Source organism: Heteronotia binoei, chromosome 10, assembly GCF_032191835.1.
Source record: "Heteronotia binoei isolate CCM8104 ecotype False Entrance Well chromosome 10, APGP_CSIRO_Hbin_v1, whole genome shotgun sequence".
Lineage (NCBI taxonomy): Eukaryota > Metazoa > Chordata > Lepidosauria > Squamata > Gekkonidae > Heteronotia > Heteronotia binoei.
In genome coordinates this window covers 2,398,826-2,540,391 of record NC_083232.1, presented here as the reverse complement: position 1 = coordinate 2,540,391, position 141,566 = coordinate 2,398,826, and the positions used below count along the sequence as shown (strand labels likewise).

At 51.4% G+C, this 141,566-nt stretch overlaps 2 protein-coding genes and 2 non-coding genes across 4 annotated transcripts in view; 3 read left to right on the top strand and 1 right to left on the bottom strand.

Moving 5' to 3' along the window:
- TBRG4 (transforming growth factor beta regulator 4) overlaps positions 1 to 33,031 on the top strand; it is a 57,401-nt gene extending 24,370 nt beyond the window's left edge. Inside the window, exons 8-11 of the mRNA XM_060248248.1 lie at positions 9,028 to 9,273; positions 13,424 to 13,535; positions 15,909 to 16,023; positions 32,758 to 33,031. Of these exons, the coding sequence (XP_060104231.1) occupies positions 9,028 to 9,273; positions 13,424 to 13,535; positions 15,909 to 16,023; positions 32,758 to 32,859 (575 nt within the window). The 3' untranslated portion in view covers positions 32,860 to 33,031. The remainder of the gene's footprint in view (positions 1 to 9,027; positions 9,274 to 13,423; positions 13,536 to 15,908; positions 16,024 to 32,757) is intronic.
- A 20,601-nt stretch (positions 33,032 to 53,632) lies between these two features.
- Positions 53,633 to 127,128, top strand: LOC132578308 (NAC-alpha domain-containing protein 1-like). Its single transcript, XM_060248247.1, has 9 exons — positions 53,633 to 53,678; positions 88,650 to 94,406; positions 96,805 to 97,101; positions 106,475 to 106,563; positions 109,939 to 110,022; positions 117,583 to 117,729; positions 121,120 to 121,251; positions 125,398 to 125,520; positions 126,938 to 127,128. Exons 1-9 carry the CDS (start codon positions 53,633 to 53,635, stop codon positions 126,950 to 126,952), a joined length of 6,690 nt encoding a protein of 2,229 aa, XP_060104230.1. The 3' UTR covers positions 126,953 to 127,128.
- Positions 66,832 to 66,904, top strand: TRNAA-GGC (transfer RNA alanine (anticodon GGC)). The gene has a single exon. It is a non-coding gene; the product is annotated as a tRNA-Ala (tRNA).
- TRNAP-CGG (transfer RNA proline (anticodon CGG)) lies at positions 76,080 to 76,146 on the bottom strand. Its single transcript has one exon. It is a non-coding gene; the product is annotated as a tRNA-Pro (tRNA).
- Positions 127,129 to 141,566: the final 14,438 nt, after the last annotated feature.

The window sequence follows — 141,566 nt, the reverse complement described above, 5'->3', positions numbered from 1 at the left end:
ATGCTCTACCACTGAGCCTCTGTCCCTCCCCTTTTAAGACTAATAAAGTGTAATTCTGAATATAAGCTTTTGTGTGCATGCATTAAACTTTGTTAGTCTTAAAGATGCCTGACTGGTCTCAAACTGCTTCAGGCCCACCTGAATCTTCCTTGATCAGTGATAACGTGAAGATTTGGTGCTGTTAACTCAGAGGTCCCCAGCCTTTTAGAGCCTGCGGGCACCATTGAAATTCTGACATGGGGCGGTGGGCAGAACTACAAAATGGCTACTGCAGGAGGCGGAGCCAACCATGTAAGGTCAGGAAGTGAATTCATGCATAACTCTGATGGCTACTAGAACAAAGTTGGAGTCCAGTGACACCTTCAAGACCAACAAAGTTTTATTCAGAATGTAAGCTTCTGTAGGCATGCAGACTTCCTCAGACAATGGAATGGGGTACAGTGAGCAGAGCCACTTATAGCCGGTGGGCAGTGCTTAAGAATGAAGAAGAAGATATTGGATTTATATCCCGCCCTCCACTCCGAAGAGTCTCAGAGCGGCTCACAATCTCCTTTCCCTTCCTCCCCCACAACAGACACCCTGTGAGGTAGATGAAGATATTGGATTTATATCCCGCCCTCCACTCCGAAGAGTCTCAGAGCGGCTCACAATCTCCTTTACCTTCCTCCCCCACAACAGACACCCTGTGAGGTAGATGAAGATATTGGATTTATATCCCGCCCTCTGCTCCGAAGAGTCTCAGAGCGGCTCACAATCTCCTTTACCTTCCTCCCCCACAACAGACACCCTGTGAGGTAGATGAAGATATTGGATTTATATCCCGCCCTCCGCTCCGAAGAGTCTCAGAGCGGCTCACAATCTCCTTTACCTTCCTCCCCCACAACAGACACCCTGTGAGGTAGATGAAGATATTGGATTTATATCCCGCCCTCCGCTCCGAAGAGTCTCAGAGCGGCTCACAATCTCCTTTACCTTCCTCCCCCACAACAGACACCCTGTGAGGTAGATGAAGATATTGGATTTATATCCCGCCCTCCACCCCAACGAGTCTCAGAGCGGCTCACAGTCTCCTTTCCCTTCCTCCCCCACAACAGACACCCTGTGAGGTAGATGAAGATAGTGGATTTATATCCCGCCCTCCGCTCCGAAGAGTCTCAGAGCGGCTCACAATCCCCTTTACCTTCCTCCCCCACAACAGACACCCTGTGAGGTAGATGAAGATATTGGATTTATATCCCGCCCTCCGCTCCGACGAGTCTCAGAGCGGCTCACAATCTCCTTTCCCTTCCTCCCCCCACAACAGACACCCTGTGAGGTAGATGAAGATATTGGATTTATATCCCGCCCTCCACTCCGAAGAGTCTCAGAGCGGCTCACAATCTCCTTTCCCTTCTTCCCCCACAACAGGCACCCTGTGAGGTAGATGAAGATATTGGATTTATATCCCGCCCTCCACTCCGAAGAGTCTCAGAGCGGCTCACAATCTCCTTTCCCTTCTTCCCCCACAACAGACACCCTGTGAGGTAGATGAAGATATTGGATTTATATCCCGCCCTCCACTCCGAAGAGTCTCAAAGCGGCACACAATCTCCTTTCCCTTCTTCCCCCACAACAGACACCCTGTGAGGTAGATGAAGATATTGGATTTATATCCCGCCCTCCACTCCGAAGAGTCTCAGAGGGGCTCACAATCTCCTTTACCTTCCTCCCCCACAACAGACACCCTGTGAGGTGGGTGGGGCTGAGAGGGCTCTCACAGCAGCTGCCCTTTCAAGGACAACCTCTGCCAGAGTTATGGGTGACCCAAGGCCATTCCAGCAGGTGCAAGTGGAGGAGTGGGGAATCAAACCCGGTGCTCCCAGATAAGTGGTACAAATTTAGAATCTAATGGCAAATGGTTACGCTTCATCAATTCAGGCTGAAGCCTTCTTAACAAATGCCTTTTAAAATAAACGTACTATTAAGAATATTTTCTTGAAAATACCCAGCTTACCTTATAAATTCCTGCAAGGACCTTAAAAAAAAAATCCACACAGCCCATTGGATCTCCAGTGGCCAATCAGGAACACTGCTGGGCAAAAGCTCCACCAATCCCTGCCCACTTTTTAAAAACACTTGGCAGGTTCCAAGAAAGGTGTTGGGGGGGGGCACCAGGTTTGTTTGTTTTATATCCCGCCCTCCCCTAGCGGGCTCAGGGCAACTAACAACAAAGCTTCGACCTTCATCAGAAATACAATAAAATCATTACAAATCGTTTCAAACTCTTACAGCAAATTAGGTGGACAAGAGCATCACTAGGAAATACATTTCCTTTTGTTTTAGTGTGCGGACTCTTGTCTGGGAGTACCGGGTTTTATTCCCCAGTCCTCCACTTGCACCTCTTAGCATGGCCTTGGGTCAGCCAGAGCTCTGGCAGAGGTTGTCCTTGAAAGGGCAGCTGCTGGGAGAGCCCTCTCAGCCCCACCCACCTCAGAGGGTGTCTGTTGTGGGGGAGGAAGGTAAAGGAGATTGTGAGCCGCTCTGAGACTCTTTGGAGTGGAGGGCGGGATATTAATCCAATATCTTCATCTACCTCACAGGGTGTCTGTTGTGGGGGAGGAAGGGAAAGGAGATTGTGAGCCGCTCTGAGACTCTTCGGAGTGGAGGGCGGGATATAAATCCAATATCTTCTTCTACCTCACAGGATGTCTGTTGTGGGGGAGGAAGGTAAAGGAGATTGTGAGCCGCTCTGAGACTCTTTGGAGTGGAGGGCGGGATATAAATCCAATATCTTCATCTACCTCACAGGGTGTCTGTTGTGGGGGAGGAAGGGAAAGGAGATGGTGAGCCGCTCTGAGACTCTTCAGAGTGGACGGTGGGATATAAATCCAATATCTTCATCTACCTCACAGGGTGTCTGTTGTGGGGGAGGAAGATAAAGGAGATTGTGAGCCGCTCTGAGACTCTTCAGAGGGGAGGGTGGGATATAAATCCAATATCTTCATCTACCTCACAGGGTGTCTGTTGTGGGTGGAGGAAGGGAAAGGAGATTGTGAGCCGCTCTGAGACTCTTCGGAGTGGAAGGCGGAATATAAATCCAATATCTTCATCTACCTCACAGGGTGTCTGTTGTGGGGGAGGAAGGGAAAGGAGATTGTGAGCTGCTCTGAGACTCTTTGGAGTGGAGGGCGGGATATAAATCCAATATCTTCATCTACCTCACAGGGTGTCTGTTGTGGGGGAGGAAGGGAAAGGAGATTGTGAGCTGCTCTGAGACTCTTTGGAGTGGAGGGTGGGATATAAATCCAATATCTTCATCTACCTCACAGGGTGTCTGTTGTGGGGGAGGAAGGTAAAGGAGATTGTGAGCTGCTCTGAGACTCTTCGGAGTGGAGGGCGGGATATAAATCCAATATCTTCATCTACCTCACAGGGTGTCTGTTGTGGGGGAGGAAGGTAAAGGAGATTGTGAGCCGCTCTGAGACTCTTCGGAGTGGAGGGCGGGATATAAATCCAATATCTTCATCTACCTCACAGGGTGTCTGTTGTGGGGGGGGGCGGGGAAGGTAAAGGAGATTGTGAGTTGCTCTGACACTCTTCGGAGTGGAGGGCGGGATATAAATCCAATATCTTCATCTACCTCACAGGGTGTCTGTTGTGGGGGGGGAGTAAGGTAAAGGAGATTGTGAGCCGCTCTGAGACTCTTCGGAGTGGAGGGCGGGATATAAATCCGATATCTTCATCTACCTCACAGGGTGTCTGTTGTGGGGGGGGTGGGGCGGGGAAGGTAAAGGAGATTGTGAGCCCCTCTGAGACTCTTCGGAGTGAAGGGAGGGATATAAATCCAATATCTTCATCTACCTCACAGGGTGTCTGTTGTGGGGGAGGAAGGTAAAGGAGATTGTGAGCCACTCTGAGACTCTTTGGGGTGGAGGGCGGGATATAAATCCTATATCTTCATCTACCTCATAGGGTGTCTGTTGTGGGGGAGGAAGGGAAAGGAGATTGTGAGCCGCTCTGAGACTCTTCAGAGTGGAGGGCGGAATATAAATCCAATATCTTCATCTACCTCACAGGGTGTCTGTTGTGGGGGAGGAAGGTAAAGGAGATTGTGAGCCCCTCTGAGACTCTTCGGGGTGGAGGGCGGGATATAAATCCAATATCTTCATCTACCTCACAGGGTGTCTGTTGTGGGGGAGGAAGGTAGAGGAGATTGTGAGCCACTCTGAGACTCTTCGGAGTGGAGGGCGGGAGATAAATCTAATATCTTCATCTACCTAATAGGGTGTCTGTTGTGGGGGAGGAAGGGAAAGGAGATTGTGAGCCGCTCTGAGACTCTTCGGAGTAGAGGGCGGGATATAAATCCAATATCTTCATCTACCTCACAGGGTGTCTGTTGTGGGGGGTAGGAAGGGGAAGGAGATTGTGAGCCGCTCTGAGACTTTTCGGAGTGGAGGGCAGGATATAAATCCAATATCATCTTCTTCATCTTCTTCTTCTTCTGTTTTACCTAGAGTTGCAGCAACAGCAATTAACAGGCAACTTTTATTACCTTTTATTGCTATCCAGACCAAACGGTCTTCCAATTTATTGCGCTATTTCGCTGTTTCAGCCTAACTTTGTATCAATTTTACACTCTTAGCCCACCAACTACATATATTTCAGTCCAGTGTACCCTGTCCCCTTGTCTGAAGAAGTCTGCATGCATACAGAAGCTTACATTCTGAATAAAACTTTGTTGGTCTTAAAGGTGCCACTTGACTCCTGCTTTGTTGTACCTACAGTTACACTTACAGGGATTGGGGTCCCCTGTGTTAGCTCTTCTTCCAGCATGCAGTTGGGATCAGGATCTGCCGCTAGATGGCAGCACCAGATAAGAAACTTTTTGTAAGGACTCATAGCAGATTGGAGACCTGCTTTCCACCTGATGTCATGAGACAGGAAAAGTTGAATGTCCTGGGAACTGTGACTTCTCTCTCATTGTGTCACCATTCAGGCTCAATCAGCGATTGAGGGACGATGGCTCAGTGGTAGAGCATCTGCTTAGTAAGGAGAAGGTCCCAGGTTCGAACCCCAGTATCTCCAACTAAAAAGGGTCCAGGCAAGTAGGCGTGGAAAACCTCAGCTTGAGACTCTGGAGAGCAGGAGAGGGACAGTGGCTCAGTAGTAGAGCATCTGTTTGGGAAGCAGAAGGTCCCAGGTTCAATCCCTGGCATCTCCCAACTAAAAAGGGGTCCAGGCAAGTAGGCGTGAAAAACCTCAGCTTGAGACCCTGGAGAGCCGCTGCCCGTCTGAGTAGACAATACTGACTTTGATGGACTGAGGGTCTGATTCAGTATAAGGCAGCTTCATATGTAGGGAGGGCTGGTGAATACCATGAGTTTCAGAGAAGCCCTGGGTCAGCATTTTATGTTATGCCACTGAAGGGTCACGTCTGTCCTGCAAATGAAGAAGGATTTTTAACCAGCTTAAGCACTTGGTGCTCTCCCCCCCCCCCACACACACACATACCTGTTTACTGCAAATTCTGTTCCTGTGGTTTTTGCAAGCATCTGACCTTGTTTCCAGAGGGGAAAAATAATGGAAGTTAAAAGATGGTTGCTGAATTTCAGAGCAAAATACAATCTGAGAGAGGTCACTATAATGGATGACACAACAAAAAATACAAGCTAGTGACCAATTTACTAAGAAATATATAGAAACCAGTCCAAATGTCCAAAACACGTTCATTCAAGTCCCAAAGTAGTGTGGTGACAAGCCTCATACTGAGCTGTTGCCGATGTGAGATTGCTGTTGGAGACGTTCTGCATCCCCTTTTTTAAAAATTATGTAAAGAATCTATATAACTGAATCAATATTGGTCCCAGGTCTGATGAAGACTGGAAAGAAACAAGTACTTAATCGACTGGCTTGTCACCAAACTACTCCTCCCCCCCTTAACAGACACCCTGTGAGGTGGGCGGGGCTGAGAGGGCTCTCCCAGCAGTTGCCCTTTCAAGGACAACTCTGTGAGAGCTCTGGCTGACCCAAGGCCATTCCAGCAGTGGAGGAGTGGGGAATCAAACCCGGTTCTCCCAGATACATACTTCACCACTACACCCAACTGGCTCTCTGTTAGAGCTATGGCTGACCCAAGGCCATTCCAGCAGGAGCAAGTGGAGGAGTGGGGAATCAAAGCCGGTTCTCCCAGATAAGAGTCCATGCACTTAACCACTACATCCAACTGGCTCTCAACTACATCAAACTGGCTCTCACCAGACTGGTAGTTTTCACGGGCCTCAGTTCCATGCTGTTGGACTTGGGAATGAAGACGCGCTACAGATGAGGACACAGTCCCAGTGGGCCAGCTCCAAATGGGCCCTTTTTTGTCCCCTCCTGCAGCTATTTCAGGCCCTGACCTCCAAAGAGTCCTTTGGACGAGGCAGACTTGTCTTTTTTCAGTGGCAGCGAGCCAGAGCCGTTCCAGCTGCCAGCCAGCCAGAGACAGGAGGGAGAAAATTTTCCACTCTTCTCTGTTTCTGTGGGAAATGTTCTGTTCCTCAAGACGTATTGTTTCATACAGTTAGGAACAGCGAAGGGATGGGGTTTTTGCCAATGCTGAGCCAATACAATACTGAGCAAGTTTGGCCCTTGCAAAGTTGTAGTTAATGTTATTTGGTGGATAAAGCCGCAAAAGCACGTAATTCAAACTTAAATAAAAAAATCAAGTTAGCATTTATGCAGCCCCCCCCCTCCCTCCCAGCTTTTCCCCCAGCCCCACAGAAGGAGGCGGTAGAGGCTCTCGTGGCAGCGGAGCGAACGAGCACCCAGGCGCAGCCGCTGCACTTTCCATGTGCAAAATGAAGGTCTCGCTTTTTCTTTACTGAGAAAATAGTTCTCCGTTGAACCCAGACTTTAAGAAACCAGAGAGCAAGCAACAGACTGCTTTTATTGCTCTGTTACACCTTCTTCTAAGCTCTGCTCACGACCTGAGTTTGATCTCAGCGGAAGCTGGTTCAGGTAGCCGGCTCCAGGTTGACTCAGCCTTCCATCCTTCCGAGGTCAGTCAAATGAGTCCTCAGCTTGCTGGAAACAACTGGTGCTTGCACAGGGGACCTTTCCTTTTAAGAGCCCCGTGGCGCAGAGTGTTAAAGCTGCACTATTGCAGTCCTAAGCTCTGCTCACAAACTGAGTTCGATCCCCAGCGGAAGCAAGGTTTTCAGGTAGCCGGCTCCAGGTTAACTCAGCCTTCCATCCTTCCGAGGTTGGTAAAATTAGTCCCCAGCTTGCTGGGGGGAAAGTGTAGATGACTGGGGAAGGCAATGGCAAACCACCCTGTAAAAAGTCTGCCGTGAAAACATTGTGAAAGTCGGAAACGACTGGTACTTGCACAGGGGACTACCTTTTTACTATGATGAGATTGGGAACAACTAGCAAAATCACGGTGTGGAGGTACTATGGTGAGAAACAGCATTAATCTTCAGGTCTGCTAATAAATAAGAGCCCCGTGGCACAGAGTGTTAAAGCTGCAGTACTGCAGTCCTAAGCTCTGCTCACAACCTGAGTTCGATCCCCGGCGGAAGCTGGGTTTTCAGGTAGCCCCCATTAAAAAGTCAGCCATGAAAACGTTGTGAAAGCAACATCACCTCAGAGTCAGAAACGACTGGTGCTTGCACAGGGGACGACCTTTACCTTTACTTAACACCTTCTTCAGTTCTGACATACAGATGCTATCCAGACCAAATGTCCTTTCAGTTTGACCAAATGTCCTTTCAATTTGTGAATTTCACTCTTTTGCTATTGGATTATAACTCTTACTATTTTGCATGCTTAACAACTGCCCACCAGCTATATGTAACTGTGCTTACCGTGCACCATTCTTTCATCTGAAGAAGTGTGCATGCCTACGGAAGCTTCCATTCTGGATAAAACTTGGTTGGTCTTAAAGGAGCTCCTGGAGTCCAACTTTGTTCTATTGCTTCAGACCAACATGGCTGCCCACCTGAATCTGTCGCCAGTCAGCTGATCAGCAGCTGCTCCTGGGTGCCCCTCCCCCCCTGCAATTTAAATGTCCCGGGAGGAGATGGCTCCCACCCTCCCAGCTTTCGCCCCAGCGTGCACAAATCACGTGGATGTCGCCTAATTGGTGCACCGGCCCTGTGTGCAAATTGGAGAAGGAGCTTGGAGGAACGTCGACTGAGGAAGGTGGCAGGATAGAGGCTTACAAGATTATGCATGGGATAGAGAAGGTAGAGAAAGAAGTCCTTTTCTCCCTTTCTCACAATACGAGAACTCGTGGGCATTCAATGAAATTGCTGAGCAGTCGGGCTAGAACGGATAAAAGGAAGTCCTTCTTCACCCAAAGGGTGATTAACACAGGGAATTCACTGCCACAGGAGGTGGTGGCAGCTACAAGCATAGGTGCTTCAAGAGGGGATTGGATAAGCGTATGGAGCAGAGATCCATCAGTGGCTATTAGCCACAGCGTATTGTTGGAACTCTGTGTCTAGGGCAATTGATGCTCTGTATTCTTGGTGCTTTTTTTGGGGGGGGGCAACAGTGGGGAGGGCTTTTAGTGTCCTGGCTCCACTGATGGACCTCCTAATGGCACCTGGGTTTTTGGGACACTGTGTGACACAGAGTGCTGGACTGGATGGGCCTTTGGCCTGATCCAGCATGGCTTCTCTTATGTTCTTATGTCTGAGGCAGTGGTGCTCTGTACTCTTGGTGCTTGGAGTGGGGGGGGGCACAGTGGGAGGGCTTCTGGTGTCCTGGCTCCACTGATGGACCTCCTGATGGCACTTGGGGTTTTTTGGTCACTGTGTGACACAGAGCGTTGGACTGGATGGACCATTGGCCTGATCCAACACAGTTTCTGTTATGTTCCTAAGTGTGCCCTTGAACATTGTTCCAGCTGGGCATGAGAAGGAAGGGAGGTACGCCAAAGTCCACGTGCTCTAGTCCAGGAGAGCACCTCCTTGTGGGACGTGCCCATGCCATTGTGGAGGGTACCTGCTAGGTTTTCTGCCATCCCTTGTGTTTCATTGTGCTCCTTTCTTTCCTGCCCAGGTGATCAGTCCCCCAAGGGGCACAACTACCAGCTGAAAGTGATTCACATCAACTCCACTGCCCGGCTGGAGTGTACTGGCTATGTCGGGCCTCTCTTGCCACAGGAAGCCCTGGACCTCAGGGAGCTGCATGGGGAAAGGAAGGCGACCCCGCTGCAGAGCGGCTTGAAGGAAACGCTAAAGAGTGTCGCTGGCGAGGAGGACAAAGCCCGCTTTGAGGTGGACACTGTCTTCGGCTGGCAGCTGGGTAAGCGCTGCCTGGAAAAGTGCACTGAAGGCAGGAGCTCTATGGAGCCCTGCGCCTCAGGCACTCCCTCTGTTCCATCACTAGGGCATTCAAGATAATGCTGGTGGGAGAAAGGCAACTGGTGTGCCCACTCAATTGCAGTCCATAAACATAAGGACATGAGAGAAGCCCTGTTGGATGAGGCCAATGGCACATCCAGTCCAACACTCTGTGTCACATAAGAACATAAGAGAAGCCATGTTGGATCAGGCCAATGGCCCATCCAGTCCAACACTCTGGGTCACATAAGAACATAAGAGAAGCCCTGCTGGATCAGGCCAATGACCCATCCAGTCCAACACTCTGTGTCACATAAGAACATAAGAGAAGCCCTGTTGGATCAGGCCAATGGCCCATCCACTCCAACACTCTGTGTCACATAAGAACATAAGAGAAGCCATGTTGGATCAGGCCAAAAGCCCATCCACTCCAACACTCTGTGTCACACAGTGGCCAAAAACAACCAGATGCCATCAGGAGGTCCACCAGTGGGGCCAGGACATTAGAAGCCCTCCCATTGTGCCCCCCCCCCAAAGTACCAAGAAGACAGAGCATCACTGCCTCAGACATAAGAGAAGCCATGTTGGATCAGGCCAGTGGCCCATCCAGTCCAACACTCTGTGTCACATAAGAACATAAGAGAAGCCCTGCTGGATCAGGCCAATGACCCATCCAGTCCAACACTCTGTGTCACATAAGAACATAAGAGAAGCCCTGTTGGATCAGGCCAATGGCCCATCCAGTCCAACACTCTGTGTCACATAAGAACATAAGAGAAGCCATGTTGGATCAGGCCAAAGGCCCATCCACTCCAACACTCTGTGTCACACAGTGGCCAAAAACAACCAGATGCCATCAGGAGGTCCACCAGTGGGGCCAGGACACTAGAAGCCCTCCCACTGTGCCCCCCTCAGCACCAAGAAAACAGAGCATCACTGCTTCAGGCAGAAAGTTCCAACAATACGCTGTGGCTAATAGCCACTGATGGACCTCTGCTCTATACGCTTATCCAATCCCATCTTGAATCTGTCGATGCTTGTAGCTGCCACCACCTCCAGTGGCAGTGAATTCCACATGTTAATCACCCTTTGGGTGAAGAAGTACTTCCTTTTATCTGTTTTAACTTAACTGCTCAGCAATTTCATTGAATGCCCACGAGTTCTTGTATTGTGAGAAAGGGAGAAAAGGACTTCTTTCTCTACTTTCTCCATCCCATGCATCATCTTGTAAACCTCTATCATGTCACCCCGCAGTCGACGTTTCTCCAAGCTAAAAAGCCCCAAGCATTTTAACCTTTCTTCATAGGGAAAGTGTTCCAGCCCTTGAATCATTCTACTTGCCCTTTTCTGCACTTTTTCCAATGCTAAAATATCTTTTTTGAGATGCGATGACCAGAATTGTAGACAGCACAAATGAAACAGCTGGCCATGAAATAGCTGGCTGCAAAACTGCTTCAAGAAGGTTCTGAATGCTTTTCTGCTGTGTATAAGGTGTGGAGAGTAGATAGATTCATGGAGGATGCTATCAGTGGATACTAGCCACGGTGACTGAGAGAAACCTCCACATTCAGAGGCACTCATTCTCTGCATCCCAGTTCCAGGAGGCAGCATAAGGCTTCTCTGCCCTGTGGCTGGCTGTGCAGAGGAACTGGCTGGCCCCTGTGTGAGACAGACTAGATGAACCACTGATCTGCTCCAGCAGGGTTCTTCCTGTGTTCTTATCAGGAATCTGGCCCAGCAGGCATCTGTCCTGCTGCTGTTGAGCCTGCCATAGCTGGTTGCTTGGAACTGGCCCCCTCCCGTCCAGAGCCCTGCTGGGTCAGACCAATAATCCTTCTAGTCCAGCCTCCTGTCTCACACAGTGGCCAGCCAGTCTCTCTGGAGGGCCAACAACAGGGCAGAGAGGCTGAGGACTTCCCCTGAGAAGAACATCAGAAGAGCCCTGCTGGATCGGACTAATGAAGGTCCTTCTATTCCAGCCTCCTTTCTCACACAGTGGCCAGCCAGTTCCTTTGGAGGGCCCACAACAGGGCAGAGAGACCAAGGCCTTTCCCTGGGAAGAACCTCAGAAGAGCCCTGCTGGGTCAGACCAGTGAGGGTCCATCTAGTCCAGCCTCCTGTCTCACACAGTGGCTATCCAGTCCCTCTGGAGGGCCAACAACAGGGCAGAGAGGCCGAGGCCTTCCCCTGAGAAGAACATCAGAGGAGCCCTCTTGGATCACACCAGTGAGGGTCCATCTAGTCCAGCCTCCTGTCTCACGCAGTGGCCAGCCAGTTCTTCCGGAGGGCCAAAAACAGGGCAGAGAGACCAAGACCTTCCCCTGTTAACACTAGAATAAGAGCCCTGCTAGATCAAAGCAGTGGTCTATCAAGTCCAGCCTCCTGTCTCACACAGTGGCCAGCCAGTTCCTCCGAAGGGCCAACAACAGGGCAGAGAGGCCGAGGCCTTCTCCTGAGAAGAACATCAGAGGAGCCCTCCTGGATCACACCAGTGAGGGTCCATCTAGTCCAGCCTCCTGTCTCACACAGTGGCCAGCCAGTTCCTCCGAAGGGCCAACAACAGGGCAGAGAGGCCGAGGCCTTCTCCTGAGAAGAACATCAGAGGAGCCCTCCTGGATCACACCAGTGAGGGTCCATCTAGTCCAGCCTTCTGTCTCACACAGGGGCCCACCAGCTCTTCTGGAGGGCCAACAACAGGGCAGAGAGGCTGAGGCCTTCCCCAGGTGTTGCCTCTTAGCTCTGGCACTTAGAGGATTAGTGCCTCTAAAGGTGGACGTTCCCCTTAGCCACTCAGACTAGTAGCCACTGATAGACTTACCTCCATGAATCTAACCTACTTTTAAAGCTCTTTATTCCTGTGGGCATCACAACATCTTCCACATTTTGAACATATGAACATATGAAGCTGCCTTATACTGAATCAGACCTTTGGTCCATCAAAGTCAGTATTGTCTTCTCAGACTGGCAGCGGCTCTCCAGGGTCTCAAGCTGAGGTTTTTCACACCTATTTGCCTGGACCCTTTTTTGGAGATGCCGGGGATTGAACCTGGGACCTTCTGCTTCCCAAGCAGATGCTCTACCACTGAGCCACCGTCCCTCCCTTTAATGATTTTAATCATTCTCTGGGTCAAGCCGTATTTCCTTTTGTCCATCCTGGCCCTCCTGCCCATCAGCTTCATCAGATGCCCTGGGATTCTAGTACTTTGGGAGAGGGAGAAAAAGTTCTCTTTGTCAACTCTCTCTTCCCCATGCATCATTTTAGAAACCTCTTATCATGTCGTGGGGTGGGCTGCGTGTGCAAAACGTTGTCCCCTTCTGGAGAGATGCAGACTTGAGAGCCAGTTTGGTGTAGTGGTTAAGTGCGTGGACTCTTATCTGGGAGAACCGGGTTTGATTCCCCACTCCTCCACTTGCAGCTGCTGGAATGGCCTTGGGTCAGCCACAGCTCTAATAGAGAGCCAGTTGGGTGTAGTGGTTAAGTGTGTGGACTCTTATCTAAGAGAACTGGGCTTGATTCCCCACTCCTCCACTTGCAGCTGCTGGAATGGCCTTGGGTCAGCCATAGCTCTGATAGAGAGACAGTTGGGTGTAGTGGTTAAGTGTGTGGACTCTTATCTGAGAGAACTGGGCTTGATTCCCCACTCCTCCACTTGCAGCTGCTGGAATGGCTTTGGGTCAGCCAGAGCTCTAATAGAGAGCCGGTTTGGTGTAGTGGTTAAGTGCGCAGTCTTATCTGAGAGAACTGGGGTTGATTCCCCACTCCTCGCCTTGCAGCTGCTGGAATGGCCTTGGGTCAGCCAGAGCTCTAATAGAGAGCCAGTTTGGTGTAATGGTTAAGAGTGTGGACTCTTATCTGGGAGAACCAGGTTTGATTCCCCCCTCCTCCCCTTGCAGCTGCTGGAATGGCCTTGGGTCAGCCATGGCTTTTGCAGGAGTTGTCCTTGAAAGGGCAGCTTCTGGGGAGAGCCCTCTCAGCCCCACCCACCTCACAGGGTGTCTGTTGTGGGGGGAGAAGATATAGGAGATTGTGAGCCGCTCTGAGTCTCTGATTCAGAGAGAAGGGCGGGATATAAATCCACAGTCATCATCTTCTTCTCACTTGTCATTCCCAGATGCAGAGATGGTGCTGGACGGTGACAACCGGGCCCTGCCGGTAGCCATCTTTGAGGCACCCCACCTGCTTCAGTCCGAGGGGTCGAAACCCCTCCCGCCAGGGGCTAAGAGGTGAGTTGGGCTTAGACGTTCTATTAAATACATATAAATATGATTGTCATTATAGATTATTTAGAATTATGTTAAAATTTGTAATTAAAAATTATTAATAAAAAAAGAAGTTGCATTAAAAGTTACGAATCAAACCCCCAAACAGAAAGAAACAAAAATCTAACAAAAAATCAGCAGTGGCAAATGTACACACAAGCTTCTGCATATCTCTCTCGGCTTGACTTCGCGAACGAAGATTTAAGAAGGGTGCAGTAGTCCACGTCTGCTGCAGGCTCGCTGGTGGCTAACAAGACCAATGCGGGACAGGCAGATCCGGCCACAGTGGCTGCAGGGAAAAGTCTGATTTGGGGTTGGTGCTGTAGCAGTGTGATTCTTCCTCAATCTCCTTTTGTCCTCAAGACCAGCTATGCGTGCGTTCTCAAAAGAAGAGACAGCCTGGTGGATGGTGTGCCTCCATGCTTTGCGATCTGAGGCTAGGTCAGACCACTGGTGATGGTTGATGCGACAGGTGCCAAGGGATTTCTTCAAGGAGTCCTTGTACCTCTTCTTTGGTGCCCCTCTATTTCGATGGCCGGTGGAAAGTTCGCCATACAGAGCAATCTTGGGAAGGCGGTGGTTTTCCATCCTAGAAATATGCCCTGCCCAGCGCAGCCGCGTCTTCAGCAGCAGTGCCTCGATGCTTGTAACCTCTGCCCGCTTGAGGACTTCAGTGTTGGTCACAAAGTCACTCCAGTGGATGTTGAGGATGGTGCGAAGGCAGCGCTGATGAAAGCGCTCAAGGAGTCGCAGGTGATGGCGGTATAAAACCCACGATTCGGAGCCATAGATGAGGGTTGTCATCACAACCGCTTTGTAAACATTGTTCTTTGTGCCTTTTTTCAGATGCTTGTTCCAAATACCTAAATATCTAATATTTTCAGATGCTTCTTCCAAATATCTAAACTTTGGTGTAGTGGCCAGTTTGGTGTAGTGGTTAAGCGCGCGGACTTTTATCTGGGAGCCCTGGATTTGTTCCCCACTCCTCCACTTGCACCTGCTGGAATGGCCTTGGGTTAGCCATAGCTCTCGTAGGAGTTGTCCTTGAAAGGGCAGCTTCTGGGAGAGCCCTCTCAGCCCCCCCAGTTCATAGGGTGCTTGTTGTGGGGGAAGAAGACACAGGAGATTGTGAGCCACTCTGAGTCTCTGATTGAGAGAGAAGGGCGGGGTATAAATCTGCAATTCTTCTTCTTCCAGTTTGGTGTAGTGGTTAAGAAGATATTGGATTTATATCCCGCCCTCCACTCTGAAGAGTCTCAGAGCGGCTCACAATCTCCTTTCCCTTCCTCCCCCACAACAGACACCCTGTGAGGTAGATGAAGATATTGGATTTACGTCCCACCCTCCACTCTGAGGATTCTCAGAGCGGCTCACAATCTCCTTTCCCTTCCTCCCCCACAACAGACACCCTGTGAGGTAGATGAAGATATTGGATTTATATCCCGCCCTCCATTCTGAAGAGTCTCAGAGCAGCTCACAATCTCCTTTCCCTTCCTCCCCCACAACAGACACCCTGTGAGGTAGATGAAGATATTGGATTTATATCCCGCCCTCCATTCTGAAGAGTCTCAGAGCGGCTCACAATCTCCTTCCCCTTCCTCCCCCACAACAGACACCCTGTGAGGTAGATGAAGATATTGGATTTATATCCCGCCCTCCATTCTGAAGAGTCTCAGAGCAGCTCACAATCTCCTTTCCCTTCCTCCCCCACAACAGACACCCTGTGAGGTAGATGAAGATATTGGATTTATATCCCGCCCTCCACTCTGAAGAGTCTCAGAGTGGCTCAGAATCTCCTTTACCTTCCTCCCCCCCCCATAACAGACACCCTGTGAGGTAGAAGAAGATGAACATATGAAGCTGCCTTATACTGAATCAGACCCCTGGTCCATCAAAGTCAGTATTGTCTTCTCAGACTGGCAGCGGCTCTCCAGGGTCTCAAGCTGAGGTTTTTCACACCTATTTGTCTGGACCCTTTTGAGTTGGAGATGCCGGGGATTGAACCTGGGACCTTCTGCTTCCCAAGCAGATGCTCTACCACTGAGCCACCGTCCCTCCCTTAAGATATTGGCTTTTTATCCTGCCCTCCACTCCAAAGAGTCTCAGAGCGGCTCACAATCTCCTTTACCTCCCCCCCCCCCAACAGACACCCTGTGAGGTGAGTGGGGCTGAGAGAGCTCTGATAGCAGCTGCCCCTTCAAGGACAGCTCTGTGAAGAAGAAGATATTAGATTTATATCCCCCTCTGAGACTCTTCAGAGTGGAGGGTGGGATATAACTCCAATATCTTCTTCATCTTCTTCTTCTTCTTCCCTCTTTTCCTGGACTCCTGTCGCAGGCTGGCCTTCCTGAGATGGGAGTTCCCGAATTTCAGCAACCGGAGCAAAGACCTGCTGGGGCGGTTCGTCATGGCCCGGCGGCACCTTGAAGCGGCGGGCTTCTTGCTCGTTGACGTAAGTAACTGTGCTGTGTGTGTTCCATGGCTCTTTCGTCAGGGTGTTCAAGGACAGACATTGGCACTTGGCACCATTTCTCTCTCTAAGCTGTGGAGTCCTGTGAGCAAATATTTTAACTTGGTCAGCTACTGGCATTAAAGTTGTGAGCTAGTGCAGAGATTAGTGTGCTCTGGGGCCATCCTTCCCAAGGTCAGACAAAAATGTGTGAGCTGGAGGCTCCAAAAAAGTGAGCTAGCTCACCCTAACTCAGCTGAGAGGGAACGCCGCTTGGTACTAACATCTCTGTACCCTGACATTTCAGGAATAAGAACATAAAAGAGAAGCCATGTTGGATCAGGGCAGTGGCCCATCCAGTGCAGCACTCTGTGTCACATAAGAACATATGAGAAGCCCTGTTGGATCAGGCCAGTGGCCCTTCCAGTCCAGCACTCTGTGTCACATAAGAACAGAAGAGAAGCCCTGTTGGATCAGGCCAGTGGCCCCTCCAGTCCAACACTCTGTGTCACATAAGAACATAAGAGAAGCCCTGTTGGATCAGGCCAGTGGCCCCTCCAGTCCAGCACTCTGTGTCACATAAGAACATAAGAGAAGCCCTGTTGGATCAGGCCAGTGGCCCCTCCAGTCCAACACTCTGTGTCACATAAGAACAGAAGAGAAGCCCTGTTGGATCAGGCCAGTGGCCCCTCCAGTCCAACACTCTGTGTCACATAAGAACATAAGAGAAGCCCTGCTGGATCAGGCCAATGGCCCTTCCAGTCCAACACTCTGTGTCACATAAGAACATAAGAGAAGCCCTGTTGGATCAGGCCAGTGGCCCCTCCAGTTCAACACTCTGTGTCACATAAGAACATATGAGAAGCCCTGTTGGATCAGGCCAGTGGCCCCTCCAGTCCAGCACTCTGTGTCACATAAGAACAGAAGAGAAGCCCTGTTGGATCAGGCCAGTGGCCCCTCCAGTCCAACACTCTGTGTCACATAAGAACAGAAGAGAAGCCCTGTTGGATCAGGCCAGTGGCCCCTCCAGTCCAGCACTCTGTGTCACATAAGAACATAAGAGAAGCCCTGTTGGATCAGGCCAGTGGCCCCTCCAGTCCAACACTCTGTGTCACATAAGAACAGAAGAGAAGCCCTGTTGGATCAGGCCAGTGGCCCCTCCAGTCCAACACTCTGTGTCACATAAGAACAGAAGAGAAGCCCTGTTGGATCAGGCCAATGGCCCATCCAGTCCAACACTCTGTGTCACATAAGAACATAAGAGAAGCCCTGTTGCATCAGGCCAATGGCCCATCCAGTCCAACATTCTGTGTCACATAAGAACATAAGAGAAGCCACGTTGGATCAGGCCAGTGGCCCATCCAGTCCAACACTCTGTGTCACATAAGAGAAGCCCTGTTGGATCAGGCCAATGGCCCATCCAGCCCAACACTCTGTGTCACATAAGAACATAAGAGAAGCCCTGTTAGATCAGACCAACGGCCCATCCAGTCCAACACTCTGTGTCACATAAGAACATAAGGGAAGCCATGCTGGATCAGGCCAGTGGCCCATCCAGTCCAACACTCTGTGTCACATAAGAACATAAGAGAACCCATGTTGGATCAGGCCAAAGGCCCCTCCAGCCCAATACTCTTTGTCACATAAGAACATAAAAGAAGCCATGTTGGATCAGGCCAATGGCCCCTCTAGTCCAACACTCTGTTGCACAGTGGCCAAGAAAACCAGGTGCCATCAGGAGGTCCATCAGTGGGGCTAGGACACTAGAAGTCCTCACACTGTTGTCCCTCCCAAGAACCAAGAATACAGAGCATCACCACCCCAGACACAAGAACATAAGAGAAGCCATGTTGGATCAGGCTAATGGCCCATCCAGTCCAACACTTTGTGTTACACAGTGGCCAAAAAACCAGGTGCTGCCAGGAGGTCCACCAGTGGGGCCAGGACACTAGAAACCCTCCCCCTGTGCCCCCCCCCAAGCATCTGGAATACAGAGCACCCTAACCCTACCCCATACAGAGTGTTTCCTGTATAATTAATAGCTATTGTGGAGAAACGCCATTTTAGTCAGTGGTGGTGCTTCATTTGGCAGGGGTCAGTAAATCCCTCAGCCGGCTTTGTAGCCTTCCCCTCACTCCCCCCCTCCCTTCCAGAGCCAAACCAACAACGCTAGGGGGAAAATCTCCTAGAGAGGCAGGAAGTGCTTTTGTTCTTGGCATGTGTGTTAGCAGGAAGAGAAAGGCAGTTGGAAGCCAGCGCTCGAGCGAGCATGTGGTGAGCAATGGAGGCTCCTGCCTGGGAGGCCCCCAGGCAGGCAGACTAAGTAAGTAATTCACAAGACAGGGCAAGTTTAGATCAGGGCCAGCAGGACGCGTTTATAACACATTTTGTTTGTCAGGCTGTTTGCTGTGCGTGTGCTGTGCTGTGCTAATTTTGTAGATGCAACTGTTTTTGTTTTGTTTTTCTTTCCCTATCCTTTTCTCTTTTAAATAAATGTTTTTTCTGTTTAAAATGCTGGCAGTCAATCTCTGTACCACCTAGATCCCCAGACCGCTTTAGACCACGCTGTGTTGAGACGGGGGCCCCGGGGAAGGGGGAAGGCATGCAGTTGGATAAGGTGCCAATCCTCCAGGGGTGCCCCAAAGAAGCGCTGAGGTCTCTGTGAAACCCAAGTGCAGGGTGGCAGAGGACCTTGAGGCCTGGCCTCACAGCTGGAGAGGGGGATTGGGAGTCCTGTTCCTCTCCATCTGAACCCCGGGACTGAGCAGGTGGTGGCAGCGAGCCCAAGGGGCAGGAGGAGAAATAGCTCCCTCCAGGAGTTGGTGACTCAATAGGGAGCTGACGGGACCGGGTCTGAAGGCAGAATCGGGCCGGTTCCGCCACAGCTATCAATGCACCTCTGCTCCATATGTGTATTCAGTCTCCTCTTGAAATTTCTGTACCCTGGCATTTTAGGAGTTTTTAGAAACGAGTGGCTAGTCCTTAGGGTGCCTGGGGAAGCCTTGTGACCCAGGAGGATCCCTGAATAGTTCATTGCTCAATCCTGTAACAAAGAGGAGTTCAATAATCTATATAGTTTTTTTCTAAAAAGTTTCTAGACGGACAGATTCATGGAGGTCTGTTTGTGGCCCCTAGCCGTAGAGAGTAAAGGGAAGCTCCATGATCAAAGGCAGTCAACCTTTCAATCCCAGAGTCAGGAGGCAACATCAGGGGAAGGCCTCGGCCTCTCTGCCTGTTGTTGGCCCTCCAGAGGAACTGGTTGGCTTCTGTGTGAGACAGGAGGCTGGACTAGATGGACCCTCCCTGGTCCGATCCAGCAGGGCTTTTCTGATGTTCTTCTCAGGGGAAGGCCTCAGCCTCTCTGCCCTGTTGCTGGCCCTCCAGAGGAACTGGCTGGCCACTGTGTGAGACAGGAGGCTGGAATGAATGGACCCTCTCTGGTCTGACCCAGCAGGGCTCTTCTGAGGTTCTTCTCAGGGGAAGGCCTCAGCCTCTCTGCCCTGTTGCTGGCCCTCCAGAGGAACTGGCTGGCCACTGTGTGAGACAGGAGGCTGGACTAGATGGACCCTCTCTGGTCTGACCCAGCAGGGCTCTTCTGATGTTCCTCTCAGGGGAAGGCCTCAGCCTCTCTGCCCTGTTGTTGGCCCTCCAGAGGAACTGGTTGGCCCCTGTGTGAGACAGGAGGCTGGACTAGATGGACCCTCCCTGGTCTGACCCAGCGGGGCTCTTCTGATGTTCTACTCAGGGGAAGGCCTTGGCCTCTCTGCCCTGTTGTTGGCCCTCCAGAGGAACTCATTTGCCTCTGTGTGAGACATGAGGCTGGACTAGATGGACCCTCTCTGGTCTGACCCAGCAGGGCTCTTCTGAGGTTCTTCTCAGGGGAAGGCCTCAGCCTCTCTGCCCTGTTGCTGGCCCTCCAGAGGAACTGGCTGGCCACTGGGTGAGACAGGAGGCTGGACTAGGTGGACCCTCCCTGGTCTGATCCAGCAGGGCTTTTCTGAGGTTCTCCTCAGGGGAAGACCTCAGCCTCTCTGCCCTGTTGTTGGCCCTCCAGAGGAACTGGTTGGCCCCTGTGTGAGACAGGAGGCTGGACTAGATGGACCCTCCCTGGTCTGACCCAGCAGGGCTCTTCTGATGTTCTACTCAGGGGAAGGCCTTGGCCTCTCTGCCCTGTTGTTGGCCCTCCAGAGGAACTCATTTGCCTCTGTGTGAGACATGAGGCTGGACTAGATGGACCCTCACTGGTCTGATCCAGCAGAGCTCTTCTGATGTTCTTCTCAGGGGAAGGCTTTAGCCTCTCTGCCCTGTTGTTGGCCCTCCAGAGGGACTGGCTGGCCTCTGTGTGAGACAGGAGGCTGGACTAGATGGACCCTCCCTGGTCTGATCCAGCAGGGCTCTTCTGAGGTTCTTCTCAGGGGAAGGCCTCAGCCTCTCTGCCCTGTTGTTGGCCCTCCAGAGGAACTGGGTGGCCACTGTGTGAGACAGGAGGCTGGATTAAATGGACCCTCTCTGCTCTGATCCACAGGGCTCTTCTGATGTTCTTCCCAGTAAAAAGGTAAAGGGAGTCCCCGGTGCAAGCCCCAATCGTTTCCGACTGTGGGGTGAGGAACAGGAGCCATCTGCCTTCGGTCTGGGCATTGTTGGGGCGGGGGGAGTTGGCCGTTCTGCCTGGCGTCAGACTGCCTGCCCGAGGACTGCGGGGGAGGGGCTGCTTTTGAACAGGGTCATTCATTATTCAGCTCTCCGAGGTAATTATAGCTCTACGGCCTCAGCACCCTGCTTGGTTCTCCGGCAGCAGGGAGGGGCAGACGGGATTATGTGTGTGTGTGTGTGTGACAGCAATGGCACAATTAAAGCCCCCTGATTTGGGACCGGGGGAGGTGAGACAGACCTCAGAAGACACCTGCAAATTCCTGCCAGGGCTCCCTGTGGTTTCCTGGCTTCTGCTGCCCAGCCTTCCCCTTAACTGTGAGTGCTTTGCTCTCCCTCTGTCTTTAATGGCTGGATCGCCTTCTGCCTTGAAGGGGGAACGTTGAGGGATAAATTGGAAGACCCAAAACAGGGCAGAGAGTCTGAGGCCTTCCCCTGTGATGTTGCTCCTTGGGTGAGGGATTCAAAGGTTGGCCGCCTCTGAATGTGGAGGTTTCTCTCAGTCACCAGGGCTAGGAGCCACTGAGAGACCTCTTTCTCTTAGCACCTTAAAGGCCAACTAGTTTCCAGGGTTCAAGTCTTAGACAGTCAGAGCTCCCTTCTTCGGATACAGGAACAGACTGTGTTTTTACACAACCACAGAGAAGAAGACAGCAGATTTATACCCTGCCCTTCTCTCTGAATCAGAGTCTCAGAGCAGCTCACAATCTTCTTTACCTTACCCCCGCCCCCCAACAGACACCCTGTGATGTGGGTGGGGCTGAGAGAGCTCTTCCAGAAGCTGCCCTTTCAAGTACAACCAAAGCTCAGGCTGACCCAAGGCCATTCCAGCAGGTGTAAGTGGAGGACTGGGGAATCAAACCCGGTTCTCCCAGATAAGAGTCTGCACACTTCACCACTACACCAAACTGGCTCTCTATTAGAGCTATGGCTGACCCAAGGCCATTCCAGCAGCTGCAAGTGGAGGACTGGGGAATCAAACCCGGTTCTCCCAGATAAGAGTCTGTGCACTTAGCCACTACACCAAACTGGCTCTAAACCAAATCTGAACTTTTCAGATTCAAGCCCCGGAGCACCTTAAAAACCCGCAAGACTTCCCGGGTGTGAGTTTTCGAGAGTCAGTCTGGGGAGTCTCTTAGGTCCTACTGGGTTAGAATCTTAACTGATTTACTGCAGACCAACATGGCTGTGGTTGAATCAGGTCTGCCCTCCCCCCACTCCAACGCCAGGGCCCAGCGGTGCTTCCGGCCCAATCAGGAGTGGAATAAATAATGCAAAATAACTAAATAGATGCAGGTTTGATTGGCGTAATTGATATGGGTTTCTTTTCTCAGCAGAGAATGCACTTCTCACTCTAACAGCCATCTGTCTCAAAATGCCGTGGCATGCTGTGTCCGTTGGGGGGGGGGGGTGCCGTCGTCTCCTCTTGTCGTGGCTGCTCAGCCCCCTGCCCCCACTTCTGTTAGCTGCAGACGAGAGAAGAGGCTCCTTTTTGCTTTCAGTGGTGCTTTTCTCTGTCTTTCTAGTACACCTAGAGAGCCACTTTAGTGTAGTGGTTACACACTAAGAAGACGGAGTATCACTGCCCCAGATACAAGAGAAGCCATGTTGGATCAGGCCAATGGCCCATCCAGTCCAACACTCTGTGTCACAGAAGAACATAAGAGAAGCCCTGTTGGATCAGGCCTATGGCCCATCCAGTCCAACACTCTGTGTCACATAAGAACATAAGAGAAGCCATGTTGGATCAGGCCAGTGGCCCCTCCAGTCCAACACTCTGTGTCACATAAGAACATAAAAGAAGCCATGTTGGATCAGGCCAATGGCCCATCCAGTCCAACGCTCTGTGTCACATAAGAACATAAGAGAAGCCATGTTGGATCAGGCCAGTGGCCCACCCAGTCCAACATTCTGTGTCACACAGTGGCCAAAAAACCCATGCGTCATCAGGAGGTCCACCAGTGGGTCCAGGACACTAGAAGCCCTCCCACTGTTGCCCCTCCCAAGCACCAAGAATACAGACCATCCCTGCCTCAAACATAAGAGAAGCCATGTTGGATCAGGCCGGTGGCCCATCAAGTCCAACCCTCTATGTCACACAGTGGCCAAAACCCAGGCGCCATCAGGAGGTCCGTCAGTGGGGCCAGGACACTAGAAGCCCACCTACTGTGCCCCCCTCAAGCCCCAAGAATACAGAGCATCACTGCCCCAAACATAAGAGAAGCCATGTTGGATCATGGCAATGGCCCCTCCAGTCCAACACTCTATCACACAGTGGCCAAAGAAACCAAAAGCCACCAGGAGGTCCATCAGTGGGGCCAGGACACTAGAAGCCCTCCCACTGTTGCCCCCCCACAAGCGCCAAGAATTCAGAGCATCACTGCCCCAGACATAAGAACATAAGAGCCCTGAGCCACTTGTGGGAAGGGCGGGATATAAATCTCGAATAAATAAATAAATAAATAAATAAGAACAGAAGAGAAGCCCTGTTGGATCAGGCCAATGACCCATCCAGTGCAACACTCTGTGTCACATAAGAACATAAGAGAAGCCCTGTTGGATCAGGCCAATGGCCCATCCAGTGCAACACTCTGTGTCACATAAGAACATAAGAGAAGCCATGTTGGATCAGGCCAGTGGCCCATCCAGTCCAACACTTTGTGTCACATAAGAACATAAGAGAAGCCCTGTTGGATCAGGCCAATGACCTATCCAGTCCAACACTCTGTGTCACATAAGAACATTAGAGAAGCCCTGTTGGATCAGGCCAATGACCCATCCAGTCCAACACTCTGTGTCACATAAGAGAAGCCCTGTTGGATCAGGCCAATGGCCCCTCCAGTCCAACACTCTTGTGTCACATAAGAACATAAGAGAAGCCCTGTTGGATCAGGCCAATGGCCCCTCCAGTCCAACTCTCTGTGTCACATAAGAACATAAGAGAAGCCCTGTTGGATCAGGCCAGTGGCCCCTCCAGTCCAACACTCTGTGTCACATAAGAACATAAGAGAAGCCCTGTTGGATCAGGCCAGTGGCCCATCCAGCCCAACACTCTGTGTCACATAAGAACATAAGAGAAGCCCTGTTGGATCAGGCCAGTGGCCCATCCAGTCCAACACTCTGTGTCACATAAGAACATAAGAGAAGCCCTGTTGGATCAGGCCAATGGCCCCTCCAGTCCAACTCTCTGTGTCACATAAGAACATAAGAGAAGCCCTGTTGGATCAGGCCAGTGGCCCCTCCAGTCCAACACTCTGTGTCACATAAGAACATAAGAGAAGCCCTGTTGGATCAGGCCAGTGGCCCATCCAGTCCAACACTCTGTGTCACATAAGAACATAAGAGAAGCCCTGTTGGATCAGGCCAGTGGCCCATCCAGTCCAACACTCTGTGTCACATAAGAACATAAGAGAAGCCCTGTTGGATCAGGCCAGTGGCCCATCCAGTCCAACACTCTGCGTCACATAAGAACATAAGAGAAGCCATGTTGGATCAGGCCAGTGGCCCCTCCAGTCCAACACTCTGTGTCACATAAGAACATAAGAGAAGCCCTGTTGGATCAGGCCAGTGGCCCATCCAGTCCAACACTCTGTGTCACATAAGAACATAAGAGAAGCCCTGTTGGATCAGGCCAGTGGCCCATCCAGTCCAACACTCTGTGTCACATAAGAACATAAAAGAAGCCCTGTTGGATCAGGCCAGTGGCCCATCCAGTCCAACACTCTGTGTCACATAAGAACATAAAAGAAGCCCTGTTGGATCAGGCCAGTGGCCCATCCAGTCCAACACTCTGTGTCACAGTGGCCAAAACCCAGGGGCCATCAGGAGGTCCACCAGCAGGGCCAGAACTGCAGAAGTCCCCCCATTGTTTCTCCCCCTGCCGGCATCAAGAATACAGAACATCACTGTCCCAGACAGTGTCTGTTGAGAAAAGTGGGCTATAAATGAAGCAAATAAATAAATATTAAAAGTTTAAAAAGTAGTTTGGGCATGCGTATATTCTTTTGCTTGTGTCCGAACCAGTTTTCCTTTGGTTGCTTCTTTTAAACTGGATCCGTCACAGAGGGTGATGTTATTTTATTTATTTACATTTTTTTTTAATTCCACTTCTTCAGGAACCTGACTGAGGCAGATTACAAAATAAAAATATTAAAAGCAAAAGGTTTAAAGATGTTAATTAAAACAGAGCGTGAGAGATCCAGCCCAGCATCGAAAACATAGACCATCAAAAGACCACTGACATCTGAAAGCATCCCTTTCCATACTAAAGACAAAAGTCCAGCCGCACCTTTAAGAAGATATTGATATTGGATTTCTATCCCGACCTCAACTCTGAATCTCAGGGCACACAATCTCCTTTCCCTTCCTCCCTCACAACAGACACCCTGTGAGGTAGGTGGGGCTGAGAGGGCTCTCCCAGAAGCTGCCCTTTCAAGAACAGAGACTCAGAGCAGCCTACAATCTCCTTTCCCTTCCTCCGCCACAACAGACACCCTGTGAGGTAGGTGGGGCTGAGAGGGCTCTCCCAGAAGCTGCCCTTTCAAGGACAGAGTCTCAGAGCAGCTCACAATCTCCTTTCCCTTCCTCCCTCACAACAGACACCCTGTGAGGTAGGTGGGGCTGAGAGGGCTCTCCCAGAAGCTGCCCTTTCAAGAACAGAGGCTCAGAGCAGCCTACAATCTCCTTTCCCTTCCTCCCCCACAACAGACACCCTGTGAGGTAGGTGGGGCTGAGAGGGCTCTCCCAGAAGCTGCCCTTTCAAGGACAGAGTCTCAGAGCAGCTCACAATCTCCTTTCCCTTCCTCCCTCACAACAGACACCCTGTGAGGTAGGTGGGGCTGAGAGGGCTCTCCCAGAAGCTGCCCTTTCAAGAACAGAGGCTCAGAGCACCCTACAATCTCCTTTTCCTTCCTCCCCCACAACAGACACCCTGTGAGCTGGATGGGGCTGAGAGGGCTCTCCCAGAAGCTGCCCTTTCAAGGACAGAGTCTCAGAGCAGCTCACAATCTCCTTACGCTTCCTCCCCCACAACAGACACCCTGTGAGGCAGGTGGGGCTGAGAGAGCTCTCCCAGAAGTTGCACTTTCAAGGATAGAGTCTCAGAGCAGTTCACAATCTCCTTTATTTTCCTCCCCCACAACAGACACCCTGTGAGTTGGGTGGAGCTGAGAGGGCTCTCCCAGAAGCTACCCTTTCCAGAACAGAGGCTCAGAGCAGCCTACAATCGCCTTTCCCTTCCTCCCCCACAACAGACACCCTGTGAGGTGGGTGGGGTTGAGAGGGCTCTCCCAGAAGCTGCCCTTTCAAGGACAGAGTCTCAGAGCAGCTCACAATCTCCTTACGCTTCCTTCCCCACAACAGACACCCTGTGAGGTAGGTGGAGCTGAGAGAGCTCTCCCAGAAGCTGCACTTTCAAGGACAGAGTCTCAGAGCAGTTCACAATCTCCTTTATTTTCCTCCCCCACAACAGACACCCTGTGAGTTGGGTGGGGCTGAGAGAGCTCTGAAAGGAGCTGCCCTTTCAGGGAGAACTCTGTGAGAGCTATGGCTGACCCAAGGCCATTCCAGAAGCTGCAAGTGGAGGAGTGGGGAAATCAAACCCAGTTCTCCCAGATAAGAGTGTGCACTTCACCACCGCATCAAACTGTTAGTTAAAGTCTAACAAAGTTTGTGGCAGGGAGGAGCCCCACTCTACTGGCAATTTGGTGACTCTTGCTCTTTTCTGCTGCTGTGGTCCGACTCACACGGCGCTCCATCGTGATCCGTTTCTTTATTATGACATTGTTTAAAGCTCAGGCCCTTAATTCAGAGCCTGGGTGAGCAAAGTTTTGGCCACCGGGGAATTATGTAACAAACAGGTTGATGTCGCCATCCTTGTGCAGCCAGCGAGATCTGTGTGTCCCCGAGGGCCAGTGAGGTAAGGTGTTGTGTTCTGGGTGAGTCGCACTGGTGATTCTGCCCCAGTACAAGGTTGATCGTTGCAGCGCTACATCATACATCTGGTTGGGCCATGTGGCAGCTGCCAAAGAACCTTGCTGGACCCAGGACCACAGTCCATTAAATCCACCCCCACCCCTGATGCTTATTGCAGTCCTTGCCTGCTGGTTTTTGCATTGTTTTGGGGTTGTCTAAACTCACTGGGGTCCCAGCTCCTCCTTCTGTGCTGGTGAATTGGACAGTACGCGGCTGTAACGAGACATAAGAACATCAGAGAAGCCATGTTGGATCAGGCCAATGGCCCATCCAGTCCAACACTCTGTGTCACACAGTGGCCGAAAAAACCAGACGCCATCAGGAGGTCCATCAGTGGGGCCAGGACACTAGAAGCCCTCCCACTGTGCCTCCCCCAAGCACCAAGAATACAGAGCATCACTGCCTCGGACATGAGAACATAAGAGAAGCCCTGTTGGATCAGACCAATGGCCCATCCAGTCCAGCACTCTGTGTCACACAGTGACCAAAAAACCCAGGTGCCATCAGGAGGTCCATCAGTGGGGCCAGGACACTAGAAGCCCTCCCACTATGCCTCCCCCAAGCACCAAGAGTACAGAGCATCACTTGCCTCAGACATGAGAACATAAGAGAAGACATGTTGGATCAGGCCAGTGGCCCATCCAGTCCAACACTCCGTGTCACATAAGAACATAAGAGAAGCCATGTTGGATCAGGCCAGTGGCCCCTCCAGTCCAACACTCTATATCACATAAGACCATAAGAGAAGCCATGTTGGATCAGGCCAATGGCCCATCCAGTCCAACACTCTGTGTCACACAGTGGCCAAAAAAACCCCCAAGCACCAAGCATCACTGCCTCGGACATGAGAACATAAGAGAAGCCCTGTTGGATCAGACCAATGGCCCATCCAGTCCAGCACTCTGTGTCACACAGTGACCAAAAAACCCAGGTGCCATCAGGAGGTCCATCAGTGGGGCCAGGACACTAGAAGCCCTCCCACTGTGCCTCCCCCAAGCACCAAGAGTACAGAGCATCACTTGCCTCAGACATGAGAACATAAGAGAAGACATGTTGGATCAGGCCAGTGGCCCATCCAGTCCAACACTCCGTGTCACATAAGAACATAAGAGAAGCCATGTTGGATCAGGCCAGTGGCCCATCCAGTCCAACACTCTTTGTCACACAGTGGCCAAAAAAACCAGGTGCCATCAGAAGGTCCATCAGTGGGGCAGGACACTAGAAGCCCTCCCACTGTGCCCCACCAAGCACCAAGAATACAGAGCATCACTTGCCTCAGACATGAGAACATAAGAGAAGCCATGTTGGATCAGGCCAGTGGCCCATCCAGTCCAACTTATGTTCTTATGTGACACAGAGTGTTGGACTGGAGGGGCCATTGGCCTGATCCAACATGGCTTCTCTTATGTTCTCATGTCTACAGCGGTGATGCTCTGTATTCTTGGTGCTTGTGGGGGGGGGCACAGTGAGCGGGCTTCTGGTGTCCTGGCCCCACTGATGGACCTCCTGATGGCCCCTGTCTTTTTGGCCACTGTGTGACACAGAGTGTTGGACTGAATGGGCTACTGGCCTAATCCAACATAAGAACATAAGAGAAGCCATGTTGGGTCAGGCCAATGGCCCATCCAGTTCAACACTCTGTGTCACACAGTGGCCAAGAAAACCAAGTGCCATCAGGAGGTCCATCAGTAGGGCTAGAAGCCCTCCCACTGTGCCCCCCTTCCCCCAGGCACCAAGAATACAGAGCATCACCAGCCCAGACAAGAGAGCTCCATCTATACCCTGTGGCTAATCGGCACCGATTGACCTCTGCTCCTGATGCTTATCCAGTGCGCTCTTGAAGCTGGCTATGCTTGCAGCCGCTGCCACCTCCTGTGGCAGTGAAATCCTAGATCACAGGCACCAAATGGATTTTGATGAGAGAACTGTACTCCAGACATGGAAGAGATTGTGCAGGGTGGGTTTTTTTCAGTCTGCTTCTTTTTTCCTTGCCTGTCCTCAATGGAAGAAGGGGCTGTATACATTATCTCCCTTCCCCCCCCCCTCGGTTTTATCCTTTGGCCCATTATGTGATATAAGGTTCGGCTGAATCTCTTGAGACCTCGTCAGACACACTGCAATGATTGAGTTTGTCCCACTAGGGTGTTTGCCGCCTGGGGAGCAGGAGGCGCTCTCTGAGAAACGGCGATGACCCAGCCTTCTTTGTATATTAAGCTGCTCTGTGCAGTCAGGTTCCAGAGGTGGTCACTCAGGCCACGAATCCCATGATGCTTCTAGGCATGGCACACAGGAAGGGATTTTGTTCAGCAAGGCGTCTGCTTGGCATTTGGCGATTCAGTTGGCTGGGTGGATTTTTGAAAACGTTGCTTTTGCAGCAGCCGCCGCCGCAGCACGAGGATCGTAACTCTGGGACCGCAGCAGCCATTTCGTAGCCGACTGCCCCTTTGGGCAGCTGTTTTGCAGCAGCCACGTTGTGGCTGTGCCCGTCGTGTTGTGTCCAAGTTTCAAAGGCGTCCGCAGGCTCAAAAAGGTTTGTGAGCCTCTGCCCTCCGCTGTAGCAACCGCAGCTCTCACCTTCTGCCACGGCCAAGCCGCTGGGGGCGTCTCTCTCGTTGTGTGGCACCTTCCATGATTCCAAAGCGGTGGGCATTGGGCACCTTCTGGGCAACAGAGGCTGTTGATTTTCCGGCCCAAGATGCCAGTCTCTGTTCCTCCAGCCAGGGGGCTCAGCTGTTTGCAATAACTGTGTGGGTTTCCCACGCTTGCTGAGCCTCTGATCGGGTGGGGTTGGTTGGAGCTTTTATTCCTGAGGGCGCTGGCCAGTCGCTTGTTTGCACAGTTGTGAAGAGAGGGCATTGAAATCCAGCCGGGTGGAAGGGGCAGAGATTATCGCCAGGCAGCCATCTGGACCGTCCACCCCCACCCCGCCTGACCGGGCACTGCTGATCTCCGGCTTGCTTAGAGGCCGAGAGGGGTGATGGGTTCAAAGGATTGTCAGGCTGAGACCAGACGAGACGTTTCTGCTCAGGAAAGCTTTTCCGTTCTCCCCGGGAGCCGAGTGCACCGTATTTGGATGAGACATTGAGCGAGTGGGAATCTAAAGAGATGGTGCGGCTGGTGTGCTTAAAAGTGTCGGGCAAAGATCTGGGAGATCCAAGATCAAATCCCCACTCCACCTACAAAGACTGGCACCTCCTGGTACCGCTTCTCTTTCTCATCCTAGCCATACCTTGCTGGGAGGTGGTTATGCAAAAAAGAGGGCAAGGAGAACCACAAAAGGCCCCCCAAGATGCTTGGATGAAATATGGAATTAAAAAGCACTTGGTTAAAAAAACACATTAAAAACAAATACAAACTGTTTGGTGTAGTGGTTAAGTGTGCGGACTTTTATCTGGGAGAACCGGGTTTGATTCCCCACTCCTCCACTTGCACCTGCTAGCATGGCCTTGGGTCAGCCGTAGCTCTGGCAGAGGTTGTCCTTGAAAGGGCAGCTGCTGTGAGAGCCCTCTCAGCCCCACCCACCTCACAGGGTGTCTGTTGTGGGGGAGGAAGGTAAAGGAGATTGTGAGCCGCTCTGAGACTCTTCGGAGTGGAGGGCGGGATATAAATCCAATATCTTCTTCTTCTTCTGCAATATATATTATATATAATACAGAGATAGTGAGATTAGATAGAGAGAGATTGGATGGATGGATGGATGGATGGATGGATGGATGGGTGGGTGGGTGGGTGGGGGGGAGGGAGGGAGGGGTGGATGGGTGGGTGGGTAGATGGATGGATGGATGGATGGAAAGATGGATAGATGGTAGAGAGATTAGATAGATGGATATATAGATTAGGTAGGTAGGTAGATGGATAGATAGATAGACAGACGGATGATAGATAGGTAGACAGATGATAGACACAGACGGATGATAGATGGATGATTGATAGATGGATTTGATAGATAAACAGATGATGGATGGATGGATGGATGGATGGACGGACGGACAGACGGACAGCTAGATAGGCAGGCAGATGGACGGACGGACACAGACAGACAGACAGATAGATAGATGATTTAGTATAGTTTCATATACATGGAGTCTTGGAACTTTTCATATATGTGTATATATATAACGTTCCAAGACTCCATCTATACTAAAATGAAGGAGAAAAAACTGGGATTACTTCATTCTTAGCAAACCTGCACGTTCAACTTTCAGTGATTCACCTTTATTGCATGAAAAGCAAATGACAGAGCAGTGGTATCCTGTAATTGCACACTTGACAGAGTGTGACATAATACCCACCAACCCTGTTTATAATAATTTGATGTATTTCTGAAGCAACAGAGATAAGAGTTTCTTATTGTATTACGGACGCTAAGGTACGATGATGTAATCCTATATATACAGCAATAAAAATCTGAAATACATCAAAACGGAAGGTGCCATTTTCTGTCCCGTGTTCTGCACAGGGCATAGCGGGCGGTCGATGGCGTGTGACTATTAGAAACTCCCAGGATGCTTGCCACGTGAGGTGGGGGTCGTGCTTGGTTGGCAGAGCCTCGGCTTGGCATGCAGAAGTTCCCAGGTTCAATCCCTGGCGTGTCCAGTTCAAAGGACCAGGCAGGAGGTGGTGTGAAAGGCCCCTCTCTGCCTGAGACTCTGGAGAGCTGCTGCCGGCCTGAGCAGGCAGTGTATTATCTTTGCTGGCCCTTGATTCAGCAGAAGGCAGTTTATGCATCGGGGGCGGACTGTGGCTCAGTGGCAAAGCGTCGGCCTCAGTCCCCTCTCTGGCACCTGCAGCTTAAAGGAGCAGATGCAAAAGACTTTCTTCTACCTGAGACCCTGGAAAGCCGCTGCCAGTCTGAGCAGACAAGACTGACCTCGATGGACAGGTGGTCTGCTTCAGTAGAAGGCAGCTTCAGGTGCATTCAGGTGAGCTGTGGACCAGAGCTCTTGCGTTTCTGGCGCTTCAGGGCCCGCAGCAGTCACCGAACCCTGTGGTTTCCCACTGTCGCAGGCAATGTTCCCTCTAAGCTGCAGAGTCTTGTGAGCAAAAATGCTGCTTTGAGAGCTCCAGGCATTAAAGGCGTGAGCTCCTGGTATTAAAGTTCTGAGCTACTGCATAAATTAGTGTGCATAAATTAACGCTACTGCATAAATTAGAGTCAGTTTAGTGTGGTGGTTAAGTGCATGGACTCTTATCTGGGAGAACTGAGTTTGATTCTCCACTCCTCCATTTGCACCTGCTGGAATGGCCTTGGGTCAGCCATAGCTCTGGCAGAGGTTGTCCTTGAAAGGACAGCTGCTGTGAGAGTCCTCTCAGCCCCACCCACCTCATAGGGTGTCTGTTGTGGGGGAGGAAGATAAAGGAGCATGTAGGCTGCTCTGAGACTGTCCTTGAAAGGGCAGCTGCTGTGAGAGCCCTCTCAGCCCCACCCACCTCATAGGGTGCCTGTTGTGGGGGAGGAAGATAAAGGAGATTGTAGGCTGCTCTGAGACTCTGTCCTTGAAAGGGCAGCTGCTGTGAGAGTCCTCTCGGCCCCACCCACCTCATAGGGTGCCTGTTGTGGGGGAGGAAGATAAAAGAGATTGTAGGCTGCTCTGAGACTGTCCTTGAAAGGGCAGCTGCTGTGAGAGCCCTCTCAGCCCCACCCACCTCATAGGGTGCCTGTTGTGGGGGAGGAAGATAAAAGAGATTGTAGGCTGCTTTGAGACTCTGTCCTTTAAAGGGCAGCTGCTGTGAGAGTCCTCTCGGCCCCACCCACCTCACAGGATGTCTGTTGTGGGGGAGGAAGATAAAGGAGATTGTAGGCTGCTCTGAGTCTCTGATTCAGAGAGAAGGGCGGGGTATAAATCTGCAGTTCTTCTTCTGAGGTCATCCTTTCTGAGCCTAGACAAAAATGTATGAGCTGGAAGTTTAAAAATCTGTGATCTAGCTCACGCTAACTCAGCTTCGAGGGTACACTGGTTGCAGGAGTCCACCTCGCTTTACAGTTCTGCCTGATTTGCACTGGCCCGCCTGACCTCTCCCCGGGAACGGCCCGGCAAGGCTCTGATTCATCTTCCTCGTGGAGGCCTGACCTAGTTTCTCTCTCCCCCCCGCACCCTTCTTCCTTTCTCGCAGGTTCCGTATTACGAATGGTTTGATTTGAAGTCGGAGTGGCAGAGGGCTGCCTTCCTCAGGGACAAGATGAACAAGGCCGTGGCTGAAGAGATGGCCAAGTAGGGACTCGAGGAGACACCGCTGAGCGCTGCTTCTGAGGGAATCCTTGCCCGTCTTCCTTCTCCTCGTTGACGGCAGGTTTCTTTGCTGGGAACTCGGGCGGAGGAGCATCGTGGGCCCCCCTCATCTATGTACATGAATGTGCATTTGAATAAATGGTCTGTTGTACAGTTCATATCTCCCCCAGCAGCCTGCTCTGCTTCCAGTCTTGCCCAGCAAATAAGACTCTTGCTCCTAATAATAATTGAAGAAGATGATGATGATATTGGATTTATATCCCGCCCTATACTCTGAATCTCAGAGCGGCTCACAATTTCCTTTGACCTCCCCACCCCCACCCCACAACAGATACCCTGTGAGGTAGGTGGGGCTGAGAGAGCTCTCCCAGAAGCTGCCCTTTCAAGGACCACTCCTGCGACAACTATGGCTGACCCAAGGACATTCCAGCAGGTGCTAGTGGAGGAGTGGGGAATCAAACCCGGTTCTCCCAGATAAGAGTCCATGCACAACCACTTCACCAAACTGGCTCTCTATTAGAGCTACAGCTGACCCAAGACCATTCCAGCAGGTGCAAGTGGAGGAGTGGGGAATCAAACCCGGTTCTCTCAGATAAGAGTCTATGCACAACCACTTCACCAAACTGGCTCTCTATTAGAGCTGCAGCTGACCCAAGGCCATTCCAGCAGGTGCAAGTGGAGGAGTGGGGAATCAAACCCGTTTCTCCCAGATAAGAGTCTATGCACAACCACTACACCGAACTGGCTGTCTATCAGAGCTATGGCTGACCCAAGGCCATTCCAGCAGCTGCAAGTGGAGGAGTGGGGAATCAAACCCGGTTCTCCCAGATTAGAGTCCGCACACTTAACCACTACACCCAGCTGGCTCTCTATTAGAGCTATGGCTAACTCAAGGCCATTCCAGCAGCTGCAAGTGGAGGAGTGGGGAATCAAACCCGGTTCTCCCAGATTAGAGTCCGCACACTTAACCACTACACCGAACTGGCTCTCTATTGGAGCTATGGCTGACCCAAGGCCATTCCAGCAGGTGCAAGTGGAGGAATGGGGAATCAAACCTGGTTCTCTCAGATAAGAGTCTATGCACAACCACTACAACCAACTGGCTCTCTATTAGAGCTATGGCTGACCAAAGGCCATTCCAGCAGTTGCAAGGGGAGGAGTGGGGAATCAAACCCGGTTCTCCCAGGTAAGAGTCCATGCACTTAACCACTACACCCAACTGGCTCTCTATTAGAGCTCTGGCTGACCCAAGCCCATTCCAGCAGGTGCAAGTGGAGGAGTGGATCAGACCACTCAGGGTCCATCTAGTCCAGCCTCCTGGCTCACATGGTGGCCAACCGGCTGACCAGGCGGATGGACAAACGGACCAGAGGCTAAGGCCTTCCCTGTGTTTGGAACCTGCAGTGTCTGAATGGGAGTGCCACAGATGAGAGGTCCACAGTCATGGGACTACAGCTGTATTTATTTATTAAAAGATTTATCTCCTTTTCCTCATGGTTTAAGGTCACTCACAATAACAGTTGACAACATTTTTAGTTAAAAATTTTTTAAAAAACAGCAGGTTCCCCACATCTCTCTCACTCTTTTAAAGATACCTGCTGTTTGTTTATTTATTTATTTATTTATTTATTTATTTATTTATTTATTTATATCCCGCCCTTCCCAACAAGTGGCTCAGGGCAGCTCACAGCACAAGATTTCACATAGTGACATTTAAGCATAAAACAGTTAAAATTGATTAATACATTTAAAATTATAAAATATTTAAATTATAATACCTTTAAAACATTTAAAACATTAGGGACAGCAACCTCTAGTATAACTACACCTGGTTTCCTGTACCAGCTAGTCATAGGCCAGCCGGAAGAGGGTTGTCTTACAGGCCCTGCGGAACTGGGCAAGGTCCCACAGGGCCCTCACCTCCTCCGGCAGCTGGTTCCACCAGGAGGGATCCGCAACAGAAAAGGCCCGGTCCTTGGTAGATTTTAAGCGGGCTTCTTTTGGCCCGGGGATAACTAGGAGATTTCGAGTTCCCGATCTCAGTACTCTCTGGGGCACATGTGGGGAGAGACGGTCCTTCAGGTAGGCAGGTCCTAGGCCATATAGGGCTTTAAAAGTAATAACCAGCACCTTGTACCGAACTCGGTAAGCTATTGGCAGCCAGTGCAGATCCCGGAGCCCTGGCCGGATGTGCTCCCTTCTTGGGAGTCCTAACAACAGCCGGGCCGCGGCATTCTGCACTAGCTGTAGCTTTCGGGTTCGGCACAAAGGCAGCCCCATGTAGAGAGCATTGCAGTAGTCCAACCTCGAGGTGACCGTGGCGTGGATCACTGTTGCTAGATCGTCGCGCTCCAGGAAGGGGGCCAACTGCCTTGCCCGCCTAAAATGAAAAAAAGCGGACTTGGCAGTGGCTGCTATCTGAGCCTCCATCATTAAGGAGGGCTCCAATAGTAGAAGAAGAAGAAGATATTGGATTTATATCCCGCCCTCCACTCCGAAGAGTCTCAGAGCGGCTCACAATCTCCTTTACCTTCCTCCCCCACAACAAACACCCTGTGAGGTGGGTGGGGCTGGAGAGGGCTCTCACAGCTGCTGCCCTTTCAAGGACAACCTCTGCCAGAGCTATGGCTGACCCAAGGCCATTCCAGCAGGTGCAAGTGGAGGAGTGGGGAATCAAACCCGGTTCTCCCAGATAAGAGTCTGCACACTTAACCACTACACCAAACTGGCTCTCCAGGCTTTTGACCCTGTCCGCCGCCATCAGCGGCGCACCCTCAAAAGCTGGAAGGGGGATTTCCCTCCCTGGGCCCCGATGACCCAAGCAAAGGACCTCTGTCTTCGCTGGATTTAGCTTCAGCCCGCTCAGTCTGAGCCGTCCAGCCACTTCCTGTAGTGCCCGGTCTAGATTTTCTGGGGCGGAGACCGGTTGGCTGTCACACTCCCTGAAAAATGTGCCCTCCTCAGGATTTCAAGGGGGGTGGGGAGCCACCTCTTCAGGGAGCCCCTTCCACAGAGGTGAAGCCATGGTGGAAAAAGACTTGCTCTGGTCCGTGCCAGACAGGTGCCTGCACGATGACCATCATTGGTCATTAACCTGGAGGGGTGGCGTCTGAGAGGTGATCTGCTCACCATCTTCAAGGACTTGAAGGGCTGTCCTATAGAGGAGGTTGTGGAATTGTTTTCTTTGGCTCCAGAAGGTCGGACCAGAACCAACGGGTTGAGATCAAATCAAGAGAGTTTCCTGCTCAACATTAGGAGGAACTTCCTGACGGTTAGAGTGGTTCCTCAGTGGAACAGGCTTCCTCGGGAGGTGGTGGGCTCTCCTTCCTTGGAGGTTTTTAAGCAGAGGCTAGATGGCCATCTGACAGCAATGAGGATCCTGTGAATTTAGGGGGAGGCGTTTGTGAGTTTCCTGCATTGTGCAGGGGGTTGGACTAGATGACCCTGGAGGTCCCTTCCAACTCTATGATTCCTGACAATTACAGCGGTTCTTCAGTGGAACAGGCTTCCTCAGGAGGTGGTGGGCTATCCTTCCTTGGAGGTTTTTAAACAGAGGCTAGATGGCCATCTGACAGCAATGAGGATCCTGTGAATTTAGGGGGAAGGGTTTGTGAGTTTCCTGCATTGTGCAGGGGGTTGGACGATGACCCTAGAGATCCCTTCCAGCTCTAGGATTCTATGATTCTTCAGGAGGTGGTGGGCTCCCCTTCCTTGGAGGTTTTTCAACAGAGGCTAGATGGCCATCTGACAGCAAGAAAGATCCTGTGAATTTAGGGGGAAGTGTTTGTGAGTTTCCTGCATTGGGCATGGGGTTGGACTAGATGACCTTGGGGGGAACCTTCCAACTCTGTTATTCTATAAAGCTCTGGAAATTTCTCCCCAGAAGAGAACTTTCCATTTCCTTCTGTTGGCATTTCCTACCATTTCCCACCAGCTTGCAAAGACTTTTTTGTTTGGCATTTTGCCCTCAGTGAATCACTCTTTCCTAACCAATGTTTTAATTGCTGTTTTTTATGCTTCAGCACTGTTTTTAATTGCTTTAATGCTATGTGTCTGGAGGGGGGGATTGATTTTGATTTTTCAACATAAGGTTTAATCACGTGCATTTTAAACTGTTATATCCCCCCCCCCCCGTGTGGTGGCCTTTGAAAAGGCAGAGAGGCTACCAATCTTGTCAATCAATCAATTAGACGCTGGTTGATGGCGAAGTCCACGGGGTGACTTCTTTTGCCCTAGCCAGCAGCCTGCTCAGATTCAAGTCCAGTGCAGACTAATTCTCGACAGTGTTAAAGAGGCCATCATTAAATCTTTGCACAACACCTGGGCAGAGCTGCTGTCTAAAGAAGCAGGGAGAGAGAAGCAGAGCTTTTCCAAGGAGGTCAGCCCGGATCTCGCAGAGAGACACTTGACGAGCGCACATGGATGTTCCAGGCTTGGCTTGCCGCCTCCCGCTTTTCCTTCCAGCTCTTGCAAACCAGGTCACTACCTAGTTACCCGTTAATTGAATATGACGCTGAAGCCCAGCTGAGCTCTTTGGTTCTTGCGTTCACTTTCTCCCTGAACCTTCCACTCTCTGATTCAGTAGAAAGCAGCTTCAAGTGTTCACACACGTGTTCGAGACCTTCCCGGTTCCAAAGTTCAGCTCGCTGACGAGTGGCTTCTCTATTGCAGTCCGTACAGCACGCCATCCTTTGTAAAAACGGCGTCATTTTAGGAATCATGAATTTTGGGGGATATCTTGGGAGCAGTGTTCCCCCTAAGCTGAGTTAGCGTGAGCTAGCTCACAGATTTTTTTGTCTTAGCTCAGGAAGGATGGCCCCAGAGCACGATAATTTATAAGAACATAAGAGAAGCCATGTTGGATCAGGCCAAAGGCCCCTCCAGTCCAACACTCTGTGTCACATAAGAACATAAGAGAAGCCATGCTGGATCAGGCCAATGGCCCCTCCAGTCCAACACTCTGTGTCACATAAGAGCATAAGAGAAGCCCTGTTGGATCAGGCCAATGGCCCATCCAGTCCAACACTCTGCGTCACATAAGAACATAAGAGAAGCCCTGTTGGATCAGGCCAATGGCCCATCCAGTCCAACACTCTGTGTCACACTGTGGCCAATATGTGTGTATACACACACACACACACACACGCACACTGTGGCTAATAGCCACTGATGGACCTCTGCTCCATATTTTTATCCAATCCCCTCTTGAAGCTGGCAATGCTTGTAGCCGACACCACCTCCTGTGGCAGTGAATTCCACATGTTAATCACCCTTTGGGTGAAGGACTTCCTTTTATCTGTTTTATCCTGACTGCTCAGCAATTTCATTGAATGCCCACGAGTTCTTGTGTTCTTTTTCTACTTTCTCCATTCCATGCATTATCTTGTAAACCTCTATCATGTCACCCCACAGTCGACGTTTCTCCAAGTTAAAGAGCCCCAAGCGTTTCAACCTTTCTTCATAGGGAAAGTGTTCCAGCCCTTTAATCATGCTAGTTGCCCTTTTCTGGACTTTTTCTAATGCTATAATATCCTTTTTGAGGTGTGGTGACCAGAATTGTACACAGTATTCCAAATTAGACCACACCATCGATTTATACAGGGGCATTATGATACTGGCTGATTTGTTTTCAGTTCCCTTCCTAATAATTCCCAGCATGATGATGGCCTTTTTCATTGCAAACGCACACTGTCTTGACATTTTCAGTGAGTTCTCTACCACGACCCCAAGATCTCTCTCTTGGTCAGTCTCTACCAGTTCACACCCCATCAACTTGTATTTGCAGCTGGGATTCTTGGCCCCAGTGTGCAATACTTTGCACTTGGCCACATTAAACCTCTTCTTCCACATTGACGTCCACTCACCCAGCCTCAACTTATGCATTAGCTCAGAACTTTAATGCCAATAGTCCACAACTTTAGTGCTAGTAGCTCACAAAGTAGAATTCTTACTCACAAGACTCTGCAGCTTAGGGGGAACATTGCATGGGAGGGACAGTGATCTATACAGTGTACTTCGGAAAGGCTGAGCTGGGCTTTTCCCAGGTTGGCCCTCTTCGTAATCGCAGAAGGCCTGAGGGGCACCTGAAGTAGGACCTCCCAAGGTTGGTCAAGTTCCTAAGGTATGTTGGTTCCAAACCCTAGGGGGTCTGAAGGGCATACAAGTCCAGGAAGCTGCATTATGCTTGACTCAGACCCGAGGAGGTCCACCAAAGTCAGTCTTTACTTAGATTGGCAGAGGCTCTCCAGGGTCTCAGGCTGAGATCTTTCACAGCACCTTCTGCCTGGCCCTTTTCACGGGGGCTTCTACATGCCGAGCAGAAGCTCTGCCACTGAGCCACAGCCCCTCACATGACGCAGTCTTCTTCCAAATCACACTGCTGGTCCATCAAGATCTGCACTGTCTACTCAGACCATCAGTGGCTCTCCAGGGTCTCCCTCAGAGCTAATTCACATCACTGGTCCTTTCAACTGGAGATGCCCGGGATTGAACCTGGGTCCTTCTGTGTGCGAAGAAGAGGCTCTACCCCTAAGCCGCAGCAAAGAAGACCAGCACTGTGCCTGAAAGCAAACCGGAAGCCAGTGCAGATGAGCCAGGAGTGGAATAATACGACGCCCTGCAGTCAGCATCATGGCCGCAGTTTTCTGTGCTGGCTGAGGTCTCAGAATGCTTTTCAAGGGCGGTCCAGCGTAGGGCCCCCTGAAGCAGCTTTGTGGAGTGCAAAGTCTCACAGGTGAGTTCTTTTGTCCCGGCTGGCATCATGCATAAGTCTAACCAAACCTGTTGCAGCATGGAGTCTTTGAGGCTGACTGATATCTTGGAGCAGGAAGAAGAAGATGATGATATTGGATTTATACCTCGTCCCCCACTCTGAATTTAAAGTCTCAGAGTGGCTTACAATTTCCTTTACCTCCCCCCCCCCCAGCAACAACAGACACCCTGTGAGGTGGGTGGGGCTGAGAGAGCTCTGACAGAAGCTGCCCTTTCAAAGACAACTCTGTGAGAGCAATGGTGCACCCAAGGCCATTCCAGCAGCTGCAAGTGGAGGAGTGGGGAATCAAACCCAGTTCTCCCAGATAAGAGTTTGCACACTTAACCACTAGAAGAAGACGACTGCAGATTTATACCCCGCCCTTCTCTCTGAATCAGAGACTCAGAGCGGCTCACAATCTCCTATATCTTCTCCCCCCACAACAGACACCCTGTGAGGTGGTTGGGTCTGAGAGGGCTTTCCCAGAAGCTGCCCTTTCAAGGACAACGCCTGAGATAGCTATGGCTGACCCAAGGTGATTCCAGCAGCTGCAAGTGGAGGAGTGGGGAATCAAACCTGGTTCTCTCAGATAAGAGTCCATGCACTTAACCACTACACCAAACTGGCTCTCTATTTGAGCTATGGCTGACCCAAGGCCATTCCAGCAGCTGCAAGTGGAGGAGTGGGGAATCAAACCTGGTTCTCCCAGATAAGAGTCTGCACACTTAACCATTACACCCAACTGACTGTCTATTAGAGCTACGGCTGACCCAAGGCCATTCCAGCAGGTAGAAGTGGAGGAGAGGGGAATCAAACCCGGTTCTCCCAGATAAGAGTCCAGGCACTTAACCACTATACCAAACTGTCTCTCTATTAGAGCGATGGCTGACCCAAGGCCATTCCAGCAGGTGCAAGTGGAGGAGTGAGGAATCAAACTCGGTTCTCCCAGATAACAGTCCACACATTTAACCACCACACCAAACTGGCTCTCTAAGCGACATATATGCCGCTTAATTTTCATTTATTTGTTTGATTGATTGCTGGCATTATTTATAGTTTGCTTTTGCCACGGGGACGGGGCACTCCAGGTGGATGACACAGCGCGAGTCAGTACAATCAGCAAATGGGGCACTGCCTAACCCGATGCATGAGGCCATTAGAAGTCTGGCCACCACCAGGAAGAACCAAAGCACAGCAGAAGCGTTCACACGGCACATCAAGCAAACCAGAAGTTACATAAATAGGCTCCAACTTGCACTAGGCTAGACGCAACAGTATAGACCACAATCCCTAATCATTTAGGCAAGCAAGCGGGATCACTGCATCGTTTGCTGAAGCATGACTGACGCAAGAGATTGCGTTAAAGCTTGCTTACATTTAGTGGGGAGACCTCAATATGAGGAATCAAGAAATGGCACAGAAAGTTTCACAGGTGGAACGTTCACCAGAGAGAAGGTAAAAGGTAAAGGGCATCGTCCAGTAAAAATACTGGGGCTGCAAATGCATGTAGCGGCCATCCTCGTAAGCTGCTACAAAAAGAAACTGGTGTCTGCTGGGATATGTGCTTTTTTCTTATAGCGCTCTGACGGTTTTAAGAACTTGCAGTCTTGCTTGGGGACTGGAGCTTTGGATGTCTGTGGGGGGGTGGGATCAAGGATTTGTTTAGTTTGAGCCAGTTGGGTGTAGTTGGTTAAGTGCGCGGACTCTTATCTGGGAGAACAGGGTTTGATTCCCCACTCCTCCCCTTGCAGCTGCTGGAATGACCTTGGGTCAGCCATAGCTCTAATAGAGAGCCAGTTGGGTGTAGAGGTTAAGTGCACAGACACTTATCTGGGAGAACCGGGTTTGATTCCCCACTCCTCCACTTGCAGCTGCTGGAATGGTCTTGTGTCAGCCATAGCTCTCATAGGAGTTGTCCTGGAAAGGGCAGAGCTCTCTCAGCCCCACCCACCTCACAGGGTGTCTGTTGTGGGGAGAGAAGATATAGGAGATTGTAAGCCTCTGATTCAGAGAGAAGGGTGGGGTATAAATCTGCAGTCTTCTAGTGGTTAACTGCGGACTCTTATCTGGGAGAGCCGGGTTTGATTCCCCACCCCTCCACTTGCACCTCCTGGAATGGCCTTGGGTCAGCCGTAGCTCTTGCAAAGGTTGTCCTTGAAAGGGCAGCTGCTGGGAGAGCCCTCTCAGCCCCATCCACCTCACAGGGTGTCGTGGGGGAAGAAGATATAGGAGATTGTCAGCCACTCTGAGTCTCCGATTCAGAGAGAAAGCGGGGTAAGAGAAAAGAAATCTGCAGTCGTCTTCTTCTAGTGGTTAAGTGCACGGACTCTTTATCTGGGAGAACCGGGTTTGATTCCCCACTCCTCACTTGCACCTGCTGGAATGGCCTTAGGTCAGCCATAGCTCTAATGGAGAGCCAGTTGGTTGTAGTGGTTAAGTGCGCGGACTCTTATCTGCGAGAACCGGGTTTGATTCCCCACTCCTCCACTTGCACCTGCTGGAATGGCCTTGGGTCAGCTGTAGCTCTAATGGAGAGCCAGTTTGGTGTAGTGGTTAAGTGTGTGGACTCTTATCTGGGAGAACCGGGTTTGATTCCCCACTCCTCCACTTGCACCTGCTGGAATGGCCTTGGGTCAGCCGTAGCTCTAATAGAGAGCCAGTTTTGGTGTAGTGGTTAAGTGCACGGACTCTTTATCTGGGAGAACCGGGATTTGATTCCACACTCCTCCACTTGCACCTGCTGTAATGGCCTTTGGGTCAGCCGTAGCTCTAATAGAGAGCCAGTTGGGTGTAGTGGTTAAGTGCACAGACTCTTTATCTGGGAGAACTGGGTTTGATTCCCCACTCCTCCACTTGCACTTGCTGGAATGGCCTTGGATCAGTCATAGCTCTAATAGAGAGCCAGTTTGGTGTAGTGGTTAAGTGTGCGGACTCTTATCTGGGAGAACTGGGTTGATTCCCCACTCCTCTACTTGCACCTGCTGGAATGGCCTATGGGTCAGCCAGAGCTCTAATAGAGAGCCAGTTTGGTGTAGTGGTTAAGTGTGTGGACTCTTATCTGGTGAGAACCGGGGTTGGATTCCCTACTGCTCCACTTGCAGCTGCTGGAATGACCTTGGGTTAGCCATAGCTCTGGCAGAGGTTGTCCTCAAAAGGGTAGCTTCTGGGGAGAGCCCTCTTCAGCCCCACCTGCCTCACAAGGTGTCTGTTGTGTGAGAGGAGGGTAACAGAGATTGTAAGCCGCTCTCTGAGATTTGGAGTGTAGGGCGGGGTATAAATCCAATTTCTTCTTCATCTTTAAGACATTCTGCTGGACTCTTAGCTTTATTTGCTTCAGGCGAACACAGCTATCCACTTGGTCCAATCGCAGGAGTATCACTGGGATTTCAGAGAGAGTCAGATAGGAGCACTTCAACATTTGAGGCAGGTGCTCTGTTGAATCAGATGTCTTTTAACCAGCGCAGCCCCTCAAATAGCACTGCTGGGGGAAAGCCGCACCCGGGCCCGGGCACAGACTACAAGCACTTGACGGGTGTGTAGAAAGGGGTGCCTACTGCCACCATCTTGGTGACTCCTGGATGAGAGCAGTCAAGAAGAAGACGACGACTGCAGATTTATACCCCACCCTTCTCTCTGAATCAAAGCGGCTCACAATCTCCTTCATCTTCCTCCCCCACAACAGATACCCTGTGAGGTGGGTGGGGCTGAAAGGGCTCTCCAGAAGCTGCCCTTCCAAGGACAACCTCTGCCAGAGCTATGGCTCACCCAAGGCCATTCCAGCAGCTGCAAGTGGAGGAGTGGGGAATCAAACCTGGTTCTCCCAGATAAGAGTCCGCACACTTAACCATTACACCAAACTGGCTCTCTATTAGAGCTCAGGCTGAGCCCAAGGCCATTCCAGCAGCTGCAAGTGGAGGAGTGGGGAATCAAACCCGGTTCTCCTAGACAAGAGTCCGCACACTTAACCACTAGAAGATGACTACTGCAGATTTGTACCTCACCTTTCTCTCTGAATCAGAGAGAAATCAGAGCGTCTTACAATCTCTATCTTCTCCCCCCACAACAGACATCCTGTAAGGTAGGTGGGGCTGAGAGAGCTCAGACAGAAGCTGCCCTTTCAAGGATAGCTCTGTCAGAGCTCTGGCTGACCCAAGGCCATTCCAGCAGCTGCAAATGTAGTAGTGGGGAATCAAACCCCAGTTCTCGCAGATTAGAGTCCATGCACTTAACCACTACACCCAACTGGCTCTCTATTAGAGCTATGGCTGACCCAAGGCCAGCTAGCAGCTGCAAGTGGAGGAGTGGGGAATCAAACCCAGTTCTCCAGATAAGAGTCCGCACACTTAACCACTACACCAACTGGCTCTCCTGGTCGAATGCTGAGCTGGAAGAGATTTGGCCATTGGCTGCACTTGTGGATGGTTCGGAGTCCATCTCGGGAAAGTAAACAGCCAGCTTAGATTTGTATTTTCAAAAGGAGCTTTTCTGAAGGGGAGAGGCTCTGTGCCTGCCAGCCAAACCACCGGGTGAATGCAGCCCTGTTTGGGGTGCAATTGGTGTTTGCCCAGCTCCTCTCCATCCCGCCCCCGCCCCCTTGCTTCGGGGTCAGCGACAGTCCCCTGCCTTGCTGCAGCCCTGGAAAATGGAGGAGATTCGTGCATATTTTTATAACGTGCCCAGATTGCTTTGATGTAACTGGCCAGCTGGAAGCCCAGTTTTTGCTCCCTGTCACCATGGAGACTGAGGCAGGGGGAGGGGACAGCAGTTTCTATGGCAGCAGGCTGGGGACGGACATCCGGAAGAACCAATGGGAGATTGCCTCTGCACCCACCCCCAACTACATTATGATGGATATAACAATTAAGGCTGTTTGCAAAGAGCCTTGCTGCCGATTTGGGTTCTCCATCCAGCAACGCTGCATGGCCTTGCATTCTTGAAATGAGTATGTGAGTTGCATTACTATTTCCTATTCTATCCCAGTGGGGGCCAAACTTGCTTAACATAAGAGTCACAGAGAATAAATGCCAGATATTTGAGAGCTGCGAGGGAAGGAGGGAGGAAGATAGATAGACAGACGGCTTTTTTTGAGCAGGAACTTACAGGAACACAGTTCCAGCTGGTTGGCATAAGGGGGAATGGCCTAATATGCAAATAAGTTCCTGCTGGGCTTTTTTTGTAGATAGATAGAGGGGAGGGAGAGGTGGAAAGAAAGCAACTTTAAATGCATCCTCCAAGCTGCCATCTTCCGGCTGACGGTGGTCGGGGCTTCGAGAGCCACACAATATGTGTGAAAGAGCCACATGAGGCTCCCGATTTGCAGTCCAGCCCACTCCCGTGCTATCTCGAAAGCATCTCTCAAGTGATAAGATAGCATTGGCTGCCTTGAAAGTGGTGGCTAGCCAGCTGAGATTCATAAAGAAGAGAGAAGAGTTGTCTCCTTATAAGATGGGTAGGAGCTATTCACTAGTGTGCCCCTGGAGAAGACAGAGTTGCCAGCCTCCAAGTGGGAACTGGAAAGTTCCCCAAATAAACTTATCTTCAGATGACAGGGGCCAGTTTCCCTAGATAAAAGGGCTATTTTGGAGGGTGGGGACGATGGCAACATAGCCAGTCGAAGTCCCTCCCCCAGCCCCACCCTCTCCAGGCTCCATCCCAAAAATCTCCAGGTATTTCCCAACCCAAAGCTGGCAACCCTACCAAAACCCTAGTAAAACATAGAAGAAGACTGCAGATTTATACCCTGCCCTTCTCTCTGAATCAGAGAGAGCGGCTTACAATCTCCCATATCTTCTTCCCCCACAACAGACGCCCCTGTGAGGTGGGTGGGGCTGAGAGAGCTCTCACAGCAGCTGCCCTTTCAAGGACAACTCCAGTGAGAGCTATGGCTGACCCAAGGCCACACCAGAAGGTGCAAGTGGAGGAGTGGGGAATCAAACCCGGTTCTCCCAGATAAGAGTCCACTCACTTAACCACTACACCAAACTGGCTCTCTAGTAGAGCAATGGCTGACCCAAGGCCATGCCAGCAGCTGCAAGTGGAGGAGTGGGGAATCAAACCCGGTTCTCCCAGATAAGAGTCTGCACACTTAACCACTACACCCAACTGGCTCTCTATTAGAGCTCTGGCTGACCCAAGGTCATTCCAGCTGCTGCAAGTGGAGGAGTGGGGAATCAAACTCGCTTCTCCCAGATAAGGGTCTGTGCACTTCATCACTACACCAAACTGGCTGTCACAAATAGGTTCCTGTAATTTAACTTTGTTTCTATACAGTGCCTAGGCAGACCTGAGAGCCCACCAACTCAGTAAGGTTGCCATATCTGTGTTGGGAAATTCCTGGAGATTTGAATTTAGAGGGTTTGGGGAGGCTCCTCAGCAGGGTACAATACCACAAGTCCAATCTCCAAAGCAGCCATTTTCTGCAGGGGAACTGACCGTTGTAAATCCTTTGTAATTCTGTGAGATCTCCAGGCCCCGCCTGGCAATTTGGCAAGCAAAACAGGAACTGCGTGCTGACATGAAACACTGATGTAGTGCTGAGCAATGGCTCCAGATATATAAATATGTGGTCTAGATTTGTGTGTTCCTTTTTTTGCCGCATCAGAGGGTAAGAACGATCTAGAGAAATAAAAGAGATTTTTGCAGCAGTGTCTATCCTCATTGCCAAGTGGTATCTGTTAGGCTCACCAAAATGATGTGCAGATGATGTCGATTGCATGCACCTGAAATCTACGTATTCTCTGCAGTCCGGTGCCTCTTTCAGATTTTCTGCTCTGGCACTCTTTGCAGCTGAGCATGCCTGCAAGAGCGTCTTGAACAGAGAGTTTCAGTGTTGGTCTGCAGTGGAAAAGCTAGATTCAGCGGGCCCTTAGAAACCAAGATTTTTGGCTTTCAGACTCAAAACCTTGAAACCTGGAAATCGTGTTGGCTTCTAAAGCGCCACCGGGCTGTGCAGGGCTTTGGACCAGGCAGGCCTGGATTCAAATCCCTCACACTCAGCCACTGGATGGCTTTAGGCCAGCCACTCACTTCCAAGTCTGCTCCCTACCGAACAGGGTTATTGTACGCACATCCCAGGATGATTCCTTTCTACCAGCCTGAATTCCTGCATCTCCTCTGATCTCAGTTGCTGGCAGCCCCGACTTGGGATGTAGCTTAGAGGATGGGGACAGGTGCCTCGGATGGCCGGTTTCCTGTAACCGGGACAAGCAAACGCCAACCCATGTCCTAGAAAAGAACACATTTGGGAGCAGAGGAGGGGCTTTCTGGAGTCATTCTTCAGATACCTTCAGGGCTTTTTTTTTTAGCAGGAATGCACAGGAACAGGGTTGGCTTGGCATCATGGGGTGTGGCTTAATATGCAAATCATAGAATAATAGAGTTGGAAGGGACCTCCAGGGTCATCTAGTCCATTCCCCTGCACAATGCAGGAAACTCACAAACGCTTCCCACTCAATCCACAGGATCTTCATTGCTGTCAGATGGCCGTCTAGCCTCTGTTGAAGAACCTCCAAAGGAGAATCATAGAATCATAGAGTTGGAAGGACTCTTCTGGTCCTACCTTCTGGGGCCACAGAAAGCAATTCTGCACCATCTTCTCTAGGACAGCCCTTCAAGTCCTTGAAGATGGTGATCATATCATAGAATCCTAGAGCTGGAAGGGTCCTCCAGGTTCATCTAGTCCAACCCCCTGCACAATGCGGGAAACTCACAAACACCTCCCCCTAAATTCACAAGATCTTCTTTGCTGTCAGATGGCCATCCAGTCTGGTTTTAAAAACCCCCAAGGAAGGAGAGCCTACCACCTCCCGAGGAGGAAGCCTGTTCCACTGAGGAACCGCTCTAACGGTCAGGAAGTTCTTCCTGATGTTGAGTCAGAAACCCTTTTGATTTAATTTCAACCCATTGGTTCTGGTCCTTCTGGGGCCACAGAAAACAATTCCGCACCATCCTCTCTAGGACAGCCCTTCATGTACTTGAAGATGGAGATCATATCACCTCTCAGCCGCCTCCTCTCCAGGCTAAACAGGCCCAGCTCCTTCAGCCTTTCTTCATATGAGTTCCTGCTGGATTTTTTGGTAGAAATGTTGTTCGTCTTTCAGGTGCTGCTTCTGGATTCTCTCTGGCTCTCTTCTGCTACTACAGACAGACTAACTGCACTGGCTACCTCTCAATTACTGGATCCAGTTCAAAGTGTTGGTCCTTTCCTTTAAGGCCCTTTACAGCCAGGGGCTGCATATAATAATAATAATAATAATAATAATAATAATAATAATAATAATAATAATAATAATAATAATAATAATAATAATAATAATAATAATAATAATAATAATAATAATAATAATAATAGATTTTATTTGTATCCCCCCCTCCCTGCCTAGGCGGCTCAGGGCGGCTGACAACATTTTATACATTTACAGTGATGAATAAAAACTTTAAATTTAACAATAAAAGATTAAACATTATAAAAACCAGTTAGTATATTTAAAATACATAATTTAAGTTGATTTAAATTAATCTGGCAGCGATAGTGATATTCTGGTGCTGGTTCTGCCAGTTTAAATAGTTCCATAGTAATATAGGTCCCTAAGCAGGACCATGCTGGCGGATCCTTTATTCACAACAATTCAGCAGTCGATGTCGATGTATGCTCGTTTAAAAAGGACGGTCTTGCAGGCCCTGCGGAACTGGTCAAGGTTCCGCAGGGCCCGCACTTCCTCCGGAAGCTGATTCCACAGGGCAGGGGCCGCAGCTGAAAAGGCCCGTGCCCTGGTGTTCTGGATCCTGACCTCTCTCGGCCCAGGGATAGTCATTTTATTTTTTCCGACTGACCTCAGTGCCCTCTGGGGTTCATATGGGGAGAGACGGTCCCTCAGGTAGGCTGGTCCTCGGCCATATAAGGCTTTAAAGGTAATGACCAACATTTTGTACTGGACTTGGTATGTAACTGGCAGCCAGTGCAGTCCGTGCAGCCCCGGCCGTATGTGCTCCCATTTCGGGAGCCCCAACAGTAGCCTGGCCGACGCGTTCTGCACTAGCTGCAACTTCCGGGTCCGGCACAAAGGTAGCCACAAGTAGAGGGCATTACAGTAGTCCAATCTTGAGGTGACCGTTGCGTGGATCACTGTTGCGAGGTCCCGGCGCTCAAGGAAAGGGGCCAACTGCCTTGCCCGCTTCAGGTGGAAGAATGCTGACTTGGCAGTGGCTGCTATCTGGGCGTCCATTGATAATGAAGGCTCCAGTAAAACACCCAAACTCTTTACCTGGCGCGCTGATTTCAATGGTGTGCCATCAAAGGTTGGGAGAGCTATTTCCCCTCCTAGCACACCGCGACCCACACAAAGGACCTCTGTCTTCCCTGGATTCAGCTTCAGCCCACTCAATCTGAGCCACGTCGCAACAGCCTGTAAAGCCCGATCGAGATTCCCTGGGGCGGAGCCGGGCTGGCCGTCCATTAGTAGATATCTTCAGGACCGCCTCTCCCCATATGAACCGCCCCCCCCCCCCCGGGCTCTGATGTTTGCTACTCAACATCTTATAGTCCCTGGTCATAAGGATGCCCAGCAGGCTTCAACAAGGACCAGGGCCTTTTTGGTTGGGGCCCCTACCTGGTAAAATGAGCTCCTGCTGGAGATCCGGGCCCTGTGGGACTTATGCAGGTTTCGCAGGGCCTGTGAGATGGAGCTCTTTGGCCAGGCTTTTGATTAATCCAGCGGGCGTCCTTTGAAAGTCATCCCTTCCTCCAGCATTTCACCATTGTGGTGCTTTATTACGCTGTTAGCCATCAGCCGCACGCTATCTGCCGCCTATGGCTGTAAGATTGTTTTGTAATGTCTGTTTTTAGGATATTATTTTAACTCTGTTGTTTTATTGTTGTGATCTGCCCTGAGCCCACTTGTGGGATAAAGCGGGATATAAATCTTAAAATTAAATTAAATTAAAATGTGGTTGCCCCTCTTGATCTGCCTTCACAGAAGGCATCACCTTTTGCCCTAAGGTAGGGGTGGGGAACCTCCGTCCCAAGGGCCTTATACGGCCCTCGAGGTCACTTGGTGTGGCCCTTGGCGATTGCTGGACCGAACCGAGCCATGTGGCAGCCTCCCTGGGGACTGGCTGGCCAGCGAGGATCGTGGGGCCCAGCTGCACTGTGCGGCTACCTCCCCAGGGCCAGGCAGGGATCGTAGGGCCCAGATGTACTGTGCGGCAGCCTCCCTGGGGCCTGGCTGGCCGGCCAGAATTGCTGCAGGGCCTGGAAAAGTTACTGTCACCATTCAGTTCGCACTTGATTATCCCAGAAGGTGTGGCCTAAGATGCTAATGAGGGTGTGACCTAATATGCTAATATTAGGGGGGGTGTTCTGATATGCTACTGAGTTCCCGCTGGGCTTTTTCTCCAAAAAGCCCTGGACCTATGCATTTGCCTAGGATGGGGGGCTCGGTGTGTGTGGGTGTGTGTGCCAGATTAGGCTCTCCCCACATGACTTCAAATAGAAAAATAATTATGTGATTAATTTTGCTGGCCTGAATCATTCTCCCTCTGTGGAGCACTGTTTTTGTAGTTGATAATTTTTTATGGCCCACGAATGATGTTATAAATATCTATATCAGGCGAGCCAGTTTGGTGCAGTGGTTAAGTGTGCGGTCTCTTATCTGGGAGAACCGGGCTTGATTCCCCACTCCTCCACTTGCATCTGCTAGCATGGCCTTGGGTCAGCCATAGCTCTAACAGAGAGACAGTTTGGTGTAGTGGTTAAGAGCGTGGACTCTTATCTGGGAGAACCGGGTTTGATTCCCCACTCCTCCACTTGCACCTGCTGGAATGGCCTTGGGTCAGCCGTAGCTCTGGCAGAGGTTGTCCTTGAAAGGGCAGCTGCTGTGAGAGCCCTCTTAGCCCCACCCACCTCACAGGGTGTCTGTTGTGGGGGAGGAAGGTAAAGGAGATTGTGAGTCGCTCTGAGACTCTTCGGAGTTGAGGGCGGGATATAAATCCAATATCTTCATCTACCTCACAGGGTGTCTGTTGTGGGGGAGGAAGGTAAAGGAGATTGTGAGCTGCTCTGAGACTCTTCGGAGTGAAGGGCGGGATAGAAATCCAATATCTTCATCTACCTCACAGGGTGTCTGTTGTGGGGAAGGAAGGGAAATGAGATTGTGAGCCCCTCTGAGACTCTTTGGAGTGGAGGGCAGGATATAAATCCAATATCTTCATCTACCTCACAGGGTTTCTGCTGTGGGGGAGGAAGGGAAAGGAGATTGTGAGCTGCTCTGAGATTCAGAGTGGTGGGCGGGATATAAATCCAATATCTTCATCTACCTCACAGGGTGTCTGTTGTGGGCGGGAGGAAGGGAAAGGAGATTGTGAGCCACTCTGAGACTCTTCGGAGTGGAGGGTGGGATATAAATCCAATATCTTCATCTACCTCACAGGGTGTCTGTTGTGGGCGGGAGGAAGGGAAAGGAGATTGTGAGCCGCTCTGAGACTCTTCGGAGTGGAGGGGGGGATATAAATCCAATATCTTCATCTACCTCACAGGGTGCCTGTTGTGGGGGAGGAAGGGAAAGGAGATTGTGAGCCACTCTGAGACTCTTCGGAGTGGAGGGTGGGATATAAATCCAATATCTTCATCTTCTTCTTCTGTATGGCCCTTGGCAGAAAAAAGCTTCCGCACCCGTGCCCTAAGGAATGCAGCTCCATCAGCCTTGTGCTATCTGACAAAACGACTCCCAAAGCCAGCTCCTCCACTGCCACCAACAGTGCAAGTCTTGGGGAGATCTGCCCCCCCCCCCCCTCATCTTGCCATCTCTGCACAGCAGCAGATGATCATCAAGCTCTTATCTGGGACATCCAGCAAATTCCTCGGGCCACTGAGGATCCCCAATCTCCAATTGGCCTACACAGCCGAAGGAGAGATCAACAATGTACAGTGGGCATCAACCCAACCGGACCTGAAAGCCATTTGTTACAATAACTGTCTGGAAATCTTGAGAGTGTAAAAACTGCTGGGCTATAAAGGAAAATGAAGTGGGGCTGTCTCACCTCCTTCTCTTCTAAAGTAGAGATCTTCATCCAGATCAGGGGTGTCCTCCCCCTCCTGGTCCACCCCATCCTCTAGATGACAGCCCTTCAAGTACTTGAAGATGGTGATCATATCATAGAATCATAGAGTTGGAAGGGACCTCTAGGGAGAGCCCACCGCCTCCCAAGGGAGCCTGTTCCACTGAGGAATCGCTCTAATCGTCAGGATATTCTTCCTGATGTTGAGCTGGAAACTCTTTTGATTTAATTTCAACCCATTGGTTCTGGTCCTACCTTCTGGGGCACAGAAAACAATTTCACCCCATCCTCTATAGGACAGCCCTTCAAGTACTTGAAGATGGTGATCCTATCACCTCTCAGCCACCTCCTCTCCAGGCTAAACATCCCCAGCTCCTTCAACCTTTCCTCATAGGACTTGGTCTCCAGACCCCTCACCATCTTCGTCGCCCTCCTCCGGACCCGTTCCAGCTTGTCTATATCCTTCTTAAAATGTGGTGCCCAAAACTGAACACAATACTCCAGGTGAGGTCTTACCAGAGCAGAGTAAAGCGATACCATCACATCACGTGATCTGGACACTAGACTTCTGTTGATACAGCCCAAAATTGCATTGGCCTTTTTAACTACTGCATCACACTGTTGACTCAAGGCAGGAGTCAAGTTGCACCTTTAAGATCAACTGGTTTTTATTTAGAACATAAGCTTTCGTGTGCTCTTAAGCCCACTTCATCAGACGAGGAATCCGGCACAGGGAGCAAAGCCATACAGAGCTGACCAGAGCCATACAGAGCTGGTAGGCAGTGGCCCAGAATGCAACATGGTGCAGATTTCAGAACCAATGACAGTGAAGTAGAATTACCTGGTAGGCAGTGGTTTAGAATGTGAAAGGGTACAATGACAGAATAGTAAAATTAACCAATTGAGCAAACCTTTGATCTGAGTAGCACCAGCAACAAAACAGCAGTATGTCAAAATGTGAGACTGTCTGTCAATGACAATGGGAGATGGGTTCAGTATATGTAACCATCTCCCATTGTCATTGACAATCTCACATTTTGATGTACTGTTTTGTTGCTTTTACATGCTCCTGCTACTCAGATCAAAGGTTTGCTCAGTTTGTTAATTGTACTATTCTGCATTGTACCCTTTTACCTTCTCAACCCCTGCCTACCAGATAATTCTACTTCACTGTCGTTGGTTCTGAAATCTGTACCTTGTTGCATTCTGGGCCACTGCCTACCAGCTCTGTAGGGCTCTGCTCAGCTCTGTAGGGCTTTGCTCCCTGTGCCGGATTCCTCGTCTGATGAAGCGTGCTTAAGAGCACAGGAAAGCTTACCTTCGAAATAAAAGCGGGTTGGTCTTAAAGGCGCCACTTGACTCCTGCTTTGTTCGACAGCCAGTTCTTGACTCGGCGTTGGCCTACCTGGCCGGGCTGTCGGGAAGCTAAACCCAGGTGGGGGCCCCCCCAGCGCGCCGTCCTGGCCTCCGCCTTTGCAACAAGGGCGGGCTGGCGGAGCAAGAAGCCCAAGCCGGCCAGGCCAGGCCGCGGCGCACGCGGGGGAGTGCAGGGCAGGCCCGCCTTCTTGGCGCCGCCTGCGCCCGAGCTTGCAAGGCCGGCCTTTGCGCGCGTGCCGATCCCCGGGCCTTGCAGCAAGCAGCGGCGCCCCGCGGTGCATCCATCCTCCCCCCGCCCCGCGGGCTGCTGCTGCAGCGGCTGCAAGGGCTGCAATTGCAGCTGCAGCGGCTGCAAGTGCCCTCCCCTCGGCGCTGCAGTGCCTGGCACCCCCCTCCCCGGCCGGCTCCTCTCCTGCCTGCCGAGCGGCTGCTGACATCATCGGGGATGCGAGCGCGGTGCAGCCCGCCGCCGCCGCCTCCCGCTCCAGCCGCCCGGGCCCCGCCGCTCCCCGGGCCCGCCCCTGTCTCCGCAGCAGCAGCCTGAAGCCGGCCCGCCTGCAGGCACACCCCCGCCGCCATGCCCGGAGAGGCAGCCCGGGAGGCCAAGGCACCGCAGACGGCAGGTGAGCAGCCGCAGCAGCAGCGGGGGGTGGGATGCACGGGGGGGGGCGTCCCGGGAGGAGGAGGCCGCCCCCCAAGGAGGGCTTCCAGGGGCCCCCCAGGAGGGAGGGAAGGATTGCAAGCCCCCCCCCCCCCCACCTTTGCATGGGTCGGAGAGGGCAGGGGGAGGCCGAGGGGCCCGCCCAAGGTCAGCCTCCAGGCGGCACCCGGGGATCTCCCGCCGCCCCCCCCCCCGGTATTGAAGCTCCTCTTTCCTCCCCCCACCGCAAGAAAGGGATGCTTCGGGTGGAGGATCCGACGCTGAGGTGCCTGCTTTCCCCAGCCCCAAAGCTCCAGGGATGTCCCGGCCTGGAGTTGGCAACCTTGCGCCCTCACCTCCCGCTGGCTCCGAGGGATCCGGCAAGCTGAAGCCCAGCGGCCTGCCCTGTCGTGGGGGGCAGAGAGATGGGTGGGCAACCCCCCCCCCATGTTGGGATTCACCTAGGAAGGGTAGCCTTCTCCCTCCCTCCCGCTCGGGAGCTTTCCTCAGCCCCCTGGCTGATTCGGAGGGGGGAGGTCCTTCTGGTGCCCCACGCTGCAGGCCACTGCTCCTGGCCCTGGAGGTTTTGCGGGGAGTGGACATATATGGACATATGAAGCTGCCTTATACTGAATCAGACCCTTGGTCCATCAAAGTCAGTATTGTCTTCTCAGACTGGCAGTGGCTCTCCAGGGTCTCAAGCTGAGGTTTTTCACGCCTTTTTGCCTGGACCGTTTTTTGGAGATGCCAGGGATTGAACCTGGGACCTTCTGCTTCCCAAGCAGATGCTCTACCATTGAGCCACCGTCCCTCCCATGCTCTACCAGATGCTCTACCATTGAGCCACCGTGGGTTGGATGGGCCTGCTCCGGGCCTCCTAATGCCCATTGTTCCAAACCAGAAAAGGGGCCTTTGTATCCAGAAGCGCAAACACCCGGCCCCGGATTGAGAGTGAGTTAGAGGGGATGGGATTTCTCGTGTAGGGTGGCAAAATGCTCCCCCAGCGCTTGTCAAATTGGGGATTGGAAAATTACACCGGGAGCGCTTGTAAAAAAAACCCTGGCTTGGCTTTTTTTGCTGTTTCATCGTAAGGGATTCCCAAATTGGGTTTTTCAGCATTCCTGAAGATCGGTTGCCCCCTGGGCCAACCCTAGATTGTTTGGCACCCGAGGCAAAGCTAACTTCTGGTGCTCCCCCCACCCCTGCACTGATAACATCACTGCGTCACATGGGGGTTTTTTTTGCCCAATATGGCACCCCAAGAAGGCCAGCGCTCTAGGCAATCCCCTAGTTTCCCTGGCTGATTTGGAGCGGGGGGGGGGGTCCTTCTGGTGCCCCACACAGCAGGCCACTGCTCCTGGCCCTGGAGGTTTTGTGGAGGGGGGGGTGGATGGGCTGGGGGCGCAGCCGCTGGGCCTCCTAATGCCCATTGTTCCAAACCAGAAAAGGGGCCTTTGTATCCAGAAGCGCAAACACCCGGCCCTCACTGAGAGTGAGTTAGAGGAGAAGGGATTTCTAGTGGTGGGACCAGGCGGAAATGCTCCCCGATTACTTTGTCAAATTGGGGATTGGGAAATTGCTCGGGGAGCGCTTATAAAAAAACCCTGGTTTGTCTTTTTTTTTTTTTGCTGTTTCCTCCTGAGGGGATTCCCCAAATGGGCTTCTCAGTTACCCCCCCTCCCCCTTGTTAACACTGTTTCTACCGCATCCCCCACCCCCCAAGAGAATTAGAAGTAGGATCCTCTTTCTCCTTATACGCCCCTTGCCTTTGCCTCCAGCCGCTCCTGTTATTAACATGGGAGCATATTAAGAAAGGAGCAGAGATGAAGTTTCCCGTGGAGGGGGCAGGGCATTGGCAAACCTGCCTGGGAGTCATGCCACACCCTGGCACCCGTGTGCCAAATGTTTGAACAAGCATTCGAGGGCCAAAGTGGGGGTCTGGCTCTCAGGACCCTGTACGTTCAGGACTCGCTCCCAAGGGTGTCCCATTTTGCAGCTGGGGTGGCCACTGAACAAAGGGCACCCCCCAGAGAGGAAGGAGAAGCTGGCAGCCAGGCACTAGCCTTCTTTACTCAGAAGTAAACCACATTTTTTTTCAGCGGGACTTGCTCTCCGACTCACAGCAGTCTTGTGGCTGAATCCTCTTTCAGAATTCAGTCAGAATTACCCTTCGCCGCTCTGGAAAGTCTGGAAAGCCTGAATCGCTTGGTGCAGATTTTGGTGTGCTTAAGGCTTTTCAGGCTTCTATCCCATCGAGGTGGGGAAAGGGGAAGCGGGCAGGGACGCAGCTCTGGGGTAGAACGCTGGTTAAAAGTGCCCCTGGGTTCGGTCCATCGGGGTCGCTAGTTAAAACTTCTCAAGCCCTTCTCTGCTCAAGTCCCTGGAGAGCCACAGCCAACCAACGAAGGCAGGAGCGTACAAGGGACCGCCGGAGGTCTAACTCTGTGCAAGGCAGACGCTGATTTCTTGTGCAGACATCATACAAGTCAGCGTTTTCCGCTGTCACGCACAGCCGCATGGGGAAAGCTCACTCGGAGTAGGGCTGGGTGAAAAGTCATTCCAAGGGTACACAGGGAAATGAACAGGGGACGCTAGGCTGAGAGAAACAGGCTCCGTGGCACCCGCTAAGTTTTGTGGGACTGTGGCTCAGTGGCAGAGCCTCTGCTTGGCGTGTAGAAGGTCCCAAGGCGTTCAATCCGCGGCAGCACCTCCGGTGCAGGAGGGGATGAGAAAGACCCTACAGAGCCTCTGCTAGGCTTAGTAGGCATTGTATAAATCGATGGTGCAGCCACGTTTGGAATACTGTGTAAAATTCTGGTCACCGCACCTCCAAAAAGATATTATAGCCTTGGAAAAAGTGCAGCAAAGGGCAACTAGAATGATTAAAGGGCTGGAGCACTTTCCCTATGAAGAAAGGTTAAAACGCTTGGGGCTCTTTAGCTCGGAGAAACGTCGACTGCGGGGTGACATGACAAGATTATGCATGGGATGGAGAGGGTAGAGGAAGAAGTCCTTTTCTCCCTTTCTCACAATACAAGAACTCGTGGGCATTCAATGAAATTGCTGAGCAGTCGGGTTAAAACGGATAAAAGGAAGTTCTTCCTCACCCAAAGGGTGATTAACATGTGGAATTCACTGCCACAAGAGGTGGTGGCGGCTACAAGCATGTGTTGGACTAGATGGGCCACTGGCCTGATCCAACATGGCTTCTCTTATGTTCTTATTGCTGACCATGGTGGACTAGGGAATCTGATTCAGCTGAAAGCAGATTCATACGTCCTCTGAGGAAAGGTTGAAGGAGCTGGGGATGTTTAGCCTGGAGAGGAGGCGGCTGAGAGGTGATATGATCACCATCTTCAAGTACTTGAAGGGCTGTCCTAGAGAGGATGGGGTGGAATTGTTTTCTGTGGCCCCAGAAGGCAGGATCAGAACCAACGGGTTGAAATTAAATCAAAAGAGTTTCCGGCTCAACATTAGGAAGAACTTCCTGACCGTTAGAGCGATTCCTCGGTGGAACAGGCTTCCTCGGAAGGCGGTGGGCTCTCCTTCCTTGGAGGTTTTCAAACAGTGGTTAGATGGCCATCTGACAGCAATGAAGATCCTGTGAATTTAGGGGGAGGTATTCCTGAATTGTGCAGGGGGCTGGACTAGATGACCCTGGAGGTCCCTTCCAACTCTATGATTCTATGACATGCAGAGGATTGGATGGGAGCCCTGAAAGAGCCCAGCTGCTGGGTGCTGGCAACAGTGGTTCAGGCAGGGTTGTGCCCCTTGGCTTCGCTCTTCCTGAATGCTGGTGGTAGCTTATCAACCTATGAAGCTGCCTTCTACTGAGTCAAACCCCCCTCGGTCCATCAAAGTCAGTCTTGTCTACTCAGACTGGCAGTAGTTCTCCACAGTCTCAAGCTGAGGTTTTTCACACCTATTTGCCTGGACCCTTTTTAGTTGGGAGATGCCGGGGATTGAACCTGGGACCTTCTTGCTCTACCACTGAGCCACCGTCCCTCCCCTCCCCTTTTCTCCTTTTGAAGCGAAAAGCCAGTCTGCCGCAGAATGTGCAAGATGATCAGAGTGGCTGAGGAGCAGACAGGTGGGTGGGAATTAGTGGTTTGTGATGCTTTGGTCTCTCTGGTTCAGCAACCAGAACAAAGGTGCGGAAAGCTTTTTTGCAGAGCACCTGGAGACAGCATAAGAAAGCACCTTAGGGTAGGAGCCCTGGTTCAGTGGCAAAGTATCTGCTTGGCCTGCAGAAGGGCCCAGGTTCAATCCCCGGCATCTCCAGTTAACAGGACTAGGAAATAGTTGATGTGAAAGACTTCTTCTGCCTGGGATCCTAGAGAGCGAGCCAGTCTGAGTAGACAAGACTGACTTAGATGGACCAAGGGTCTGATTCAGTGGATGGCAGCTTCGTGTGTTCAGGTGTGTTCATCGTTATATAATGGTACCTGGCAAAGAAAGGTGCAGTCCATGGAGGGTCAAGAAGACGGAATGGCCTGGGTTCAAATCCTGACTCACCCATGCATTTGCTGAATTGAGCCTCGAGTACGGATGGAAGGCATGCTGGCCAGTCTTGCAAGCCTGTTGCAAGCACGAGCGAGATGTGGATTGTGCAGCGCTTTGGAGGGATGGAAATCAGTAGCACATCTCTGTGCAGATTGACCTCCCAAGCTCCTTAGTTTCAGAGGCCTCTTGCTCACACTCTGGCAGGGAGGACTGTTCTGCATTTAACAATTACTGAAACCAGAAATTCAAGGACTGTCCAGTCTGGCGTAGTGGTTAAGTGCGCGGACTCTTTATCTGGGAGAACCGGGTTTGATTCCCCACTCCTCCACTTGCACCTGCTGGAATGGCCTTGGGTCAGCCATAGCTCTAATAGAGAGCCAGTTTGGTGTAGTGGTTAAGTGCAAGGACTCTTATCTGGGAGAACCGGGTTTGATCCCCCACTCCTCCACTTGCAGCAGCTGGAATGGCCTTGGGTCAGCCACAGCTCTAATAGAGAGCCAGTTTGGTGTAGTGGTTAAGTGCATGGACTCTTATCTGGGAGAACCGGGTTTGATTCCCCACTCTTCCCCTTGCAGCTGCTGGAATGGCCTTGAGTCAGCCATAGCTCTAATAGAGAGCCAGTTTGGTGTAGTGGTGAAGTGCACGGACTCTTACCTGGGAGAACCGGGTTTGATTCCCCACTCCTCCACTTGCAGCTGCTGGAATGGCCTTGGGTCAGCCATAGCTCTAATAGAGAGCCAGTTGGGTATAGTGGTTAAGTGCATGGACTCTTATCTGGGAGAACCGGGTTTGATTCCCCACTCCTCCACTTGCAGCTGCTGAAATGGCCTTGGGTCAGGCATAGCTCTCGCAGAGCTGTCTTTGAAAGGGCAGTTGCTGTGAGAGCCCTCTCAGCCCCACCCATCTCACAGGGTGTCTGTTGTGGGGGGAGGAGATATAGGAGATTGTCAGCCGCTCTGATTCAGAGAGAAGAGCGGGGTATAAATCTGCATTTCTTCTTTCATTCTCAGGGCTTGGAGATGCAAGGCTTGAGTAGGGCTTTATCATTGAAAATTCCGCTTGCTCCAGAGCAGTTAAGGGCACTGGAGCCTTGCCTCTAAGAAGGTGTTGGCAGCTCCTGCCTCCAGGAATATTCGTGCCTCCTTTCCTGTCCTCACCCGCCACCACTCTTTCGACTTCTTTTTTTGCAGGGCAGGCGTTGCGCCGATCCTTGCTGCTAAACGGACATCACACGTGATGTTAGCAAATAAATTCATGGGGACAAATTCATGGAAGGGAGCTCTGTCAGTTACTGTTAGCTGCAGGAGTTTGATGGGGCTTCCATGCATGAAGGCGGTCTGAGCATGCTCAAGCGCTCCAGCCCGGGATCAGGAGATGTTTGGCTAGTCATTGTTGTTCTGATCCATTAAGGCACTTCCTGTGTTCCTGTTTTTCGTCTCTCTGTGTTCGAAACATCAGATCTTTTTGGTGTACTGTGGGGCAAGGCTCCCTGTCTTCATCTCTTAGTGTGGCACGGTGAAGTCTGAAATGGACGCAGAAAGGACATCTGGAACGAACGCAGGTCTTGAGAAGGTAGAGAAAGAACCACTTTTCTCCCTTTCTCACAATACGGGAACTCGCGGGCAGTCAATGGAATTGCTGAGCAGTCAGGTTAGAACAGATAAAAAGAAGTACTTCTTCACCCAAAGGGTGATTAACACGTGGAATTCACTGTCCCAGGAGGTGGTGGCGGCTACAAGCATACCCAGCTTCAAGAGGGGGTTAGATAAAAATATGGAGCAGAGGTCCATCAGCGGCTATTAGCCACAGCGTATTCTTGGAACTCTCTGTCTGGGGAAAGTGATGCTCTGTGTTCTTGGTGCTTGGAGGAGCGACAGTGGGAGGGCTTCTAGTGTCCTGGCCCCACTGGTGGACCTCCTGATGGCACCTGGGTGTTTTTGGCCACTGTGTGACACAGAGTGTTGGACTGGATGGGCCACTGGCCTGATCCAACATGGCTTCTCTTATGTTTTCATGTCTGATGCAAGTGATGTTCTGTATCCTTGGTGCTTGGGGTGGGGCTTCTAGTGTCCTGGCCCCACTGGTGGACCTCCTGATGACACTTGGGGTTTTTTGGCCACTGTGTGACACAGAGTGTTGGACTGGATGGGCCATTGGCCTGATCCTGTATAGCTTCTTTTATGTTCTTATGTCTGGGGCAGTGATGCTCTGTACTCTTGGTGCTTGGAGGGGGGCACAGTGGGAGGGCTTGTGTCCTGGCCCCACTGATGGACCTCCTGATGGCACCTGGTTTCTTTGGCCCCTGTGTGACACAGAGTGTTGGACTGGATGGGCCACTGCCCTGATCCAACATGGCTTCTCTTATGTGACACAGAGTGTTGGACTAGATGGGCCATTGACCTGATCCAACAGGTCTTCTCTTATGTTCTTATGTGACACAGAATGTTGGACTGGATGGGCCACTGGCCTTATTCAACACGGCTTCTCTTATGTTCTTATGTGACACAGAGTGTTGGACTGGATGGGCCACTGGCCTTATTCAACACGGCTTCTCTTATGTTCTTATGTGACACAGAGTGTTGGACTAGATGGGCCACTGGCCTTATTCAACACGGCTTCTCTTATGTGACACAGAGTGTTGGACTGGAGGGGCCATTGGTCTTATCCAACACGGCTTCTCTTATGTTCTTATGTGACCCAGAGTGCTGGACTGGATAGGCCACTGGCCTGATCCAACAGAGCTTCTCTTATGTCCATATGTCTTGGGGACTGCCACATCCTCGGCCACTCAGCAAGGAAACAGAAATCTACATCTGGATGCCAGGAAGATGGTGGCAGGGTCTACGCATTTGGTCTGGCCTTGGAACCCCTAACCTCAGGTGGAGATGAGGGGACCACGGTGGTGTAGTCGCTCAAGAGTCAGATTAGGATATTGGAGACCCAGGTTCAAATCCCCACTCATGCCACAGAATCTTGCTGGGTGACCTTGGCCCAGTGACCCCAAGCAACTCATGTCTTTCTCCTCGCCTCCATTTTTATCCTCACACCAATGAGACAGCCAGTTTGGTGTAGTGGACTCTTATCTAGGAAAACTGGGTGAGATTCCCCACTCGTCCACAAGCACCTGCTGGTGTGACCTTGGGTCAGTCGTAACTCTCTCAGAGCTGTTCTCTCGAGAGCAGTTTCTGTCAGAGCTCTCTCAGCTCCACCTACCACACAGGGTGTCCGTTGAGGGAAAGGGAAAGGAGATTGTAAGTTGCTCTGTGACTGCTTTGGGTAGTGAAGGGTGGGGCATAAATCCAATCTCTTATTCTTTCATATAACTTTCACAGGAGTTGTCCTTTAAAGAGCAGCTGCTGTAAGAGCTCTCTCCGCCCCACCCACCTCACAGGGTGTCTGTTGTGGGGGGAGAAGATATAGGAGATTGTAAGCAGCTCTGAGTCTCTGATTCAGAGAGAAGGGCGGGGTATAAATCTACAGTCTTCTTCTTCTTCCAGTTTGGTGTAGTGGTGAAGTGTGCAGACTCTTATCTGGGAGAACCGGTTTTGATTCCCCATTCCTTCACTCGCAGCTGCTGGGATGGCCTTGGGTCAGCCATAGCTCTGGCAAGAGGTTGTCTGGCAAGAGGTTGTCCTTGAAAGGGCAGCTGCTGTGAGAGCTCTCTCGGCCCCACCCACCTCACAGGGTGTCTGTTGTGGGGGAAGAAGATATAGGAGATTGTAAGCAGCTTGAGTCTCTGATTCAGAGAGAAGGGCGGGGTATAAATCTGCAGTCTTCTTCTTCTCTGTGCAGTAGCTTGGGCAGTCCAAACTACCTAACAGGGTTGGCGTGAGGATAAAAATGGAGGAGAGAAGATGGATGTAAGTTGCTTTGGTCTCTGTTGGGAAGAAGGACAGGAGATAAATGAAGCAAATAAAATAATGAAGGCTTCAGAGGTTTTGCCTCATTGCCCTCTCAGCCTTTCTGAGACTCGGGGTGGTGTCAGGGAGGAGAAAAGGGTCGGAACCTTTGTTGGATTTTTTAAAAGGTGCTCACCAGGGCCAAGCTGGTGATGACCGTCTCAGGGGACACCCCCCGACACACACATATTGGCTGGGATTGGAGTAGGATGAGGCCGGGTATGAAGAGGGATGGTGAGAAGGCAGATTCTGAGAAACTGGGAAGGAGCCCAAGACGGTAATTGAAAAGAAATGGGAAGAAGATGAGAGGAGCTGGGAGGACATTGATGTACATTCCCCAGTGCAAAGTAAAGAAGAGAAAGGGCTGGATGGGAAAGGGAGAGGCGTGTCCAGATTCCACGCACCAATCTGCTTAGCAGCTCAAGGAAGGAGTAGAGGATCGGATGAGGAGAGACGGCTTTGGGGACACAAATCCTCGGACTCAGCACTTCAGACCGCGGTCATCCTTTAAGTACCTGTGGGGGAGCCGTCCAGCTGGCGAACTGGGCGACACTGAGCAACCAACTCCGGTGGCACAACCCCTTGGCTTCCTGATATTCATTTACCTCATTTGTATCCCCCCCCCCTTTCTCCCCAGCGGAGACTCCAAGTGACTCAAAGTGGCCCCTTTCTCCCTCACAGGGTGTCTGTTGTGGGGGAGGAAGGGAAAGGAGATTGTGAGCCGCTCTGAGACTCTTCGGAGTGCAGGGCGGGATATAAATCCAATATCTTCATCTACCTCACAGGGTTTCTGTTGTGGGGGAGGAAGGGAAAGGAGATTGTGAACTGCTCTGAGATTCAGAGTGGCGGGCGGGATATAAATCCAATATCTTCATCTACCTCACAGGGTGTCTGTTGTGGGGGAGGAAGGGAAAGGAGATTGTGAGCCCCTCTGAGACTCTTCGGAGTGGAGGGCGGGATATAAATCCAATATCTTCATCTACCTCACAGGGTGTCTGTTGTGGAGGGGGGGAAGGTAAAGGAGATTGTGAGCCCCTCTGAGACTCTTTGGAGTGGTGGGCGGGATATAAATCCAATATCTTCATCTACCTCACAGGGTGTCTGTTGTGGGGGAGGAAGGGAAAGGAGATTGCGAGCCATTTTGAGACTCTTCGGAGTGGGGGGCAGGATATAAATCCAATATCTTCATCTACCTCACAGGGTGTCTGTTGTGGGGAAGAAAGGGAAATGAGATTGTGAGCCCCTCTGAGACTCTTTGGAGTGGAGGGCAGGATATAAATCCAATATCTTCATCTACTTCACAGGGTTTTTGTTGTGGGGGAGGAAGGGAAAGGAGATTGTGAGCTGCTCTGAGATTCAGAGTGGCGGGCGGGATATAAATCCAATATCTTCATCTACCTCACAGGGTGTCTGTTGTGGGGGAGGAAGGTAAAGGAGATTGTGAGCCGCTCTGAGACTCTTCGGAGTAGAGGGCGAGATATAAATCCAATATCTTCATCTACCTCACAGGGTGTCTGTTGTGGGGGAGGAAGGGAAAGGAGATTGTGAGCCGCTCTGAGACTCTTCGGAGTGGAGGGCGGGATATAAATCCAATATCTTCATCTACCTCACAGGGTGTCTGTTGTGGGGGAGGAAGGGAAAGGAGATTGTGAGCCCTTCTGAGACTCTTCGGAGTGGGGGGCGGGATATAAATCCAATATCTTCATCTACCTCACAGGGTGTCTGTTGTGGGGAAGGAAGGGAAATGAGATTGTGAGCCCCTCTGAGACTCTTTGGAGTGGAGGGCAGGATATAAATCCAATAACTTCATCTACCTCACAGGGTTTCCGTTGTGGGGGAGGAAGGGAAAGGAGATTGTGAGCTGCTCTGAGATTCAGAGTGGCGGGCGGGATATAAATCCAATATCTTCATCTACCTCACAGGGTGTCTGTTGTGGGGGAGGAAGGGAAAGGAGATTGTGAGCCGCTCTGAGACTCTTTGGAGTGGAGGGCGGGATATAAATCCAATATCTTCATCTACCTCACAGGGGGTCTGTTGTGGGGGAGAAAGGGAAAGGAGATTGTGAGCCGCTCTGAGATTCAGAGTGGCGGGCGGGATATAAATCCAATATTTTCATCTACCTCACAGGGTGTCTGTTGTGGGGGAGGAAGGGAAAGGAGATTGTGAGCCATTTTGAGACTCTTCGGAGTGGGGGGCGGGATATAAATCCAATATCTTCATCTACCTCACAGGGTGTCTGTTGTGGGGAAGGAAGGGAAATGAGATTGTGAGCCCCTCTGAGACTCTTTGGAGTGGAGGGCAGGATATAAATCCAATATCTTCATCTACCTCACAGGGTTTCTGCTGTGGGGAGGAAGGGAAAGGAGATTGTGAGCTGCTCTAAGATTCAGAGTGGCGGGCGGGATATAAATCCAATATCTTCATCTACCTCACAGGGTGTCTGTTGTGGGGGAGGAGGGGAAAGGAGATTGTGAGCCACTCTGAGACTCTTCGGAGTGGAGGGCGGGATATAAATCCAATATCTTCATCTACCTCACAGGGGGTCTGTTGTGGGGGAGGAAGGGAAACGAGATTGTGATCCACTCTGAGACTCTTCGGAGTGGAGGGCGGGATATAAATCCAATATCTTCATCTACCTCACAGGGTGTCTGTTGTTGGGGCGGGGAGAAGGGAAAGGAGATTGTGAGCCACTCTGAGACTCTTCGGAGTGGAGGGCGGGATATAAATCCAATATCTTCATCTACCTCACAGGGTGTCTGTTGTGGGGGAGGAGGGGAAAGGAGATTGTGAGCCACTCTGAGACTCTTCGGAGTGGAGGGCGGGATATAAATCCAATATCTTCATCTACCTCACAGGGTGTCTGTTGTTGGGGCGGGGAGAAGGGAAAGGAGATTGTGAGCCACTCTGAGACTCTTCGGAGTGGAGGGCGGGATATAAATCCAGTATCTTCATCTACCTCACAGGGTGTCTGTTGTTGGGGCGGGGAGAAGGGAAAGGAGATTGTGAGCCACTCTGAGACTCTTCGGAGTGGAGGGCGGGATATAAATCCAATATCTTCATCTACCTCACAGGGTGTCTGTTGTTGGGGCGGGGAGAAGGGAAAGGAGATTTTGAGCCACTCTGAGACTCTTCGGAGTGGAGGGCGGGATATAAATCCAATATCTTCATCTACCTCACAGGGTGTCTGTTGTGGGGGAGGAAGGGAAAGGAGATTGTGAGCCGCTCTGAGACTCTTCGGAGTGGAGGGCGGGATATAAATCCAATATCTTCATCTACCTCACAGGGTGTCTGTTGTGGGGGAGGAAGGGAAAGGAGATTGTGAGCCGCTCTGAGACTCTTCGGAGTGGAGGGCGGGATATAAATCCAATATCTTCATCTACCTCACAGGGTGTCTGTTGTTGGGGCGGGGAGAAGGGAAAGGAGATTGTGAGCCACTCTGAGACTCTTCGGAGTGGAGGGCGGGATATAAATCCAATATCTTCATCTACCTCACAGGGTGTCTGTTGTGGGGGAGGAAGGTAAAGGAGATTGTGAGCCGCTCTGAGACTCTTCGGAGTAGAGGGCGAGATATAAATCCAATATCTTCATCTACCTCACAGGGTGTCTGTTGTGGGGGAGGAAGGGAAAGGAGATTGTGAGCCGCTCTGAGACTCTTCGGAGTGGAGGGCGGGATATAAATCCAATATCTTCATCTACCTCACAGGGTGTCTGTTGTGGGGGAGGAAGGGAAAGGAGATTGTGAGCCGCTCTGAGACTCTTCGGAGTGGAGGGCGGGATATAAATCCAATATCTTCATCTACCTCACAGGGTGTCTGTTGTTGGGGCGGGGAGAAGGGAAAGGAGATTGTGAGCCACTCTGAGACTCTTCGGAGTGGAGGGCGGGATATAAACCCAATATCTTCTTCTCAGCAGCGACAAGACCCCAGTCCCACCACTGCCCCGTTCTGCCGCTTCATTTGCCTTTGGGGGAGAGGAAACCATTGCCTTTGGGCAGGGGTGGCCCAGCTTGTTTAACGTAAGAGCCACGTAGAATAAATGTCAGATGTTTGAGAGCCACAAGACATGAACCTCAGATATCTATGAGCTGCAAAACAGGGAGGTTGGGAGTGAGGGTAGAAAGAAAGCAACTTTAAATACATTCTCCAAGCCGCCAGCTGGCTTAGCTTGGAGAAGTGCTTTAAAGAGAGTCCAGAAAAGGGGTGGCCAAACTTGCTTAACATAAGAGCCACGTAGAAAAAAATGTAAGATGTTTGAGAGCCACAAGACATGAATGTGGAAGGAAGGAAGGAAGGTGAGGAGAGAGGGGTGGAAAGAAAGCAATTTTAAGTGCATTCTCCAAGCCTCTGCCTGGCTTGGCTTGAGGACGTGATTTAAAGAGAGAAATGCCTTCTCCAAGCTGGCTACTGAGGCAGAGGGGGCTTCGAGAGCCACATAATACATGTGAAAGAGCCACGTGTGACTCCCGAGCCACAATTTGGCCACCTCTGTCGTAGGGCCTCCCAGCTGTGTCCAGGTACCCTAGGAAGAGGTGGCTCCCCTAAGTAACCTTTGCCTGACTCCATTACCAAGCCCTAGAATTCTGCAGCCAAGGAACTGGCTGATAAGTTTAGGCCCCCCCAAATACCTATCTACTTGGCAACCCTCTTTCCCCTGGGCTCCCTCGTCCTCCCTGGCCTGCCCGCTTTCTGCTTGCCAGTGGTCCCTGGCCTCTCCTCTCTCTCAGCCTCATGAGGAGGGGCTGTGGCTCAGTGGTTAGAGCATCTGCTTGGCTTGCAGGAGGCCCCGGGTTCAAGCCCCGGCAGCTCTAGTTAAAATGGCCAGATAGGAGGGGCTGGGGGAGGTGTAGGGGTCTCTGCCTGAGACCCTGGAGAGCTGCTGCCAGTCTGAGTAGACGACGCTGAGCTGGATGGACCCACAGCCTGAGCCCGTAGAAGGCAACTTTGTGTGTCTTCTGGTCCTTTTTTGGCTTTTTCCTCCACTCCCCTAACAGGCAAACCTGGTGAGGGGTCTGGAGAGGGTGAAGGGTCTGGAGACCAAGTCCTGTGAAGAAAGATTGAAGGAGCTGGGGATGTTTAGCCTGGAGAGGAAGCAGCTGAGAGAAGATAATATTGGATTTATATCCCACCCTCCACTCCGAAGAGTCTCAGAGTGGCTCACAATCTCCTTTATCTTCCCTCCCTCCATAACAGACACCCTGTAAGGTAGATGAAGATATTGGATTTATATCCTGCCCTCCACTCCGAAGAGTCTCAGAGCGGCTCACAATCTCCTTTACCTTCCTCCCCCACAACAGGCACCCTGTGAGGTAGATGAAGATATTGGATTTATATCCTGCCCTCCACTCCGAAGAGTCTCAGAGCGGCTCACAATCTCCTTTACCTTACTCCCCCACAACAGACACCCTGTGAGGTAGATGAAGATATTGGATTTATATCCCGCCCTCCACTCCGAAGAGTCTCAGAGCCGCTCACAATCTCCTTTACCATACTCCCCCACAAAAGACACCCTGTGAGGTAGGTGAAGATATTGGATTTATATCCCGCCCTCCACTCCGAAGAGTCTCAGAGCCGCTCACAATCTCCTTTACCTTCCTCCCCCACAACAAACACCCTGTGAGGTGGCTGGGGCCGGAGAGGGCTCTCACAGCAGCTTCCCTTTCAAGGACAACCTCTGCCAGAGCTATGCTGACCCAAGGCCATTCCAGCAGGTGTAAGTGGAGGAGGGGGGAATCAAACCCGATTCTCCCAGATAAGAGTCCGCACGTTTAACCACTACACCAAACTGGCTCTCCATCTATGATCACCATCTTCAAGTCCTTGAAGGGCTGTCCTATAGAGGAGGGTGTGGAATTGTTTTCTGCGGCCCTAGATGGTAGGACCAGAACCAATGGTAAGACCTCACCTGGAGTCTTCTTTTCAGTTTTGGGCACCATATTTTAAGAAGGATATAGACAAGCTGGAAGGGGTCCAGAGGAGGGTGACGAAGATGGTGAGGGGTCTGGAGACCAAGTCCTATGAGGAAAGGTTGAATGAGCTGGGGATGTTTAGCCAGGAGAGGAGGCGGCTGAGAGATGATAGGATCAACATCTTCCAGTCATTGAAGGGCTGTCATCCAGATTCCAGAGGATGGTGTGGAATTGTTTTCTTTGGCCCCAGAAGGCAGGACCAGAACCGACGGGTTGAAATTAAATCAAAAGAGTTTCAGGCTCAACATTAGGAAGAACTTCCTGACATTTGGAGCAGTTCCTCAGTGGAACAGGCTTCCTCGGGAGGTGGTGGACTCTCCTTTAGAGGTTTTTAAGCATAGGCTGGATGGCCTTCTGACAGCAATGTGGATCCTGTGAATTTAGGGGAAGGTGTTTGTGAATTTCCTCCATTGTGCAGAGGGTTGGACTACATAGCCCTGGGGGTCCTTTCCAACTCTCTATGAAACCAGGATCTGAGGGACTACTTGCTGGCGAAAGGCTGGTTTCACAAGCTCCATGAAGCCCCCGTTTCTCGTTGTGTCTGATCTGAGCCTTTCTTTTGCTCCTTCCCCTGCTTCTTTCTCAGCTCCCTCCCTATTCTCAGTCCTCAGCCTACATGAGGTTGCAAGCCCAGACGGACAGATTGCTTTCCCTTCCCTCCCGGAAGCTGACTGCTCTGTTCCCTGAGCATTGGCGATGTTCAAGAGGTCATGTGCCATCACGACAGCTCAGCCAATCGGCGCTGGAGGCAGCAGGGCAACCCGGCCCAGACGTCTGGCATGTGTGAAAGAATCGTTGCGCTTCAGGGGAGAGCTTGAAGGATTTTGTCACCCTGAGCGAGGCATGCCCCGCCCCTCCTGGGTCCAGGCTGTTGCCACTGACTGGAGCCTAGCAGGTGGTGTGCCAGATGAGATGGGGTGCTACACCCCTCGCCTGCTGCTTTGGGCTGGGGCTGGGCCAAGCCCCTGTACAGGATCCTTGCCTATCCCCAGGGGTGGAATTCTAGCAGAAGCTCTTTTGCATATTAGGCCACACCCCCTGAGGTAGCCAATCCTCCAAGAGCTTACAAAAAAGAGCCATGTAAGCTCTTCGAGGACTGGCTACATCAGGGGTGTGTGGCCTAATATGCAAAGGAGCTCCGGCTAGAATTACACCCCTGACTATCCATCTCCTTGTTCAGCCACTCCAAGCAGTCGTTTAGGTGGGTTTGTGAGAGAACCCGCCCCCGTGGCCCTTCAGACACCAGAGATGTGGCAGAGCTTCTGCTTAGCTTGCGGAAGGTCCCTGGATCAATCCCTGGTGTCTCCAGCTAAAAGGATCAGATAACAGGTGATGGGAAAGACCTCAGCCTGAGACCGTAGAGAGCTGCTGCCGGTCTGAGCAGACAAGACTGACCTTGATGGACCAGAAGGCAATGCACTTGCAAAAGAACATAAGAACATCAGAGAAGCCCTGTTGGATCAGGCCATTGGCCCATCCAGTGCAACACTCTGTGTCACATAAGAACATAAGAGAAGCCCTGTTGGATCAGGCCAATGGCCCCTCCAGTTCAACACTCTGTGTCACATAAGAACATAAGAGAAGCCATGTTGGATCAGGCCATTGGCCCATCCAGTGCAACACTCTGTGTCACATAAGAACATAAGAGAAGCCATGTTGGATCAGGCCAGTGGCCCCTCCAGTCCAACACTCTGTGTCACATAAGAACAGAAGAGAAGCCATGTTGGATCAGGCCATTGGCCCATCCAGTGCAACACTCTGTGTCACATAAGAACAGAAGAGAAGCCCTGTTGGATCAGGCCAATGCCCCTCCAGTCCAACACTCTGTGTCACATAAGAACATAAGAGAAGCCATGTTGGATCAGACCAGTGGCCCCTCCAGTCCAACACTCTGTGTCACATAAGAACAGAAGAGAAGCCATGTTGGATCAGGCCATTGGCCCATCCAGTGCAACACTCTGTGTCACATAAGAACAGAAGAGAAGCCCTGTTGGATCAGGCCAATGCCCCTCCAGTCCAACACTCTGTGTCACATAAGAACATAAGAGAAGCCATGTTGGATCAGGCCAACAGCCCATCCAGTCCAACACTCTGTGTCACATAAGAACATAAGAGAAGCCATGTTGGATCAGGCCAGTGGCCCCTCCAGTCCAACACTCTGTGTCACATAAGAACATAAGAGAAGCCATGTTGGATCAGGCCAACAGCCCATCCAGTCCAACACTCTGTGTCACATAAAAGAAGCCCTGCTGGATCAGGTCAATGGCCCATCCAGTCCAACACTCTGTGTCACATAAGAACATAAGAGAAGCCATGTTGGATCAGGCCAATGGCCCATCCAGTCCAACACTCTGTGTCACATAAGAACATAAGAGAAGCCCTGTTGGATCAGGTCAATGGCCCATCCAGTCCAACACTCTGTGTCACATAAGAACATAAGAGAAGCCATGTTGGATCAGGCCAACAGCCCATCCAGTCCAGCACTCTGTGTCACATAAGAACATAAGAGAAGCCATGTTGGATCAGGCCAGTGGCCCCTCCAGTCCAACACTCTGTGTCACATAAGAGAAGCCATGTTGGATCAGGTCATCCAGTCCAGCACTCTGTGTCACATAAGAACATAAGAGAAGCCATGTTGGATCAGGCCAATGGCCCATCCAGTCCAACACTCTGTGTCACATAAGAACATAAGAGAAGCCATGTTGGATCAGGCCAACAGCCCATCCAGTCCAGCACTCTGTGTCACATAAGAACATAAGAGAAGCCCTGTTGGATCAGGCCAACAGCCCATCCAGTCCAACACTCTGTGTCACATAAGAACATAAGAGAAGCCCTGTTGGATCAGGTCAATGGCCCATCCAGTCCAACCCTCTGTGTCACATAAGAACATAAGAGAAGCCATGTTGGATCAGGCCAACAGCCCATCCAGTCCAGCACTCTGTGTCACATAAGAACATAAGAGAAGCCATGTTGGATCAGGCCAGTGGCCCCTCCAGTCCAACACTCTGTGTCACATAAGAGAAGCCATGTTGGATCAGGTCATCCAGTCCAACACTCTGTGTCACATAAGAACATAAGAGAAGCCATGTTGGATCAGGCCAATGGCCCATCCAGTCCAACACTCTGTGTCACATAAGAACATAAGAGAAGCCCTGTTGGATCAGGCCAGTGGCCCCTCCAGTCCAACACTCTGTGTCACATAAGAACATAAGAGAAGCCATGTTGGATCAGGCCAGTGGCCCCTCCAGTCCAACACTCTGTGTCACATAAGAGAAGCCCTGTTGGATCAGGCCAATGGCCCCTCCAGTCCAACACTCTGTGTCACATAAGAACATAAGAGAAGCCCTGTTGGATCAGGCCAGTGGCCCCTCCAGTCCAACACTCTGTGTCACATAAGAACATAAGAGAAGCCCTGTTGGATCAGGCCAGTGGCCCCTCCTGTCCAACACTCTGTGTCACATAAGAACATAAGAGAAGCCATGTTGGATCAGGCCAGTGGCCCCTCCAGTCCAACACTCTGTGTCACATAAGAACATAAGAGAAGCCATGTTGGATCAGGCCAGTGGCCCCTCCAGTCCAACACTCTGTGTCACATAAGAGAAGCCCTGTTGGATCAGGCCAATGGCCCCTCCAGTCCAACACTCTGTGTCACATAAGAACATAAGAGAAGCCCTGTTGGATCAGGCCAGTGGCCCCTCCAATCCAACACTCTGTGTCACATAAGAACATAAGAGAAGCCCTGTTGGATCAGGCCAATGGCCCCTCCAGTCCAACACTCTGTGTCACATAAGAACATAAGAGAAGCCATGTTGGATCAGGCCAGTGGCCCCTCCAGTCCAACACTCTGTGTCACATAAGAGAAGCCCTGTTGGATCAGGCCAATGGCCCCTCCAGTCCAACACTCTGTGTCACATAAGAACATAAGAGAAGCCCTGTTGGATCAGGCCAGTGGCCCCTCCAGTCCAACACTCTGTGTCACATAAGAATATAAGAGAAGCCCTGTTGGATCAGGCCAATGGCCCCTCCAGTCCAACACTCTGTGTCACATAAGAACATAAGAGAAGCCCTGTTGGATCAGGCCAATGGCCCATCCAGTCCAACACTCTGTGTCACATAAGAACATAAGAGAAGCCATGTTGGATCAGGCCAATGGCCCCTCCAGTCCAACACTCTGTGTCACATAAGAGAAGCCCTGTTGGATCAGGCCAATGGCCCCTCCAGTCCAACACTCTGTGTCACATAAGAACATAAGAGAAGCCCTGTTGGATCAGGCCAGTGGCCCCTCCAGTCCAACACTCTGTGTCACATAAGAATATAAGAGAAGCCCTGTTGGATCAGGCCAATGGCCCCTCCAGTCCAACACTCTGTGTCACATAAGAACATAAGAGAAGCCCTGTTGGATCAGGCCAATGGCCCATCCAGTCCAACACTCTGTGTCACATAAGAATATAAGAGAAGCCCTGTTGGATCAGGCCAATGGCCCCTCCAGTCCAACACTCTGTGTCACATAAGAACATAAGAGAAGCCATGTTGGATCAGGCCAATGGCCCATCCAGTCCAACACTCTGTATCTCATAAGAATATAAGAGAAGCCATGTTGGATCAGGCCAATGGCCCATCCAGTCCAACACTCTGTGTCACATAAGAACATAAGAGAAACCATGTTGGATCAGGCCAATGGCCCATCCAGTCCAACACTCTGTGTCACATAAGAACATAAGAGAAGCCATGTTGGATCAGGCCAATGGCCCATCCAGTCCAACACTCTGTGTCACATAAGAATATAAGAGAAGCCCTGTTGGATCAGGCCAATGGCCCCTCCAGTCCAACACTCTGTGTCACATAAGAACATAAGAGAAGCCATGTTGGATCAGGCCAATGGCCCATCCAGTCCAACACTCTGTGTCACATAAGAATATAAGAGAAGCCATGTTGGATCAGGCCAATGGCCCATCCAGTCCAACACTCTGTGTCACATAAGAACATAAGAGAAGCCATGTTGGATCAGGCCAATGGCCCATCCAGTCGAACACTCTGTGTCACATAAGAACATAAGAGAAGCCATGTTGGATCAGGCCAATGGCCCATCCAGTCCAACACTCTGTGTCACACAGTGGCCAAAAGACCTAGGGGCCATCAGGAGGTCTACCAGTGGGGCCAGGACACTAGAAGCCCTCCACTGTGGCCCCTCCCAAGTACCAAGAATACAGAGCATCACTGCCTCAGACATAAGAACATAAGAGAAGCCATGTTGGATCAGGCCAATGGCCCATCCAGTCCAACACTCTGTGTCACACAGGGACCAAAAAACCCAGATGCCATCAGGAGGTCCATCAGTGGGGCCAGGACACTAGAAGCCCTCCCACTGGCCCCTCCCAAGTACCAAGAATACAGAGCATCACTGCCTCAGAAATAAGAACATAAGAGAAGCCATGTTGGATCAGGCCAATGGCCCATCCAGTCCAACACTCTGTGTCACACAGTGGCCATCTAGCTATCTGTCTGTCTGTCCACACACACACACTGTGGCTAATAGCCACTGATGGACCTCTGCTCCATATTTTTATCCAATCCCCTCTTGAAGCTGGCTATGCCTATAGCCTCCGCCACCTCCTGTGGCAGTGAATTCCACATTAATCACCTTTGGGTGAAGAAGGACTTCCTTTTATCCGTTTTAACCCGACTGCTCAGCAATTTCATTGAATGCCCACGAGTTCTCGTATTGTGAGAAAGGGAGAAAAGGACTTCTTTCTCTACCTTCTCCATCCCATGCATAATCTTGTAAGCCTCTATCTTGTCACGTTTCTCGAAGTTAAAGAGCCCCAAGCGTTTTAACCTTTCTTCATAGAGAAAGTGTTCCAACCCTTTGATCATTCTAGTTGCCCTTAATCCATAAAGGAGGCAGAGGAGGAGGAAGGGAGAAAGTTGTGAGCAGAGGAGTAGAGAGAAACCTGGGAAGAGAAATCAGGCCCTGAAGCATAGCCAATTGGAATGGAAATAACTGCGGCCATAAGACCTTTAGATTGTTTCTCTATACCTGATGAGTCACGCTATTCTACTTGGGCTTAATTTCCTTTTACTGTTTGGAAACTCAGGAGTTAAGGCTGGCTGGGAGTGGTGGACAGCCCAGGTCTGGAGGACCGGACCGCCCCTGTTTTCTACCATGGAACTGCCACACCAGCAGTTTTCCCCAAACGCCCCCCCCCCCCCCAAGCAATGAGATTGCTGACGCCAACATCAGGCGCTCCTGGCTGGCGCTTTGAGCACACAGCCTGGCTTTGGAAGGCTTTAGGGGCCATTCAAAAGAGCTCCCGCCAGCTTGGTCTCTCCCCCTCCCCCTGTTCTCGAATAGCCAACCCGTGTGAGTTTAGAAAGGAAATTTACTGGGCAGAATGAGCGGAACAGTTAGACTGAGTCTTGCTTACTTAGTGCAGACAGGAGAAGGTTGTGCTGGAAACAGGGCAAAAGAGATGCTGTTTTCATAAGCATGGGAGCACATGAAGCTGACTCAGATCTTTTGTTTTTGCTGCCACGTCACATTCCACTTAGCCAGATGGGTGTAGTGGTTAAGTGCACGGACTCTTATCTGGGAGAACTGGGTTTGATTCCCCACTCCTCCACTTGCAGCTGCTGGAATGGCCTTGGGTCAGCCATAGCTCTAATAGAGAGCCAGTTGGGTGTAGTGGTTAAGTGCATGGACTCTTATCTGGGAGAACCGGGTTTGATTCCCCACTCCTCCACTTGAAGCTGCTGGAATATCCTTCGGTCGCCATAGCTCTTGCGAGAGTTGTCCTTGAAAGAGCAGCTGCTGTTAGAGCTCTCTCAGCCCCACCCACCACACAGGGTGTCTGTTGTGGGGGGAGCAGATATAGGAGATTGTAAGCCACTCTGAGTCTGATTCAGAGAGAAGGGTGGGAGGCTCCGTGGTAGAGCATCTGCTTGGTGAGCAGAAGGTCCCAGGTTCAATCCCCGGCATCTCCAACTAAAAAGGGTTCAGGCAAGTAGGCGTGAAAAACCTGAGCTTGAGACTCTGGAGAGCGTCTGCCAGTCTGAGTAGACAATACTGACTTTGATGGACCGAGGGTCTGATTCAGTATAAGGCATCTCTATATGTTCTCTATATAACTGCAGTTTTCTTCTTCTGCAGTCTGAGAGCCAGTTGATGTAGAAGAAGAAGATATTGGATTTATATCCCGCCCTTCACTCCAAAGAGTCTCAGAGCGGCTCACAATCTCCTTTACCTTCCTCCCCCACAACAGACACCCTGTGAGGTAGGTGGGGCTGAGAGGGCTCTCACAGCAGCTGCCCTTTCAAGGACAACCTCTGCCAGGGCTATGGCTAACCGAAGGCCATTCCAGCAGGTGCAAGTGGAGGAGTGGGGAATCAAACCCGGTTCTCCCAGATAAGAGTCCACACACTTAACCACTACACCAAACTGGCTGTAGTGGTTAAGTGTGGTTAAGTGTGTGGTCTCTTATCTGGGAGAACCAGGTTTGATTCCCCACTCTTCCACTTGCACCTGCTGGTACGGCCTTGGGTCAGCCATAGCTTTCGCAGTGCGTCCTTGAAAGTCTGTAAGCAGGGGAGTAGAGAGAAACCTGGGAAGAGAGATCAGGCCAAGGCGTAGCCAATTGCAATGGGATTACTGTGGCCATAAGACCCTTAAATTGCTTCTCTATATGGGCTGTCACATTGTTCTCATTGGTCTTAATTTCCTTTTACTGTTTGGAAACTCAGGAGTTAAGGCCTGCTGGGAGTGGTGAATGGCCCAGGTCTGGAGGACCAGACCTCCCCTGTTTTCTGCTTGGGAGCTTCCACACTAGCAACTTGGGGGTGAGTTCTGCTCCCTCTTTCCCTTCCCTCCATAGGCCCAGAATTAACATATGAACATATGAAGCTGCCTTATACTGAATCAGACCCTTGGTCCATCAAAGTCAGTACTGTCTTCTCAGACTGGCAGCGGCTCTCCAGGGTCTCAAGCTGAGGTTTTTCACACCTATTTGCCTGGACCCTTTTTTGGAGATGCCGGGGATTGAACCTGGGACCTTCTGCGTCCGAAGCAGATGCTCTACCATTGAGCCACCGTCCCTCCCTCTCTGGTTTTGCAGAGCAGAGTTCCGGATCCGTGAAGTGAGGTTCGTGAAATGCATTGTGCTCTCCCTCATGCCAGTCTCTGCCTCAGGACCTGGGGGGCGGGGTGTAACCCTGTGGCCAGTTCTCTTGGGGGCAGGAAGATCCAGCTGGGATTAACAGGAGTCATCAGAGAGAGAGATGCCTTCCTCTCCCTGGCCCCCCCCCCTGCCAAGGCAGGAAGGGGATTGGAGCATAATCGACTTTCCATGCCTTAGTTACCAAACCGTTTTCTAATCCCCTCCAGAAAGCCAGTTTCTCCTGCTGCCCTTCAAGTCTTACTCACCGCTCTGTCTGATCCCTCTTCTGGGGTGGGATTTTCACCTCGGCCAGGAGAGACAGACTGAGAATCCACTGAATTGCATGCCATTTGTTTTGAAAAAGGGGATTCCAGGTAGGTAGGGTGGCCAGCTTTTCTCCCCAGCCTTGCTCCTCCGCAGGTTGTGGTTAAAGGCACAGGAGCAGAACTAGTAAAAAAAAGTTGGCGCCCCACGTGTATTGACTCAGCCATTCTTACAATGTCTCTTTGGGGCAGACCTCTACTGTTATAGCACTATTGCTGATGCAGGACTGAGGCCAACTGGCTTGGAATAAATGGTTTTAATCACAGGCTGAAAGATAAGAACATAAAAGAAACCATGTTGGATCAGGCCAGTGGCCCATCCAGTCCAACACACTGTGTTACACAGTGGCCAAAAACCAGGTGCCATCAGGACGTCCCTCAGTGGGGACAGGACACTAGAAGCCCTCCCACTGTTGCCCCCCACAAACCCCAAGAAGACAGAGTACCACAGCCTCAGACAGAAGAACATAAGAGAAGCCATGTTGGATCAGGCCAATGGCCCATCCAGTTCAACACTCCGTCACACAGTGGCCAAAAAATCAGGTGCCATCAGGAGGTCCCTCAGTGGGGTCAGGACACTGGAAGCCCTCCCAGCTGCCCCCCACAAACACCAAGAAGACAGAGTACCACCACCTCAGACAGAAGAACATAAGAGAAGCCCTGTTGGATCAGGCCAATGGCCCCTCCAGTCCAACACTCTGTGTCAAATAAGAACATAAGAGAAGCCCTGTTGGATCAGGCCAATGGCCCCTCCAGTCCAACACTGTGAGAACATAAGAGAAGCCCTGTTGGATTAGGCCAATGGCCCCTCCAGTCCAGCACACTGTCACATAAGAACGTAAGAGAAGCCATGTTGGATCAGGCCAATGGCCCCTCCAGTCCAACACTCTGTGTCACATAAGAACAGAAGAGAAGCCATGTTGGATCAGGCCAGTGACCCATCCAGTCCAACACTCTGTGTCACACAGGGGCCAAAAAGCCAGGTGCCAGCTGCAGTCAGGCCAGGATACTGCTGCCCACCCAAGCACCAAGATACCAGCTAGGCATTAGAAGTCCTCCCACCACCCAGTAAGAGTAGTTCATCAGTGGAATGGGCTTCCCAGGGAGGTGGTGAGGTCTCCCTCACTGGCATTCTTTTAGCAGTGGCTGGACAGACACTTCTCAGAGATGCTCTAGGCTGATTCTGCACTGAGCAGAGGGGGTTGGACTGGATGGCCTCTATGGAACCTTCCAACTCTATGGTTCTATGCTTCCTTGACCAGAGAAGCGAGGGATGAGTGGGGAATTTTCCGATTCATATTTTTTTTCCAGGAAACCCACATCACCGGCCTCAGCTAAGGCCGTAGTGAATTTGTGACTAAGGTGTGCTTTGAACGAGCAGTTCTTCAGCTCTTAACTACAGGAGTACGTTGACAAATTACTAATATGGGCCACATCAGCAAAGAGTGACTCAGTTTCTTCAGGCGAGCAGCGTGACAGCCAGCCAGTCGTTGCTCCGAACGAAACGGAGCCGTTTTCAGGGCAGTTTTAACTAGATGATAGATTTCTGCCTCTGCATAGCAAACTCCTAGAGGGAGTAGGCTCTTTCGAGGTCGTCTAGTCTTGCTCAGTGCTGAACATCCAGTGTTTACCTGACATATGGCTGCCTGTCTTCTGCTTGAAGATACCTAGCAACGGAGAGCTTCCCTACCCCTCCACAGGTAACTGGTTCCATTGCAGACATGCTTTTACTCTTAGGAAGTTTCTCTGAAGATTCACCCTTGGAACTTCAGCCTGCTAAGTTTGCTGTTGCCCTCACGGAGCAGCTGAGATCAAGCCTTCGCCCTCGGCTGTGCAGTGCCTTTCAGGGAGCTGAAGGGAAGGATCCTGCCTCTTCTCGGTCTTGTCTTCTCCAAGCTAAGCATTCCCAGTTCCCTCTAACTCTCCTTTTAGGATTTATGTACCACAACCACAACCCTTAACGCACGAAGCCGCCTTCTACTGAATCAGACCCTCGGTCCATCAAAGCCGAGTAATATTGTCTACTCAGATTGGCAGCGACTCTCCATGGTCTTCCGGTACAAAATCTTTTACATCACCTCCTGCCAGATCCTTTCCATCGGAGATTAGCGGTTGCCGGGTCCAATTCAAGAAATATCTGGGGACTTTGGGGGTGGAAAGCCAGCAGACTTCGGAAGTGCAGCCAAGAGACATTGGGGGTGGAGCCGAAAGCAAGGTTGTGACTTGCAGAATTGCACTCCAAAGGGAGTTCTGGCCATCACATTTAAAGAGACTGCACACCTTTTTAATTTCTTTTCTCCGTTGGAAATAACGAAGGATAGGGGCACCTTCTTTGGGGGCTCATAGAATTGGACCCCCTGGCCCAATCTTTTTGAAACTTGGGGCTTGTTTTGAGGAGAGGCACCAGATGCTATGCTGAAAATTTGATGCCTCTATCTCAAAAAACAGCCCCCCCCAAGAGCTCCAGATACCCACAGATCAATTCTCCATTATTCCCAATGGGAATCGGTCTCCATAGTAAATAATGGTGTGCCCAGCAGACATTCCCCCCTTGCTTTCTGATGACCCTGAAGTGGGGGGAGGGCCTCCAGACCAGGGGACCCCCTGCCCTCCACTGGGGATTGGCAACCCTACTAGTGATTCTGGGGATTGAACCTGGGTTTGATTCCCCACTCCTCCACTTGCAGCTGCTGGAATGGACTTGGGTCAGCCAGAGCTCTAATAGAGAGCCAGTTTGGTGTAGTAGTGAAGTGGACTCTTATCTGGGAGAACCGGGTTTGATTCCCTGCTCCTCTACCTGCTGGAATGACCTTGGGTCAGCCGTAGCTCTTGTAGGAGTTGTCCTTGAAAAGGCAGCTGCTGTAAGAGCTCTCTCAGCCCCACCTACCTCACAGGGTCTGTTGTGGGGGGAGAAGATAAAGGAGATTGTGAGCCGCTCAGAGTCTCTGATTCAGAGAGAAGGGCGAGGTATAAATCTGCAATTCTTCTACTTCTTGCTGGGAAGGCAAACCTCGAGGAAAATGCCCTGTCCCTTTAAGAGAGGCTGAAGACATGGAGATGGGCAGCTGAAGGTTTTTCCTGGCAGGAAAGTCAAGAACAGCAGCTGGTAAATAAGGTTCCATTCAGGCTCTCTTAAAGGGACAGACCTTTTTTTTGACCACACAGGTGGCAGCCATCTCTCTAAATTCTACTCTCTCTACTCTGGTCTCCATTCTTGGCTTGGGGCAGTGCAATTCTGGGGAGAAGGGAGCATCACAGCTGCATTGGAAACTCCTGGGGTGTCTTGAAGGCTAATGTTTATTAGCCTTGAAATGGCCCCAGAACTGTACTTTTTGCTCTCAAAGCACCATGGGGCTTGCTTCTGAGTAGACAGGTGCAGTCTGCCTAGAACACCCAGGCAGGGGCGGATCAACATGTTTTTGAGGGGAGGGCTAAATTAGAAAATGGTGCCCCCTTATGGGCCGTTCTGTCTTATGATCCCATAGAACAGGGGTGGCCAGTGGTAGCTCTCCAGATGTTTTTTGCCTACAACTCCCATCAGCCCCAGCCATTGGCCATGCTGGCTGGGGCTGATGGCAGTTGTAGGCAAAAAACATCTGGAGAGCTTCAGTTGGCCATCCCGGCCATAGAGTACAATGGACTCCATACGCAGTTTGGCACCCCCTCTGTCAGCGTCTGGGGCAAGCCCCCCCCTCCGCCCCCCCTTAGATCCGGCCCTGCAGCCTCTCCCTCTAGGGTTGCCAATCTCCAGGTGGAGGCAGGGGATCCCCCGGTTTGGAGGACCTCCCTCGGCTTCACGGTCATCAGATAGCGGGGTGGGGTGGGGAGAGGGAAATGTCTGCTGGACATTATTCCCTATGGAGACTGATTCCCATAGGGTATAATGGAGAATTGATCCATGGGTATCTGGGCCTCTGCTTGAGCTGTTTTTTGAGGTAGAGGTACCGAATTTGCAGCATAGCATCGGGTGCCTCTCCCCAAAATACTTTCCAAGTATAAAAAGATTTGGCCAGGGGGTGCAATTCTATGAGCCCCAAAAGAAGATGCCACTATCCTTCATAATTTCCAGTGGAGGGAAGGCATTTAAAAGGTGTGCGGACCCTTTAGATGTGATGGCCAGAACTCCCTTAGGAGTTCAATTATGCATGTCATACCCTTGCTCCGGGTTCAACCCCCAAAGTCTCCTGGCTCCACCCCCAAAGTCCCCAGGTATTTCTTGAATTGGACTTGGCAACCCTATCCCCTTCCCCCATAGAATCATAAAGTTGGAAGGACCTCTAGGATCATCTAGTCCAACCCCCTGCACAATGCAGAAAATTCACAAACACCTCCCCCAAAATTCACAGGATCAGCATTGCTGTCAGATGGCCATCTAGCCTCTGTTTAAAAACCTCCAAGGAAGGAGAGCCCACCACCACCCGAGGAGGAAGCCTGTTCCGCTGAGGAACTGCTCTAACTGTCAGGAAGTTCTTCCTAATGTTGAGACAGAAACTCTTTTGATTTAATTTCAACCCACTGGTTCTGGTCCTACCATCTTTCCCTTGAGCACTTCAAGGTGACCCAGCCTTTCTCCCGAGGAGTCTGAGTTATAGCCCCCCCTTTTACCCAAGAGCCATTGCAAATCCCAGGTTTTGCCTCTTTCTCACAACTGTTAAAAGCCCCGGGATCCTGCCAATTGAGGGTATTTGTTAGGTGCGTGTTTGGGGGGCTCTCTGGGGAAGCTGGTTCTGGGGAACGGGGCGGATGTTTTTACAACTCCTCGGCTGAAATGGATCCTTTCCTGGTTCAGCATCGTCATCACCATCTGCTTGTAATGGAAGGTACTCTTGGGCTTCTTGTGAGTGGAGGGTGGGGAGGGGGGAGAGAGTTGTTCTGTGGTAGGCCAATGAGGCCTGTCGGCTCTCTATTTAGATCCAGGAGGTGGGTTTCTCCATTGGTCTGAAGCAGCAGAACAAAGGTTGAGTCCAAATGCCCCTTGAAGACCAACAAAGTTTAATTTTCGGCATAAGCCAGTTTGGTGTAGTGGTTAAGTGTGCGGACTCTTATCTGGGAGCACCGCGTTTGATTCCGCACTCCTCCACTTGCAGCTGCTGGAATGGCCTTGGGTCAGCCATAGCTCTGGCAGAGGTTGTCCTTGAAAGGGCAGCTGCTGTGAGAGCCCTTTCCAGCCCCACCCACCTCACAGGGTGTCTGTTGTGGGGGAGGAAGGGAAAGGAGATTGTGAGCCCCTCTGAGACTCTTAGGAGTGGAGGGCGGGATATAAATCCAATATCTTCATCTACCTCACAGGGTGTCTGTTGTGGGGGAGGAAGGTAAAGGAGATTGTGAGCCGCTCTGAGACTCTTCAGAGTGGAGGGTGGGATATAAATCCAATATCTTCATCTACCTCACAGGGTTTCTGTTGTGGGGGAGGAAGGGAAAGGAGATTGTGAGCTGCTCTGAGACTCTTCAGAGTGGAGGGCGGGATATAAATCCAATATCTTCTTCTAATGTTGCTGCTATTTTGGATTTGAGCTGAAGTGTGTAACTTAGAGATCTCCACCTTGCCTTGATGCTTCCCTTTCCCTCCAGAGTGCAGGGTAGTAGACAACACACTCTTTTATCCATTTTATCCTCACAACAACTCTGTGAGGTAGGTTAGGCTTAGTGCTGGGTGACTGGAAGATAAAATCAAAGCCAGTGTCCCCTTCCAGACTAACAGCACTTATTGCTCTATGAGCTTTTGCGAGTTGCAGCCCACTTACTCATGTCCACCCAGTGAACTTTCTAGTAAAAGGAAGCCCTGGGGATGGGACAGTTAAAACAAATTAAGGGCTCTTTAAAAATGATACATAATCAGGGTTGCCAACCCCAGGTTGCAAAATTCCTGGAGATTTGGGGGTGGAGTCTGGGGAAGGTTGGATTGGATAAACATATGGAGGGGATTGGCTCAACATGTGGAGCAGATCAGAGGTCCATCAGTGGCTCTTAGCCACAGCGTATTGTTGGAACTCCCTGTCTGGGGCAGAGATGCTCTGTATTTTTGGTGCTTGGGAGGGGCAACAGTGGGAGGGCTTCTAGTGTCCTGGCCCCACTGGTGGACCTCCTGATGGCACCTGGGTTTTTTGGCCACTGTGTGACACAGAGTGTTGGACTGGATGGGCCATTGGCCTGATCCAACATGGCTTCTCTTATGTGACACAGAGTGTTGGACTGGATGGGCCATTGGCCTGATCCAACATGGCATGTTCTTATGTGACACAGAGTGTTGGACTGCATGGGCTGTTGGCCTGATCCGACATGGCTTCTCTTATGTGACACAGAGTGTTGGACTGCATGGGCTGTTGGCCTGATCCGACATGGGTTCTCTTATGTTCTTATGTGACACAGAGTATTGGACTGGATGGGTCATTGGCCTGATCCAACATGGCTTCTCTTATGTCCTTATGTCTGGGGCAGTGATTCTCTGTATTCTTGGTTCTTGCGGGGGGAGGCACAGTGGGAGGGCTTGAACATATGAAGCTGCCTTATACTGAATCAGACCTTTGGTCCATCAAAGTCAGTATTGTCTTCTCAGTGTCCTGGTCCGACTGGTGGACCTCCTGATGGCACCTGGGGTTTTTTTTTTACCACTGTGTGACACAGAGTGTTGCACTGGATGGGCCATTGGCCTGATCCAATATGGCTTCTCTTATGTTCTTATATACTTAAGTGGGGTCTTGAGAGGGGAGCAGCACCAGTGTCTGCTCTCCAAAGCTGCTTTTTTCTGCAGCGGAACTGATCTCTGCAGCGTGGAGCTCCATTGTAATTCTAGCAGATCTCCAGGCCCCACCTGCAGGTTGGCAAACCCAGCAAAGCACCTGCCTACACAGCATGCCTCTGGCCTGCAAACTTAAGCCTCTACGGCTGCTTTACCCAGGTAGTGACATGACATGCTGGGCTTTTGCTGTATATATGTACACACACACACACACACACACTGTGGCTAATAGCCATTGATGGACCTCTGCTCCATATTTTTATCTAACCACCTCTTGAAGCTGGCTATGCTTGTAGCCGCCACCACCTCCTGTGGCAGTGAATTCCATGTTAATCACCCTTTGGGTGAAGAAGGACTTCCTTTGATCCGTTTTAACCCGACTGCTCAGCAATTTCATCGAATCTCATCGAATGCTCACCAGTCCTTGTATTGTGAGAAAGGGAGAAAAGTACTTCTTTCTCTACTTTCTCCATCCCATGCATAATCTTGTAAGCCTCTATCATGTCACCCCGTAGTCGACATTTCCCCAAGCTAAAGAGCCCCAAGCATTTCAATCTTTCTTCATAGGGAAAGTGTTCCAACCCTTTAATCATTCTAGTTGACCTTTTCTGGACTTTCTCCAGTGCTATAATATCCTTTTTGAGGTGTGGCGACCAGAACTGCACACAGTACTCCAAATGAGACCGCACCATCGATTTATACAGGGGCATTGTGATACTAGCTGATTTGTTTTCAATTCCCTTCCTAATAATTCCCAACATGGCGTTGGCCTTTTTTATTGCAATCGCACACTGTCTTGACATTTTCAGTGAGTTATCTACCACGACCCCAAGATCTCTCTCTTGGTCAGTCTCTGCCGGTTCACACACCCCAATCAACTGGGAAATTGCTTTTTAAATTTTTTAAAATTGCTTTCTCCTCTGTGGCTACAGTGGCAGGATGAAGATTTCCATCTTTCTGATTGATATGTTTGAGTTATTTTCCCATTTTTGGTGGGGAAAAATATTAGAAAGTTTGTCAGATCGTTTGTCAAATCAGCAAAATTCACACAAAGGGTTGGAACAATGAAGAAGAAGATGATATTGGATTTATATCCCGCTCTCCACTCTGAATCTCAGTCTCAGAGCGGGTCACAATCTCCTTTATCTCTCCCCCCCCCCCCCAACAGACACCCTGTGAGGTGGGTGGGGCTGAGAGGGCTCTCACAGCAGCTGACCTTTCAAGGACAACCTCTGCCAGAGCTATGGCTGACCCAAGGCCATTCCAGGAGGTGCAAGTGGAGGAGTAGGGAATCAAACCCGGTTCTCCCAGATAAGAGTCCGCACACTTAACCACTACACCAAACTGGCTTTGTATTAGAGCTATGGCTGACCCAAGGCCATTCCAGCAGGTGCAAGTGGAGGAGTGGGGAATCAAACCCGGTTCTACCAGTTAGGAGTCCGCACACTCAACCACTGCACCAAACTGAAGCCCAGAAGCAAGGTTTTTGTGGGGGGAGCAGGGAAGGTAAGAAACAAAGAGCACAATAAAATTTAGACATTTCAGAGCTGGGCTCCTGTTAGCTCCTGTCCAAAGTGAGGCCTGCTAATTGTCAGAGTAAATGGGATGAGGGAGGCAAGAGAGCAGGCACACACACATCCTGGAGGGCAGCATTACACCCCCCTCCCGGCCATTTCCCATGCAAGGACAACCTACGCCCTGCAAGAGGAAATCTAGACCGCCGCTAGGCTTGGCCATCTTAATCCTTCTTGGCTGGGATCCGAAGGGCCTGAAGGGAGGGTGGCTGGCTGGATCAATTTCGGCTGCAGATGAAAGAAGAGCTTAGCCCGGTGGCCTCCATGGCGAAGGGGCAGCTCTCAGCCTGGCTCTTAAAAGGCATGTGCGCTGGCAGCGGATCAGCCCCGAGCCTTCTGCCTGCCGTTTAGTTATTTTATTTTATTTTATTTATTTCTTTGATTTATATCCAGCCCTCCCCGCCGAAACAGGCTCAGAGCGGATCACAGTAGTCAAGATTAAACAATAAAACAATGAAAAAAACACTGGCGTTTCGACAATTAATAAAAACAGTTAAATAATTTGAAACGATTTAAAACAGTTTTTGGTGCTAGTATAAATTTCAGTTTCATTGTGTTTGATGTTGGGCATCCTCTTGTACTATAATTCAGCTGAAGGGTAGTCGAAATAGGACTGTTTTACAGGCATTTCGGAATTGAGCAAGGTCCCACAAGGCCCTTACTTCTTCTTTAAGTTGGTTAGGAGAGCCAGTTTGGTGTAGTGGTTAAGTGTGCGGACTCTTTTCTGGGAGAACCGGGTTTGATTCCCCACTCCTCCACTTGCACCTGCTAGCATGGCCTTGGGTCAGCCATAGCTCTGGCAGAGGTTGTCCTTGAAAGGGCAGCTGCTGTGAGAGCCCTCTCAGCCCCACCCACCTCACAGGGTGTCTGTTGTGGGGGAGGAAGGGAAAGGAGATTGTGAGCCGCTGTGAGACTCTTCGGAGTGGAGAGCAGGATATAAATCCAATATCTTCATCTACCTCACAGGGTGTCTGTTGTGGGGGAGGAAGGGAAAGGAGATTGTGAGCCGCTCTGAAACTCTTCGGAGTGGAGGGCGGGATATAAATCCAATATCTTCATCTACCTCACAGGGTGTCTGTTGTGGGGGAGGAAGGTAAAGGAGATTGTGAGCTGCTCTGAGACTCTTCGGAGTGGAGGGCGGGATATAAATCCAATATCTTCATCTACCTCACAGGGTGTCTGTTGTGGGGGAGGAAGGGAAAGGAGATTGTGAGCCGCTCTGAGACTCTTTGGAGTGGAGGGCGGGATATAAATCCAATATCTTCATCTACCTCACAGGGTGTCTGTTGTGGGGGAGGAAGGAAAAGGAGATTGTGAGCCGTTCTGAGACTCTTCGGAGTGGAGGGCGGGATATAAATCCAATATCTTCATCTACCTCACAGGGTGTCTGTTGTGGAGGAGGAAGGGAAAGGAGATTGTGAGCCGCTCTGAGGCTCTTCGGAGTGGGGGGCGGGATATAAATCCAATATCTTCATCTACCTCACAGGGTGTCTGTTGTGGGGGAGGAAGGAAAAGGAGATTGTGAGCCGCTCTGAGGCTCTTCGGAGTGGGGGGCGGGATATAAATCCAATATCTTCATCTACCTCACAGGGTGTCTGTTGTGGGGGAGGAAGGTAAAGGAGATTGTGAGCTGCTCTGAGACTCTTCGGAGTGGAGGGCGGGATATAAATCCAATATCTTCATCTACCTCACAGGGTGTCTGTTGTGGAGGAGGAAGGGAAAGGAGATTGTGAGCCGCTCTGAGGCTCTTCGGAGTGCGGGGCGGGATATAAATCCAATATCTTCATCTACCTCACAGGGTGTCTGTTGTGGGGGAGGAAGGGAAAGGAGATTGTGAGCCGCTCTGTGACTCTTTGGAGTGGAGGGTGGGATATAAATCCAATATCTTCATCTACCTCACAGGGTGTCTGTTGTGGGGGTGGAAGGGAAAGGAGATTGTGAGCCGCTCTGAGACTCTTCAGAGTGGAGGGTGGGATATAAATCCAATATCTTCATCTACCTCACAGGGTGTCTGTTGTGGGGGAGGAAGGTAAAAGAGATTGTGAGCCCCTCTGAGACTCTTTGGAGTGGAGGGTGGGATATAAATCCATTATCTTCATTGACCTCATGGGTAGCCACAACGAGCCTTCCAGTGGTTAGCTTGTATTTCTCAGGCAAGAGCTTCACCTGGCTTTGTGTTTGGTCTCCTGATTCATAACAGGGAGGATGAACGAAGGCTGAGAAGGGGTTTAAGGGGTGGGAGGCCTGACCCTAACTGCTGCGTGGACAGCACTTGGAGAATCTATTAAGGCACTTTCTAAACTCAGAAAAAAAATCAGGTTAAAACACAGAACACAGATTGCAGGGAAATAATCTTTTTGTTTCGTAACAGATGAAGAAACAGGAAGGAAACTTTCTGAAACTTCCCAAAGGTATTGGCTGTAAAAGCTCTGACTTCCATGTATTGAAAACGAAACCTCCCACCCCTAATGCTGCGGTGTTACAGAATGTTAATGAACATTCTAACGTTAAAAACACTGTTGGCACACAAAGTTAGGGGAGAGATGGGGCCAGGTATCGCCGCTCCTCTTTGTGGGAATGGATTCAGCCCATGAGGATGTTAATAACAAATATTTGAAGTATCAAGCGCCATATTGTGTATTTAGGGATATTGTGCCTCAAAATATACCTGTAAACCTGCATGGGTCTCCATGGTTGGTAGGTGGGTGGGTAGAACAGCCCAGCCCTGCCCCACCATCAGGAAACTTAGAAACAGTGGGAAGCCCACTGCTGTTTTTCTTACAACAATTCCAGTTGTCCCCCCCCACCCTGAAACTGCTAGATGTGAGATTTGCTCAGCCAGAGCACTTCAGTCTGTCTTCTGAGAGCCAGTTTGGTGTAGTAGTTAAGTGTGTGGACTCGTATCTGGGAGAACCGGGTTTGATTCCCCACTTCTCCACTTGTAGCTCCTGGAATGGCCTTGGGTCAGCCATAGTTCTTGTAGGAGCTGTCCTTGAAAGGGCAGCTTCTGGGAGAGCTCTCTCAGCTCCACCCACCTCCCAGGGCGTCTGTTGTGGGTGAAGAAGATAAAGGAGATTGTAAGCTGCTCTGAGTCTGATTCAGAGAGACAGGCAGGGTATAAATCTATGGTCGTCTTCTTCTAGCCAGTGCTCCCTCTAAGAAGAAGAATTGCAGATTTATACCCCGCCCTTCTCCCTGAATCAGAGAGTCAGAGCGGCTTACAATCTCCTATGTCTTCTCCCCCCACAACAGACGCCCTGTGAGGTGGGTGGGGCTGAGAAGGCTCTCACAGCAGCTGCCCTTTCAAGGACAACTCCTGCGAGAGCTCTGGCTGACCCAAGGCCATTCCAGCAGGTGCAAGTGGAGGAGTGGGGAATCAAACCCGGTTCTCCCAGATAAGAGTCTGCACACTTAACCACTACGCCAAACTGGCTCTCTGTTAGAGCTATGGCTGACCCGAGGCCATTCCAGCAGGTGCAAGTGGAGGAGTGGGGAATCAAACCCGGTTCTCCCAGATAAGAGTCTGCACACTTAACCACTACACCAGACTGGCTCTCTAAGCTGGGTTAGTGTGGGCCAGGTCACAGTTTTTTAGCCTCCAGCTCACCCAATTTCGGCTTAGCTCAGGAAAAATGGCCCCAGAGCAAACTAATTTATGCAGTAGCTCACAACTTTAATGCTGGTAGCTCACAAACTAGAATTTTTGCTCACAAGACTCTACAGCTTAGAGAGAGTATAGCTTCTAGCATGAGCGGCCATGTAGCCTAGTAATATCTCCCCTCTCCTCCTCCTCTTCTTCAGATGGCTCTCGGAATACCTCCGCTTCCTCTACCCCAAGTGGCGATGTCCTGACTCCGCTGCAGATCTCCCCGATGGCTGCCCCTGCCTTCCAGGCTGACCCACCCCTGGATCCCACCCTGTGTGGCAAAGGAGGGCCAGGATTCCCTTCGACCAAGAAAGAAGACCGCCCTCAGCCCGAAGGAGCCAGCTGCGACGCAGCGGTTGGCAGCATCGCTGCCGGTCTGGCTGCCCTGAGCGAATGTGGGCACGTCATGATGGAACCAGACCCCAAAGCCCAGAAGGGGGTCCCAAAAGGTCTCGCGGCCCCTCTGACAAGTGTAGACATGTTGGACACCAGGGTAGTGATGGGGGAGGAGACACAGTGCCTCAGCGAAGAGGAAGACACGGGGGGAGCTGAGCTGCAGGCCCTGGAAGCGGCCATCTTGGAGGCCGGCTTTGGTGAAGCAGAACAGAAGGAGGCAGAGGAGGAGGCGCTGGAAGCTGCTGAGGAGCTCCCTGTGAAACCTCCCCGTCAGGTAGCGAAAGACTTGAGCAACCGTCAAGCTTGCCTCTCTCTGCCGGGCCTGCAGCCTCAGGAGCTTGAGGTTATCGTGGCAGCGGCATCCCTCTCTCAGGGCGACCCTCCGGCCGAAGTGCCTTCCCCCTCTCCCACACTTGCCAAAGACCTTCCCTCTGAGCTGGCTGAGGCCCAGCCCTCGCCTCTCAAGACCACCTGCGGCCTGGACCCCGAGCTCTACTTCACGGCTCCCTCGACCCCCATCAAGACTGTCTTTTCCCACCTCAGGCCTCACCCGTTCTCCAAAGACAGCCTGAGTGAGGAGCCTGGCGATTTGGACAGCGAAGGCCTCTGCTCCCCACCCACCTCCCCCTCGGGGTCCTACATCACAGCTGAGGGAGGCAGCTGGGCCTCCTCAGGGACAGCCAGCACCTCCCCGTCCTGTTCGCCCAACCTCATAGCTGAATCTGAAGCCATGGAGGTCCCAGCGGCTTATGGGGAGCCTCTGTCAGAGCTGGATCTTTCAGAGGGTCTGACGGGGCTCTCGCAAGCATCATGTCTGTCTCCCGAGTTGGAGGGAGAGGCAGCCTTCCGCACACTTTCTTCCGGCACTTTAGTTCATTCTCTGTTTCCCACTGAGGATGACGAGGGTGAGGATGATGGGCAGACGACGCCGGAGGAGGACGGAGGAGACTGGGGTTACGAGATAACTGCTGCGGGGCTAGACCCTTACAAGACCCTCGCTGAGGTAGCAAAGCAGAGCAGCAAGAGTTTGGGCCACAAGCTGTTCAAAGGCGAGGAGGTTCCTACAGGAGAGCCAGTCGGGTCCAGCCCCTCCTCCTGTCCACTGGCTGCCTTCTCAGGGTTTCCACCGGAGAGACCTGCTAGTCCTCCTGGGGTCCACACATCTGACGCTGACCTATCCAGCAGACTGCGAGCTGAGGTGGTGGCGTCGTCCCCTGATGACACTGCAGAGAGCACAGAAAACGATCAGATGATTCCTGCATTGCTTCTGCCTTTCCACGGGAGCCTGATCTTTGAGGCAGAATCCATGGAGATAACACTGTTCCCCCAGGGGGAGCCGGTGGAGAACGACACCCTCTATGGCGTGGAGGACGATGCCAGCACGTCCACCTCCTTCCTGCATTCCCTCTCGGAGACCTCCATCAACGAAGGGGTCGATGAATCCTTTGCTTTCCAAGATGACACCTCCCAGTCCTCTGACTCGGCCTCCTATAACGGGGATGACGACGAGCGGCTGTACAGCATCGAGCAGTATGCCGTGGTCCCGGAAGCTGCTCTGCAAGAGACCAAACCTGCCTCCGTAGAGATCCCGGGGACGGAAACATCCCACTTGGGCAGCGAAAGTGAGATGGAGACCTCCTCTGATGCATACAACACCGACGAGGAAGACTCTGGGTCTGCAGGGGGTGAACAACAGCCCCCAGCAAAGGGGCAACTAGGGGGGAATGGATCCTCCCAGGACCAGCCAAAAGAGAACGAAAGATCCCAGGAGGGACAGATACAGGGAAATTTGAACTTTGAGCTGGCAGATGCCTCCAGATTGCAAGCTGTGCCCGACGAGCAAGAGGGCCCTGGTGATTCTTCTGAATGTTCCGGAAGCAGCAGCAGCGTTCCTTCCCCTGGTCAGGAGTGGGGGTCTCCGCTACAGGAGGATACGGCGGCATCCTCTGGAGGGCTGGATCACAGGGCCAGGTCAGATGAGGAAGAAGACTCTCAAGGGGAAACAGGCTCCTCCCGCAGCTCCCCGGAGCACCAGTCTCTGTCCGATGTGCAAGAGGCTCTGGGGAGAGGGGTCCCTGACTCCAGGGAGTGCCTGATTGCCTGTTTTGATACAGACGATGAAGCAGATAACCTTCCTTCTTTGGACGCTACCATGGAGAATCCTGAGCTGGCAGGACAAGTCTCTGAAGAATGGATCGACCACGTTTACATGGGAGCTGCCATCCCTCTGGGTTGGGACCCCAAACCGTATCAGTCTGTAGAGTTCGCAACCACGGAGTCTGCTGACTCGTCTGCTGTTGACATTGGTGCCCGGCTGAAAGAATCAGAAGAACGGCTGCTGGAACTCCTGGACCGAGATGAGGCTGCTTCTGGGGGAGGCTCACCAGAGCTGGGGAGGCAGGACGGAAGGGAGCCGGATGTTGGTCCAGAGAAGGGGGAGGCACCATTTGTGTCCCTCCTTGAATCCTCTGAGGAGGCCATCTTGGAACAGCCGGAAGTGACGCGAGCGGACGAGCCCACAGGGGAGTGCCTGTTTGCCTGTTTCGAGTCTGAAGATGAGCTGGAGGAGGCCTCGTCTCTCGACCTGATGAACAACAATGAGGACCACGTGGTGGTGGCCTTTTCTGACACAGACCCAGATTCCAAGCTTTTAACAGGACTGAGTGAGGCACAGGAGAAGACACTCCTGGCTGCCCCAGAGGTCACCTTAGAGGCAGCTGCCCCACTGCCACAAGACTCCCCTCTGTCCCACAAGGACGTCAAGGTACCTGAGATGGAATCCTGCATCGGACAATATCCAGCCAGCAAAAAGCAGGAACCGGGCGATAAAGCCCCTTCTGAACCTCTCCAGAAGCGCTCACAGACCGGAGAGTCCAAAGAGTCCAAGACGGCAGATCTTCAGCCCAGTGAGACCAGCCACACGCCAAAGTCAGAAGAAAGGGGCAAGGACGCAGATGAAGCTCAAGAGGAACCGAGAGAACGTGTCCAGGGCAAGGACTGGCTGGGAGAAGAGGCTTCTGAACCAAAGGAAGCTACCGAAATGTTGGAGGAGAAAAAACCGTTGTCAACATTGCCCTCCTCAGACCAGAACTGGGACACTCCCTCAGAGGAGGAGGAAGTGACCTCAGAATTTGAAAGCGAAGAATGCATTCAGGCAGACTCCGCCCCTGAAACCTTCCTTGGGGAAGCAGCCTCCTATCTAGACCAACTTGAAGCTAAGCGCTCGATCTCTGAGGCCTCGTCTGACTCAAGGCCTCCAGCATTCCAGGGAGCTGATGTGCCCCTCGGGGGCTTTGAAGAGCCCAGCCTGAGAGACGATAACATGAATCTAGTGCAGGCTCAGGACGCTGAGGCTACTGAGGTGCTTGCAGTGGCCAAGGCCAGCGATCCTGGGCTGTGGTCAGCAAATTCTGATGAAAGGAGGGGGCGCACAGAAGATATGGGGAGGATTCCCAGCGCCGTGGCTGACTTGGGCTCCAGCGAGGCAGCTGGCAGAAGAGGGCCCACCAAAGAGCCACAACTTGGGAGTGCCCAGATTCCAGAGTCCCAGACAGCAACCAAAGATGCTGAGCTCTCCATTCAACAGGAGGCTCCGAGTATTGAAGAAAGAGCTGAGTATCTACTCGCTTCAGAAGATGCCGGTTATTCGGACACCAGCGCTCAGATCTGTGGAGCCGTGCAGAGCACTCCGGTTGTGGAAAAGGTAGCAAAACCTTTCGTAGTCGGTGCCGGCGACCAGCCCAGAGAAGGCCTGCAGTTCGAGAAGAAGACATTCGCTCAGGCTTTGCTGCAAGGTCTAATGCAGGCTTCGGAAGCTGAGCTGCTGTGGCGGGAAAAGGATGCCGCGAGGTCTCCCCCAGAGCTGCCTGAGGTCTCCCTTTCGTCCTCGTATACAGACTCCAGCTTCTTCACAGCGGCCGAATACAGTTCCACTGAGATGGTTGTGCTGCCGACATCTACAGACTCCGAGAGAGGAGACCTGTCGTCTCCTGAGCAAGCCAAGGGCAGCCCAGCCTATGCAGTGGAAGAGAGCCCTTCTCTCTGGGGACAGCCAGAGTCTCTCCGGTGGGAGACAGGACAGGGGGGTGTGACGGAAGAGGGACCTTCCCAGCCAAACATGGCCCTGTGTCTGCATCACACAGCTGCTCTTGCTCCAACAGCCGGGTCACCCGGCTCACGGCGTGCGAAAGCACAGAGGGATGCAGCGTCGGTGCTGAGTAACGGCCGGCAACTTTTCTTTGCTTCCGAAGAGGAGATTTTCTTGACTGAGCCCAGTCTCGCTCAACGTGACCTTTCCCGGGCATCAGCGGAGCCCGCTGGTGCCGCGGGCCGTTCAGGGACCATGAACCGTGGCGCCGCCATGGCCGATTCTGAGACTGTTGCTCTCGAGAGCTCTCCAGCTACGTGTAGCCAGCTCGAACCGCCCGGTGCCTTGTTGCAAAGTTCTTCTCAGTTCACGGAGCCTCCATATGTTCTCACGGATCAGCAACAAATCGCCAGCATGCTGCAAGGGTCCTTCGGGAGCAAGAACGAGCAGAGAGCGGGGGGCGTTTCTCTCCAGAGCGGCCTGCTGGTGGCCGAAGCACAAAGCCTTCTCGGCAGCCTTAAGGGAGGCGTCTTGGAGAGTTCCTCTGGGAGAGCCTCACCAGACCTGACAGATGTTGAGGATTTGGAAAAAACGGACACTTCGACTCCTCCTCTGGACGCTGCTGCTGCTGGTCAAGAACGTGACGCCTCTCAGCCTTCTGCGGAGGAAGCAAGAGAAGAGGGCCAGCTGTGGACGGAGGGGCTTGAAACTGCCCCCCAAGCTGAAGCTGCTTCGCCACCTTCAGAGGAAAGCCCAGAGGAGGGGTGGCGGCTGAGGACAGCTGCGTCAGAGGAAGCAGACCAGCCGGGCAAAGCAGAAGAGGTCTGCCTTCCCCAGGAAGATGCTGGTGGGCCTCCGGCGCCAAGTTTGCCAGAAGACAAGCCCCTCCAAGTTGTGGATGCTGATTTAGTAGCAGAGGAGGGACCGAGGGAGGCCCTAGAAGGGACCAGAGAAGAGGATACCACAAGAGAAGCCGGAAGCCCAAAGATGGCGGAGAGCGAAGAGGAAGCGGAAGCAAAGGCCCCTGATGCTGCAGAAGGCACAGGACCTCCTGCTCTGGCTTCTGCCCCCTTGCTGCCTTCCAGCTCCCCCGTTCCTCCACCACAGTCCCCCCAAACACCCAAAGCACCATCGGAAGCACCTCCTCCCCTCACCCATTCGACGTCTCCCTTGCAGGTGGAGCTGCCTGCCTCTCTTCCCTTGGAGCTGGCTTCTGCCCCGCCGCCTCGTTCTGTGAGCTCAAAACCCCAAGAAGTGCCTGCTGTCTCGCCCTCACTGGTGCTGCCGCCCCCTCCCATGCAGAATCTCCCCCCAGATCCCGCTGCCCCCTCTGGGCTTCCCGCTCCTCCTGCAAGCCCCGGGGAGGAACTCACTTGTGCCGAAGAGACCCCCTTCCTCCTGCAAGACGCCAGGAAGCAGCCAGCGGAAGGTAAGGTTGCTCTTCTGGCCTTCTCCAGCAAAAGGTTAAGAGACTGTTCAGAGGCTGCTTAAGGGTGCTCAGATATCGGAGCTGGTCCCCTGTGACAGCAGGTTCCCTAGACACAAAAGAGCAGAGAGGCAGAATAGCGCTGATATGCATACAGGGCATAGAAGTTGAGGCTTTCCCCTGATACGAACATAAGAAGATGTTTTACCCAACATCATGAGAACATCGGAAGAGTCCTGCTGGATCCAGACCAGGGAGGGTCCATCTAGTCCAGCCTCCTGTCTCACTCAGTGGCCAACCAGTTGCTCTGGAGGGTCAACAACAGGGCATGGAGGCCGAGGCCTTCCCCTGAGAAGAACATCAGAAGAGCCCTGCTGGGTCAAACCAGGGAGGGTCCATCTAGTCCAGCCTCCTGTCTCACACAGTGGCCAGCCAGTTCCTCTGGAGGGCCAACAACAGAACAGAGAGGCTGAGCCTTCCCCTGAGAAGAACATCAGAAGAGCCCTGCTGGGTCAGACCAGTGAGGGTCCATCTAGTCCAGCCTCCTGTCTCACACAGTGGCCAACAGTTCCTCCGGAGGGCCAACAACAGAACAGAGAGGCTGAGCCTTCCCCTGAGAAGAACCTCAGAAGAGCCCTGCTGGGTCAGACCAATGAGGGTCCATCTAGTCCAGCCTCCTGTCTCACACAGTGGCCACCCAGTTCTTCTGGAGGTCCAACAACAGGGCAGAGAGGCTGAGGCCTTCCCCTGAGAAGAACCTCAGAAGAGCCCTGCTGGGTCAGACCAGGGAGGGTCCATCTAGTCCAGCCTCCTGTCTCACACAGTGGCCAACCAGTTCCTCTGAAGGGCCAACAACAGGACAGAGAGGCTGAGGCCTTCCCTTGAGAAGAACCTCAGAAGAGCCCTGCTGGGTCAGACCAGGGAGGGTCCATCTAGTCCAGCCTCATGTCTCACACAGTGGCCAGCCAGTCCCTCTGGAGGGCCAACAACAGGGCAGAGAGGCTGAGGCCTTCCCCTGAGAAGAACCTCAGAAGAGCCCTGCTGGGTCAGACCAGGGAGGGTCCATCTAGTCCAGCCTCCTGTCTCACACAGTGGCCAACCAGTTCCTCTGAAGGGCCAACAACAGGGCAGAGAGGCTGAGGCCTTCCCCTGAGAAGAACCTCAGAAGAGCCCTGCTGGGTCAGACCAGGGAGGGTCCATCTAGTCCAGCCTCATGTCTCACACAGTGGCCAGCCAGTCCCTCTGGAGGGCCAACAACAGGGCAGAGAGGCTGAGGCCTTCCCCTGAGAAGAACCTCAGAAGAGCCCTGCTGGGTCAGACCAGGGAGGGTCCATCTAGTCCAGCCTCCTGTCTCACACAGTGGCCAACAGTTCCTCCGGAGGGCCAACAACAGAACAGAGAGGCTGAGCCTTCCCCTGAGAAGAACCTCAGAAGAGCCCTGCTGGGTCAGACCAGTGAGGGTCCATCTAGTCCAGCCTCCTGTCTCACACAGTGGCCACCCAGTTCCTCTGGAGGTCCAACAACAGGGCAGAGAGGCTGAGGCCTTCCCCTGAGAAGAACCTCAGAAGAGCCCTGCTGGGTCAGACCAGGGAGGGTCCATCTAGTCCAGCCTCCTGTCTCACACAGTGGCCAACCAGTTCCTCTGAAGGGCCAACAACAGGGCAGAGAGGCTGAGGCCTTCCCCTGAGAAGAACCTCAGAAGAGCCCTGCTGGGTCAGACCAGGGAGGGTCCATCTAGTCCAGCCTCATGTCTCACACAGTGGCCAGCCAGTCCCTCTGGAGGGCCAACAACAGGGCAGAGAGGCTGAGGCCTTCCCCTGAGAAGAACATCAGAAGAGCCCTGCTGGGTCAGACGAGGGAGGGTCCATCTAGTCCAGCCTCCTGTCTCACACAGTGGCCAGCCAGTTCCTCCAGAGGGCCAACAACAGGGCAGAGAGGCCGAGGCCTTCCCCTCACAAGAGCATCAAAAGAGTCCTGCTGGATCAGACCAGGGAGGGTCCATCTAGTCCAGCCTCCTGTCTCAAATAGCAGCCAACCAGTTCCTCTGGGGGAGGGGGAAACAACAGGGCATAGAACTCCAGGGCTTCTCCTGGTGCAGCCTCCTAGCCCTGGGATTCAGAGGTGTCCTAATGTCTCTGGATATGGAGGTTTCCTTTAGCCACTAGGGCTACTAGCTTCTGATAGACCTCTCCTTCATGAATCTCTCTGACCCCCTTTTAAAGCTGCTCATCCCTGTGACCATGATGACCGCAAATTCCTGGCTTTCACTGTTCTCAAAAGAGAGGCAGATGGTGAGCACTAACACCTATCCATCTGCAGAGTCTTGACCTGGGCAGTGCTGGTTCATCCGGTTGAGCTGAGACGTCTCCAAATGGTGCCCTGATCTGCTCCTTTTCTCCAGTCCTCCAGAGTCCCCGGCCTTCCTTGCCCTGCAGAGACCAGCCTCCAAGTAGCAAGGATTCCAGAGGCCGGAACCGGTTGCCTGGGAACAAAGACTCCAGAGGGAAGGACTTCCTCTCTGCGGTAGAGAAGAGGACGGATCGCGGGCCCTTGCTGCTGGACTCGAGCTCCTCCAGCGAGAGGGAGCTGCCGTACCGCTGCCCAGAGATCGAGAGCCTCAGAGAAGCCACTGGGATGGTCCTCCTGGAGGAGAAGAAGCCCTTGGGGGGTAGGGGAGCCCATGAAGCCAACCACAAAGGTAACATCTCCATGGGCCTCTGGGTTTGGGTGGGAGGCCCCCTGCTGGACAAGAGGGTGGTGGGACGGACAGACAGACAGAAGGTTGGTGTGCCTGGTGCTTCTGTGTGCATGCACACTTCTTCAGGTGCATTGAAGTAGAAGTTAACAGTTCATATATATATATATATATATATATATATATATATATATATATATATATAGGCAGAAGCCTTTACATAGGTGAACAGCAAATTAGCATACCACTTATTGAAGCTGATCCTGTGAACTTCGTCAGATCATAAGAAGGAGAGCAGGGAGGGCTGCATCAGGGCAGAGTTCTCCTGGCCCTTTTTTACACGCCCGGGGGAATCCTGGTCATCGCTTTCGGGTCAGGCAGTTATTTTTCTAGGCCAGGGATCCTGGAAGGTTTTTTAAGAAGTTGTTTGTTGTTATCAGGGGCCATTTTGTAGAAAAATAGGTGGTGGAGCTCATCCAGGGATTGTTATGCAGCTGCACCTCCTATTCAGTGGACGAGGTAGGAAGGTGGGGAGGAGGAGGGAGGGGCATCAGAAAGGTTCAGGAGCTGCACTCCTGTGAGCTCCTGCAGAATTCATAGAATCCTAGAATCCTAGAGTTGGAAGGGACCTCCAGGGTCATTTATTCCAACTCCCTGCACAATGCAAGAAACTCAGAAACACCTCCCCCTAAATTCACAGGATCTTCATTGCTGTCAAATGGCCATCTAGCCTCTGTTTAAAAACCTCCAAGGAAGGAGAGCCCACCACCTCCTGAGGAGGAAGCCTGTTCCACTGAGGAACTACTCTAATGGTCAGGAATCCTAGAATCCTAGAGTTGGAAGGGATCTCTAGGGTCATCTAGTCCAACCTCCAGCACAATGCAGGGAACTTACAAACACCTCCCCCTAAAGTCACAGGATCTTAGAATCATAGAATCCTAGAGCTGGAAGGGACCTCCAGGGTCATCTAGTCCAACCCCTGCACAATGCAAGAAACTCAGAAACACCTCCCCCTAAATTCACAGGATCTTCATCGCTGTCAGATGGCCATCTAGCCTCTGTTGAGAAACCTCCAAGGAAGGAGAGACCAACACCTCCTGAGGAGGAAGCCTGTTCCACTGAGGAACAACTCTAATGGTCAGGAATCATAGAATCCTAGAGTTGGAAGGGACCTCCAGGGTCATCTAGTCCAACCCCCTGCACAATGCAGGGAACTCACAAACACCTCCCCCTAAAGTCACAGGATCTTCATTGCTGTCAGATGGCCATCTAGCCTCTGCTTAAAAACCTCCAAGGAAGGAGAGCCCACCACCTCCTGAGGAGGAAGCCTGTTCCACTGAGGAACTTCTCTAATGGTCAGGAATCCTAGAATCCTAGAGTTGGAAGGGGCCTCCAGGGTTATCTAGCCCAACCCCCTGCGCAATGCAGGGAACTCACAAACACCTCCCCCTAAAGTCACAGGATCTTCATCGCTGTCAGATGGCCATCTAGCCTCTGTTGAGAAACCTCCAAGGAAGGAGAGCCCAACACCTCCTGAGGAGGAACCTGTTCCACTGAGGAACTACTCTAATGGTCAGGAATCATAGAATCCTAGAGTTGGAAGGGACCTCCAGGGCCATCTAGTCCAACCCCCTGCACAATGCAGGGAACTCACAAACACCTCCCCCTAAAGTCACAGGATCTTCATTGCTGTCAGATGGCCATCTAGCCTCTGCTTAAAAACCTCCAAGGAAGGAGAGCCCACCACCTCCTGAGGAGGAAACCTGTTCCACTGAGGAACTTCTCTAATGGTCAGGAATCCTAGAATCCTAGAGTTGGAAGGGGCCTCCAGGGTTATCTAGCCCAACCCCCTGCACAATGCAGGGAACTCACAAACACCTCCCCCTAAAGTCACAGGATCTTCATTGCTGTCAGATGGCCATCTAGCCTCTGCTTAAAAACCTCCAAGGAAGGAGAGCCCACCACCTCCTGAGGAGGAAGCCTGTTCCACTGAGGAACTTCTCTAATGGTCAGGAATCCTAGAATCCTAGAGTTGGAAGGGGCCTCCAGGGTTATCTAGCCCAACCCCCTGCACAATGCAGGGAACTCACAAACACCTCCCCCTAAAGTCACAGGATCTTCATTGCTGTCAGATGGCCATCTAGCCTCTGCTTAAAAACCTCCAAGGAAGGAGAGCCCACCACCTCCTGAGGAGGAAGCCTGTTCCACTGAGGAACTTCTCTAATGGTCAGGAATCATAGAATCCTAGAGTTGGAAGGGACCTCCAGGGCCATCTAGTCCAACCCCCTGCACAATGCAGGGAACTCACAAACACCTCCCCCTAAAGTCACAGGATCTTCATTGCTGTCAGATGGCCATCTAGCCTCTGCTTAAAAACCTCCAAGGAAGGAGAGCCCACCACCTCCTGAGGAGGAAGCCTGTTCCACTGAGGAACTTCTCTAATGGTCAGGAATCCTAGAATCCTAGAGTTGGAAGGGGCCTCCAGGGTTATCTAGCCCAACCCCCTGCACAATGCAGGGAACTCACAAACACCTCCCCCTAAAGTCACAGGATCTTCATTGCTGTCAGATGGCCATCTAGCCTCTGCTTAAAAACCTCCAAGGAAGGAGAGCCCACCACCTCCTGAGGAGGAAGCCTGTTCCACTGAGGAACTTCTCTAATGGTCAGGAATCATAGAATCCTAGAGTTGGAAGGGACCTCCAGGGCCATCTAGTCCAACCCCCTGCACAATGCAGGGAACTCACAAACACCTCCCCCTAAAGTCACAGGATCTTCATTGCTGTCAGATGGCCATCTAGCCTCTGCTTAAAAACCTCCAAGGAAGGAGAGCCCACCACCTCCTGAGGAGGAAGCCTGTTCCACTGAGGAACTTCTCTAATGGTCAGGAATCCTAGAATCCTAGAGTTGGAAGGGGCCTCCAGGGTTATCTAGCCCAACCCCCTGCACAATGCAGGGAACTCACAAACACCTCCCCCTAATTCAAGGCCTGGTGGTTGTTATTATCACTACCACCATCTTCTGGGCATGGAGCAGGTGTCACTGAGGTGTGTGTGGGAGGACGTGTTTGTGAATTCCCTGTTCTAAGGTGTTTTGACATATGCAATGACTAAATAGCCGACCTGTTCTTGTTTAAAGGCGCCCCTAGACTCACAGTTTCTTCTACTGCTTCAGACCAACACAGCTGTCGACCCGGACCTAATACAATCTCAGTGCGCTTTGCAAATGGATTTTACTGAGTGAGAAGGCAGAATCCACATGCAAATGATTGCTAAAAGGGATTGAAAGTGTCACTCAGCATCTGTGAAAGCTCTCGTGATTTAGGAGAAGATGATCTACATCTTCTACACTCCAGATCTCAGAGTCTTAAAGCGGCTCACAATCTCCTTTACCTTCCTTCCCCACAACAGACACCCTGTGAGGTGGGTGGGGCTGAGAAGAGGTCCTGCGAAAGCTATGGCTGACCCAAGGCCATTCCAGTAGGTGCAAGTGGAGGAGTGGGGAATCAAACCGGTTCTCAAAGATAAGAGTCTGCACACTTAACCACTAAACCCAATTGGCTCTCTATTAGAGCTATGGCTGACCCAAGGCCATTCCAGCAGGTGCAAGTGGAGGAGTGGGGAATCAAACCCGGTTCTCCCAGATAAGAGTCCGTGCACTTAACCACTACACCCAACTGGCTCTCTATTAAAGCTATGGCTGACCCAAGGCCTTTCCAGAAGGTGCAAGTGGAGGAGTGGGGAATCAAACCTGGTTCTCCCAGATAAGAGTCTGTGCACTTAACCACTACACCAAACTGGCTCTCTATTAGCGCTATGGCTGACCCAAGGCCATTCCAGCAGCTGCAAGCAGAGGAGTGGGGAATCAAACCGGGTTCTCCCAGATAAGAGTCCGTGCACTTAACCACTACACCAAACTGGCTTTCTATTAGAGCTATGGCTGACCCAAGGCCATTCCAGCAGCTGCAAGCAGAGGAGTGGGGAATCAAACCCGGTTCTCCCAGATAAGAGTCCGCACACTTCACCACTACACAAAACTGGCTCTCGCCAAACAAAAACAGATGGGAGATGATTGTTGGAAGACGGGGACTAAGATCAGGACTGGGAATAGGAGAGGTCTCAGTCAGAGGTGCTTGCCTGGCTGGGGGAATCTCCAGTATCTAAGACTGCTGGGACTCTTCAGTCTGGCACTCTTTGTAGATAGTGTCAGCATTCTGGGTGGCATTTACAGGCCTCTGCCCCCATTCTGGGTGGCGAAAACCACAGGCCTCTGCCCCCAAGGAGTCTGCAGTCTACAACTGAGCATGGGGAGTACGATGGATGGAGAGGAATTTTGTCCTATCCTCCTTCCATGAAGCCACCTGGGTCCATCGCAGGATTGTCTGCTCAGACTGGCAGCAGCAGCTCTGCAGACAGAGGAGGTCTTTCCACATCCCCTCCTGCCTGGTCCTTTCAACTGGAGATGCTGCTGGGGGCTGAACTTGGACGTTCTTTTTTTATTTAAAACAATTTTTACTATTCTGCAAGATACTACTATTTAAAAAGTTCAACACCAATACATTGCAGTTTCCACCTCCCTCCCCCCCTTTTCCTGACCTCTGCCGGTGCATTGTAATTAACTAAAAAGTACTAAAGAAAACAAAAGGTAATTTTAACATTTTTAGAATCCGCATAAAGAAAATAAACTTATAACTCTGATAAAATAAAATAAGAAAAAGAGGAGGGAGGGACGGTGGCTCAGTGATAGAGCATCTGCTTGGGAAGCAGAAGGTCCCAAGTTCAATCCCTGGCATCTCCAACTAAAAAGAGGTCCAGGCAAGTAGGTTTGAAAAACCTCAGCTTGAGACCCTGGAGAGCCGCTGCCAGTCTGAGAAGACAATACTGACTTTGATAGACCAAGTGTCTGATTCAGTATAAGACAGCTTCATAGGTTCATATGTTCATGTTCAATCATTTACTATTATACTCCATTAGTCCTTATCATAAGATTGAAAAAGTATATAATTCCATAAAAGTTATGCATTGGAGTGAAATGGACATCCCAACCAGAAGACTTCTGGTGCCTTCTTAATATTATAGCCCAAAATTTTTGAAATCTCTTGCTGAATCATTCGCCAAAATTGCTTTGCCATTTCTCAAGTCCACCACATATGGTAGAAAGATCCTTCATGTTTTTTACACTTCCAACATCTATCCGACACCTGATTGTTCATTTTTGACAGTTTCCTAGGTGTCATATACCACCTATATAACATTTTGAAACAGTTTTCTTTATTATAACACGTCGATATCTTCATAGAGTTCTTCCATAAGTACTCCCATTGTTCCATCTGTATTTATTTATATTTATCGCCCATTTTATCATTTGAGATTTAACTACTTCATCTTCTGAGACCTTTTCAACAGTAAGAACATAAGAGAAGCCATGTTGGATCAGGCCAACGGCCCATCAAGTCCAACACTCTGTGTCACACAGTGGCAAAAAATTTTATATACACACATACACTGTGGCTAATAGCCACTGATGGACCTGTGCTCCATATTTTTATCTAAACCCCTCTTGAAGGTGGCTATACTTGTGGCCGCCACCACCTCCTGTGGCAGTGAATTCCACATGTTAATCACCCTTTGGGTGAAGAAGTACTTCCTTTTATCCGTTTTAACCTTTCTGCTCAGCAATTTCATCGAATGCCCACGAGTTCTTGTATTGTGAGAAAAGGAGTTCTTGTATTGTGAGAAAGTAATTTATAAATTCTTGAAATCAATTTTTCACTATCGCCAAACAGCATTCTTTCCAGTTCTCTTTGTTCTTGTCTTACTCCATCATTTTTAAGAACTTGGACTATCTGTGCCCCAAGCAGAGGCCTTTCCACTGAGCCTCGGCCCCTCCCCAAAAAGAACACTGCTCAACATTTGCTAGGGCTCGATTCCACACTCTTCAACCGAGCCCACAAACCGAGTAAGCATTTCAGAAGATTCTTTTTTTAATGTAAGTTTTTTTTATTGAAACAGCAAATAACAAAAAAGAAAAACAATGATGTCCAGAGTGCTGTTGTACATTTAAGTCAATAATAGCTTATTCTACATCAACTAATCCATGTTGTATACCATGTTGTATACCAGGTGAAACATCTGACCTGGGGCATGAAGACTCTTATCAAGCCCCCGAGCAAGCCTCTCTCTTGCTTCTTTCTGCATAACAGCTTGTTTTGCAAGGCTTGCTCAATCACGGGAGCTGCAGAGCAAAACCTCTATTTTCTCCATTGGCTGAGGCTCCTCCCTTGAGAAGGAATGGGGGGGGAGGAAGAGCCTGCTTTGCCGGGCTATCACCATCGCACAACAGAGCTACTGAGCCAAGCCTCTCTTCCTTCCATTGGCTGAGGCTCCTCCCCCTCCTGGTCCTCTGGGGAAGGCAGGAAAGAATCAAAGCTTCCTTTGCCCAGTTCCCTGGATCCCGTGGGAGAAATACAAAGAAAGCACCTTGAAGAGCAATGAGTGCTAATGTTTCATGCATGTTTTAAGTTTTTTTTAATCTTTAATTGTGTTTGTGTCCTTTATAAAGTTTATCTCTCTGCTATCTAATCTTAAATAGCTACACATATAGCCTAGCCCCACATGGCCCAGCCCGACAAGGTCTCTTATGTCAGATCCGGCCCTCATAACAAATGAGTTGGACACCTCTGTTTATACAGTGCCATTTCCTCAAACCTGCTTTTATGAAACAAGTATCATATCTAAAAGCAACTGAAAGTCTTCTTTTGTCAAAAGAAACTCCAGAAAAGGAAACCACGTGGAGATAAACTTAGATTCGTAATCGTCATTCTCTTTCTGCATGAAGGATTCAGCTATTTTATCTGAGACGCAACGGTCACGTGTGTTTAATCCCCAGTCGGAAAGCAACATGGGTCTAGTATTTTTCCACCATCTTAGCTATATCCAGAACGCTCTTAGCAGAGATCTTTCCTTCCACACGCCTCCTCCCTGCAGCGCCGAATATGCACTTCTCTCTGGCACAGAATGTGGGTTTTGTTTTCCTGTGCACAGAGTACCCAGTGGCTGGATGCAGGAGCTGCTGGGCAGCCGGAGTGGCTGTTTTGTAGCCCCAGGCGGAATGGAGACTTCCCGCAAATGCTTTCTGTGGAGTGGAGGAAGGGGTGAGGAGGGAGCTACTGCTGCTGAAGAGAATCTTCTAAGTGCATGGCGGAGGTGAGGGGGCAGAGGGGGGGAGTGGAGCAGATGACTTCACTTGGGAGCAACCGTCTGAGGACGCTGCCGGAAAGCCTTCTCACCCTGGAGCTTTCAGCGAAGGGGCCGGCAGCATCTATCAACTGGAACGCTCTCAGTCCCAAGAGGCAAGGGCAGGAAACCAAGATGTACATTAATGGGCTGCCCTATAGCAATGCCTTCCCGCACCCCACCCCCTCCCCCCGCCAGCTGGCATAGCAGCTTGACTTGAGGAGTGCAGCTTCCTAGACACAAGTGGGATGGCTAAGGAAATGTGTGCAAAATTGCACCCTTCAAGGGAAGTCTCACTCGCTTGGTGGAAACAGCAGTGAGGATCCTGTGAATTTAGGGAGAGGTATTTGCGATGTGACGTCACTGGTGTTTGCACAGGGGACTACCTTGACCTTTTTATTTGTGGGTTTCCTGCATAGTGCAGGGGGTTGGACGAGATGACCGTGGGAGGCGGGGTCCCTTCCAACTCTAGGAGTCTGTTAGTGGCATAAGACCAGTGAATGTTATTGACTGATAGTGGTGGAGATATTGCCCCTTGGTAGAACAGGAAGCCACATGTGCTCACAAAACTGGGCATGTTTAGCCTGGAGAGGAGGCGGCTGAGAGGATCACCATCTTCAAGTACTTGAAGGGCTGTCCTATAGAGGATGGTGCGGAATTGTTTTCTGTGGCCCCAGAAGTTAGGATCAGAACCAATGGGTTGAAATTAAATCAAAAGAATTTCCGGCTCAACATTAGGAAGAACTTCCTGACTGTTAAGAGCGGTTCCTGAGTGGAACAGGCTTCCTCCTTGGGAGGTGGTGGGCTCTCCTTCCATGGAGGTTTTTAAACAGAGGCTAGATGGCCATCTGGCAGCAATGAAGATCCTGTGAATTTAGGAGGAGGTATTTGTGAGTTTCCTGCATTGTGCAGGGGGTTGGACTAGATGACCCTGGAGGTCCCTTCCAACTCTAGGATTCTATGAAAGCAGGACTGGAAGCTTGGAAAGACACATGCCAAATACACAAGGACACTGCCCTGATGTTGTATCCACATGGGTGTTTTCCATACATCCCAGAGTACAGTGGGAACCTTGATTTCAGAACTTGCTTCATCCGTGTGCAGGAAGAAGTCATGGCTGGGAACGGCTTGCCACGGCTGGTAGAGATACACTCATGGATGTTGTATGGAGTGGTGTGTCCGTGGAGCACAGACAGTCTGCTGCCTGGAAGTGAGAACCATGCAGGGCTTAGTTGGGAGCAGGAGAAAAGTGACAGTGGCTCAGTGGCAGAGCATCTGCTTGGTAAGCAGAAGGTCCCAGGTTCAATCCCCGGCATCTCCAACTCAAAAGGGTCCAGGCAAAGAGGCGTGAAAAACCTCAGCTTGAGACCCTGGAGAGCCATGAATGGGGCTGTGGCTCAGTGGCAGAGCATCTGCTTGGGAAGCAGGAGATCCCAGGTTCTATCCCTGATATCTCCAACTAAAAAGAGTCCAGGCAAGTTGGAGTGAAAAACCTCAGCTTGAGACCCTGGAGAGCCATGAATGGGGCTGTGGCTCAGTGGCAGAGCATCTGCTTGGGAAGCAGGAGATCCCAGGTTCTATCCCTGATATCTCCAACTAAAAAGAGTCCAGGCAAGTTGGAGTGAAAAACCTCAGCTTGAGACCCTGGAGAGCCATGAATGGGGCTGTGGCTCAGTGGCAGAGCATCTGCTTGGTAAGCAAAAGGTCCCAGTTTCAATTCCCGGCATCTCCAACTAAAAAGGGTCCAGGCAAATAGGTGTGAAAAACCTCAGCTTGAGACCCTGGAGAGCCGCTGCCAGTCTGAGTAGACAAGACTGACTTTGATGGACCGAGGGGGGTCTGATTCAGTAGAAGGCAGCTTCATATGTTTACAAGGAATGAAGGCAACTTTAAGGGAGGGATGTTAGCTCAGTGGTAGAGCATCTGCTTGGTAAGCAGAAGGTCCCAGGTTCAATCCTCGGCATCTCCAACTCAAAAGGGTCCAGGCAAGCAGGCATGCAAAAACCTCAGCTTGAGACCCTGGAGAGCCGCTGCCAGTCTGAGTAGACAAGACTGACTTTGATGGACCCAGTGGGGTCTGATTCAGTAGAAGGCAGCTTCGTATGTTCATAAGCTGGAGCGCTTGACCTTTTCCTTTCTTTCAGAGTCCGGCAACGATTCAGAAAGCAACGAAGGCTCTCTTCCGGAACTGGAGGAGCCGGAGGTTTCAGCACCACGGACAGCTCAGACGCAGGTACTGTACTTGAGAGAAGGTTGATGGGAGGCGGAAGACTCACGTCCTTAGAAAGGCAGCCCACTCAGTGGGAAAGCCGTCATTGTTCTTGGGAAGGATAACAAATGCTGGAACCACGGGAGTAACAAATCCCGAACATCAAATAAATTCACTGTGCTAGCAAAATGTTCTGTCTGTTGAATAGGTTACAGTTCTATAAACCCCTCAATCTTTTTGCACAACGCCTTGTTGATATCACCGGTGTAACAGTCACTTAACCGTGGCTGCAAACCATTTTCAGAAAGAGCCGTGGACGATGCCGTATCAATATCATTGCAGTGCTTGCAAAAATTCTCTCAATACTTGTCCCCTCTTGGAAAGGCGGACTCTGTGGCCAGTGACACCAGCCTGCCTGACACCAAGAGGAGTGTCTCTTCCCCCACGAGCGGCGTTTGTCTGCCTTTTTATTTTACTAGGCTTATAGAAGACCAGAGTCACTGGAAAAGACAATGATGCTAGGACAGGGGTGGCCCAACTTGTTTGAATGTTAAGAGCCATACAGAATAAATGTCCGACATGTGAGAGCTGCAAGACATGAACATCAGATGTTTGAGGGAGGGAGGGAGGGAGGGAGGGAGGGAAGGAAGGAAGGAACGAACGAACTTGAACTTAAAATGCATTCTCCAAGCTGCCAGCTGGCTTGGCTGGAATAAGTGATTTAAAGAAATAAGTGATTTAAAGCACTGAAGACCCTGTGAATGTAGGGGGAGGTGTTTGTGAGTTTTTTGCATAGTGCAGGGGGTTGGACTAGATGACCCTGGAGATCCCTTCCAACTCTATGATTCTATGATATGATCACCATCTTCAAGGACTTGAAGGGCTGTCCTATAGAGGATGGGGTGGAATTGTTTTCTGTGGCCCCAGAAGGTAGGACCAGAACCAGTGGGTTGAAATTAAATCAAGAGTCTCCAGTTTGACATTAGGAAGAACTTCCTGACCGTTAGAGCGGTTCCTCAGTGGAACAGGCTTCCTCCTTGGGAGGTGGTGGGCTCTCCTTCCTTGGAGGTTTTTCAACAGAGGCTGGATGGCCATCTGACAGCAATGAAGATCCTGTGAATTTAGGGGGAGGTGTTTGTGAGTTTCCTGCATTGTGCAGGGGGTTGGACTAGATGACCCTGGAGGTCCCTTCCAACTCTAGGATTCTATGATATGATCACCATCTTCAAGTACTTGAAGGGCTGTCCTATAGAGGATGGGGTGGAATTGTTTTCTGTGACCCCAGAAGGTAGGCCCAGAACCAGTGGGTTGAAATTAAAGCAAAAGAGTTTCCGGCTCAAAATTAGGAAGAACTTCCTAACCATTAGAGCGGTTCCTCAGTGGAACAGGCTTCCTCAGGAGGTGGTGGGCTCTCCTTCCTTGGAGGTTTTTCAACAGAGGCTGGATGGCCATCTGACAGCAATGAAGATCCTCTGAATTTAGGAGGGAGATGTTTGTGAGTTTCCTGCATTGTGCAGGAGGTTGGACTGGATGACCCTGGAGGTCCCTTCCAACTCTAGGATTCTCAAGAGACCAGTGCCTTCTCCAAGCCAGCCAGTGGTGCGGTGGAGGCTTCAAGAGCCACACAGTATATGTGAAAGAGCCACATGTGGCTCTCAAGCCACAGTTTGGCCACCTCTGCGCTAGAAGTTTAAGGCATTAGGAAAAAGGAAGACCCAACAGGAGATAGCTTGACACAGTCAAGGAAGCCACGGCCTTCGTTTTGCAAGTCTTCAGCAAGGCTGATAAGGATAGGAATTTTTGGAGGCTGTTAATTCATAGAATTCATAACTCGTAGTATCTGAAGAAGTGAGCAGTGACTCACACAAGCTTCTGCTCCGTCCCAAAGGCTGTTCGTCTTTCGGATGCTTCTGGCTTCTCTGGCTCTTTCCTGCTGCTACAGCCAGACTAACAGAGTGACCCATCTTGACTCATAGGGTTGCCATGTCAGAAGGCACCTCATGGCCCATAACCAGGGGTGGAATTCTAGCAGGAGCTCCTTTGCATATTAGGCCACGCACCCCTGATGTAGCCAATCCTCTTGGAGCTTACAGCAAGCCCTGTACTTACAGCCTTGTAAGCTCTTGGAGGATTGGCTACATCAGGAGGCTGGGGCCTAATATGCAAAGGAGCTCCTGCTAGAATCCCACCCCTGCCCGTAACACATGTGACGGGCAGGTGTTTGCAGTCCGCCTTTCTCGCTGAGCCTCAAGGCAGATTGCATGGGGTAATTCGATGCGGTTATTAGGACAAGTCAACTAGTCAGCAGCGGATTTAGGATTGCGGAAGCCTGAAATGAGCAGAGAACGTTAGGCATGATTCGGCATACGAATATTGCAAGGAGGGTGGAATAAGAGTCCGGATAAATACATCCGCACATCAATGAATAATGCAGAAGTTGGCCCTGCGTCACGAGATACAGTGCAGAAAAATAGTATTACCATCCGCAGTGTTGCATAGGGAACCTTTTTCAGTACAGCTCTGGTTTGAATTTTGTGCTCCTTTTCCTCTCTCCTCCCCCCCTTTCTTTTTTTGCTATCTGCATAATGTGCTGTGCCTGAAATTGGACTTTCAAAAACGCTGGCAAGGATTAAAGTAATTAGCAGAGCAGAAGCACTTGTATTAAGCTGCGGGCGAGCCTGTTTTTAGGTCCAAAGCACTTTCCTCTCATCTTTGAGAGGCTGCTGGGAGATGTGGGGGAGGGGAGGGTGGTATTCCAGCACAGGAGAGTTGTGCTTGCCCTGCGTTATGGGTTGTGGGCTACCAAAGAGCTTCCTTGCTTGTTCACAATTGTGGTGTGAGTTGTAATCCTGCAGTTGCCTCATGGGAGACTATCAGGAAATGTTTGTAGGCTTGCGGGAACTTTTTGGAGGCTTGCAGGAACTTTTGGAGGCTTGTGGGAACTTTTAGCACCTTCACACACACTGAAGGTGCTAAAAGTTCCCACAAGCCTCCAAAAAGTTCCTGCAAGCCTCCAAAAAGTTCCCGCAAGCCTCCAAACTTTTCCTGAAAGTACATTATTCAGTACTTTCAATCCACTTTCAAGGCATGTTAGCAAAGCACGTTGAAAAGGGATTCAATGTGCATTTTTCAGCATTTGTGGAAGCCCATTCACGATGACATCCCATGAGTGACTAGATCACGAAGGAGCTGGCTTACATAATAGCAACTTGGAGGGTTGAAGGTTGGTCCAGTCGTTATCCAAAGAATTTTTCCAAAGAAGTCCTGACAAAGACAAGGTTTCATTATGAAGCCCAAAAACCAGTTTCTTGGGAAAGCTTTCCTCAGCTTTGAGCCCCGGGACTGTTGACAGAGGTTCGCTGAGGGGTGCAACTCTGAACCTCCACCCTTCTCTTCTAGGCACAACTGACACACTCCTTGGGGACAGGCGAAGAATCCATCAGCAAAGCGAAACAGAGCCGGAGCGAGAAGAAAGCACGCAAGGTCGGTGTCAGCCAGGTGTCAAGCAGATGTCATTTCTTGCTGGGTTCCTGGACGAGAGGTGTCTCGCCATCTCTGTAGTTTGTGGGAGAGAGACACTTTGCCCATCGTTCAGGTTGGGCTTTAGTTGGCAGCCCCTGACTTGGAAATTTCAGTATGGGAGGGAGGGAGGGAGGCAGGGGACAGCCCGCTTATCTGCTTGCAAATCTGACTGATGCTGCTGTTAGAGAGGGAGACAGAGCAGTCCCTGGATGAAGCTCTGCGGACCTCACTACTTTTAGGGATTGGCCTTTTTACACTATCTCCTCCCCCCCTTGTCTTGCAGAGGTGGTGGGGGCCAGAATGGAGTCTTGGCCTCTGAGTGCCCAGCTCAAGAATTTGGGGAGGGGGAGGATACCTGGGGGCTCTCTCTGCCAGCTGTTCTTCGAGATGGTAGTGAGGCCAATATTCTCCGAGAGCCTTGCCTGCTGGAAGTAAATGGCAAAGCCCTGCTCCTCCAGTGTGACCTGTAGAGTTAAGTCATCCTTGCGTGTGTGTGTGTCGGTCCCCAAAAACCTTGAGAAGGGCTTTGTCAGTTTGGTGTGGTGGTTAAGTGGGTGGACTCTTATTGATTGATTGATTTATATCCCGCCCTTCCCACGAAGGTGGCTCAGGGCGGCTCACAACACATAAATTCTAACATTAAAATATTAAATTAAGCATTTTAGACAGTTAAAACTAAACATTTTACGCAGTTAAAAACATTAAAACATAGCAGAAATCTAATAGAACTACACTCAATTGCCTATGCCGGTTAGTTATAGGCCAGCCAGGAGAGAACCGGGTTTGATTATCTGGGAAAACCAGGTTTGATTCCCCACTCCTCCACTTGCAGCTGCTGGAATGGCTTTGGGTCAGCCATAGCTCAAATAGAGAGCCAGTTGGGTGTAGTGGTTAAGTGCATGGACTGTTGTCTGGGAGAACTGGGTTTGATTTCCCACTCCTCCACTGGCACCTGCTGGAATGGCCTTGGATCAGCCATAGCTCTGGCAGTGGCTGTCCTTGAAAGGGCAGCTTCTGTGAGAGCTCTCTCAGCCCCACCCACCTCACAGGGTGTCTGTTGTGGGGGGAGAAGATATTGGAGATGGTAAGCCGCTCTGAGTCTCAGATTCAGAGAGAAGGGTGGGGTATAAATCTGCAATTCTTCTTCTTTTTAAGTCTCTGGGATTGCATCTAAAGAAACCAGTGTTTGCTTTCTGGTATCCCCTATTTACTACATTTCTTGATTAATCCTTGACCAGTGTACCACTCCTTTCCCTCTACTTCACAGTTCCTGGAGAGCCAGTTTGGGTCAGCCATAGCTCTAATAGAGAGCCAGTTGGGTGTAGTGGTTAAGTGCGTGTACTCTTATCTGGGAGAACAGGGTTTGATTCCCCACTCCTCCACTTGCAGCTGCTGGAATGGCCTTGGGTCAGCCAGAGCTCTCTTATCTGGGAGAACCGGGTTTGATTCCTGACTCCTCCACTTGCAGCTGCTGGAATGGCCTCGGGTCAGCCATAGCTCTGGCAGAGGTTGTCCTTGAAAGGGCAGCTGCTGTGAGGGCCTTCTCAGCCCCACCCACCTCACAGGGTGTCTGTTGTGGAGGGAGAAGATATAGGAGATTGTGAGCCGCTCTGAGACTCTGATTCAGAGAGAAGGGCTGGTATAAATCTGCAGCCGTCTTCTTCTAGTGGTGAAGTGTGCGGACTCTTATCTGGGAGAACCGGGTTTGATTCCCCACTCCCCCACTTGCAACTCCTGGAATGGCCTTGAGTCAGCCATAGCTCTGGCAGGAGTTGTCCTTGAAAGGGCAGCTGCTGGGAGAGCCCTCTCAGCCCCACCCACTTCCCAGGGTGTCTGTTGTGGGGCGAGAAGATATAGGAGATTGTGAGCCGCTCTGAGACTGATTCATAGAGAAGGATGGGTATAAATCTACAGTCATCATCTGCTTCAGATGTGGCAGGGTAGGAGAAAGGAGCACTGCATACTCCTGGGCAGGTCAGCCCTGAACCCCAGAGGGTCCTTCCCAAAGGGAGGGGCCATGGCTCAGTGGCAGAGCCCCTGCTTGGCATGCAGAAGGTCCCTGGTTCAATCCCCAGCAGCATCTCCAGTTAACAGGACCAGGCAGGAGGTGATGGGGAAAACCTCTGCTTCTGACCCTGGAGATCTGCTGCCCACAGAGGAGTAGAGGAGGCAAGGCGGGCGTCCTGATTCGGTATAAGGCAGCTTCATGTGTCTGCGACTTTCAGACTATTGACTGAAGCAGAGCAGAAGCCTTTTACCAGCACCCAAAGTTCCAGGAAAGCACTTCTGTGCTTCACAGCCGGCTGATCCTCCTGCGTTGTTTCCCCTCCAGCAGCCAATAATTCGCCCACTCTATTTCAAGGGGAAGACCGTCTCTGTCTCCTCCCCCTCCCCTTGCCGAGTCTGATAGTTTGGCTGCTCAGACCCTGCATCCCATGGGGGCAGGGGGGAAATGCAAACCAGCTTCCCCCTTTCCATTAGAGGCTGGCACTCTGCCCTGTCTGTCTCCCCTGGTGTGCGAGTGGCTGCAGTTGTATCCCTCCTCCCCGTGCAAGCTTGTTAGGCTAAAGAGGGCCGAGGGTGGGGTTCTAGCTGCCAGCTCCCTGTAATGCTGCCTGAACCTATGAAGCTGCCTTCTATTGAATCAGACCCTCTTTGGTCCATCAAAGTCAGTCTTGTCTACTCAGACTGGCAGTGGCTCTCCAGGGTCTCCAGCTGAGGTTTTTCACGCCTATTTGCCTGGAGCTTTTTTAGCTGGAGATGCCGGGGATTGAACCTGGGACCTTCTGCTTATCAAGCAGATGCTCTACCACTGAGCTACCATCCCTCCCTTAAAGTTGCCTTCATTCCTTGAGAACATATGAACATACGAAGCTGCCTTATACTGAATCAGTCCATCCAAGTCAGTCTTGTCTACTCAGACTGGAAGTGGCTCTCCAGGGTCTCAAGCTGAGGTTTTTCATGCCGGTTTGTCTGGACCCTTTTGAGTTGGAGATGCCGGGGATTGAACCTGGGACCTTCTGCTTACCAAGCAGATGCTCTGCCACTGAGCCACCGTCCCTTTCTTATCATATGAACATATGAAGCTGCCTTCTACTGAATCAGACCCTCGGTCCATCTAAGTCAGTCTTGTCTACTCAGACTGGCAGCGGTTCTCCAGGGTCTCCAGCTGAGGTTTTTCATGCCTATTTGCCTAGACCCTTTTTAGTTGGAGATGCCGGGGATTGAACCTGGGACCTTCTGCTTCCCAAGCAGATGCTCTAACCCTGAGCCACCATCCCTCCCTTACATATGAACATATGAAGATGCCTTCTACTGAATCAGACCCTCAGTCCATCCAAGTCAGTTTTGTCTCCTCTGACTGGCAGCGGCTCTCAAGGATCCCAAGCTGAGGTTTTTCACGCCTACTTGCCTGGACTCTTTTTAGGTGGAGATGCCAGGGATTGAACCTGGGACCTTCTGCTTACCAAGCAGATGCTCTAACACTGAGCTATCATCCCTCCCTTAAAGTTCCCTTCATTCCTTGTGATCATATGAACCTATGAAGCTGCCTTCTACTGAATCAGACCCTCGGTCCATCAAAGTCAGTCTTGTCTACTCAGACTGGCAGCCGATCTCCAGGGTCTCAGGCTGAGGTTTTTCACGCCTACTTGCCTGGACCCTTTTTAGTTTGAGATGCCGGGGATTGAACCTGGGACCTTCTGCTTACCAAGCAGATTCTCTACCACTGAGCCACCGTCCCTCCCAACAGCCCAGAGCTGGTTGTCTTGCCCATTGGTCTCCTGCTGTGTTAATGGAGGCGTAGCTGGATGCAGGAACAGGGCAGCTGAAGTGGAGACCCTTGGAGACAACTGGGGGGGGGGGCTATGAATGCACTTCACAGGCCTGGGTTGCTAAGCAGTCTGTGGTGTGTGTGTGGGGGGGTCTTCCTAGGACCACTTAAACTTGACTGTCGACAAATTCAGCCCTGCCTCGTCATCTGATCCTACAGCCTGAGAACAGCAGGACCTTCCCTTCTGTTGACGAAAATATCCTGCTCTTGAGATGCGTTGCTCCTGAAGGACCTGATCAGGGCCGTGGCTCAGTGGCAGAGCCTCTGCTTGGCATGCAGGAGGTCCCGGGTTCAATACCCGACAGTGACTCCAGTTAAAAGCCTCAGAGGAGATGTGAAAAACCTGCAGAGTCTTGTGAGCAAAAATTCTATTCTGTGAGCTACGACTGGCATTAAAAGTTGTGAGCTGCTGCATACATTTGTTTGCTCTGGGGCCATCCTTCCTGAGATAAGACGAAAATGTGTGAGCTGGAGGCTAAAAATCTGTGAGCTAGCGAGAGAGAACAATGAAATTTCTGAGCAGTCAGGTTAAAACAGATAAAAGGAAGAACTTCTTCACCCTTAGGGTGATTTGAAGAAGAAGAAGATACTGGATTTATATCCCGCCCTCCACTCCGAAGAGAGAGCAGCTCACAATCTCCTTTACCTTCCCCCCCCCCACACAACAGACCCCCTGTGAGGTAGATGAAAATACTGGATTTATATCCCGTCCTCCACTCCGAAGAGTCTCAGAGGGGCTCACAATCTCCTTTCCCTTCCCCCCCCACAACAGACCCCCTGTGAGGTAGATGAAAATACTGGACTTATATCCCCCCCCAACTCCGAAGAGTCTCAGAGGGGCTCACAATCTCCTTTCCCTTCCTCCCCTACAACAGACACCCTGTGAGGTGGGTGGGGCTGGAGAGGGCTTTCACAGCAGTTGCCCTTGCAAGGACCACCTCTGCCAGAGCTACGGCTGACCCAAGACCATGCTAGCAGGTGCAAGTGGAGGAGTGGGGAATCATACCCGGTTTTCCCAGATAAGAGTGTGCACACTTAACCACTACACCAAACTGGCTTTCCTGTGGAATTCACTGCCACAGGAGGTGGTGGCGGCCACAAGCATAGCCAGCTTCAAGAGGGGATTGGATAAAAATATGGAGCAGAGGTCCATTAGTGCCTATTAGCCACAGTGTGTGTGTGTGTATTTTGGCCACTGTGTGACACAGTGTTGGACTGGATGGGCCATTGGCCTGATCCAACGTGGCTTCTCTTATGTTCTTACTGCTGGAAGTAAATGGGCCAGAGACCTGTGAGCTAGAGGGAACACTGCTTGAGATCTGGGAGAGCTGTTCCTGGTCAGGGGGTGCCAGCTCTATGAGCCTGCAGGCGCCTGTGGAATTCTGACCCAGCATGGAGGGCACAACCACAAAATTTCTGCCACTGGAGGCAGAACGAGCCGCAACATGGCTCCCACTGCTTATTTTCAGGCACACAGCGAAGGTCTCTGTGGTGTGGCAGCAACTGCCGCCGAAGCAGCCAAAAAAATATCCGCACGCCAATCAGAAGCCCCGCTTGGCAAGAGCTCCACCTGGCCCCGCCCACTTCCTCTGAACACTTGATGGGAAAGGTGTCGGCAGGGGCCACGAGGCCCTCGGACACTACAACAGGGACCCTGGAATAGACAGCCCTGACCTTGATAGACTGATGGTCCGGTCCAGAAGAAGGCAGCTTCCTGGGCTCACCTGAGTTACAGCCAGTTTGGTGTAGTGGTTAAGTGTGTGGACTCTTATCTGGGAGAACCGGGTTTGATTCCCCACTCCTCCACTTGCACCTGCTGGAATGGCCTTGGGTCAACCAGCTCTAATAGGAGTTGTCCTTGAAAGGGCAGCTGCTGTGAGAGCCCTCTCCAGCCCCACACAAGGTGTCTGTTGTGGGAGAGGAAAGTAAAGGAAATTGTAGGCCGCTCTGAGTCTCTGTCCTTGAAAGGGGAGCTTCTGGGAGAGCCCTCTCCAGCCCCACCCACCTCACAGGGTGTTTGTTGTGGGGGAGGAAGGGAAAGGAGATTGTGAGCCCCTCTGAGACTCTGTCCTTGAAAGGGCAGCTCCTGGGAGAGCTCTCTCAGCCCCTCTTGCCTCACAGGGTGTCTGTTCTGGGGGAGGAAGGGAAAGGAGATTGTGAGCTGCTCTGAGACTGTCATTGAAAGGGCAGCTTCTGGAGAGCTCTCTCAGCTGCACCCACCTCACAGGGTGTTTGTAGTGGGGAAGGAAAAGAGCCAGTTTGGTGTAGTGGTTAACTGTGCAGACTCTTATCTGGGAGAACCGGGTTTGATTCCCCACGCCTCCACTTGCACCTGCTGGAATGGCCTTGGGGCAGCCATAGCTCTAATAGAGAGCCAGTTGGGTGTAGTGGTTAAGTGCGCGGACTCTTATCTGGGAGAACCGCATTTGATTCCCCACTCCTCCCCTTGCACCTGCTGGAATGGCCTTGGGTCAGCCAGAGTTCTGGCAGAGGCTGTTCTTGAAAGGGCAGCTGCTGGGAGAGCCGTCTCAGCCCCACCCACCTTACAGGGTGTCTGTTGTGGGGAAAGGCGATAAAGGAGATTGTAAGCCTCTCTGAGACTCTGATTCTGAGAGAAGGGTGGGGTATAAATCTGCAGTGGTCCTCTTCTGGGAGGGCACCATGACTCAGTGGCAGAGCCTCTGCTTGGCATGCAGGAGGCCTCCGGTTCAGTTCCCAGCATCTGAAGAAGTGACTAAAGTGACTCACGCAAGCTCCTTCCCTCCTACCAGTGTGGTTAGCCTTTATGATGATATTGGATGCTCTTGGATTTCTATCTTGCCCTCCACTCCAAAGAGCCTCAGAGCGGCTCACAATCTCCTTTATCTTCCTCTTCTTCCCCACAACAGACACCCTGTGAGGTGGGTGGGGCTGAGAGAGCTCTCCCAGAAGCTGCCCTTTCAAGGACAGCTGTGTGAGAGCTCTGGCTAACCCAAGGCCATTCCAGCAGCTGAAAGTGAAGGAGCGGGGAATCAAACCTGGTTCTCCCAGATAAGAGTCCACACACTTAACCACTACACCCAACTGGCTCTCTATTAGAGCTATGGCTGACCCAAGGCCATTCCAGCAGGTGCAAGTGGAGGAGTGGGGAATCAAACCCAGTTCTCCCAGATAAGAGTCCGCACACTTAACCTCTACACCTAACTGGCTCTCTATTAGAGCTATGGCTGACCCAAGGCCATTCCAGCTGGTGCAAGTGGAGGAGTGGGGAATTAAACCCGGTTCTCCCAGATAAGAGTCCACACACTTAACCACTACACCAAATTGGCTTTTTTTAAGGTGTTCCTGGACTCTGGCTCTTTTCTGCTGCTCCAGACAGACGAGCAGGGCTCCCCATCTTGATCTACCCGCACCTTCAGTGCAAAGGGCCAGGCAGGAGCTGATGGGGAAGACCTTTCTCTGCCTGAAACCCTGGAGAGCCACTGCCAGTCTGAGCACACAAGACTGATCTTGAAAGATCAAGGCGGGTGTGATGCAGTAGAAGGCAGATTGCTGGCCCTGCCAGCCGAGCCTGGGGCGCTCCCTCCCACGGAGAGCTCAGCTGTTGCCCTCTTCTTTGGGCACAGCTCCCCCCACACCTGGGGTCCTGAGCTACACCTCTCCTGTTCAAACGGATTGTAACGGGCCAGTGTCTCCTCTCCTTCCCCCAGGCCATGTCCAAGCTGGGGCTGCGGCAAATCCACGGCGTTACCAGGATCACGATCCGGAAGTCCAAGAACATCTTGTTTGTGATCACCAAGCCGGACGTCTTCAAGAGCCCCGCTTCCGATATCTACATCGTCTTTGGGGAGGCCAAGGTGAGTGGGGCAGGGTGGGGGGTGGAGGGATGAGTTCGGCTTCATGGGCAAGGTCCTTGACTCTTGGTGTGCAGAGTAGGGGGTGGGGGACAGCTTCTTCTCCCTCAGCGGCTAGTCCAGGACAGAGGCTGCTTCAAAAACGAGGTCTCTCTGGGCTGTTCTTAACAAAGCAGCTCTTATTCTGCAGCAAATTCGGGCCAGTAGTGATGGGGAACCATGTCTGTCTCTTGCACCAAATCAAAAAAGGCTCTTTGTGTGCTCCTTGTAATGGTGGATCGGGCTCCTTCACAGTTAGATGCTTCCCTCAAATGCCATAGTCAAAAATCAGGAGGCAATGAGATGAGAATGCCCATCTTCGTTTGTCTTTATTTAATACCTTTATATCCCAGTGGAGATTTAATCAAATGCAATCCTAAATAAAAACAGCCTTCAGCTGCCTCCTAATAATCAGGAGGGCCAGGCACACCTCCTTGGGGAGGTTGTTCCCTAATCGTGGGGCTGTCACCAAAAAGGCCCTCTCTCGTGCACCCACCAGATGAGCTTCTTTGATTTACGTTTTAACAATTTATTAATAACATATGGTTACAATATTTAATTGTCTCTTTTCTATACTAACCCATATGATATTTCAACCCCCCTCCCTCCAATATTTGACTTCCCTGAAGTTATAAATTTAAATTCAATTATAAGGTACCACTAACCAATCAAAGTTCAATACTTTTCTTTTTTCATTAATACTAAAAAATTGTCCAATGTCTTTTTACATTCCACTCTTTCTCCATATATCCTTTAAATTTCTTCCGCTCCTTTTTGAATATATCTAAATCATAGTCTCTTAAAGTTTCAGTTAATTTGTCCATCTCACTCCAAGATAAAACTTTCACAATCCAATCCCATTTCTCTGGTATTTTTCCCTGTTTCCACAGCTGCGCATACAATGTCCTAGCAGCTGAGAGCAAATACCAAATTAAACTCCTGTCTTCCTTTGGAAATTTTTCTAATTGTAATCCAAGCCAAAAAGTCTCTGCAGTTTTCTTAAAGTCATAACCCAAAATTTTGGAGATTTCTTGTTGTATCATCTTCCAAAACTCTTTCGCTTTTTCACAAGTCCACCACATGTGAAAGAAAGAACCTTCGTGTTTTCTACATTTCCAACATCTATCCGACATCTTTTTACTCATCCTAGCCAGCTTTTTCAGAGTCATATTCCACCTATACATCATCTTAAAACAGTTCTCCTTAATACTCTTAGGTTGAAATCTTCATCGAATTCTTCCAAAGGTGCTCCCACGTATCCATTTGTATTTCTCTATTCACATTGATTGCCCATTTAACCACTTGAGACTTTATTGCTTCTTCTTCTGTAGACCATTTCAATAATACTTTATATACTTTCGATATTAATTTTTCATTATCTCCAAGCAGGACCCTTTCCAATTCTGTTTGCTCACGTCTAATTCCATCCGATTTAATATCATTTTCCATCAAGCTTTTAATTTGTTGCATTTGAAACCAGTCATACTTATTATTTAAGTCTTCTGCAGATTTTAATTCAATTTTGTCTCCATGAACTTCTTTGATTTGATGGGACTGACGAGGGGCTTGTCTCTGTGACCTTGGTTCCTGGGCAGGAATGTATAGGAGGAGACATAAGAACATAAGAGAAGGCATGTTGGATCAGGCCAATGGCCCATCCAGTCCAACACTCTGTGTCACATAAGAACATAAGAGAAGCCATGTTGGATCAGGCCAGTGGCCCCTCCAGTCCAACACTCTGTGTCACATAAGAGAAGCCCTGTTGGATCAGGCCAATGGCCCATCCAGTCCAAGACTCTGTGTCACACAGTGGCACGGTTGCTCAGATACCCTGGTCCCAAGCCATGTAGGACTTCAGGAGTCTGTGTGAGGATTTGGGACACCTCTGTTGGGTAGACTGGGACACCGATAGAATGGCTGTTGGCTCTGGCCCCCGAATATGGGCAGAAGTTCCTCTGTGGCCTCCTCCCACACCACCATTTGGCTGGCTCAACTGAGAGGCCCCTCAAAGACTCTGCCAGTGAACATAAGAAAACCCCTGCTGGATCAGACCTGTAGTCCTGCAGCCCAACACTCTGTGTCACACAGTGGCCAAAACCCAGGAGCCATCAGGAGGCCCACCAGCAGGGCCAGAACTCCAGAAGCCTTCCCACTCTCGCCCCCAAGCACCAAGAAGACAGAGCATCCCTGCCCCAGACATAAGAACATAAAAGAAGCCATGTTAGATCAGGCCAGTGGCCCATCCAGTCCAACACTCTGTGTCACAGAAGAACATAAGAGAAGCCCTGTTGGATCAGGCCAGTGGCCCATCCAATCCAACACTCTGTGTCACATAAGAACATAAGAGAAGCCCTGTTGGATCTGGCCAATGGCCCATCCAGTCCAACACTCTGTGTCACATAAGAACATAAGAGAAGCCCTGTTGGATCTGGCCAAAGGCCCATCCAGTCCAACACTCTGTGTCACATAAGAACATAAGAGAAGCCATGTTGGATCTGGCCAATGGCCCATCCAGTCCAACACTCTGTGTCACAGAAGAACATAAGAGAAGCCATGTTGGATCAGGCCAGTGGCCCATCCAGTCCAACACTCTGTGTCACATAAGAACATAAGAGAAGCCATGTTGGATCTGGCCAATGGCCCATCCAGTCCAACACTCTGTGTCACATAAGAACATAAGAGAAGCCATGTTGGATCAGGCCAGTGGCTCATCCAGTCCAACACTCTGGGTCACACAGTGGCCAAAACCCAGGAGCCATCAGGAGGTCGACTAGCAGGGCTAGAACTCCAGAAGCCCTCTTACTGTGCCCCCCAAGGACCAAGAATACAGGGAACATAAGAGAAGCCATGCTGGATCAGGCCAATGGCCCATCCAGTCCAACACTCTGGGTCACACAGTGGCCAAAACCCAGTGGCCATCGGGAGGTCCACCAGCAGGGCCAGAACCCCAGAAGCCTTCCCACTCTAGCCCCCCAGGCACCAAGAAGACAGAGTATCCCTGCCCCAGATAGAAGAACATAAGAGAAGCTATGTTACATCAGGCCAATGGCCCATCCAGTCCAACACTCTGGGTCACATAGCATAAGAGAAGCCCTGTTGGGTCAGGCCAATGGCCCATCCAGTCCAACACTCTGTGTCACATAAGAACATAAGAGAAGTCATGTTGGATCAGGCCAATGGCCCATCCAGTCCAACACTTTGTGTCACCCAGGGTCCAAAACCCAGTGGGGCCAGAACTGGTGGGACTCAGCTCCATGGCACGCTAGGGAACCTTCCAGGTAAGAAAAATGGGTTAAGCCACCTTTGTCAGGTGTTGGATCTCTCGTCACGTTCTTCTCTGTCTGGCTCTTGCAGATCGAGGACCTCTCACAGCAGGTGCACAAGGCGGCCGCCGAGAAGTTCAAGGTCCCCATGGAGCACTCGCCTTTGATCACCGAGACAGCCCCCACCTTGACGATCAAGGAGGAGAGCGAGGAGGAGGAAGAGGTAAGCCTTGCGGCGGAAGGGACGGGGGCGGGGCTTTCAGGGCTCCTGGCCGTGGGGCCAGAGGCCTCCTCCTCCTGGGGAGCTGCCTGGGGCAAAGTCCTCTGTCTAGCCCAAGGGTCTTGCACAGACTAGCTTTGCACAGTCTCAGTCCCAGACCTGCTGAGGAGCTTAGAAGGGGTTGAACTGCAGGTGTGAAGAGCAGGGGCTTGTCTAGGCACGGTGGAGCCACCTCCTCCCATGTCTGTGAGTTTAGTTATGTGACAGAGCCGTCTCTTGCTGAGATCTCGCTGTCCTGGATGGGCTATAGCAGTGGTGGCCAACGGTAGCTCTTCAGATGTTTTTTTTTTGCCTACAACTCCCATCAGCCCCAGGCAGCATGGCCAATGGCTGAGGCTGATGGGAGTTGTAGGCAAAAAACATCTGGAGAGCTACCGTCGACCACCCCTGGGCTATAGAAACTGGCAGCAGTGGGCAGCTTATACCACAAGAGAATCCACACGCTGCCTTATGTTGAATCAGGCAATCAGCAAGCAAAGTAGACCTGGGGTAATTACATGGCCATACATTTCAAGAAGATGATGATGATGATGATGATGATATTGGATTTATATCCTGCCCTCCTCTCCGAAGAGTCTCAGAGCGGCTCACAATCTCCTTTCCCTTCCTCCCCCACAAAAGACACCCTGTGAGGTGGGTGGGGCTGGAGAGGGCTCTCACAGCAGCTGCCCTTTCAAGGACAACCTCTGCCAGAGCTATGGCTGGCCCAATGCCATGCTAGCAGGTGCAAGTGGAGGAGTGGGGAATCAAACCCGGTTTTCCCAGATAAGAGTCCACACACTTAACCACAACACCCAACTGGCTCTCTATTAGAGCTATGGCTGACCCAAGGCCATTCCAGCAGGTGCAAGTGGAGGAGTGGGGAATCAAACCCGGTTCTCCCAGATAAGAGTCCTCTCACTTAACCACTACACCAAACTGGCTCTCTATTAGAGCTATGGCTGACCCAAGGCCATTCCAGCAGCTGCAAGTGGAGGAGTGGGGAATCAAACCCAGTTCTCCCAGATAAGAGTCCACACACTTCACCACGATACCAAACTGGCTCTCCAAAGCGGGACTGGTGATTGATAAGAAAAGCCCCAGGGTAACAAAAGACTTGAATACTTAACAACATATGAACATATGAAGCTGCCTTCCACTGAACCAGACCCCCCTCGGTCCATCAAAGTCAGTCTTGTCTACTCAGACTGGCAGCGGCTCTCCAGGGTCTCTAGCTGAGGTTTTCCACGCCTATTTGCCTGGAGCCTTTTTAGTTGGAGATGCCGGGGATTGAACCTGGGACCTTCTGCTTCCCAAGCAGATGCTCTACCACTGAGCCACTGTCCCTCCCCTGCTCTCCAGGGTCTCAAGCTGAGGTTTTTCACACCTACTTGCCTGGACCCTTTTTAGTTGGAGACGCCGGGGATGGAACCTGGGACCTTCTGCTTCCCAAGCAGATGCTCTACCACTGAGCCACAGCCCCATTCATGGCTCTCTAGGGTCTCAAGCTGAGGTTTTTCATGCCTACTTGCCTGGACCCTTTTGAGTTGGAGATGCCGGGGATTGAACCTGGGACCTTCTGCTTCCCAAGCAGATGCTCTACCACTGAGCCACTGTCCCTCCCCAAACAACACTTTAAAGTATTTGACATCTGAAATAGAGAACGATATGTAAAATAACAAGGCCCACCCTAACAAGGAAAATTCTTTCTAACAAGTAATACAACAAGCAGTGTGACACAGTGCAGTGAACAGTACAAAAGCGGCTTGCTCTTAACAAATAAATATCAAGTCAGTCCGAAAGTGTGGCTCCGCCAACAGTATTCTTCTCTGGCCACTTCAGACTTGACCACCTAAAAGAAGCAAAGCTGGACTGGTCATTGCTAATATCCGGTTGAATCAGGCCTTTGGTCGGTCCAAGTCAGTCTTGTAAACTCAGAATGGCAAGTCTCAGGCAGAGGTTGTTTCACCTTCTGCCAGATTCTGTTAGCTGGAGACACTGGGGATTGAACCTGGGATCTTCTGCTCTATCATTGAGCCATGGACACTCCCAGAGCATGTGATCTGCTGCCTTCGTCTTCTCTGAAGGGATGACTCTGGCAGTGGTGGAAAGCCGTTTGTTTGGTCCGGTGGGATAATTACAGGGGAGCTGATATTTCAGAGCTCGCAGTGAGCTCAGAAACAAACCTAATCAACATATCTTGTGGGGAAACACAACTCTTGGTGCCAGCCTGGCTACAACCACAGCTCTTTGGGGAAGTGGCTCTTGAGATCCCCAAATTCCTGGTGCCATGTGAAGAAGAACCCAGCTGGGTCCATCCAGTCCAGCATCCTGTCTCACACACCACCAAAAACCAGCTCCTCTGGAGATCCAACAGCAGGGCAGAGTCCGAGGCCTTCCCCTGAGAAGAACCTCAGAAGAGCCCTGCTGGATCAGACCAGTGAGGGTCCATCTAGTCCAGCCTCCTGTCTCTCACAGTGGCCAAGCAGTTCCTCTGGAGGGACAACAACAGGGCAGAGAGGCCGAGGCCTTCCCCTGAGAAGAACCTCAGAAGTGCCCTGCTGGATCAGACCAGGGAGAGTCCATCTAGTCCAGCCTCCTGTCTCACACAGTGGCCAAGCAGTTCCTCTGGAGGGTCAACAACAGGGCAAAGAGGCTGAGGCCTTCCCCTGCTGGATCAGACCAGGGAGGGTCCATCTAGTCCAGCCTCCTGTCTCAGATAGCAGCCAACCAGTTCCTCTGGAGGGCCAACAACAGGGCAGAGAGGCCGAGGCCTTCCCCTGAGGAGAACCTCAGAGGAGTCCTGCTGGATGAGTCCAGTGAGGGTCCATCTAGTTCTGCCTGCCGTCTCACACAGTGGCCAGCCAGTTCCTCTGGAAGGCCAACAACAGGACAGAGAGGCCAAGGCCTTCCCCTGAGAACATCAGAAGAGCCCTGCTGGATCAGACCAGTGAGGGTCCATCTAGTCCAGCCTCCTGTCTCTCACAGTGGCCAACCAGTTCCTCTGGAAGGCCAACAACAGAGCAGAGAGGCCGAGGCCTTCCCCTGAGAAGAGCATCAGAAGTGCCCTGCTGGATCAGACCAGTGAGGGTCCATCTAGTTCTGCCTCCTGTCTCACACAGTGGCCAACCAGTTCCTCTGGAGGGACAACAACAGGGCAGAGAGGGCGAGGCCTTCCCCTGAGAAGAACATCAGAAGAGCCCTGCTGGATCAGACCAGTGAGGGTCCATCTAGTCCAGCCTCCCGTCTCACACAGTGGCCAGCCAGTTCCTCTGAAAGGCCAACAACAGGGCAGAGAGGCTGAGGCCTTCCCCTGAGGAGAACCTCAGAAGAGCCCTGCTGGATCAGACCAATGAGGGTCCATCTAGTCCATCCTCCTGTCTCACACAGCAGCCTGCAAGTTCCTCTGGAAGGCCAACAACGGCAGAGAGGCTGAGGCCTTCCCCTAAGGAGAACCTCAGAAGAGCCCTGCTGGATCAGACCAGTGAGGGTCCATCTAGTCCAGCCTCCTGTCTCTCACAGTGGCCAACCAGTTCCTCTGGAAGGCCAACAACAGGGCAGAGAGGCCAAGGCCTTCCCCTGAGAACATCAGAAGAGCCCTGCTGGATCAGACCAGTGAGGATCCATCTAGTCCAGCCTCCTGTCTGTCACAGTGGCCAACCAGTTCCTCTGGAAGGCCAACAACAGGGCAGAGAGGCCAAGGCCTTCCCTTGAGAACATCAGAAGAGCCCTGCTGGATCAGACCAGTGAGTGTCCATCTAGTCCAGCCTCCTGTCTCACACAGTGGCCAGCCAGTTCCTCTGGAAGGCCAACAACAGGGCAGAGAGGCTGAGGCCTTCCCCTGAGGAGAACCTCAGAAGAGCCCTGCTGGATCAGACCAGTGAGGGTCCATCTAGTTCTGCCTGCCATCTCACACAGTGGCCAACCAGTTCCTCTGGAGGGCCAACAACCGGGCAGAGAGGCTGAGGCCTGGTGTTGCCTCCTGCCTCTGGGATTCAGGGACTCGGCATTTGGGCTTTTTGTTGAAGAAAGCCACAGTCCTGTGAGAGCCCTGTGAACGGCCGTGGGATTCCCTGTGCCCTGCCAACTTCCCGTTGCTTCTTTTGTCAGGTGGACGAAACAGGTCTGGAGGTGAGAGATATCGAGCTGGTCATGGCCCAAGCAAACGTGTCGCGGCCCAAAGCAGTGCGGGCGCTTCGGCACAACAACAACGATATTGTCAACGCCATCATGGTGAGTCTCGTGCTGGGGGGGGGGTGCTGCTTATTTTTTGTCTCCCTGCCCACCCTGCCACCCCACCCACCTTCTGGAGCCCAGCAAGTCCTCTCTCTGCTCTGCCCCCTCTTGCTGGGGGACTGGACCGCTGCGGAGTCTTTTGTGTCTAGGAAGGCTTCGCTTTGCGGTAGGCAGCACACTGTTCCCCAGTCACTGAGTCTGAAGGAGGAGGAGGTGAGGTTTTGCTGGTCGTTCCCACGGGCACTGGCATTTTGAGAGTCTCCGGGAGCTTTATGGGACAGTGGGCGAAGGGATCCCCTCTAGACTTCTGGTGGGAAGTCCTTACGGGCAACCAGTCAAGGCCCAGAAGGGTCTCTGTGCCTTGATGCCATTGGGTTGCATCTTGAAGTGGTGGTTTATATTTTCTTTCTCTGATAATGCACATTTCTCGCTCGGAACTTCTTCATACCCAGAATGGGCATAAGCTGGGTTTGTTTTTTTAAACAGGAACTCCTTTGCCTATTAGGCCACACACCCTACTGTAAGTTCTAGGACACGGGTGGCCAAACTTGCTTAATATAAGAGCCACATATAATACATGTCAAATGTTTTGAGAGCTGCAGGCTTTTGAGAGCCACAAAGAAGGGCGGCTTCCTCGGGAGGTGGTGGGCTGTCCTTCCTTGGAGGTTTTTAAACAGAGGCTAGATGACAGCAATGAAGATCCTGTGAATTTAGGGGGAGGTGTTTGTGAGTTTCCTGCATTGTGCAGGGGGTTGGACTAATGACCCTAGAGGTCCCTTCCAACTCTCTGATTCTATGATAAGTCTAGTGTTCAGATTATATGAAGTGATGCTTTACAGGGTAGCATTTTACTCTTCTCTAGTAAGACCTCATCTGGAGTATTGTGTTCAGTTTTGGGCACCACATTTTAAGAAGGATGCAACAAAGATGGTGAGGGGTCTGGAGACCAAGTCCCATGAAGAAAGGTTGAAGGAGCTGGGGATGTTCAGCCTGGAGAGGAGGCGGCTGAGAGGTGATAGGATCACCATCTTCAAGGACTTGAAGGGCTGTCATCGAGAGGATGGTGTGGAAAGTCGGACCAGAACCAATGGGTTGAAATTAAATCAAAAGAGTTTCCAGCTCAGCATTAGGAAGAACTTCCTGACCGTTAGAGCAGTTCCTCAGTGGAACAGGCTTCCTCCTTGGGAGGTGGTGGGCTCTTCTTCCTTGGAGGTTTTTAAACAGAGGCTAGATGGCTATCTTGCAGCAATGCTGATCCTGTGAATTTAGGGGGAAGGTGTTTGTTTCTTGCATTGTGCAGGGGGATGGACTAGATGACCCTGGAGGTCCCTTCCAGCTCTGTGACTCTGTGAAATGTAGGATCGATCTGTAATTGCCCTTGTAATTGTGACTGACCCTCCCTTCTTCCTTGCAGGAGCTGACCATGTAGCGACCGGCTGGCAGGTACCCATCCCTCTCCCCGGCCTCTGCCCCCCCCTTCTGTATAGATGCACAGTTACTCCTGTCCAATACAGCTGTTGTTCGTTAGGACTTCCAGTTACTAGTCCCAACTCTTCTGCATTTGATGCTGCTGCTCAATAAAACAGTATATTCACTTGAACTGCACACCAGCCTTCGACATTCTCTTTTCATCAGCGATTGGGGGGAAGGATTCTTGTTGTGCTCTAACTGCTTTTGAAATTCATTCTAGGTCGTTGCAGAGAGCAGGTAAACACAAATGTTTAGCCTCACTGGCATTCTCTTGTATTTCCCACGCCTCTCAGAATGTGTAGGTTGACTTAGTTTAGTCCCTTTTGACTAAACTAAAGCTGATATTTGGGCTCTGGATGGTTTTAAACAACCTTTGGAGAAGGGACGGTGGCTCAATGGTAGAGCATCTGTTTGGGAAGCAGAAAGTCCCAGGTTCGATCCCCGGCATCTCCAACTCAAAAGGGTCCAGGCAAATAGGCGTGAAAAACCTCAGCTTGAGACCCTGGAGAGCCGCTGCCAGTCTGAGTAGACAAGACTGACTTGGATGGACTGAGGGTCTGATTCAGTAGAAGGCAGCTTCATATGTTCATAAGGAATGAAGGGAACTTTGAGGGATGGTAGCTCAGTTTGGGAAGAGCATCTGTTTCAGAAGCAGAAGGTCCCAGGTTCGATCCCCGGCATCTCCAACTAAAAAGGGTCCAGGCAAATAGGCGTGGAAAACCTCAGCTTGGGAACATTGAGAGCCGCTGCCAGTCTGAGTAGACAGAACTGACTTAGATGGACTGAGGGTCTGATTCAGTATAAGGCAGCTTCATAGGTTCATATGTTCAATTGTTCTTTAAAACAGAAATTACCCAGTGTAGGGAGGACTTGGAGGAGTACTAGCAGCTACCAGGTGAGAGGGCGTCTCAAGTGAAGAAGATGATGATATTGGATTTATATTCCGCCCTCCAATCTGAAGAGGCTCAGAGCAGCTCACAATCTCCTTTACGTTCCTCCCCCACAGCAGACACCCTGTGAGGTAGATGAAGATATTGGATTTATATCCTGCCCTCCACTCCAAAGAGTCTCAGAGTTGCTCACAATCTCCTTTCCCTTCCTCCCCCACAACAGACACCCTGTGAAGTGGGTGGGGCTGGAGAGGGCTCTTACAGCAGCTGACCTTTCAAGGACAACTGCCAGAGCCATGGCTGACCCAAGGCCATCCCAGCAGGTGCAAGTGGAGGAGTGGGGAATCAAACCCGGTTCTCCCAGATAAGAGTTCGCTCACTTAACCACTACACCAAACTGGCTCTCACCTGACCAGAACGTGTCAGTGTGTTTGTCTGCTTATGATGGGGAGCACATGATCTAGAGCAGGGAAGTGGACAAGCAAAGGGGTACATAGCCTTTTTCTTTTGGCCCCTTAAAAAAGTTCTTCACTCTGCGCTGTTCCCTTTGTGTATTTTCAGATATGTGTTCTTAGCTGAGCAAGGAGAAAATGGCTTTTCAGTTACCAGAGCCCCAATTTCTGCTCCTTTGGGGGTGGAAATGGGAGGAGGAGGCGGCATGGGATAGAGAAGGCAGAGAAAGTACTTTTCTCCCTTTCTCATGGGCACTCAACGAAATTGCTGAGCAGTGGGGTTAGAACAGATAAAAGGAAGTCCTTCTTCACCCAAAGGGGGATTAACATGTGGAATTCACTGCCACGGGAGGTGGTGGCGGCTGCCAGCATAGCCAGCTTCAAGAGGGGATTGGATAAGCATATGGAGCAGAGGTCCACCAGTGGCTGTTAGATCTCTGTCTGGGGCAAGTGATGCTCTGTATTCTTGGTGCTTGGGGGGCACAGTGGGAGGGCTTCTAGTGTCCTGGCCCCACTGATAGACCTCCTGATGGCACTTGGTTTTTTTTGCTACTGTGTGACACAGAGTGTTGTAGTGGATGGCCCATTGGCCTGATCCAACATGGCTTCTCTTATGTTCTTATGTCTGGGGCAGGGATGCTCTGTATTCTTGGTGCTTGAAGGGGTCACAGTGGGAAGGCTTCTAGTGTTCTGGCCCCACTGATGGACTTCCTGATGGCACCTGTTTTTTTTGCCCACTGTGCAACACAGAGGGTTGGATTGGATGGGCCATTGGCCTGACCCAACATGGCTTTTCTTATGTTCTTCAGCCATCTTTGTTTGAGAGCCGAGACAGCTCTCGGGGCGGGGGGGGAGGTTCTGGCAATCATTCTTTGGGGGAGTGGGATTACCTGAGAGCATCTGCCTAGCTCGTTTGGGATGCTGGGCTGGAGAGACGTTTAATAGGATTCCCAACAGAGCTCTTACAGTATGCATGTTGAGGAATCAGCAGCTTGTGGAACTTTGGTAACCGTCCGGCAGGGCTGCTCTTCATGTTATTAAAATGCACATAGCTGGAGACACCCCACTGGGTCTGCCCCAGCTGTCTTGAATAAGGTGAGGGTCAGCGTGACAGATGAAGCCAGGTTCCGAAGACTGCTCTACCTTCCATTGGGCTGTATCAACAGAAGTCTAGCATCCAGATCACGTGAAGTGCTGGTATCGCTTTACTCTGCTCTGGTAAGACCTCACCTGGAGTCTTGTTTTCAGTTTTGGGCACCACATTTTAAGAAGAATATAGACAAGCTGGAAGGGATCCAGAGGAGGGTGACAAAGATTGTGAGGGGTCTGTAGACCAAGTTCTATGAAGAAAGGTTGAAGGAGCTGGGCATGTTTAGCCTGGAGAGGAGGCGGTTGAGAGGTGATAGGATCACCATCTTCAAGTACTTGAAGGGCTGTCCTATAGAGGATGGGGTGGAATTGTTTTCTGTGGCCCCAGAAGGTCGGACCAGAACCAATGGGTTGCAATTAATCAAAAGAGTTTCCGGCTCAACATTAGGAAGAACCTTCTGACCGTTAGAGCAGTTCCTCAGTGGAACAGGCTTCCTCGGGAGGTGGTGGGCTCTCCTTCCTTGGAAGTTTTTAGCAGAGGCTAGATAGTCATCTGACAGCAATGAAGATCCTGTGAATTTAGGGGGAGGGGTTTGTGAGTTTCCTGCATTGTACAGGGGGTTGGGCTAGATGACCCTAGAGGTCCCTTCCAACTCTGATTCTATGATTCCCTCACAGCTGCCAGTGTCAACTGTGAGGCTGCTTTTATCAATGAGAGCTAGAAACTTGTTTTCCCTTTCAAAATAAAGGTTGCAGAATTATACTTGCTTGCGGCCGTTGAAGCTGCGCTGCAACTTCAATCTGGGTTTCCAGTTCCATTAGCTGTGCTGATGTAAGAATACAGGCACGCTTGCAGCTTGTAAACAAAAGCAGGGGCAGCCAAATTTGTGAGGGGAGGGAAGGAGGAAAGAAAAAGAAGCGGAACTCTGCCATGCGTCTGATGCAAGAGGCAGAAAGAGCTGCTGGGCACACAGCTTGGGCAGCCAAGAAACTGCTGCTGGGCAAAATGGTGACATGGGAGCATCAGTCAATCCCCCTGAAGATGCCTCTCTGAACACGCCCCTTTTCACTCAGCCTATCTCAGTTCATTGGGACTGGAAGCTCCTTATGCTCAGATGATGATGATATTGGATTTATATCCCGCCCTCCACTCCGAAGAGTCTCAGAGCGGCTCACAATCTCCTTTTCCTTCCTCCCCCACAACAGACACCCTGTGAGGTAGATGAAGATATTGGATTTATATCCCGCCCTCCACTCCGAAGAGTCTCAGAACAGCTCACAATCTCCTTTCCCTTCCTCCCCCCACAACAGACCCCCTGTGAGGTGGGTGGGGCCGAGAGGGCTCTCACAGCAGCTGCCCTTTCAAGGACAACCTCTGCCAGAGCTATGGCTGACCCAGGGCCATTCCAGCAGCTGCAAGTGGAGGAGTGGGAAATCAAAACCAGTTCTCCCAGATAAGAGTCCGCACACTTAACCACTACACCAAACTGATTCTCTATTAGAGCTATGGCTGACCCAAGGCCATTCCAGCAGCTGCAAGTGGAGGAGTGGAGAATCAAGCCCGGTTCTCCCAGATAAGAGTCCACACACTTAACCACTACACCAAACTGGCTCTCTATTAGAGCTATGGCTGACCCATAGCCATCCCAGCAGGTGCAAGCGGAGGAGGGGGGAATCAAACCCGGTTCTCCCAGATAAGAGTCCGCACATTTCACCACTACACCAAGCTGGCTCTCTATTAGAGCTATGATTTACCCAAGGCCATTCCAGCAGCTGCAAGTGGAGGAGTGGAGAATCAAGCCCGGTTCTCCCAGATAAGAGTCCACACACTTAACCACTACACCAAACTGGCTCTCTATTAGAGCTATGGCTGGCCCACAGCCATCCCAGCAGGTGCAAGTGGAGGAGGGGGGAATCAAACCCGGTTCTCCCAGATAAGAGTCCGCACATTTCACCACTACACCAAGCTGGCTCTCCTGCTACGCTGGTACTGCTGTACTAAAAATAACGGGGGGGGGGGGAGGGGAGCAAGCGAATGTCATATTTTTAGCACACACCCCTGACGCTGCTTGCACTGGCCCGGAGAGGATTGCGCACAGCTGGGTACAGCATCCCACGAGCAGGCAACGATGAACAGCAAGACTCTGAGTCCTGGAGCACCTTAGGAGAGCCAGCTTGGTGTAGTGGTTAAGTGTGGAGCCTCTTATCTGGGTTTTGATTCCCCACTTGCAGCTGCTGGAATGGCCTTGGGTCAGCTCTCGCAGAGCTGTTCCTCTCAAGAGCAGTTTCTGTCAGAGCTTTCTCAGCCCCACCTACCAGCTCACGTGCCTATTGTGGGGAAAGGAAAGGAGATTTGTACGCTGCTCTGAGAGTTCTTTGGCTTGCAAAGGGCGGGGCATAACTTCGATCTCTTCTTGGGGAAGAGCTTTTGAGAGGCCCAGCTCCCTTTGGCAAATATTCTTGAAAGCCTGGCCTCCAAAGCTTACCCCCACCCCCACCCCCAAAAACCCAATTTCTTCTTGGTCTCTATGGTGCTGCTGTTTCAGGTGGGCAGCCAGGCCAATCTGCAGCAAAACAGCCAGATTCCTGTCTTGAGATTTTTGGGGTTTGAGCTTTTATGGGTTCCTCCTCCTGCTATTCTCCCTTCTTTACCCCGAGCATTCAGAAGGTGACTGCGCCCAGGAAAGGGAGAAGAGGCAAAAAGTTAAGGGAGGGCCAGACCACAAAGCTGTCTTTAAAATGGCCCTGGCCACTGTTCCTCCCTGTCTCATCCGGGCTGCATGGCTGACATTTCTTCAAGTTGGCAACAGTCTCCTCCACTGTCCAACTGCTTCCTCGGCGTCTCGCAAAGGTCAGTTTGCAGCTGGGGAGGGCGTGAGCATTAAAAGCGGGAGGGGGGCACATACCCTGCCATTTTGAGCACAGCTGCTGTGGAGGGACATTTCGGTGCTTTTCTGGCCTCACCGTGAGCGAAATGTCCTCTTGAGAGGGAGCTTGCAGGAGGCAAAAAATCATACAATAACTTTTGTTAAGACCAACCAAAAGAGCATGAGACAAAGGGGAGGGACGGCGGCTCAGTGGTAGAGCATCTGCTTGGTAAGCAGAGGGGTCCCAGGTTCGATCCCCGGCATCTCCAATTAAAAAGGGTCCAGGCAAATAGGCGTGAAAAACCTCAGCTTGAGACCCTGGAGAGCTGCTGCCAGTCTGAGTAGACAATACTGACTTCGATGGACCAAAGGGTCTGATTCAGTAGAAGGCAGTTTCATATGTTCAAAGTCTGGGAGGGGGGTAAAGAATCAACGGGGGTGGGGGTAGAGGTGGCTTGGTCCCTCTTCCCCAATTGGGCTTCCATGGCCCTTTAGCCCTGGCGGCTGAGTGAACTTCCACATTCAGAGGTACTCAGCAGGAGGCAACATCAGGGCAGGGCCTTGGCTTCTCTGCCCTGTTGCTGGCCCTCCAGAGGAACTGGTTGGCCACTGTGTGAGACAGGAGGCTGGACCAGATGGACCCTCACTGGTCTGACCCAGCAGGGCTCTTCTGATGATCTTCACAGGGGAAGGCCTCGGCCTCTCTGCCCTGTTGCTGGCCCTCCAGAGGAACTGGTTGGCCACTGTGTGAGACAGGAGGCTGGACCAGATGGACCCTCACTGGTCTGACCCAGCAGGGCTCTTCTGATGATCTTCACAGGGGAAGGCCTCGGCTCTCTGCCCTGTTTTTGGCCCTCCAGAGGAACTGGTTGGCCACTGTGTGAGACAGGAGGCTGGACTAGATGGACCCTCACTTGTCTGATCCAGCAGGGCTCTTCTGATGATCTTCACGGGGGAAGGCCTCGGCCTCTCTGCCCTGTGGTTGGCTCTCAAGAGGAATTGACTGGCCACTGTGTGAGGAAGAAGGCTGGACTAGATGGACCCTCACTTGTCTGATCCAGCAGGGCTCTTCTGATGATCTTCACGGGGGAAGGCCTCGGCCTCTCTGCCCTGTGGTTGGCTCTCAAGAGGAATTGACTGGCCACTGTGCGAGGAAGGAGGCTGGACTAGATGAACCCTCACTGGTCTGATCCAGCAGGGCTCTTCTGATGATCTTCACGGGGGAAGGCCTCGGCCTCTCTGCCCTGTGGTTGGCTCTCAAGAGGAAGTGACTGGCCACTGTGCGAGGAAGAAGGCTGGACTAGATGGACCCTCACTTGTCTGATCCAGCAGGGCTCTTCTGATGATCTTCACGGGGGAAGGCCTCGGCCTCTCTGCCCTGTGGTTGGCTCTCAAGAGGAATTGACTGGCCACTGTGCGAGGAAGGAGGCTGGACTAGATGAACCCTCACTGGTCTGATCCAGCAGGGCTCTTCTGATGTTCTCCTCAGGGGAAGGCCTTGGGCTCTCTGCCCTGTTGTTGGCCCTCCAGAGGAACTGGCTGGCCACTGTGTGAGACAGGAGGCTGGCCTAGATGGACCCTCCCTGGTCTGATCCAGCAGGGCTCTTTTGATGCTCTTGTGAGGGGAAGGCCTCAGCCTCTCTGGCCTGTTGTTGGCCCTCCAGAGGAACTGCTGCTTGAAGGGCACTTTTGTAACAGGAACTCCTTTGCCTATTAGGCCACACTCCCCTGCTGTAGCTAATCCTGCTGGAGCTTACAGCCGGCCCTGCACTAAGAGCCCTGTAAGCTCTTGGAGGATTGGCTACATAAGAGGGGTGTGGCCTATAGGCAAAGGAGTTCCGGCTACAAAAAAAAAGCCCTGTACACAGTGGTCAGGGCTATGTGCTGACCATCTGGGGGTTGCCAGCAGGAATGGCCCTCGATTTCTTCGAGCAGGTGCTTTCCAACGCACCCGGTCTCTGGCTAGGCAAAGGAGGTTACTTATTCCAGGACTCCAGGAGGCAGAATTCTCTTTCCCACAAGCAGGGAAGAGATTGAAGGGGAGAACACGGAAGGAAAGACCAAAGCAGACTTTTGAGTGCAGCGTTATATTTGCCAGGAACAAAACACTCCATACACAAAACGGCAGCCGTCAGTCGTCACACAATCCGGCACAAGAGGTCACGCTGACGGTCGCTTTTAAACCACCTGCAACGATCGACTTCCTCAGTCCCCCATGCCCACCCCCTTACTGAAGATCGGCAAACCCCAGCTGGACCTTTGGGAGGCAGATTTTCAAAAGCCAGGTGAAGGGTGCCTTTGGAAAGCGTTGGGCAGGCCCAGGGCTCTTTTGGTTTCTTTTGGGACTTTGGCAGGGAGGAAGAGACGCTGAACCGTTCCTGGAAATAGCCCCTCGGATCTTACAGGAGGATGCCGAGAGAGCCCGCCCCATGAGCCTTTAACCTCCCAATGGCTGGGAAGACACCTTAACTCCACAAGGACTAGAAACTTCAAGGGGCAAAAGATCTGTTAAAAAGCGAACGGCCTTAAGACATCATTTCGGCCTGTCTTTTCTCAACCGCGAAAGGTCAGGGTGGGCTTTGGAATCATTGCAGGTAGCAGAGAAGCCAACTGTTGCGACGCAGGAGACCCCCCTGAACGGGCAGTATGGGAAGAGGGGTGGGGGAGAACCAGGTATACAAAAATAGCCCAGCCGCTTTACCCCACGCCAACCCTCGTTTCTCCGCATTTTATGATACAATCGTTTCAAAAATAAGCTTCTTTTATTTTCACAAAACAGCTTTCAATGGTCTGTTTATACTTCTGAGAGATGCAAATATATATATATATTTACTAGAAAAAGGCACTAGGAATAAGCCCACCCTAAAGATCCCAGATACACACAGCACACTTAGGAACATTCGATGATTTACCAAGAAAACCCATCCACCTTGTCCTGGATGGAAGGTATTCGAAGATCCTGTGATTTTAGGGGATGCTCCTTGTGAGTTTCCTGCATTGTGCAGGGGGTTGGATTAGATGACCCTGGAGGTTCCTTCCAGCTCTATGATTTTATGAAATTAAATCAAAAGAGTTTCCAGCTCAACATTAGGAAGAACTTCCTGACCCTTAGAGCGGTTCCTCAGTGGAACAGGCTTCCTCGAGAGGTGGTGGGCTCTCCTTTCTTGGCAGTTTTTAAACAGAGGCCAGATGGCCATCTGACAGCAATGAAGATCCTGTGAATTTAGGGGGAGGTCTTTGTGAGTTTCCTGCATTGTGCAGGGGGTTGGACTAAATGATCATGGAGGTCCCTTCCAGCTCTATGATTCTATGTTTAGCCTGGAGAGGAGGCAGCTGAGAGGTGATACGATCACCATCTTCAAGTACTTGAAGGTCTGTCATATAGAGGAGGGAGGGTGTGGAATTGTTTTCTGTGGCCCCGGAAGGTAGGACCACAACCAGTGGGTTGAAATTAAATCTAAGAGTTTCCGGCTCAACATTAGGAAGAACTTCCTGACCATTAGAGCGGTTCCTCAGTGGAACAGGCTTCCTCCTCAGGAGGTGGTGGGTTCTCCTTCCTTGGAGGTTTTTAAACAGAGGCTACATGGCCCTCTGACAGCAATGCGGATCCAGTGAATTTAGGGGAAGGTGTTTGTGAGTTTCTTGCATTGTGCAGGGGGTTGGACTAGATGACCCTGGAGGTCCCTTCCCAAGGGAGTGGGGGTGGTGAGCAGGGTCTCAGCATCTTTCACCTGTTGTGGTGGTGGTGGGGGGGGAGAATCACACAGCCTTTGCAGTGCAGACACGACATTCCTGGCCCTCGTATTCTCACCCCACTGCCAGCACTGAACAAACTTCCTGGTTCCGTGGATTGCAAATGGGTAAGAGAAGGAGGCACACAGGTCCCGAAGTCTTTCACTGGAACGAAAGGGTCCAAGACGTGGGTCCCAGACAGGCGCAGGTTCTGAAGCAAGAGAACGGTGGAGATCCGAAGACGGCAACATAGCTGGCCGGGCAGCCAGCCACCAACCCAGCTGGATAAAAAGAGTCCCAATCAGGGATCCCCAATCTTTCGGCGGCTGTGGGCACATTGGGGACTTCTAGGGGGGGGGGGGGGGGAAGGTGAGCACCATCTCCAAATGGCTGCCAGAGGTGAAGCCAAACCGCAAAATGGCTGCCTCTAGAGGAGGAGCTAAATGGCATCCCTCCCTCTTTATGCCTGCTGGGGAGAAGGCGATCCTGAAGGGGGGGAATGGAACCACACATGGGCTGTGGATCCTCCAGTGGAAAGCCCTTTCATTGGAATGAGGAAAGCCAATAACAAGTCCTGCTTTCCAATAGCCCCGCCTACTTCCTGAAAAGCTTGGCAGATGCCAAGCAGAGCACTGGTGGGCACCATGGTGCCCATGAGCAACCTGTTGGGCCATGTCATTGGGTTTCGGAGATGCCAGCTCTACATTCCGTTCTTCCAGAAGACAATTCTGGCCCGAAATCTTGGTCGCCCGACAACTCCCCTTTTCACGCTATTGTTGGAAAGCTGAGAATCAGTTTGCTGTTGTCGTTTTTTCCCATTTCAAGCAATGAAGAGGGGCGAGAGCTTAGTGGAAGAGCATCTACTTGGCAGGCGGAAAGTCCCAGGTTCAAATCCTGCCATCTCCTGTCAATAGAATCAGGAAGCGTGTGATACAAAAGACCTCTTTTTCTGTGACTGAAGGTCAGCTGAAGAAGCTATTTTGTGGCTAGCTCCGCCTCCTGTGGCAGCCATTTTGTGGCTGGCTCCGCCTCCTACGGCTGCCATGTCACCCACCGCACTGTGTCAGAACTCTGAAAGTTGCCCGAAGGCTCAAAAATGTTGGGGGTCCCTGTTCAAAGGGCCTGCGAAAAACTGCCCCACATTATGCTTTTTCTACAAAACCTTGAGGGTACCTCCCCCCCACCCTCCCAAAATAAAAGCTCATCTGCACTAAAGGATACGTTCAGTCTTCCAGGGTGCTAAAGAAAGCCATGCAGAGCTCTGGCCTGTTTCAATCAGACAACTGGTCTGTACTTTGGTCAGGTGAGGCCTTGGCTCCTGGGGAAAAAAACCCTTCCATGGAAACAAACCTACATCTTTGCATCACAACCATGCTGAACAAAAGACAGGCTGTGGATGACACCTACGCCAGGGATGCCAGCCTCCAGGCGGGACCTGGGGATCTCCTGGAATCACAGCTCATCTCCAGACTACAGAGATCAGTTCCCCTGGATGAGACTGAAGCTGGGGCAAGTGGAGTCTAGGGCACTTTGGTCCCTGACCTCCCAAGCTCCACCCCCAAATCTCCAGGAGTTTCCCAACCTGGAGCTGGCAACCACATGCCCCCCCATTCCCTAGTAGACCGCCCTACAATAGGTAGAAGGCTTTGGGAGTCCTAAATCCCAAGGCAAACAGAGAGGGGCTGACCCAAAACGTTGCTGTTGGGCTTTCTGCAAAGAGGCCCAAAATACACACACTTTGGAGCAAACCCACTTAAGGGGAAATGTTGGCAAATGGCTTCCAATTGGGGAGGGAGATTCACGCCACAATTGGGGAGGGAGATTCACGCCACAAGGCAGCAAAGACAGCAAGCTGCTCAGGGCCACCTTGGCAAGTGTTCAAAAGACAGAGCCATCAACCGGTTGCCAAAGGCTGCTGATGGGAGCCAGGGTGAAATAAACCAAACAGCACCAAGTCTTGCAGGCCAGGACCAGCCAGACTGAGACAAAAAGGCCCCAAAGACTACCCGCCGCCCAAATCGGGGGTCCCCAATGTCTCCGCAGACACCTCTCCAGGTGTCTGCTGAGTGTTTTTTGAAAGTGGGCGAGGCCAGCTGGGGCTTTTGACGAGCAAGGTTTCTGATTGGCTGTGCAGGTCTGGAAAAAAACTCATTGCTTTGACAGCAGCTGTCACTGCAGCACAAGGATCTTCACTGGGTGACTGAAAAGCAAGCTGAGGCAGCCATCTTGTGGCTGGCTCCACCTCATGTGGCAGCCATCTTGTGGCTGGCTTCACCTCATGCGGCAGCTGTCTTGTGGCTGGCTTCACCTCATGCGGCAGCCGTCTTGTGGCTGGCTTCACCTCATGCGGCAGCCGTCTTGTGGCTGGCTCCACCTCATGCGGCAGCCGTCTTGTGGCTGGCTCCACCTCATGCGGCAGCCGTCTTGTGGCTGGCTCCACCTCATGCGGCAGCCGTCTTGTGGCTGGCTCCACCTCATGCGGCAGCCATCTTGTGGCTGGCTTCACCTCATGCGGCTGCCATTTTGTCGCTGCGCCCACCATCCTGTGTCAGAATTCCTAAGGTGTCTGCAGGCTCAGAAAGGCTGCGGACCCCTGAAGTGACCAGAAACAAGGGGCGTCAGTGGGACTATGGTGTAAATATATTCTAGAGCGGGGGCAGCCAAACTTGCTTAACGTAAGAGCCACATAGAATAAACATCAGACGTTTGAGAGCCGCAAGACATGAACGTCAGATGTTTGAGAGCTGCAAGGAAGGAAGCAAAAGAAGGAATGCAAATAGATGTGGAGGTGGAAAGAAAGCAACTTTAACTTCAAATGCATTCTCTAGACTGCCTGCTGGCTTGGAGAAGTGATTTAAAGAGAGAAACGCCTTCTCCAAGTTGGCCAATGGGGCGGTGAGGGCTTCAAGAGCTGCACAATGTGTGTGAAAGAACCACATGCGGCTGCCGAACCACAGTTTGGCCACCCGTGCTCTAGAGTGAGATGACACTTGAGAGATATTAAAGCATATTCTTTAAACCCTGGTGGCTTTTCAAAAATTCCTCAGTTACGTGACCGTTAATACTAACTTCTGACAACAGTTTTTGGCTTAATGCCCGCCTTGCTAAAGACGACCTTATTTTGCTGCAGCGTGTTTTCCTTGGAGCCAATCTGTAAGCAGCGTACAACACCCGTTTCTATGGGCAGCATTTGACCACCCTGCCCAGCTGAGAGCGGTGCCATTCTCCTGGCCAAGGAGGCTTCTTCTAACCCAAGAGACTCTCTGAGCCCTTTGGGGAGGGGCCGTGGCTCAGGGGCAGAGCCTCCGCTTGCCCTGCAGAAGGTCCCGGGATCGATCCCCGGCAGCAGCTCCAGTTCAAAGGACCAGGCGGGGGGGGATGTGGAAGACCTTTCTCCGCCTGAGACCCTGGAGAGCGGCTGCCAGTCTAAGTAGACAAGACTGACCTGGATAGACCCTGAGGCACCATCGAGCGGTGTGGCCCAGAAGAGGATCAGCACCAATGTTCCCTTGAAGCTGCAGCGTCTTGTGAGCAAAAATTCTACTTTGTGAGCTCCTGGCATTACAGTTGTGAGCTACTACATGAATTAGTTAGCTCCGGGGCCATTTTTCCTGAGCTCAGGCAAAAATGTGTGAGCAGCAGTCTAAAAAACTGTGAGCCAGCTCACAGTAAGCTTAGAGGGAACAACTGGTCAGCACTGCTGTCTGAGTGGAGTGGAAGGATCCAGCTCTCAGCAACAGGATCCCCTCCTGCCGAGCAGCTGTGGTTCTGGACGCTCTCCAAGTCCTTCCCACGCCAGGACACAACAGCATGCCTTTGGCACAACCCTCGGCCAAACCCAAGTAGATCTTAGGTAGTCATGTCTACTGTTGTCCCAGGAACGCTTGCCACACAGCTCATTAGAGGCCAGGGACAAAAACAGGGACAGACCTCCAACTCACTCTTGGCATTGCTGTCACATAAGAACATAAGAGAAGCCCTGTTGGGTCAGGCCAGTGGCCCATCCAGTCCAACACTCTGTGTCACATAAGAACATAAGAGAAGCCCTGCTGGATCAGGCCAATGGCCCCTCCAGTCCAACACTCTGTGTCACATAAGAACCTAAGAGAAGCCCTGTTGGATCAGGCCAATGGCCCCTCCAGTCCAACACTCTGGGTCACATAAGAACAGAAGAGAAGCCCTGTTGGATCAGGCCAATGGCCCATCCAGTCCAACACTCTGTGTCACTGAAGAACCTAAGAGAAGCCCTGTTGGATCAGGCCAATGGCCCATCCAGTCCAACACTCCGTGTCACATAAGAACATAAGAGAAGCCATGTTGGATCAGGCCAATGGCCCATCCAGTCCAACACTCTGTGTCACACAGTGGCCAAAAAAAAACCAGGTCACCCAAGGACCTGTTTAGGCCACTGCACTGGGCAGAAAAGGGACACCGATTCTCCCTGCAAATTGCCAGCTGTTTGCTCACGTGGGGGGGGGGGGGCGCGGAAGAAGCATTTATAGTTATAGGAACCACTTGCTCAATTTTCCCCACCGAGGAAAAAAAGAAAAGAGGACACTGGTCAGTTTCTCTTCTTCTTGCCCCTGGAATTCTTATGGCATGAAACACACGTACAAAAATCAGGGTGCCTTTATAGGTATAATATATATACAGTGCATATACATGATGTATATAGTTCTTCCATATCTTGCTTCTTTTAGAAAATAACCACCGAAAATGAAACCCAGGGGGAAAAAATCTATTTCACTCTTCGGTTTGCTGTTGCCTTCCCCGAAAGCAACTGAACTGATTCATACAAAAACATCTGGAGGACCTCAAATGCCCAAGTGACCAAACTATCCCTGCTAAAGGGAAGGAAAAACTGAAGTTGATGAAACGCTGAGAAGCGGCCCAGGCCCAGGGACCCTGCCTCCCTTTGTTGGGGACAAAGCTGCTTGGAGCCCTAAAGCCCTTCCCCGCCAGAACCAGTCCCCCAGCCGCCTACAAGGCCAGATCCTCAGCACCTTAATTAGGAACAACCTCTGTGGGAAGTCATGCTCCATAAAAACGGGAGGGCTCCCAGCAAGCCAGGCCTAGCCTGCAGCCGGAAGCTTGCTCAGGGACGGACAGCCTAGCAGCTGAAAGACGGCCTCGCTTGAGCTAAGCACGGGTTGCCGGCTGCAGCTCACAACTGCAGGGCGCCCTTTCAAGCGAGCGTCGCCGTCCCAATCCCAGCCGCAAGCACCAACGCGAAAGCAAGTGCACTTCTGCCGGGACTTGGCAGGTCAAAGTTGTGCGGCTGACCCTATCCTCCTGGCTCGCTGAGGAAAGGTCAGTTGGCAAGAGGTACCCCACCCCCCACCCGTGGGGCCAGGGAAGATCCGTTCCCCGCTCGGGCCCTCGCCACCGAAAGGCGCCCCCCCCTCAGCTTGACCACCAAGGCCACGGTCTGGTCTGAATCAGAAGCGCCTCCCGACAAAACGCCTGGGATATTAAGTTATTCACATTGCGGTAAAACTTCATGTAAAAAAATAGAAATGTTGTGTGCAATGCCACGGGCTGAC

Bases quoted from the DNA above. Each gene is read 5' to 3' on its own strand.
- LOC132578308 (XM_060248247.1), top strand. From the start codon at position 53,633: ATGCCCGGAGAGGCAGCCCGGGAGGCCAAGGCACCGCAGACGGCAG. The intron at 110,023-117,582 runs GTCGGTGTCAGC...TCCTTCCCCCAG, and splicing joins GCGAGAAGAAAGCACGCAAG to GCCATGTCCAAGCTGGGGCT. The intron at 117,730-121,119 runs GTGAGTGGGGCA...TGGCTCTTGCAG, and splicing joins TCGTCTTTGGGGAGGCCAAG to ATCGAGGACCTCTCACAGCA.